This window comes from Mytilus californianus, unplaced genomic scaffold, assembly GCF_021869535.1.
Source record: "Mytilus californianus isolate M0D057914Y unplaced genomic scaffold, xbMytCali1.0.p SCAF_6, whole genome shotgun sequence".
In the NCBI taxonomy this organism is placed as follows: Eukaryota; Metazoa; Mollusca; class Bivalvia; order Mytilida; family Mytilidae; genus Mytilus; species Mytilus californianus.
The window spans coordinates 22,867,747-22,988,925 of NW_026262712.1; the positions used below are offsets into that span (position 1 = coordinate 22,867,747).

Genomic DNA, 121,179 nt, shown 5'->3' on the forward strand with positions numbered 1-121,179 from the left:
TACAGAACAAGGGGTTTGGGGTTAAACTAGTTTGAAGGTTCCAGTACCCTCCCTCCCCTTACCTGAGACAGTTGTGTAACAGTACAACATAACAAACTATTAAAATCAGTTGAAGATGGCTAATAACTCATCAGATTGATACAAAGCAGAAATACATCTAACAAATACACAAAACTGACCGGAAGGAGAAGGGTACTTATACATTCTCGCAACAACAAAAAAACACTACCGTGTACAGATCTGATAAAGAGTACAAGCTTTAAGTAGTTGCTGACAGTTAGTTCAAAGACAATAAAAACTAATAAAAAAATTATGCATTTAAGACTAAAATATCAATCAGTACACATCCACACCAATGGATTTAGTGTAAAGACATCATTAACAGTTGGAGAAAACCATGACCTTGTTGTGCATGTTCATTTCTTTGTATGATTTATTCATGATTAACCAAAATTCTAGAAATAAAAATTATTCAAATATTAAATCCTTATAATGGTGTATGATAGATACAAATATAAGTTTGTAAATTATTTAGAAATTAAACAGCATCTAAGACAAAAGTTTGATCTTTTTTTAATTTCTGTATTTTACTGATAAATAGACTCTCTCTATTCTTAAATTCTATATTACACTGACAGCAGCTATAGCAGGCAATACATTAGGTTCCACAAAACCCCTTAAGAAATTTTTAATCCTTGACATGAAATCAAACCGACTAATTCAAATGGTACTATACGATTGCATGTTTTTGTCTGTATTTATGTGTACATCATGTGATATGATCATCTGCAGACTTTTTTTATTATATTTATGTGTACATCATTTGATATGAACATCTGCAGACTTCAGAGGCCATATTCTCAAGATTTAATTTGATGGTGTCTAGTCTAAAATTTATACAAATGTTTTACTTTTTTGGGGAATCAAGGCATTGTTCATTGTTTCTTTTTGACTTTTTATATGCCCGTTTACGGGACATATTATGGTATACCATTGACTGTCTGTCCGTCCGTCTGTCTGTCTGTCCGTCCATCGTCGACATTAATTCAAAAACACTTTCACCAATTTGCATGAAACTTTGGTGAATTGTTTATATCTATTGATGTGAGCACTCAGTCAACAAAACTGTTATTTAAGGAAATATGAATATTTTTTAACCAAAAATGATCAGAAAACGTTTGAGAAATTCATTTTGAAATTATTTCAACAAAATCTCTCCAGACAGTGATATTTGAGGCTAAAGTATTGGAAAGTCAAGAACCCAATACAATCATTTAAGAACTTTAAACCAAAAATATAGTAAAACCTTGACCGAGATTCAGAACTATGCACTACGGTATAGTGTCTATGTGTAGGGACAGTGCCACTCTGCATGTTAAAGAACCCTTGCCACAAGTCTTTGAGGGGTCAGTAGGTGGCCTGTTGCAAGGCTTAATTTCTGCCCAACATATCCTCCTCTCAGTTGGCAGTCAAAATTTCCCCTATCTTCATCATCGGCCCACTTTATAGAACCTACAAATTGATTTGTTATGAAATGAAGAGATGCGAGACAACTATCCTACAGAGACCAAATGAAGTTGCATGTTACTGTATGGACTTCAACAATGAGAAAATCAACTAACATTAAAATTTTGCAATATTCTGAATTAGAATGACTTTGTTAATACCTCTAACCTTTAACATCTGATATTTTTATTATCTAGAGCTCTGTAAAAAAAAATATAAAAAAAAATATAAAAAATGAAAATACCAAAAAATAATATATGAAAACAAAATCGTTTGTAAACAGAGTTCTAGATAATAAACATTGAGGGTGGTGTAAAAGGTGGGATTATTGTAACATTTTTTATGACCCCCGCCTTAAAGTCTTCTAACCCCCAAGGGTGACTGGGGAATAGAAGTATGGTCACCATTGGTCTTCCTCCGACCGGCAGTAAATCCCTTGCTAAAGTGGGGCGTCCGTTGCAGTCTAAATTTCTCCGACCTTAATCCAGGAAGCCCCTATTACAGAACCTACCTATTGTATTTATTGTTAACTTGTTCTCGTCCTGAATATGTATGAAATATTTGCCACTGGATGTTAAGCAACCAACAATCAACAACAATCAATTAAAATCTTCTAAAGTTATCATGTTTAAAACAAACAAAAATTGGAATGGCAATTTAAAAAGTATAGTTTCTATGTGTAGGGACAGTGCCACTCTGCACATTAAAAAACCCTTGCCACAAGTCTTTGAGGGGTCAGTAGGTGGCCTGTTGCAAGGCTTAATTTCTGTCCAACATATCCTCCTCTCAGTTGGCAGTCAAAATTTCCCTTACCTTCATCATCGGCCCACTTTATAGAACCTACAAATTGATTTGTTATGAAATGAAGAGATGCGAGACATTACTATCCTACAGAGACCAAATGATGTTGATGTAAAATAGGTTACTGTATGGACTTCAACAATGAGTAAATCATCCAACATTAAAATTTTGCAATATTCTGAATTAGAATGACTTTGTTAATACCTCTAACCTTTATCATCCGATATTGTTATTATCTAGAGCTCTGTAAAAAAATATAAAAAAAAATTATAAAAAGTGAAAATACCAAAAAATATATACAAAAAAAATATAAAAAATGAAAATACCAAAAAATAATATGAAAACAAAATTGTTTGTAAACAGAGTTCTAGATAATAAACATTGAGGGTGGTGTAAAAGGTGGGATTATTGTAATATTTTTTATGACCCCCGCCTTAAAGTCTTCTAAAGTTATCATTTTTAAAACCAACAAAAATTGGAATGGCAATTTAAAAAGTATATAGTTCCTATGTGTAGGGACAGTGCCACTCTGCACGTTAAAGAACCCTTGCCACAAGTCTTTGAGGGGTCAGTAGGTGACCTGTTGCAAGGCTTAATTTCTGTCCAACATATCCTCCTCTCAGTTGGCAGTCAAAATTTCCCTTACCTTCATCATAGGTTCACTTTATAATAATAATAAGAACCTACAAATTGATTTGTTATGAAATGAAGAGATGTGAGACAACTATCCTACAGAGACCAAATGAAGTTGCATGTTACTGTATGGACTTCAACAATGAGAAAATCAACTAACATTAAAATTTTGCAATATTCTGAATTAGAATGACTTTGTTAATACCTCTAACCTTTAACATCTGATATTTTTATTATCTAGAGCTCTGTAAAAAAAAATATCAAAAAAAATAGAAAAAATGAAAATACCAAAAAATAATATATGAAAACAAAATCGTTTGTAAACAGAGTTCTAGATAATAAACATTAAGGGTGGTGTAAAAGGTGGGATTATTGTAACGTTTTTTATGACCCCCGCCTTAAAGTCTTCTAACCCCCAAGGGTGACTGGGGAATAGAAGTATGGTCACCATTGGTCTTCCTCCGACCGGCAGTAAAACCCTTGCTAAAGTGGGGCGTCCGTTGCAGTCTAAATTTCTCCGACCTTAATCCAGGAAGCCCCTATTACAGAACCTACCTATTGTATTTATTGTTAACTTGTTCTCGTCCTGAATATGTATGAAATATTTGCCACTGGATGTTAAGCAACCAACAATCAACAACAATCAATTAAAATCTTCTAAAGTTATCATGTTTAAAACAAACAAAAATTGGAATGGCAATTTAAAAAAGTATAGTTTCTATGTGTAGGGACAGTGCCACTCTGCACATTAAAAAACCCTTGCCACAAGTCTTTGAGGGGTCAGTAGGTGGCCTGTTGCAAGGCTTAATTTCTGTCCAACATATCCTCCTCTCAGTTGGCAGTCAAAATTTCCCTTACCTTCATCATCGGCCCACTTTATAGAACCTACAAATTGATTTGTTATGAAAAGAAGAGATGCGAGACATTACTATCCTACAGAGACCAAATGATGTTGATGTAAAATAGGTTACTGTATGGACTTCAACAATGAGTAAATCATCCAACATTAAAATTTTGCAATATTCTGAATTAGAATGACTTTGTTAATACCTCTAACCTTTATCATCCGATATTGTTATTATCTAGAGCTCTGTAAAAAAATATAAAAAAAAATTATAAAAAATGAAAATACCAAAAAATATATACAAAAAAAATATAAAAAATGAAAATACCAAAAAATAATATGAAAACAAAATTGTTTGTAAACAGAGTTCTAGATAATAAACATTGAGGGTGGTGTAAAAGGTGGGATTATTGTAATATTTTTTATGACCCCCGCCTTAAAGTCTTCTAAAGTTATCATTTTTAAAACCAACAAAAATTGGAATGGCAATTTAAAAAGTATATAGTTCCTATGTGTAGGGACAGTGCCACTCTGCACGTTAAAGAACCCTTGCCACAAGTCTTTGAGGGGTCAGTAGGTGACCTGTTGCAAGGCTTAATTTCTGTCCAACATATCCTCCTCTCAGTTGGCAGTCAAAATTTCCCTTACCTTCATCATGGGTTCACTTTATAATAATAATAAGAACCTACAAATTGATTTGTTATGAAATGAAGAGATGTGAGACAACTATCCTACAGAGACCAAATGATGTTGATGTAAAATAGGTTACTGTATGGACTTCAACAATGAGTAAATCATCCAACATTAAAATTTTGCAATATTCTGAATTAGAATGACTTTGTTAATACCTCTAACCTTTATCATCCGATATTGTTATTATCTAGAGCTCTGTAAAAAAATATAAAAAAAAATTATAAAAAATGAAAATACCAAAAAATATATACAAAAAAAATATAAAAAATGAAAATACCAAAAAATAATATGAAAACAAAATTGTTTGTAAACAGAGTTCTAGATAATAAACATTGAGGGTGGTGTAAAAGGTGGGATTATTGTAATATTTTTTATGACCCCCGCCTTAAAGTCTTCTAAAGTTATCATTTTTAAAACCAACAAAAATTGGAATGGCAATTTAAATAAAAAGTACATAGTTCCTATGTGTAGGGACAGTGCCACTCTGCACGTTAAAGAACCCTTGCCACAAGTCTTTGAGGGGTCAGTAGTTGACATGTTGCAAGGCTTAATTTCTGTCCACCATATCCTCCTCTCAGTTGGCAGTCAAAATTTCCCTTACCTTCATCATCGGCCCACTTTATAGAACCTACAAATTGATTTGTTATGAAATGAAGAGATGTGAGACAACTATCCTACAGAGACCAAATGAAGTTGCACTTTACTGTATGGACTTCAACAATGAGAAAATCAACTAACATTAAAATTTTGCAATATTCTGAATTAGAATGACTTTGTTAATACCTCTAACCTTTAAAATCTGATATTTTTATTATCTAGAGCTCTGTAAAAAAAAATATCAAAAAAAATATAAAAAATGAAAATACCAAAAAATAATATATGAAAACAAAATCGTTTGTAAACAGAGTTCTAGATAATAAACATTGAGGGTGGTGTAAAAGGTGGGATTATTGTAACATTTTTTATGACCCCCGCCTTAAAGTCTTCTAACCCCCAAGGGTGACTGGGGAATAGAAGTATGGTCACCATTGGTCTTCCTCCGACCGGCAGTAAAACCCTTGCTAAAGTGGGGCGTCCGTTGCAGTCTAAATTTCTACGACCTTAATCCAGGAAGCCCCTATTACAGAACCTACCTATTGTATTTATTGTTAACTTGTTCTCGTCCTGAATATGTATGAAATATTTGCCACTGGATGTTAAGCAACCAACAATCAACAACAATCAATTAAAATCTTCTAAAGTTATCATGTTTAAAACAAACAAAAATTGGAATGGCAATTTAAAAAGTATAGTTTCTATGTGTAGGGACAGTGCCACTCTGCACGTTAAAGAACCCTTGCCACAAGTCTTTGAGGCCTGGTCAGTAGGTGGCCTGTTGCAAGGCTTAATTTCTGTCCAACATATCCTCCTCTCAGTTGGCAGTCAAAATTTCCCTTACCTTCATCATCGGCCCACTTTATAGAACCTACAAATTGATTTGTTATGAAATGAAGAGATGCGAGACATTACTATCCTACAGAGACCAAATGATGTTGATGTAAAATAGGTTACTGTATGGACTTCAACAATGAGTAAATCATCCAACATTAAAATTTTGCAATATTCTGAATTAGAATGACTTTGTTAATACCTCTAACCTTTATCATCCGATATTGTTATTATCTAGAGCTCTGTAAAAAAATATAAAAAAAAATTATAAAAAATGAAAATACCAAAAAATATATACAAAAAAAATATAAAAAATGAAAATACCAAAAAATAATATGAAAACAAAATTGTTTGTAAACAGAGTTCTAGATAATAAACATTGAGGGTGGTGTAAAAGGTGGGATTATTGTAATATTTTTTATGACCCCCGCCTTAAAGTCTTCTAAAGTTATCATTTTTAAAACCAACAAAAATTGGAATGGCAATTTAAAAAGTATATAGTTCCTATGTGTAGGGACAGTGCCACTCTGCACGTTAAAGAACCCTTGCCACAAGTCTTTGAGGGGTCAGTAGGTGACCTGTTGCAAGGCTTAATTTCTGTCCAACATATCCTCCTCTCAGTTGGCAGTCAAAATTTCCCTTACCTTCATCATGGGTTCACTTTATAATAATAATAAGAACCTACAAATTGATTTGTTATGAAATGAAGAGATGTGAGACAACTATCCTACAGAGACCAAATGAAGTTGCATGTTACTGTATGGACTTCAACAATGAGAAAATCAACTAACATTAAAATTTTGCAATATTCTGAATTAGAATGACTTTGTTAATACCTCTAACCTTTAACATCTGATATTTTTATTATCTAGAGCTCTGTAAAAAAAAATATCAAAAAAAATATAAAAAATGAAAATACCAAAAAATAATATATGAAAACAAAATCGTTTGTAAACAGAGTTCTAGATAATAAACATTAAGGGTGGTGTAAAAGGTGGGATTATTGTAACGTTTTTTATGACCCCCGCCTTAAAGTCTTCTAACCCCCAAGGGTGACTGGGGAATAGAAGTATGGTCACCATTGGTCTTCCTCCGACCGGCAGTAAAACCCTTGCTAAAGTGGGGCGTCCGTTGCAGTCTAAATTTCTCCGACCTTAATCCAGGAAGCCCCTATTACAGAACCTACCTATTGTATTTATTGTTAACTTGTTCTCGTCCTGAATATGTATGAAATATTTGCCACTGCATGTTAAGCAACCAACAATCAACAACAATCAATTAAAATCTTCTAAAGTTATCATGTTTAAAACAAACAAAAATTGGAATGGCAATTTAAAAAGTATAGTTTCTATGTGTAGGGACAGTGCCACTCTGCACATTAAAAAACCCTTGCCACAAGTCTTTGAGGGGTCAGTAGGTGGCCTGTTGCAAGGCTTAATTTCTGTCCAACATATCCTCCTCTCAGTTGGCAGTCAAAATTTCCCTTACCTTCATCATCGGCCCACTTTATAGAACCTACAAATTGATTTGTTATGAAATGAAGAGATGCGAGACATTACTATCCTACAGAGACCAAATGATGTTGATGTAAAATAGGTTACTGTATGGACTTCAACAATGAGTAAATCATCCAACATTAAAATTTTGCAATATTCTGAATTAGAATGACTTTGTTAATACCTCTAACCTTTATCATCCGATATTGTTATTATCTAGAGCTCTGTAAAAAAATATAAAAAAAAAATATAAAAAATGAAAATACCAAAAAATATATACAAAAAAAATATAAAAAATGAAAATACCAAAAAATAATATGAAAACAAAATTGTTTGTAAACAGAGTTCTAGATAATAAACATTGAGGGTGGTGTAAAAGGTGGGATTATTGTAATATTTTTTATGACCCCCGCCTTAAAGTCTTCTAAAGTTATCATTTTTAAAACCAACAAAAATTGGAATGGCAATTTAAAAAGTATATAGTTCCTATGTGTAGGGACAGTGCCACTCTGCACGTTAAAGAACCCTTGCCACAAGTCTTTGAGGGGTCAGTAGGTGGCCTGTTGCAAGGCTTAATTTCTGTCCAACATATCCTCCTCTCAGTTGGCAGTCAAAATTTCCCTTACCTTCATCATCGGCCCACTTTATAGAACCTACAAATTGATTTGTTATGAAATGAAGAGATGCGAGACAACTATCCTACAGAGACCAAATGAAGTTGCACTTTACTGTATGAACTTCAACAATGAGAAAATCCACTAACATTAAAATTTTGCAATATTCTGAATTAGAATGACTTTGTTTATACCTCTAAACTTTAACATCTGATATTTTTATTATCTAGAGCTCTGTAAAAAAAAATATCAAAAAAAATATAAAAAATGAAAATACCAAAAAATAATATATGAAAACAAAATCGTTTGTAAACAGAGTTCTAGATAATAAACATTGAGGGTGGTGTAAAAGGTGGGATTATTGTAACGTTTTTTATGACCCCCGCCTTAAAGTCTTCTAACCCCCAAGGGTGACTGGGGAATAGAAGTATGGTCACCATTGGTCTTCCTCCGACCGGCAGTAAAACCCTTGCTAAAGTGGGGCGTCCGTTGCAGTCTAAATTTCTCCGACCTTAATCCAGGAAGCCCCTATTACAGAACCTACCTATTGTATTTATTGTTAACTTGTTCTCGTCCTGAATATGTATGAAATATTTGCCACTGCATGTTAAGCAACCAACAATCAACAACAATCAATTAAAATCTTCTAAAGTTATCATGTTTAAAACAAACAAAAATTGGAATGGCAATTTAAAAAGTATAGTTTCTATGTGTAGGGACAGTGCCACTCTGCACATTAAAAAACCCTTGCCACAAGTCTTTGAGGGGTCAGTAGGTGGCCTGTTGCAAGGCTTAATTTCTGTCCAACATATCCTCCTCTCAGTTGGCAGTCAAAATTTCCCTTACCTTCATCATCGGCCCACTTTATAGAACCTACAAATTGATTTGTTATGAAATGAAGAGATGCGAGACATTACTATCCTACAGAGACCAAATGATGTTGATGTAAAATAGGTTACTGTATGGACTTCAACAATGAGTAAATCATCCAACATTAAAATTTTGCAATATTCTGAATTAGAATGACTTTGTTAATACCTCTAACCTTTATCATCCGATATTGTTATTATCTAGAGCTCTGTAAAAAAATATAAAAAAAAAATATAAAAAATGAAAATACCAAAAAATATATACAAAAAAAATATAAAAAATGAAAATACCAAAAAATAATATGAAAACAAAATTGTTTGTAAACAGAGTTCTAGATAATAAACATTGAGGGTGGTGTAAAAGGTGGGATTATTGTAATATTTTTTATGACCCCCGCCTTAAAGTCTTCTAAAGTTATCATTTTTAAAACCAACAAAAATTGGAATGGCAATTTAAAAAGTATATAGTTCCTATGTGTAGGGACAGTGCCACTCTGCACGTTAAAGAACCCTTGCCACAAGTCTTTGAGGGGTCAGTAGGTGGCCTGTTGCAAGGCTTAATTTCTGTCCAACATATCCTCCTCTCAGTTGGCAGTCAAAATTTCCCTTACCTTCATCATCGGCCCACTTTATAGAACCTACAAATTGATTTGTTATGAAATGAAGAGATGCGAGACAACTATCCTACAGAGACCAAATGAAGTTGCACTTTACTGTATGAACTTCAACAATGAGAAAATCCACTAACATTAAAATTTTGCAATATTCTGAATTAGAATGACTTTGTTTATACCTCTAAACTTAAACATCTGATATTTTTATTATCTAGAGCTCTGTAAAAAAAAATATCAAAAAAAATATAAAAAATGAAAATACCAAAAAATAATATATGAAAACAAAATCGTTTGTAAACAGAGTTCTAGATAATAAACATTGAGGGTGGTGTAAAAGGTGGGATTATTGTAACATTTTTTATGACCCCCGCCTTAAAGTCTTCTAACCCCCAAGGGTGACTGGGGAATAGAAGTATGGTCACCATTGGTCTTCCTCCGACCGGCAGTAAAACCCTTGCTAAAGTGGGGCGTCCGTTGCAGTCTAAATTTCTCCGACCTTAATCCAGGAAGCCCCTATTACAGAACCTACCTATTGTATTTATTGTTAACTTGTTCTCGTCCTGAATATGTATGAAATATTTGCCACTGGACGTTAAGCAACCAACAATCAACAACAATCAATTAAAATCTTCTAAAGTTATCATGTTTAAAACAAACAAAAATTGGAATGGCAATTTAAAAAGTATAGTTTCTATGTGTAGGGACAGTGCCACTCTGCACATTAAAAAACCCTTGCCACAAGTCTTTGAGGGGTCAGTAGGTGGCCTGTTGCAAGGCTTAATTTCTGTCCAACATATCCTCCTCTCAGTTGGCAGTCAAAATTTCCCTTACCTTCATCATCGGCCCACTTTATAGAACCTACAAATTGATTTGTTATGAAATGAAGAGATGCGAGACATTACTATCCTACAGAGACCAAATGATGTTGATGTAAAATAGGTTACTGTATGGACTTCAACAATGAGTAAATCATCCAACATTAAAATTTTGCAATATTCTGAATTAGAATGACTTTGTTAATACCTCTAACCTTTATCATCCGATATTGTTATTATCTAGAGCTCTGTAAAAAAATATAAAAAAAAAAATATAAAAAATGAAAATACCAAAAAATATATACAAAAAAAATATAAAAAATGAAAATACCAAAAAATAATATGAAAACAAAATTGTTTGTAAACAGAGTTCTAGATAATAAACATTGAGGGTGGTGTAAAAGGTGGGATTATTGTAATATTTTTTATGACCCCCGCCTTAAAGTCTTCTAAAGTTATCATTTTTAAAACCAACAAAAATTGGAATGGCAATTTAAAAAGTATATAGTTCCTATGTGTAGGGACAGTGCCACTCTGCACGTTAAAGAACCCTTGCCACAAGTCTTTGAGGGGTCAGTAGGTGACCTGTTGCAAGGCTTAATTTCTGTCCAACATATCCTCCTCTCAGTTGGCAGTCAAAATTTCCCTTACCTTCATCATAGGTTCACTTTATAATAATAATAAGAACCTACAAATTGATTTGTTATGAAATGAAGAGATGTGAGACAACTATCCTACAGAGACCAAATGAAGTTGCACTTTACTGTATGGACTTCAACAATGAGAAAATCAACTAACATTAAAATTTTGCAATATTCTGAATTAGAATGACTTTGTTAATACCTCTAACCTTTAAAATCTGATATTTTTATTATCTAGAGCTCTGTAAAAAAAAATATCAAAAAAAATATAAAAAATGAAAATACCAAAAAATAATATATGAAAACAAAATCGTTTGTAAACAGAGTTCTAGATAATAAACATTGAGGGTGGTGTAAAAGGTGGGATTATTGTAACATTTTTTATGACCCCCGCCTTAAAGTCTTCTAACCCCCAAGGGTGACTGGGGAATAGAAGTATGGTCACCATTGGTCTTCCTCCGACCGGCAGTAAAACCCTTGCTAAAGTGGGGCGTCCGTTGCAGTCTAAATTTCTACGACCTTAATCCAGGAAGCCCCTATTACAGAACCTACCTATTGTATTTATTGTTAACTTGTTCTCGTCCTGAATATGTATGAAATATTTGCCACTGGATGTTAAGCAACCAACAATCAACAACAATCAATTAAAATCTTCTAAAGTTATCATGTTTAAAACAAACAAAAATTGGAATGGCAATTTAAAAAGTATAGTTTCTATGTGTAGGGACAGTGCCACTCTGCACGTTAAAGAACCCTTGCCACAAGTCTTTGAGGCCTGGTCAGTAGGTGGCCTGTTGCAAGGCTTAATTTCTGTCCAACATATCCTCCTCTCAGTTGGCAGTCAAAATTTCCCTTACCTTCATCATCGGCCCACTTTATAGAACCTACAAATTGATTTGTTATGAAATGAAGAGATGCGAGACATTACTATCCTACAGAGACCAAATGATGTTGATGTAAAATAGGTTACTGTATGGACTTCAACAATGAGTAAATCATCCAACATTAAAATTTTGCAATATTCTGAATTAGAATGACTTTGTTAATACCTCTAACCTTTATCATCCGATATTGTTATTATCTAGAGCTCTGTAAAAAAATATAAAAAAAAATTATAAAAAATGAAAATACCAAAAAATATATACAAAAAAAATATAAAAAATGAAAATACCAAAAAATAATATGAAAACAAAATTGTTTGTAAACAGAGTTCTAGATAATAAACATTGAGGGTGGTGTAAAAGGTGGGATTATTGTAATATTTTTTATGACCCCCGCCTTAAAGTCTTCTAAAGTTATCATTTTTAAAACCAACAAAAATTGGAATGGCAATTTAAAAAGTACATAGTTCCTATGTGTAGGGACAGTGCCACTCTGCACGTTAAAGAACCCTTGCCACAAGTCTTTGAGGGGTCAGTAGTTGACATGTTGCAAGGCTTAATTTCTGTCCAACATATCCTCCTCAGTTGGCAGTCAAAATTTCCCTTACCTTCATCATAGGTTCACTTTATAATAATAATAAGAACCTACAAATTGATTTGTTATGAAATGAAGAGATGTGAGACAACTATCCTACAGAGACCAAATGAAGTTGCATGTTACTGTATGGACTTCAACAATGAGAAAATCAACTAACATTAAAATTTTGCAATATTCTGAATTAGAATGACTTTGTTAATACCTCTAACCTTTAACATCTGATATTTTTATTATCTAGAGCTCTGTAAAAAAAAATATCAAAAAAAATAGAAAAAATGAAAATACCAAAAAATAATATATGAAAACAAAATCGTTTGTAAACAGAGTTCTAGATAACAAACATTAAGGGTGGTGTAAAAGGTGGGATTATTGTAACGTTTTTTATGACCCCCGCCTTAAAGTCTTCTAACCCCCAAGGGTGACTGGGGAATAGAAGTATGGTCACCATTGGTCTTCCTCCGACCGGCAGTAAAACCCTTGCTAAAGTGGGGCGTCCGTTGCAGTCTAAATTTCTCCGACCTTAATCCAGGAAGCCCCTATTACAGAACCTACCTATTGTATTTATTGTTAACTTGTTCTCGTCCTGCATATGTATGAAATATTTGCCACTGGATGTTAAGCAACCAACAATCAACAACAATCAATTAAAATCTTCTAAAGTTATCATGTTTAAAACAAACAAAAATTGGAATGGCAATTTAAAAAGTATAGTTTCTATGTGTAGGGACAGTGCCACTCTGCACATTAAAAAACCCTTGCCACAAGTCTTTGAGGGGTCAGTAGGTGGCCTGTTGCAAGGCTTAATTTCTGTCCAACATATCCTCCTCTCAGTTGGCAGTCAAAATTTCCCTTACCTTCATCATCGGCCCACTTTATAGAACCTACAAATTGATTTGTTATGAAATGAAGAGATGCGAGACATTACTATCCTACAGAGACCAAATGATGTTGATGTAAAATAGGTTACTATAAAATAGGACTTCAACAATGAGTAAATCATCCAACATTAAAATTTTGCAATATTCTGAATTAGAATGACTTTGTTAATACCTCTAACCTTTATCATCCGCTCTGTAAAAAAAAATATCAAAAAAAATATAAAAAATGAAAATACCAAAAAATAATATATGAAAACAAAATCGTTTGTAAACAGAGTTCTAGATAATAAACATTGAGGGTGGTGTAAAAGGTGGGATTATTGTAATATTTTTTATGACCCCCGCCTTAAAGTCTTCTAAAGTTATCATTGTCGAGCCTTCGACTTTAGTCGAAAAAGCGAGACATAGCGATCCTACATTCCGTCGGCGTCGTCGGCGGCGTCCACAAATATTCACTCTGTGGTTAAAGTTTTTGAAATTTTAATAACTTTCTTAAACTACCTTGGATTTCTACCAAACTTGGACAGAAGCTTGTTTATGATCATAAGATAGTATCCAGAAGTAAATTTTGTAAAAATAAAATTCCATTTTTTCCGTATTTTACTTATAAATGGACTTAGTTTTTCTGCCGGGAAATATTACATTCACTCTGTGGTTAAAGTTTTTAAAATTTTAATAACTTTCTTAAACTATCCTGGGTTTCTACCAAACTTGGACAGAAGCTTGTTTATGATCATAAGATAGTATCCAGAAGGAAATTTTGTAAAATAATAAATCCATTTTTTCCGTATTTTACTTTTAAATGGACTTAGATTTTCTGCCAGGAAACAACACATTCACTCTGTGGTTAAAGTTTTTAAAATTTTAATAACTTTCTTAAACTATCCTGGGTTTCTACCAAACTTGGACAGAAGCTTGTTTATGATCATAAGATAGTATCCAGAAGGAAATTTTGTAAAATAATAAATCCATTTTTTCCGTATTTTACTTTTAAATGGACTTAGATTTTCTGCCAGGAAACAACACATTCACTATAATAACTTTCTTATACTATTTTGGATTTGCACCAAACTTTAACAGAAGCTTGTTTATGATCAAATGCTAGTATCTAGAAGGAAATTTTGTTTTCTTCAAGTTAACATTACATTCAGTCTGCAGATAAAGTTTTTAAACATTTATTAGATTCATAAACTATCCTGGATTTTTACCAAACTTGGACAGAAACTTCTTACAATCAAAAGATAGTATCAAGAGGAATATTTTTATTGATTTACTTCCTCATTTTTGTTGAGCCTGCAATTAACAGAAAAAGTAGGCGAGACACTGGGTTCCGCGGAACCCTTACGAATTTTTTTTAAAACCAACAAAAATTGGAATGGCAATTTAAAAAGTATATAGTTCCTATGTGTAGGGACAGTGCCACTCTGCACGTTAAAGAACCCTTGCCACAAGTCTTTGAGGGGTCAGTAGGTGGCCTGTTGCAAGGCCTAATTTCTGTCCAACATATCCTCCTCTCAGTTGGCAGTCAAAATTTCCCTTACCTTCATCATCGGCCCACTTTATAGAACCTACAAATTGATTTGTTATGAAATGAAGAGATGCGAGACAACTATCCTACAGAGACCAAATGAAGTTGCACTTTACTGTATGAACTTCAACAATGAGAAAATCCACTAACATTAAAATTTTGCAATATTCTGAATTAGAATGACTTTGTTTATACCTCTAACCTTTAACATCTGATATTTTTATTATCTAGAGCTCTGTAAAAAAAAATATCAAAAAAAATATAAAAAATGAAAATACCAAAAAATAATATATGAAAACAAAATCGTTTGTAAACAGAGTTCTAGATAATAAACATTGAGGGTGGTGTAAAAGGTGGGATTATTGTAACATTTTTTATGACCCCCGCCTTAAAGTCTTCTAACCCCCAAGGGTGACTGGGGAATAGAAGTATGGTCACCATTGGTCTTCCTCCGACCGGCAGTAAAACCCTTGCTAAAGTGGGGCGTCCGTTGCAGTCTAAATTTCTCCGACCTTAATCCAGGAAGCCCCTATTACAGAACCTACCTATTAGTTATCATGTTTAAAACAAACAAAAATTGGAATGGCAATTTAAAAAGTATAGTTTCTATGTGTAGGGACAGTGCCACTCTGCACATTAAAAAACCCTTGCCACAAGTCTTTGAGGGGTCAGTAGGTGGCCTGTTGCAAGGCTTAATTTCTGTCCAACATATCCTCCTCTCAGTTGGCAGTCAAAATTTCCCTTACCTTCATCATCGGCCCACTTTATAGAACCTACAAATTGATTTGTTATGAAATGAAGAGATGCGAGACATTACTATCCTACAGAGACCAAATGATGTTGATGTAAAATAGGTTACTGTATGGACTTCAACAATGAGTAAATCATCCAACATTAAAATTTTGCAATATTCTGAATTAGAATGACTTTGTTAATACCTCTAACCTTTATCATCCGATATTGTTATTATCTAGAGCTCTGTAAAAAAATATAAAAAAAAAAATATAAAAAATGAAAATACCAAAAAATATATACAAAAAAAATATAAAAAATGAAAATACCAAAAAATAATATGAAAACAAAATTGTTTGTAAACAGAGTTCTAGATAATAAACATTGAGGGTGGTGTAAAAGGTGGGATTATTGTAATATTTTTTATGACCCCCGCCTTAAAGTCTTCTAAAGTTATCATTTTTAAAACCAACAAAAATTGGAATGGCAATTTAAAAAGTATAGTTCCTATGTGTAGGGACAGTGCCACTCTGCACGTTAAAGAACCCTTGCCACAAGTCTTTGAGGGGTCAGTAGGTGGCCTGTTGCAAGGCTTAATTTCTGTCCAACATATCCTCCTCTCAGTTGGCAGTCAAAATTTCCCTTACCTTCATCATAGGTTCACTTTATAATAATAATAAGAACCTACAAATTGATTTGTTATGAAATGAAGAGATGTGAGACAACTATCCTACAGAGACCAAATGAAGTTGCACTTTACTGTATGGACTTCAACAATGAGAAAATCAACTAACATTAAAATTTTGCAATATTCTGAATTAGAATGACTTTGTTAATACCTCTAACCTTTAAAATCTGATATTTTTATTATCTAGAGCTCTGTAAAAAAAAATATCAAAAAAAATATAAAAAATGAAAATACCAAAAAATAATATATGAAAACAAAATCGTTTGTAAACAGAGTTCTAGATAATAAACATTGAGGGTGGTGTAAAAGGTGGGATTATTGTAACATTTTTTATGACCCCCGCCTTAAAGTCTTCTAACCCCCAAGGGTGACTGGGGAATAGAAGTATGGTCACCATTGGTCTTCCTCCGACCGGCAGTAAAACCCTTGCTAAAGTGGGGCGTCCGTTGCAGTCTAAATTTCTCCGACCTTAATCCAGGAAGCCCCTATTACAGAACCTACCTATTGTATTTATTGTTAACTTGTTCTCGTCCTGAATATGTATGAAATATTTGCCACTGGACGTTAAGCAACCAACAATCAACAACAATCAATTAAAATCTTCTAAAGTTATCATGTTTAAAACAAACAAAAATTGGAATGGCAATTTAAAAAGTATAGTTTCTATGTGTAGGGACAGTGCCACGTTGCACATTAAAAAACCCTTGCCACAAGTCTTTGAGGGGTCAGTAGGTGGCCTGTTGCAAGGCTTAATTTCTGTCCAACATATCCTCCTCTCAGTTGGCAGTCAAAATTTCCCTTACCTTCATCATCGGCCCACTTTATAGAACCTACAAATTGATTTGTTATGAAATGAAGAGATGCGAGACATTACTATCCTACAGAGACCAAATGATGTTGATGTAAAATAGGTTACTGTATGGACTTCAACAATGAGTAAATCATCCAACATTAAAATTTTGCAATATTCTGAATTAGTATGACTTTGTTAATACCTCTAACCTTTATCATCCGATATTGTTATTATCTAGAGCTCTGTAAAAAAATATAAAAAAAAAAATATAAAAAATGAAAATACCAAAAAATATATACAAAAAAAATATAAAAAATGAAAATACCAAAAAATAATATGAAAACAAAATTGTTTGTAAACAGAGTTCTAGATAATAAACATTGAGGGTGGTGTAAAAGGTGGGATTATTGTAATATTTTTTATGACCCCCGCCTTAAAGTCTTCTAAAGTTATCATTTTTAAAACCAACAAAAATTGGAATGGCAATTTAAAAAGTATATAGTTCCTATGTGTAGGGACAGTGCCACTCTGCACGTTAAAGAACCCTTGCCACAAGTCTTTGAGGGGTCAGTAGGTGACCTGTTGCAAGGCTTAATTTCTGTCCAACATATCCTCCTCTCAGTTGGCAGTCAAAATTTCCCTTACCTTCATCATAGGTTCACTTTATAATAATAATAAGAACCTACAAATTGATTTGTTATGAAATGAAGAGATGTGAGACAACTATCCTACAGAGACCAAATGAAGTTGCACTTTACTGTATGGACTTCAACAATGAGAAAATCAACTAACATTAAAATTTTGCAATATTCTGAATTAGAATGACTTTGTTAATACCTCTAACCTTTAAAATCTGATATTTTTATTATCTAGAGCTCTGTAAAAAAAAATATCGAAAAAAATATAAAAAATGAAAATACCAAAAAATAATATATGAAAACAAAATCGTTTGTAAACAGAGTTCTAGATAATAAACATTGAGGGTGGTGTAAAAGGTGGGATTATTGTAACATTTTTTATGACCCCCGCCTTAAAGTCTTCTAACCCCCAAGGGTGACTGGGGAATAGAAGTATGGTCAGCATTGGTCTTCCTCCGACCGGCAGTAAAACCCTTGCTAAAGTGGGGCGTCCGTTGCAGTCTAAATTTCTACGACCTTAATCCAGGAAGCCCCTATTACAGAACCTACCTATTGTATTTATTGTTAACTTGTTCTCGTCCTGAATATGTATGAAATATTTGCCACTGGATGTTAAGCAACCAACAATCAACAACAATCAATTAAAATCTTCTAAAGTTATCATGTTTAAAACAAACAAAAATTGGAATGGCAATTTAAAAAGTATAGTTTCTATGTGTAGGGACAGTGCCACTCTGCACGTTAAAGAACCCTTGCCACAAGTCTTTGAGGCCTGGTCAGTAGGTGGCCTGTTGCAAGGCTTAATTTCTGTCCAACATATCCTCCTCTCAGTTGGCAGTCAAAATTTCCCTTACCTTCATCATCGGCCCACTTTATAGAACCTACAAATTGATTTGTTATGAAATGAAGAGATGCGAGACATTACTATCCTACAGAGACCAAATGATGTTGATGTAAAATAGGTTACTGTATGGACTTCAACAATGAGTAAATCATCCAACATTAAAATTTTGCAATATTCTGAATTAGAATGACTTTGTTAATACCTCTAACCTTTATCATCCGATATTGTTATTATCTAGAGCTCTGTAAAAAAATATAAAAAAAAATTATAAAAAATGAAAATACCAAAAAATATATACAAAAAAAATATAAAAAATGAAAATACCAAAAAATAATATGAAAACAAAATTGTTTGTAAACAGAGTTCTAGATAATAAACATTGAGGGTGGTGTAAAAGGTGGGATTATTGTAATATTTTTTATGACCCCCGCCTTAAAGTCTTCTAAAGTTATCATTTTAAAACCAACAAAAATTGGAATGGCAATTTAAAAAGTATATAGTTCCTATGTTTAGGGACAGTGCCACTCTGCACGTTAAAGAACCCTTGCCACAAGTCTTTGAGGGGTCAGTAGGTGACCTGTTGCAAGGCTTAATTTCTGTCCAACATATCCTCCTCTCAGTTGGCAGTCAAAATTTCCCTTACCTTCATCATCGGCCCACTTTATAGAACCTACAAATTGATTTGTTATGAAATGAAGAGATGCGAGACATTACTATCCTACAGAGACCAAATGATGTTGATGTAAAATAGGTTACTGTATGGACTTCAACAATGAGTAAATCATCCAACATTAAAATTTTGCAATATTCTGAATTAGAATGACTTTGTTAATACCTCTAACCTTTATCATCCGATATTGTTTTTATCTAGAGCTCTGAAAAAATATAAAAAATGAAAATACCAAAAAATATATACAAAAAAAATATAGAAAATGAAAATACCAAAAAATAATATGAAAACAAAATTGTTTGTAAACAGAGTTCTAGATAATAAACATTGAGGGTGGTGTAAAAGGTGGGATTATTGTAATATTTTTTATGACCCCCGCCTTAAAGTCTTCTAAAGTTATCATTTTTAAAACCAACAAAAATTGGAATGGCAATTTAAAAAGTACATAGTTCCTATGTGTAGGGACAGTGCCACTCTGCACGTTAAAGAACCCTTGCCACAAGTCTTTGAGGGGTCAGTAGGTGGCCTGTTGCAAGGCTTAATTTCTGTCCAACATATCCTCTTCTCAGTTGGCAGTTAAAATTTCCTTTACCTTCATCATAGGCCCACTTTATTGAACCTACAAATTGATTTGTTATGAAAAGAAGAGATGTGAGACATTACTTTCCTACAGAGACCAAATGATGTTGATGTAAAATAGGTTACTGTATGGACTTCAACAATGAAAAAATCAACCAACATTAAAATTTTGCAATATTCTGAATTAGAATGACTTTGTTAATACCTCTAACCTTTAACATCTGATATTTTTATTATCTAGAGCTTTGTTAAAAAAAAATATCAAAAAAAATATAAAAAATGAAAATACCAAAAAATAATATATGAAAACAAAATCGTTTGTAAACAGAGTTCTAGATAATAAACATTGAGGGTGGTGTAAAAGGTGGGATTATTGTAATATTTTTTATGACCCCCGCCTTAAAGTCTTCTAAAGTTATCATTTTTAAAACCAACAAAAATTGGAATGGCAATTTAAAAAGTACATAGTTCCTATGTGTAGGGACAGTGCCACTCTGCACGTTAAAGAACCCTTGCCACAAGTCTTTGAGGGGTCAGTAGTTGACATGTTGCAAGGCTTAATTTCTGTCCAACATATCCTCCTCAGTTGGCAGTCAAAATTTCCCTTACCTTCATCATAGGTTCACTTTATAATAATAATAAGAACCTACAAATTGATTTGTTATGAAATGAAGAGATGTGAGACAACTATCCTACAGAGACCAAATGAAGTTGATGTAAAATAGGTGACTGTATGGACTTCAACAATGAGAAAATCAACAAATTAAAATTTTGCAATATTCTGAATTAGAATGAATTGGTGAATACCTCTAACCTTTAACATCTGATATTTTTATTATCTAGAGCTCTGTAAAAAAAAATATAAAAAAAAATATAAAAAATGAAAATACCAAAAAATAATATATGAAAACAAAATCGTTTGTAAACAGAGTTCTAGATAATAAACATTGAGGGTGGTGTAAAAGGTGGGATTATTGTAACATTTTTTATGACCCCCGCCTTAAAGTCTTCTAACCCCCAAGGGTGACTGGGGAATAGAAGTATGGTCACCATTGGTCTTCCTCCGACCGGCAGTAAAACCCTTGCTTAAGTGGGGCGTCCGTTGCAGTCTAAATTTCTCTGACCTTAATCCAGGAAGCCCCTATTACAGAACCTACCTATTGTATTTATTGTTAACTTGTTCTCGTCCTGAATATGTATGAAATATTTGCCACTGGATGTTAAGCAACCAACAATCAACAACAATCAATTAAAATCTTCAAAAGTTATCATGTTTAAAACAAACAAAAATTGGAATGGCAATTTAAAAAGTATAGTTTCTATGTGTAGGGACAGTGCCACTCTGCACATTAAAAAACCCTTGCCACAAGTCTTATAGGGGTCAGTAGGTGGCCTGTTGCAAGGCTTAATTTCTGTCCAACATATCCTCCTCTCAGTTGGCAGTCAAAATTTCCCTTACCTTCATCATCGGCCCACTTTATAGAACCTACAAATTGATTTGTTATGAAATGAAGAGATGCGAGACATTACTATCCTACAGAGACCAAATGATGTTGATGTAAAATAGGTTACTGTATGGACTTCAACAATGAGTAAATCATCCAACATTAAAATTTTGCAATATTCTGAATTAGAATGACTTTGTTAATACCTCTAACCTTTAACATCTGATATTTTTATTATCTAGAGCTCTGTAAAAAAAAATATCAAAAAAAATATCAAAAAAGAAAATACCAAAAAATAATATATGAAAACAAAATCATTTGTAAACAGAGTTCTTTATAATAAACATTGAGGGTGGTGTAAAAGGTGGGATTCTTGTAATATTTTTTATGACCCCCGCCTTAAAATCATCTAAAGTTATCATTTTTAAAACAAACAAAAATTGGAATGGCAATTTAAAAAGTATATAGTTCCTGTGTGTAGGGACAGTGCCACTCTGCACGTTAAAGAACCCTTGCCACAAGTCTTTGAGGGGTCAGTAGTTGACCTGTTGCAAGGCTTAATTTCTGTCCAACATATCCTCCTCAGTTGGCAGTCAAAATTTCCCTTACCTTCATCATAGGTTCACTTTATAATAATAATAAGAACCTACAAATTGATTTGTTATGAAATGAAGAGATGTGAGACAACTATCCTACAGAGATCAAATGAAGTTGCATGTTACTGTATGGACTTCAACAATGAGAAAATCAACTAACATTAAAATTTTGCAATATTCTGAATTAGAATGACTTTGTTAATACCTCTAACCTTTAACATCTGATATTTTTATTATCTAGAGCTCTGTAAAAAAAAATATCAAAAAAAATATCAAAAATGAAAATACCAAAAAATAATATATGAAAACAAAATCGTTTGTAAACAGAGTTCTAGATAATAAACATTGAGGGTGGTGTAAAAGGTGGGATTATTGTAACATTTTTTATGACCCCCACCTTAAAGTCTTTTAACCCCCAAGGGTGACTGGGGAATAGAAGTATGGTCACCATTGGTCTTCCTCCGACCGGCAGTAAAACCCTTGCTAAAGTGGGGCGTCCGTTGCAGTCTAAATTTCTCCGACCTTAATCCAGGAAGCCCCTATTACAGAACCTACCTATTGTATTTATTGTTAACTTGTTCTCGTCCTGAATATGTATGAAATATTTGCCACTGGACGTTGAGCAACCAACAATCAACAACAATCAATTAAAATCTTCTAAAGTTATGTTTAAAACAAACAAAAATTGGAATGGCAATTTAAAAAGTATAGTTTCTATGTGTAGGGACAGTGCCACTCTGCACATTAAAAAACCCTTGCCACAAGTCTTTGAGGGGTCAGTAGGTGGCCTGTTGCTAGGCTTAATTTCTGTCCAACATATCCTCCTCTCAGTTGGCAGTCAAAATTTCCCTTACCTTCATCATCGGCTCACTTTATAGAACCTACAAATTAATTTGTTATGAAATGAAGAGATGCGACACATTACTATCCTACAGAGACCAAATGATGTTGATGTAAAATAGGTTACTGTATGGACTTCAACAATGAGAAAATCATCCAACATTAAAATTTTGCAATATTCTGAATTAGAATGACTTAGTTAATACCTCTAACCTTTATCACCCGATATTGTTATTATCTAGAGCTCTGTAAAAAAATATAAAAAAAAAATATAAAAAATGAAAATACCAAAAAATATATACAAAAAAAATATCAAAAATGAAAATACCAAAAAATAATATGAAAACAAAATTGTTTGTAAACAGAGTTCTAGATAATAAACATTGAGGGTGGTGTAAAAGGTGGGATTATTGTAATATTTTTTATGACCCCCGCCTTAAAGTCTTCTAAAGTTATCATTTTTAAAACAAACAAAAATTGGAATGGCAATTTAAAAAGTATATAGTTCCTATGTGTAGGGACAGTGCCACTCTGCACGTTAAAGAACCCTTGCCACAAGTCTTTGAGGCCTGGTCAGTAGGTGGCCTGTTGCAAGGCTTAATTTCTGTCCAACATATCCTCCTCTCAGTTGGCAGTCAAAATTTCCCTTACCTTCATCATAGGTTCACTTTATAATAATAATAAGAACCTACAAATTGATTTGTTATGAAATGAAGAGATGCGAGACAACTATCCTACAGAGACCAAATGAAGTTGCATGTTACTGTATGGACTTCAACAATGAGAAAATCAACTAACATTAAAATTTTGCAATATTCTGAATAAGTATGACTTTGTTAATACCTCTAACCTTTAACATCTGATATTTTTATTATCTAGAGCTCTGTAAAAAAAAATATCAAAAATATATAAAAATAAATACCAAAAAATGATATATGAAAACAAAATCGTTTGTAAACAGAGTTCTAGATAATAAACATTGAGGGTGGTGTAAAAGGTGGGATTATAGTAATATTTTTTATGACCCCTGCCTTAAAGTCTTCTAAAGTTATCATTTTTAAAACAAACAAGTATTGGAATGGCAATTAAAAAAGTATATAGTTTCTATGTGTAGGGACAGTGCCACTCTGCACATTAAAGAACCCTTGTCACAAGTCTTTGAGGCCTGGTCAGTAGGTGGCCTGTTGCAAGGCTTAATTTCTGTCCAACATATCCTCCTCTCAGTTGGCAGTCAAAATTTCCCTTACCTTCATCATAGGCCCACTTTATAGAACCTACAAATTGATTTGTTATGAAATGAAGAGATGCGAGATTACTATCCTACAGAGACCAAATGATGTTGATGTAAAATAGGTTACTGTATGGACTTCAACAATGAGAAAATCATCCAACATTAAAATTTTGCAATATTCTGAATTAGAATGACTTTGTTAATACCTCTTACCTTTAACATCCGATAGTTTTATTATCTAGAGCTCTGTAAAAAAATATACAAAAAAAAATATAAAAAATGAAAATACCAAAAAATAATATGATAACAAAATTGTTTGTAAACAGAGTTCTAGATAATAAACATTGAGGGTGGTGTAAAAGGTGGGATTATTGTAATATTTTTTATGACCCCCGCCTTAAAGTCTTCTAAAGTTATCATTTTTAAAACAAACAAAAATTGGAATGGCAATTTAAAAAGTATATAGTTCCTATGTAGGGACAGTGCCACTCTGCACGTTAAAGAACCCTTGCCACAAGTCTTTGAGGGGTCAGTAGGTGGCTTGTTGCAAGGCTTAATTTCTGTCCCAACATATCCTCCTCTCAGTTGGCAGTCAAAATTTCCCTTACCTTTGTCATCAGCCCACTTTATAGAACCTACAAATTGATTTGTTATGAAATGAAGAGATGCGATACAACTATCCTACAGAGACCAAATGAAGTTGCATGTTACTGTATGGACTTCAACAATGAGAAAATCCTCCAACATTAAAATTTTGCAATATTCTGAATTAGAATGACTTTGTTAATACCTCTAACCTTTAATATCCAATATTTTTATTATCTAGAGCTCTGTAAAAAAATATAAAAAAAAAATATATAAAATGAAAATACCCAAAAATTATATGAAAACAAAATTGTTTGTAAACAGAGTTCTAGATAATAAACATTTAGGGTGGTGTAAAAGGTGGGATTATTGTAATATTTTTTATGACCCCCGCTTTAAAGTCTTCTAAAGTTATCATTTTTAAAACCAACAAAAATTGGAATGGCAATTTAAAAAGTATAATTCCTATGTGTAGGGACAGTGCCACTCTGCACGTTAAAGAACCCTTGCCACAAGTCTTTGAGGGGTCAGTAGGTGGCCTGTTGCAAGGCTTAATTTCTGTCCAACATATCCTCCTCTCAGTTGGCAGTCAAAATTTCCCTTACCTTCATCATAGGTTCACTTTATAGAACCTACAAATTGATTTGTTATGAAATGAAGAGATGTGAGACAACTATCCTACAGAGACCAAATGAAGTTGCATGTTACTGTATGGACTTCAACAATGAGAAAATCAACAAATTAAAATTTTGCAATATTCTGAATTAGAATGAATTGGTGAATACCTCTAACCTTTAACATCTGATATTTTTATTATCTAGAGCTCTGTAAAAAAAAATATCAAAAAAAATATAAAAAATGAAAATACCAAAAAATAATATATGAAAACAAAATCGTTTGTAAACAGAGTTCTAGATAATAAACATTGAGGGTGGTGTAAAAGGTGGGATTATTGTAATATTTTTTATGACCCCTGCCTTAAAGTCTTCTAAAGTTATCATTTTTAAAACAAACAAAAATTGGAATGGCAATTTAAAAAGTATATAGTTCCTATGTGTAGGGACAGTGCCACTCTGCGCGTTAAAGAACCCTTGCCACAAGTCTTTGAGGCCTGGTCAGTAGGTGGCCTGTTGCAAGGCTTAATTTCTGTCCAACATATCCTCCTCTCAGTTGGCAGTCAAAATTTCCCTTACCTTCGTCATGGGCCCACTTTATAGAACCTACAAATTGATTTGTTATGAAAAGAAGAGATGCGAGACAACTATCCTACAGAGAGACCAAATGAAGTTGCATGTTACTGTATGGACTTCAACAATGAGAAAATCAACTAACATTAAAATTTTGCAATATTCTGAATTAGAATGACTTTGTTAATAACTCTAACCTTTAACATCTGATATTTTTATTATCTAGAGCTCTGTTAAAAAAATATATAAAAAATGATAATACCAAAAAATAATATGAAAACAAAATTGTTTGTAAACAGAGTTCTAGATAATAAACATTGAGGGTGGTGTAAAAGGTGGGATTATTGTAATATTTTTTATGACCCCTGCCTTAAAGTCTTCTAAAGTTATCATTTTTAAAACAAACAAAAATTGGAATGGCAATTTAAAAAGTATATAGTTCCTATGTGTAGGGACATGCAGTGCCACTCTGCACGTTAAAGAAAACCCTTGCCACAAGTCTTTGAGGGGTCAGTAGGTGGCCTGTTGCAAGGCTTAATTTCTGCCAAACATATCCTAGCTCCTCTCAGTTGGCAGTCAAAATTTCCCGTACCTTCATCATCAGCCCATTTTTATAAAACCTACAAATTGATTTGTTATGAAATGAAGAGATGCGAGACATTACTATCCTACAGAGACCAAATGATGTTGATGTAAAATAGGTTACTGTATGGACTTCAACAATGAGAAAATCATCCAACATTAAAATTTTGCAATATTCTGATTTAGAATGACTTTGCCTCTAACCTTTAAAATCTGATATTTTTATTATTTAGAGCTCTGTAAAAAATATGAAAAAAAAAATAAAAAAAGAAAATACCAAAAAATATGAAAACAAAATCGTTTGTAAACAGAGTTCTAGATAATAAACATTGAGGATGTTGTAAAAAGTAGGCATATTTAAAATTTTGTTTATTATTATGATTAGTGCACTGTATAATTTGTAAAAATGTGTATTGTGAAGTCTTGGAAAATTGTGAAACTTTAGAACTGTGTTTATTTGAGAAGTCTATATTCAGTCTTCAATGATTGTCATGGCAATTGAGGACAATAAAATATAGCTCTGTGTAGAAACTGACTTTTTTATATCAAGAAAGATCCAACAAAAGTTTTCAATGATATCTAAAGAGACAAAAGACAGAAATACTAAAAGGTTTTCTATGAGATTGGTGGATTATGTACAGTCCGACAACTGGCACACTCAAGCTAAAAGTTAAATAGCTATTAAAATAAAATTATGGACTTGTATAATAACATTAATGAAGACAGATGTTCTATAGTGAAAACATGTTCCTTCATAATGTTCTATAGTGAAGACATGTTCCTACATAATGTTCTATAGTGAAGACATGTTCCTACATAATGTTCTATAGTGAAGACATGTTCCTACATAATGTTCTATAGTGAAGACATGTTCCTACATAATGTTGTATAGTGAAGACAGGTTCATACATAATGTTGTATAGTGAAGACAGGTTCATACATAATGTTGTATAGTGAAGACATATTCCTACATATTGTTCTATAGTGAAGACATGTTCCTACATAATGTCTTATAGTGAAGACATGTTCCTACATAATGTCTTATAGTGAAGACGTATTCCTACATAATGTTCTATAGTGAAGACAGATGTTCTATAGCACAAACAGATGTTCCTAAGTTGCAATGAAGTGTTCAGAAGACAGACAGAGTTTCCTTTTGCAATGAAATTATCCAGAACACATAGTTGATTAGATTTCCAGTTCATTACATATTCTGACATTTTCTCAAGAAAAACACAAGGTATTGATATAGTTTCAAGTCTGTAAAAAGTGTATTATTTGCACAGAATTTAAATTTTGAATTTTAATGGCCAAACCTGTTAGTGTGTATTTATTTTATGATTTTCTTGTTCCTGATTTATGATGCTTCTTGAATATTTAAATTTATGGAAGGTAAATTTTTCATGGCTAATATATTTTTGATAATGTTTTGTAATTTTTTTCTGGTTTTCTTTTTTATTGTTGAACATGAAGAATTATGAAATTTGTATGACTTGATATAGATACTTAGTATCGAAAAGAAAAGTTATATCAAAACTGCCAATAAATACTTTTTGACAATAAATTTCCTTAGATGAAGACATTGATATTTCCTCAGTTGAAAACATTGAAAATGCCTATGAAAATAATAGCTTAATATTTCATTAGAATCTATTGTAAGGCAGCATGTTATTTTGATTTGTTGGTTATTTGTAAAATCAGCCAGAACTTTTTACAAAGTAAAAAAATAATAATTGAATGCTAACAAGGGGAAATAATTTATCAAATTGTGAAAGAAAAATACAAGTGAGCACTTGAAAAAAGCTTAAAAGTAACAACTGTACCAAGCATACAACTGAGAGAATTCTTTGCAAAATGAGAATCTTCTTACAATCATTTATTGAATAACACTGATGGAGGGTAATAACAGCCATAGATATATTGATAGAAAAGAAAAAAAATGTATTTAACAATAATGTCATATTAGCTATGACATTAAGATGATGTGGTAGGATTGACAATGGAGAAATCTATATAGCAGTGACCAAATGAAATCAATTAGTTTGATTATCTTCTTCTTATAAAATTTAAAAAAAAACCATACAAAAATCTTAATTAAATAGTTTTAATTTAAATGATTATTTCATGTGAAGTATGTGACTGCCAATTCATAAATATGAATTATTTTTATATTCCAGATTTCAATGTTCAACCTGAAAGGAGAAATTCTTAAAATTTATGCTGGACATCTCATATCAAGGATCCATCACAATATTGATATTAAGACTTATGAAGAATATTCTGATAAATTAATGGTAAGTGTTTACCTTAAGGAATCTGGTGGGTTGATTGTGATGCATACAATCACCTGAATTAATATGGAATTGGAACCATTGTACAGCACTCTTAATAGAAGCCAGCATATGCTTTTAATATTCAAAACAAAACAAAAATATTTTCAAAATACCTAGTAATTTCTTGAAATTGTGTCAATCTGTTTTACAAATTTGATCGGATTAATAATAATATTCAAAACAAAAAAAGTCCATTTTCAAAATACCTAGTAGTTTCTTGTAATTCTGTCATTCTGTTTTGCAAATTTGATCGGATTGATAAAAAAGTACTACTGGGGTAAATGTGAGATGTATTGGACCAAATAATAAGCTCAAGTTGTTTCTAATATTGTAAGGGTATTCTCAATGTTTTCAGAATACTGTAAAATTCTTAAAGGTATAATTTAAAGTATAAATAAATATTGTTCATGCAGATGATCCAAAATACTAAGACATATTTTCTGTGTTTCAGATGTACGACAAATCGTGCTACAAGTATCATACCAGCAGAATTATTTGATGGGAGTAAAACATAGGAGCAGGATCTCACCTCATACAAGGTTGGTACTCTTACTTCCTTAACGAATTAAATATCTGTCCATCTGATGTCACAATGTTCTAATAAAAAGAAGATGTGGTTTGATTGCCGATGAGACAACTCTCCACCAGAGACCAAATGATGTGGAAGTTTTACAAATATATCTTTCTCGGTTGGCAATGTGACAGAGCTGCTTAAAAACTGTTTCACTCGGTCAACTTATGAACATGATGTACTGGAAATAACCAGTTGATTAAAGTAACTACTTTTATTGTTGTTCTTCATCATTACAGTTGCTGTAGAGTATTCACCTATGAACTGAAATGTTTATACTTAATAACAATGTCAAGATGCCCCCTATGGTCAACTTGAACATTATATGTGCAATAATGGTAACATGACTCCAACTGGAGGTATCAACTGTATTTTTTAATAAAGAGACCAAATAGGAAAATTTTATGAAAAGATTATTAGACGTCAAAAGAATGAAATAATAGTCGATGTATTTTGGTTATTTTTAGTTTTTGTCCGTATACCTCACTTTTTTGTATTCATATCTGAAATTAGAACAAAACTACGCTGTTTTGAGAATTTTTAATCTAAGCCTGCTTGGGACCTAAATCGGGGAAAATATTTCTATGGTAGTGACATAGTTTTCAGAATAGTACTGAACTGCTCTCCATTATTGCTGTAAAACCTTTTTGTTCAAAATTCAAGTGCTAGTCCCATATTCTTTTGAAATTTTTGTTATCCAATTAAATTAACTAATTAAATTGTTGTTTGTAGTGAGGAGGAACAGTTGAACTGATGAACTTTGAACTGATGAACTTGGAAACATCTGAAAGGTAATAATACATAAGAAAAACAGACCACCTAGAATAAGAAAAGAGAAAGAGTTAACTCGTAGAGTAAAGGGTAAAAACAGACCACATAGAATAAGGAAAGAGAAAGATTAACTCATAGAGTAAAGGGTAAAAACAGACCACATAACAGCTGCTTCATCACCATCTCAGAGGTTAGGTCTCTAACTGACTCAACTGATGAACTTATAACAAGCTTAACAGATCATCAGCATAGTTAAACAATGAACACTTCAGAGACAAAATATTCTTGGCAATGAAAATATATGACTGAAATTTCATAATTGTATATGGTCAGTGGGAGAGAGAGAAAGTTGTAGAATGGTCAGAGTGGGAGAGGGAGAACACTTATGATGATGAGTGGGGAGAAATAAAGAACAATTATTGCAACTGATAAATTTGTCTTCAACCAAACTCATGGCTTGTGTTGATGTGTCTAACCTTAGACATCTGATATTTTTATTATCTAGAGCTCTGTTTAAAAAAAAAATGTAAAAAATAATATGAAAACAAATTTTAAACAGTTCTAGATAATAAACATTAAGGGTGGTGTAAAAAGTGGGCATATTTTAAATTTCCTTTTTTACACCAATGTATTTATGAAATTTAAAACTTTAAAGTCAGAATGTTTAATTGGACGTACAATTGTTTTGATTTTAGATATTTGGAGACAAAACCTATTCTCCATTTATTACACTCTAAAAGTGTCATTAATTTGCAATATTCTTATTTTGATTGTCTTTGCTTATACCTCTAACCTTAGACATCCAATATTTTTATTATCTAGAGCTCTGTAAAAAAAAATGACAAAATTGTAAATAGAGTTCTAGATAATAAACATTAAGGGTGGTGTAAAAAGTGGTTATATTTTTTATATTTTGAATTCTCTCCCTCCCCAATATATTTACGAAATTAAATACAAGAGATATTTATTGGTAAATGATTTGTGTTGGATAAGTTTTATCCTTTCATTAGTGTATTTAAAAAATGTTTTTTTCAAGCTGTACATTTTTCTTGGGTATTGAAAATGGCTTTGAAGTTAATATGTTTAATTGGAAGCAGAATTTTTTTATTATTAGATATTGGAGACAAAACCTATCTTCTCTGTATATTTCACCTTAACAGTGTCTTAGATTTGCAATGTCTTTGCTTATACCTCTAACCTTAGACATCCAATATTTTTATTATCTAGAGCTCTGTAAAAAAAAAAAAAAAAAAAAATAATATGAAAACAAAATTGCAGAGTTCTAGATAATAAACATTAAGGGTGGTGTAAAAAGTGGGTATATTTTGAATTGTTAAATGGCCTTAAAGTTTGAATGTTTAAATGGAAGTAGAATTCTTTCAATTTTAGATGTTTTGAGATAAAACCTATCATCTCGGTATATATTTATACTGTGTATAACAGTGTCTTAAATTCTGCAATATTGTGATTTTGAATGTCTTTGTTAACTCTAACTTTTAACATTTGAATTCCATTCAGTATTAAAATAATATGTGATGCAAATTTTTCTGGTTATTCTCTGTTATTAAGGATGTTTGTATAAAATGTTTTTGTCTCACCTGCCACGAAAACTTCAGAATGCAAGACATTGGGATCTGGCGGTGGCAGAAACTATTTGTATTAATTAAGCTTTATATTTCAGAAATTGATAGGCTTGGAGGATTTAATCATACCATTAATACAGACAGATGCCATATGTTTGGAAGTTTCCGTCTGTCACATGTCTTGTCCTTGATTTTATTTTCATGGTTCAGCAACTGCTTAAAAAAAGATTTTTTTTATTTGAATTTCTCAATGATGAGTAGTAGGATTTGATATGGGTCATGGCAATGTCTATATGTTCTTCAGACAGGGTTCACCTGACATCAACCTCATTGATCAAGGTGAAAGTCACATGTTTTGATCTGCTTCCCAGATACTGTAAGCAGAAGTTCAACTTTATTTGGTGTATGGAATGATTGTAAGGTGTACATGTCAGTCTGGCAGGTTTTATCTGACCTTGACTTCATTTTCTTTGTCTGAATGTTAAGTTTTCCTGGTTAATATGAAAATAAGGAGATATGGTATGATTGTCAATGAGACAACTATCAACTAAAGTTCAAATGAAGTGGGTGTAAGCATTATAGGCAATAGTACAGCCTTCAGCAGTGAGAAAAAACCCATACCGTGTAGTCTGCTTTAAAAGGCCCTGACATGAAAAATATGAAACAATTCAAACGACCTAATTTATAACAAAACTATTTGTGAAAAACAAATATGAGACATGAACCAACAACAGCAATAGAACTACAGGTTCCTGACCGTCACAGGCACTTAAAGAATGTGGCAGGATTTAACAAGGGCTCAACCCTCCCCTAACCTGGGAAAGTCTAAGGAAGAGAGCTTAAATTGTTTTTCGTTATCTCAGTCACAGTGAAGACTTCAACACAGAGCAAACACAAATTGCCTCACTTGCACTGCAAGTTTAAGATAACACCTAGCAGCGGTTTGAGTGGAATACATTGCAAGATGCATTCCAATCGGGCCCGATTAAAAAAATGAACATACTGGAAAGTGGAAAGTAGTACGTCATATTTAAAACAAAATAGTTCCTATGCATCGGTGTAAATTATGTATGGAATGATTGTAAGGTGTACATATCTGGCAGATTTCCTCATTTTCGTGGTTCTTTTATCTATGTCTAGTAACTTATGATTTAATTATATATATTAATTGGTCTGTTTCTTGTATACTATATAAGCAATAGGTCAACTATATTTGGTGTTTGCCCGGGTGGGGTTACTGTCTATCCTTTCTGGTATAACTGTACCGACAGCACTTGTCAAATCATACCCTGTTCTAACCAGAAAACATTGAAAAATATACCCTGTTCTAAACAGAAATATTGAAAAACATACCCTGTTCTAGACACGCTCAAGAAAATGTAGAATGGATGCTGTTCTAGACCCGGGTTCTAGACTGTATCTTAAACAGTTAAATAAGCGATCCTGGTCTAGTCAAATACTTTGTTTAAAAAAAAGGCCCTGTAAGACCCTGTTCTCACCAGGAGGGCATGAAAAAGTGACCCTGTTCTAACCAGCAGGACATGAAAAGGGACCCTGTTCTAACCAGCAGGACATGAAAAGCGACCCTGTTCTAACCAGCAGGACATGAAAAGGGACCCTGATCTAACCAGCAGGACATGAAAAGCGACCCTGTTCTAACCAGCAGGACATGAAAAGGGACCCTGTTCTAACCAACAGGGCATCGATGAAAAGCGACCCTGTTTTGCTCGATCCACACTCGTACCACTAAAAAATATAGGAAGTAACACTCCCCCCCCCCCCCCCCCCCCCCCCCGGGTGTTTGTAATGATTGTAAGGTGTCTTTCTGGCTTGGTTTATCTGAACATGACCCAAAACTATCAGCATAAAATAAATTATAAATAGTATTTTTAAAGCAGGCCAGACATTTCAGATGTTCGCTCCTCTTGTTTTTGAATTTTTGTCAGATATTCGGAATCCTCTGGTTTTATCCATGTAGTGCCATTAAAACATTTTGCCCACTAAGCCCTACTTTTCTTTTCATAATTTTATAACATATAGTTTAAAAAGCCATATTTGAAAATCTTGTAAAATCCTTGTTATTTTCTCAAAGTTTTTATGTAAAACAATTCAAACGAGAAAACTAACGGCCTAATTTATGTACAAAAAATGAACAAATAACAAATATGTAACATATAAACAAACGACAACCACTGAATTACAGGCTCCTGATTTGGGACAGGCACATACATACAGAATGTGGCGGGGTTAAACATGTAAGCAGGATCCCAGCCCTCGACCCCCTAACCTGGGACAGTGGTATAACTGTACAATATAAGAACGAACTATAAAAATCAGTTGAAAGAGGCTTAACTCATCAGATGGATAAAATACAAATACAATGGACGTGGCCGGGTAGTTGTACATCCAAACAACAAAAAGACACTAAGTACAGATCTGAGAGTACTCGCAGTTTACATGTATTAGTTAGTGATTAGGTCAGTTTATGGGGAACCACTAGTGGTAGGCCAATGATATTTGGTATGCAGTTGAATTAGCATTGGCACATCTCATTACAATGGAGATAATTTGGCCCCGCCCCCTCAGTCAAGGTCTATTGACTTTGAAACTTTGCTTAGTTTAAATGTATTAGTTTGTGATTAGGTCAGTTTATGGGGAACCACTAGTGGTAGGTCAATGATATTTGGCATATCTCATTTCTATAGAGAATTTTTGGCCCCACCCCCTCATTCATGGTCTATTGACTTTGAAACTTTTGCTTAGTTTTCATGTATTAGTTTGTGATTAGGTCAGTTTAAGGGGAACTGTTAGTGGTAGGTCAGTGATAATTGGTATGCAGTTGTATAAGCATTAGCACATCTCATTTCCAGGGAGAATATTTGGTCTTTACCCCTCAGTCATGGTTTATTGACTGTAAACTTTTGCTTAGTTTACAAGTTACTGTTTGTGTTTAGGTTTGTTTAAAGTGAACGACTTATGAAAAGTCAATGGTATTTGGTTTTCAGCTGTATTAGCATTGGCACATCTCATTTCCATGGAGATTGTTTAGCCCTGTACCTTCAGTCATGGTTCATTGACTGAATATTTGCATAACTTACATGTTAAAGTATTGCTATTTTAATTTCAACATTTGCATTATCAAAATAACAGATAGGCGAGACATATCTCTGTGTTAACAGTTTATTTGTTGAAACTACGGTAGATTGAAACAGCAAAAAATACAATCAGGATTATTTTTTTCCAATCAATTGACATGGCCAAAATTAGCATTCAACTTTATTAAGGACTTTATTGCCCAGAAACAATCATAATTATTCTTATCGCAAAATATTCAATTTTATGCAAAAATTCTATGGGAGCGATACAGAACCCTTTTAAGACACAAATAGGTCAGTATCTCAATTATAATGAATAATAGGTCAACTATGTATGTAAACCAACATGATGGCTAAAAATGAATGTTTAAGAGTGTATTGCCATAACTTAATTACTGGGTAAAATGACCTGTTTTTGAAATTTTTTTTCTTTTAAATTTAAATAAGGACCTTTGGTATATGACAGCCAATGAGACCACTATCCAACAAAGGAAATGTCAATGTTAAAAGGATGCATACAAATATAGAATATCATACAGCACAGGGATGTCTCAACCAGTGGCGGATCCAGAAAAAATTTCAAAAGGGGGGGCCACTGACTGCTAAAGAGGGGGCCCGCTCCAGTCATTCCCTACATAATCAACCAAATTTTCCCACAAAAAGAGGGGGGGGGGGGGGGGGGGGGGGGAAGGGGCTTCCTGGGCCCCCTCTTAATCCGCCTCTGTCAACATATAAACTTTGGTACAGCGTTTGGCTGGGGTTTAAAAACCATCCCCCATTATATTGATATACCTATACATATATTTCATAAGAAAAGTCAACCCATTTGTAATATTTCCCAGCTATCTAAATACAATCTGTGACATGTTATTTAGATGTTATCCACATGGAACCATTAATTCACATTTATAAACCATGTACATATAAATTTCTAACCATTGATATATTTAACCTATCTGAAATTACACCCCCATTGATATTTTTGACATTCAAAAAAATGAATTCAATCGGCATTGTCTACATATATGTAACCTTCATATAGGAAGACCCCCCCCCCCCCCCCCCCAATACCTCACAGCCTTAAAATATGAGAAAAAATTCATACCAAATATAGTAAGCTGTATTTTTACAGCCAGAGAAAAAAAACTTGAAAAAATACATCAGAGAAAACTAATGACTTGATTGAAGCTAATGATCGACATTAAAAAAATATTATGGCAACCAACAATTATAGACTACTAAGATCTACTATTAGGCTTTGGACAAACAACTAAAGAATGTGGCAGTAATAAACTCTTTGTCTCATGGGCAATTCTACCATTTCTCCTTATTTGTATATTGTGAGAACTTTATCCTAAACAGTGGTGTAACAGCACAACATAAAAAAACTAAAAGTCAGATGGTTGACTAAATTAACCGAGCTTGATTCATTATGCATATAATCTTGAAACCTATAAAGATGGTGGCTGGGTTACGAAGGTCTATCTAACAGTCCAATATTTATGTATAAGTTATGTAACCAGTCATTCATGTACAAAATGTGGGTCATAGTGTCAAATTTTAATATAGACCTTCAATATTATTCAAGAATTGTCCCCTGACATCACATTTGACCTTTACCAACAGCTCCTTAGATCAGGACAATATATAGACAAAACTGAACCTGTTATTCAAACATAATTGTTCAAGTAGATTCGATTTTAACATTAAACCTACTACTGAGTTACTCAGTTGGGGATCCAGGATTTCAAAAACAGGGGGGATCGAATCATCCATCTGCATTAACCATACATATAGCTCCATAAAAGGAGGGAGCAGGCCCCATGATCCCACTTAATCCATTTCTGTTACTACACTCAAATTGGTAAGTTTTAAAGGTTTGTGCACTTAAGTTAGTTCTCTTAATGCCTTGCATTTTTTTTAGGTATGAATTTTAACTATAAAACTATCCAAGTTGTGAACACTCAAATAATGTCATGAGTCCTCCGTGAGTTGCAGTTTCTTAGATCCGTAGTTCTTTTTCCAAAAGATCTTTCAAAATGAATTCATTGTTAGTTTATATACTGTTCGGAGGATGAAAGATACCAAAGAAAAAAATTGTATTGATAAATCTAAAACAAACTGTCAATGCCATGACAAAAACAAAAAAGATGAAAAGACAAACAACAGTTCACAAAACACAATATAGAAAACTAAAGACTGAGCAACACAAACTCCACTAAAACCCTCTATCAAGTATTGTGATAGGAAACGAAAGCTCTGGAATATTGTTTCAACTCTGGTAGATATATACTCCATATACTGAGGCTGCTGGAATGTTATGTAATTTTCATAACTTAAGGAGAAAAATGACTTATTCATGGCCCCTTTGTTTTCTATGTTAAATATGCAATTTCAAGCAAACACAGCTATAACAATTACCGGTAAGTTTTAATAAAGTAGCATTCATTTCATGTCAAATTCAAAACAATACCTGTTCATCAAACATATATCCAAAAAGGGCTCTCTGTTTGAAATTTTTCATTTGTAACCAAAATTAACAAATTATTTTACATATTTTGGAAGTTCCATTTTTGCATAGAAACTATTTTGTTTTAAATCTATGTATTATATATACATACAATATTTCCTGACAATTTATCCAACATTTATCACAATGAGACTTCTTGTCTAAATGCTTATGTTTATGCACACTTCAGTGTGATTGTCAGGTTTGATTATGGCAGCATATGTTTGATTTCTTTGCCATATTTATTTCATTGGTATAACACCATGGCTTTGTTCTACTATTCACAGTTGTGGCATGATCATCAGTTTGCAAAGAATTCCACTCAAACTTGTGCTAGGGACTGTCTCTTACTTGCAGTGTGGTGAGAGATTTTGCTCTGTGTTGAAGCCCTCACTGTAACTTTGAGATGGAGACCAGCAATAAGTGTTGTCCTGTGCTTTTTATATTTTTTGCTATACATGTACTGATACCCCTTTCTTTCTTTTCTATAACTTTCTTGTATGTTCTTCCTAACTAGGTCCATAACTTGAGGTTCTACGCCTTCACTTATCTTTTCTCATTAAAATTTTTATGTAGAGTTACAGAAATGTAACAATAAGTAAAAGGAGATAAGGAGTAAATATCAATGAGACAGCAACCAAACAACACAAACAACCAGACATCTTGAAGTTGGTATGTTGATATTACAGCTATGAACAAGAGTGATAACAAATTCAATTAGAAAAGCACATACTTTGAAACTCTTCAATAACAAGTAAATATCAGAATATCATACAAGTAAGAGGCTTAGCTAGCTATAAAACCAGGTTTAATCCACCATTTTCTACATAAGAAAATGCCTGTTCCAAGTCAGGAATATGACAGTTGTTATCCATTTGTTTGAAGTGTTTGAGCTTTTGATTTTGCCTCAGAGTTCAGTATTTTTGTTATTTTACCTTTTATAGAAGGCAAAAAAGTCAGTATCGTTCCTTTTTTTAATGGATAACAATGGGGAATCTGACAATGGTTTAAAGGAATTAAGAATAGTGTAAACATTGAAATGAGATCAAGGTCAAGAAACACCACATGATAAATTTTCAAACCAAATATATTTTGTGTATTACCAGTTCTTATAATTATAAATGACAAAAATAATATGTGATCAAAAGTGTGAAAGTTAGGTCAAAGTTGGATGACCTTGTCTGACTAACGTTTACTTCACAACAAAGTTTTTAGAGGTCAGATATTGAAGGTGAAGGTTAATAGTTTACAAATTGATTTTATCATAATGATTGGCCTCCATTAATAATGAACATGGGAAAGTAGGAAAGGGAAGTTTCATCTTAAGACATCAGTCATTGGTCATTTATAATTGTATATCTATTTGATGTATGTAAACCTGAATATTGATGGTGGGGGGATCCCAGAAGTTCATTCCTACCCTCACAATATAAAAATAAAAAGATGTGATATGATTGCTAATGAGACAACTCTCCACCAGAGACCAAATGACATAGAAGTAACAAATCCATTTAAAAGGACATTCCTATTTAAACTGTGGAATTCTAGACAAATAAACACTAAGTTGATAGAAAGAAGATAAAGCAGGTTATAATTACTTGTTTATTTTACATATGTCTGCAAATGAAAGACAGAATGCACCACAATTACCAGTAAATAAACAGTTAACATTGATCATACATAAACATAATACATTTGGCAATTATCATCTGAACAAGTCCCTTACACTTCTGTAATTAGTTAAGGTTGAAAATTGTCAATTCTTTATTTAGCTTGGATCAAATTCTTTGCTCAGCATGATTAGCTTAAAGTCAGTAGTTTCATTTTCCTAATATATTGTACAACAGCATATGAAGCATGCAAACACTAACTTTACATTTTGTCTCAAGAAATATGTTGTCCATCAACATATGGTTAAGAAATTAAAAAAGAAATAATTCCATTTTGCATAATATACCATGTAAATGTATATACACTTATCTCATAATACATAAAAACATATGCAAAAACCCTAACATGTAACAATGCCAAAAAACTCACAGAAAAATTTCTTAGGACAAATTTTCATTTTCAATTTTCTACTGTAGACATGCCACTTCATTCCATTATTTCAATTGTCACTTCTGAATAATCAGACAATGAATATTTGCAAAGGCATAAAGATTCCTCACTTAGCAGAACATGTACCTAACGCTATACTTTCCATAACTCATTTAGAAATATATTTAAAAGTTGAAGAAAATAAATAAACATTAGGAAACAGTTGAGAAATAAGATTCTTTCACATGCAAATCAGTTGAATATATTATGGAATGAACATTCATTACAGTAATGTTAGTACCTAACTTATTTGTCGGGAATTGTCCTGAATATGCATGAAATATTTGACACTGGACGTTTAGCAACCAACAATCAATCAATTGTCGGGAATGAAGGAACTCTAAATGACAAAAAAATAATGACACACATGTTATAAAAAAAGACTGAATTTTAACAACTAAATTAAAAATAAATTTATTGTTGTGATTTTATAACTGTGAAATCCTACATATCAATAATGCTTTAAAAATTTACAATGCCATTTTTTTGGCGAAAATAATTCCATCACAATTAATGCAATAAAAAGATATTGAAAGAGTTCAGAATTTACAATAACAAATAGATGAAATTAGTATTCCATTGTTGGTCTTCATCTTGATAAAGTCTTTACACTGAATGTACTCAACAAAGATATACACAGGACTTTTTATGTCACAGATATTGATCAATTTGACCAGAAGTTATATATTGCATGCAAATCAATGCGCAAGAAAACGGTTGAAAAATGCCAAAAACAAAAATATATTTACATTTACCATAAAATGTACATGTGAAAAAATTTACACCATTAAAGAACCTTAGTGAGCGCGCTCACATACCCCACGTCCCCACATTGTCATTGGAGAAATAAAATAAGTGTAAGAAAAAAAAATTGAATCATAATTTCCTGTCAATATGCACATCTACATAGTATGTCCTTATCATATACACAGTTTCATTAAATTCTGTTGTGTGGTTTGAGAGGAGTTGCGATGACAAAAGGTTGCAGTATTATATTGGGCAAATAAGTTCAAAGGGGCGTAACTCCTGGAAAAAAAATTGAATGGTAATTTCCTGTCGATATGCACATCTACATTGTATGTCCTTATTATCTGAAAAGGTTTCATGAAATTCTGTTGTGTGGTTTGAGAGGAGTTGCGATGACAAAAGGTTGCAGTAGTACATTAAAGTAAATAAGTTCAAAGGGGCGTAACTCCTAGAAAACAAATTGAATCGTAATTTCCTGTCAATATGCACAACTACATAGTATGTCCTTATTATCTAAAAAGGTTTCGTGAAATTCTGTTGTGTGGTTTGAGAGGAGTTGCGATGACAAGAAATAGGACTGACGGACGGACAGACAGACGGACGGACGAGTCAAAAACATTATACCCTCCGCAACTCGTTGCGTGGGGTATAAAAATTGATCTGACAAGTAAATATCATGCATTGATTGGTGGAGAAACAAACAACTGCACATTTATCAGAGATGTTATATCTATAGCATGGACTAGTTATACCAGTTATAATATGATCAAATAAAATGTCCATGTATTAAAATGTATACCAAAATTGATTTGATAAGTAAATATCATGCATCGATTGGTGGAGAAACAAACAACCAACTGCACATTTATAAGAGTTCTTATATCAACAGCATGGACTAGTTACACCAGTTATAATATGATCACAGATATTCTTATGTCTTTTAATGGTTTTATTTTTCTTTATTTAGAGCTTGAATGAATTCTTCTAACTTTTCTTGAATCTGTCCGACTGTTTCTGAAAGTAAAAATATAAATACAGATTAAACTGCAGGAATGTTGTGCCAAATTTTTACGTCACTTATATACAATACTGAATCTTTACCATAATAGACCATTTCAAAATTCAAATTCGTTCCCCGTGTATTTTGAAGAGTAATTTTTAGCATTCTCCCATTCTGAAAAGAGTTCTCCAATCATATTCCTTCTTTTCTATTCTAATGCAACTGGCTTATATTAGCATTGTTGCTTATTACCATTAAAACACTACATTTCTGACCATGCAAATCTAACAGATATCAACATCAGGTTGACAAGTGACATACATTCATAATTTCAAGTAGTTAAAAGAGCTTGTGTCAACTTTCATTGGTTGTTCCACTCAAGACTTGTAAAAAATGTTCTTCCTAAAGATGACCTTGACTGATTAATTCATTGTTGTTTCTTCAATGTTTAGGGGAAAATATTTCAGAAGAATACATTGAATAACAAACCAATCGGAGAGGTTCAGCAAATTGGGTCAATAGGATGAAAATTCGAACTGTCATATAGAAAAAAGTATCAGTTGTTGGATAGAGTCAGAGATTTGACCTTGCAAAAGGTCACATACCAAAGTTTATCTTGGTGTTTTGGCTTATTTTAACAAATAAAAAATAAATGGGGAATGTGTCCATGGGACAAAGATGATGCCCCCACTTGCATATCATATAAAGTTATAAAGGGACATAACCGAAAAACGGTAAAAGTGACGATACCCAAATTTGTTATGGATCTGAGGTTTGTAGTAATAAGTATTGTGTATAAGTTTCATAACATTTGGTTGAGGCAAACTTAAGTTTGAGAACGGAAACAAAAAATTCAGCAATTTTCCTTTTGTAAAGGGGCATAACTCTAGAACAGTAAAAGTGACACCACCAAAAATCAAACTTGATTTGTATTTTGTAGTAATAAGCATTGTGTATAATTGTCATAACATTCGGTTGAGGCAAACTTAAGTTAGAGAACGGAAACAAAATATTTAGCAATTTTTCCTTTTGTAAAGGGACATAACTCTAGAACGGTTAAAATGACACCACCAAAATTGTTATTGATCTGTACTTTGTGGTAAAAAGCATTGTGTATAAGTTTCATAACATTTGGTAGAGGCAAACTAAATTTAGAGAATGGAAACGAAAAATTCAGCAATTTTTCCATTTGTAAAGGGCATAACTCTAGAACGGTTAAAATGACACCATCAAAATTCAAACTTGATCTGTATTTTGTGGTAATAAGCATTGTGTATAAGTTTCATAACATTTGGTTAAGTCAAACTAAAGTTGGAGATCGGAAACGAAAAATTCAGCATTTTTTCCATTTGTAAAGGGGCATATCTCTACAACAGTTTAAGTGATGCCACCAAAATTCAAACTTGATCTGTGTTTTATGGTGATAAGCATTGAATATAAATTTCATAACATTTGGTTTAGGCAAATTAAAGTTAGAGAACGGAAACCAACTTTGGGACATATGGACGGACGTACGTACGGACGGACAAGGATAAAACTTAATGCCCCCTCAGCTAAAGGGGGTAGGGGGGCATAAAAACTGGCCTGGCTGTCTTTAACTTTCACAGTATATTAATTAATGGGGAATGTGTCCATGGGACACAAATGATGCCCCCGCTTCCATATAACGTTATAAAGGGACATACCTCAAGAACTGTAAAAGTGACGCTACCCAAATTTGTACTTAATCTGAGTTTTGTGGTAATAAGCATTGTTTATAAGTTTCATAACATTTGTTTGAGGCAAACTTAAGTTAGAGAATGGAAACAAAAAATTCAGCAATTTTTCCATTTGTAAAGGGGCATAACTCTAGAACGGTAAAAGTGACGCCACCAAAATTCAAACTTGATTTGTGTTTTGTTTTAATAAGCATTGACTAAAAGTTTCATATCATTTGCAAACTAAAGTTAGAGAACGGACACGAAAAATTCAGCAATTGTAAAGGGCATAACTCTAGAACGGTAAATGTGATGCCACCAAAATTGAAACTTGATTTGTGTTTTGTGGTAATAAGCATTGTCTATAAGTTTCATAACATTTGGTTGAGGTAAACTAAAGTTAGAGACAAAATGAAAAATTCAGCAATTTTTTCATTTGTAAAGGGGCATAACTCTAGAACGGTAAAAGTGATGCCACCAGAATTCAAACTTGCTCTGTGTTTTATGGTAATAAGCATTGTGTATAAATTTCATAACATTTGGTAGAGGCAAACTAAAGTTAGAGAACGGAAACCAATTTTGGGACATACGTACAGACCGATAAAGGTAAAACTTAATGCCCCCTCCGCCATGGCGAGGGCATAAAAAATATATTAAACTCCACCATACAAACATACACAACTTACTTAATTCTTCAGCAAGCGTAACTTTCCTTCCTGTTAACAATGTCGTTAAAGTGTTTTTATTTTCACTATATTCTTCTAAAACTTCTTTTATTATTCGTTCTAATCCTCTAGCTGTAATATATACAATGTTTGAATATAGAGGAGTTTTAAAATCACAAAAATCCTAAATAGATTGATGTAAATAAACACCAGGATTAAAATTTTGAATGGCAGATGTGACTTACGTCTACAAACTTATAGATTAATTAAACAAGAACATGTGTCCATAGGACACAAGCCTCCCTCACACTATATCATTTCAACTTCATCAGTAAAAAACAGAAAAATAATGACAGGTTTCTTATGTTTCAATGATAACATCATTCTAGTTCCAACTGAACTACAGAATTGTATTGATTTTGAATCAAAAGTACGTATTACAACATAAAGCAATCCAAATATCTGTACATACCTTCATTATTTACAACCTGTTGTCTCAGAGCATTGCTGGTTACTTGTAACATTCTATGTAATCTCCAAAATAAAACAACATCACTACAATCCAACTGTAAAGAAAAGATAAATAAACTGTTAACACAGAGATATGTCTCGCCTATTTGTTATTTTGATAATGCAAATGCTGAAATTAAAATAGCAATATACTTTAACATGTAAGTTATGCAAATATTCAAAATCAATGAACCATGACTGAAGGTACAGGGCTAAACAATCTCCATGGAAATGAGATGTGACAATGCTAATACAACTGCAAACCAAAGACCATTGACTTTTCTTAAGTCGTTCCCTTCAAACAAACCTAAACACAAACATTAACTTGTAAACTATGTAAAAGTTTCAAAGTCAATGAACCATAATTAAGGGGTGGGGTTATATAATCTCCATGGAAATGAAACTTGCAAATGCCAATACTTTTGCATACTGAATATCATTGACTTAACATTAGTGGTTCATCTTAAACTGACCTAATCACAAACTAATACATGTAAACTAAGCAAAAGTTTCAAAGTCAATAGACCATGAATGAGGGGTAAGGACCAAGTATTCTCCATGGAAATGAGATGTGATAATGCTTATACAACTACATACCAATTATCATTGACCTGACACTAACAGTTCCCCTTAAACTGACCTAATCAAAAACTAATACATGAAAACTAAGCAAAAGTTTCAAAGTCAATAGACCATGAATGAGGAGGCAGGGCCAAATAATCCCCATGGTAATGAGATGTGCCAATGCTAATACAACTGCATACCAAATATCATTGACCTACCTCTAGCGGTTCCCCATAAACTGACCTAATCACAAACTAATACATGTAAACTAAGCAAAGTTTCAAAGTCAATAGACCTTGACTGAGGGGGCGGGGCCAAATAATCTCCATGGTAATGAGATGTGCCAATGCTAATACAATTGCATACCAAATATCATTGACCTACCACTAGTGGTTCACCATGAACTAGACCTAATCACAAACTAATACATTGTTGACGATGCCGCCAACGACGACACCAGAAATAGCATACCTATGTCACACTTTTTGACTCCGTCAAGGCGAGACAAAATTGATAATACAGCCGTATGCTATCTTCCTTATAATAAACAACACAATAGAACCAAAATAGACATCCTTATTTCTTCTCTTCAGAAATTTGCACATTTTTGTACAATAAATCGTAATGTGTGTTGTTATGAATATATACTAATAATTGATGTTGATTGTAAACATGGTTGTGGTTAATACATTTCTACCTATTATGAAACAGTGCATTTCCCATGTTAAAGAGAAATTTGTATTTTTTCACAATTAACCTTTTTGCTTTGTTTTGCCTTCTTTGTTACGATTTCTGTAATGCAAGAAATATGATTATCCCAACAGTTTATATTGTTTTATTAATTGTGCATTACTCACCCCAGAATTGGAGAAGCCTTCTTTATAATAATAAAAGCCTTTTCTACATTCCTGAGCCTGTGACAAGGACTTCTTTACAAAATGTTGTCTGTATACATGGTGCCATGCATGTTTCTTTAATCTATCAATAAAAATATTACTACTGTAAATTCAGAAATTATTGTGAGGTTTTTATTATTGCGAATAATGCGACTAATTGAAAATCGCAATAATAAGAACTCGCATTTTGATATCTGATGCATATACTTGTATGCAGGTTTTTCTGAAATCGCAATAATAAATCTCACATTTTTGTTCTTTCTTCAAAAATCGCAATAATAAATGCACGCAATAATTTCAGAATTTACAGTATCCCCATAATGTATAGAAAGTATACGTAATGTATACATAATGTATAGAAAGTATACGCAGCAATATTAGTACCTATTCTTTTTATTCATTTTAATCCATAGTTAAAAGATCTTGAAACTTAAGGATTTAAAGTTCAGTCCTTTGTCTAAGATTTACCGAGCTATGTCAATTTAACATTAAGATTTTTTAAGGGCATATGATACAGTAACAGGGGAGGTAATGACGTTGCTAACGCAAAATATTATTTTTTCCCAATGTCAAACTGTGACATATCAGGAAAAGATGCATTTTTGACTGATTTAACTTGAAAACGAGTTCACTAACCCCTCTTTTTTAAAATGACATTAGGTTTGATTACGTATGAAGATTTTTTGTACAAGTTATTATGAAAAAGTCACCAATGAAATTTTTTTAAATTATATAAATATACAGCAAAAAATTATGTTTTTTTCTAAAATCCTACAACTTTGATAAAAATTATTTCCAAAGAATTGTTATACAAATTTAGAGCATACTTATGTAAAGAAGATTTTCCAAATGTTTTTACAAAAATATGTTTGTGTTTATCTTTTGAAACAAAAAAGTTAGGTATGTCTATACAAAGGATAGGAATGTCCAAAAAAGGGACATTTTAAGTTAATGTCTAAAATTTAGACCCTATTTATCTCTTAAAGTAGCACATGAAGGTATATTTTTTATTACATATTTGAATTGCTTAGGTGAAAAATAGCTTGTATGCAAATTTTCGTAAAAAATTCACCTTGCGATCGAAACCTTAAAGTCATATGAAATGAGTTTCTTGTGGTTATAATGTTCTGCAAAAGGAAAAATATTGGCGAGTATGGGAAGACAATAATTCAATAGCAGTACATTTCTGAATATTTTGATAAGATGAAAGGTCTTTATATGCGACTACATTATTTTGTTGAGTTCACCTTAGACCTTTAAAAAGAATCTACATACATTTACAACCGAGTGCTTGTTATACTCATGCCTATTTCCTCCCGGTTTCACATACATTTGTTTTATTATAAAACTTTGCAATTCCAGTATTTCAAATTAAAAATTTGAAGTATTATATGACTTTAATATTAACAATAAAATAGTTATTGAAACAGAATTACATTTATACTTAACTTTTTATATTTCTAAATATACTTTATTAGACTATGGAAAGCATAGATTATCATCTTAGTAGTAGGAAAAAATTATCAAAAGGAGAATAAACAATTATATGGGAGTGGATTTCCATTATAACAGACATTGTGGAAAAATTAAGTATTTGATATTGCATTTTCTCGATCAGCACATAAAAAAACATGAAAGAAGTTTGTTTTACTCAATTCCTTTTCTGTGACATCATGACATCAAAACTGTACTTGTTTTTTTATTGAAGTATTAATTCAAAGGACCTACTGAGAAATCTTGGAACTTAAAAAGTGAAAATTTCAATAAAATTTAAGAATAAATAAAGGCTCCTTCTTTGTCTTACATAAAGTAGAGTACTAAACCCCTAACAGGAGGGATTGTGCCTGATATTCATATGAGGAAGACATAATCTTTTAATCAGTTTAATTGAGATCTGGAGCTGGCATGTCAGTAACTGCTAGTAGTCTGTTGTTATTTATGTATTATTGTCATTTTGTTTATTTTCTTTTGTTTCATATTCTGACATCAGACTCGGACTTCTCTTATACTGAGTTTTACTGTACGTACTGTTGTGCGTTTGTTTTTCTACATTAGCTAGAGGTATAGGGGGAGGGTTGAGATCTCAAAAAACATGTTTAACCCCGCCGCATTTTTGCGCCTGTCCCAAGTCAGGAGCCTCTGGCCTTTGTTAGTCTTGTATCATTTTTAATTTTAGTTTCCTGTGTATAATTTGGAGTTTAGTATGACGTCCATTATCACTGAACTAGTATACATATTTGTTTAAGGGCCAGTTGAGGGACGCCTTCGGGTGCGGGAGTTTCTCGCTGCATTGAAGACCCATTGGTGGCCTTCGGCTGTTGTCTGCTCTATGGTCGGGCTGTTGTCTCTTTGACACATTCCCCATTTCCATTCTCAATTTTACTCAAGTCTGAATGGTGTTAATTGATATTAGATGATTAGGAATGTTCATAGGTAAATATATACAGTTTGACTCTTCACAAGGATATAATGAAAACTTACATGAAAACTATAAAGCTATGGTACTATTCAAAACTAAGTGTACTTACAAATTCCTGGTCAACTTCTACACCTTGTGAGTGTAAATTTCTTTTAACTGTTGTGAGTTCATCTGTTGCAAGTACTGACTTGTGACTGTAATAAAGGCATATATGAATATAAATAATAGAAAAACAAGAGGCTGTCAGAGAGACAGCAAACTAAATTTTCCTGCAGAGGTCGAACCCTGAACAGTTGAGCAAGTATGGACACAACATTTAAGCTTAAAACAGCTCTGAATTTGGATTGTGATTGAATATTTGACACTGCATACGTTTGTGACACAAAATGAGTGTGGTTAAAGAACTGAAAAATTTGAAATTGGACATTTACCTATTATGGTCCAATATCCAAAATCTAAGTACATTGCTAGAATCAGCATATCAAAGAACCCCAAGAATTCAATTTTTGATGAAATCAAACAAAAGTTTAATTCAGGACCCTTTGGATCTCAATGACGACCAATTTGATAAGGGAGCCCAAAATCCAAAATCTCTACATACATGGTTAGATTCAGAATTTCAAAGAACCCCATGAATTAATTTTTTGTTAAAATCAAACCAAGTTTAATTTTGGACACTGATTTGGACTAACTTGAAAACTGGGCCCAAAATAAAAAAAAAAAATGTTTATTATTAGACAATATAAGCTTAGTTTTTAAAGGAGTTCGATTCATCAAAAAAAATATATAGCATTCAGAAAATTAGTTTATACAGAATAACAAACAAACCTAACACAAAATTCTTCAAGCAATTTACCAAAGAAAAGATATCATTTACCATTAATACAATGTCTTTTAAAAATCTATAAAACTTATCCAGGGTTTCAGCTAGGATTTTGATGGCTTTAGTTACTTTTGCGCGAGATGAAAATCAACCTTGTTTTAGGTAACAGCAAGGAATCAAGGACGTATATTACTAGCTATGCATATTTGTCTCTCTCGTTTAATTTGATACTAAATGGTTTTGTATTTTACGTTTTAGTGTCTATAAATTTATATGAATGCTTTCACGCATGTGCAGTACATAGTAAAGGAAGCACCTGTTTGACTCGTGAAAATATTTCCTAACGTTTTGAATAAAGTTCAATTTTTTTAATCCAAATTGTCCAAAGGTTTTGATGAAAAGTTATATCAAATATGACGAAAATATGTTCATATGACAAAACTACAACAAACGAACTGCAAAATGTGATCGTTGGGAATTAAAACGTGAACTGTCGGAGGGAAAATAATTTTGTCAAATTTCACTTCAGTTATTTTCAGGGGACATTCCTGATCAACAAAAGTTGGGTGCCTCTTTTTTAAAACCACAGCATAATTGAACTTGTAACGACTATTTCACTGCATAATCATTATCCTTGTTCATACATTTAAATCGATATTTGGAATTCATTTCTTTAAAGTTGGAAACAAGGATTTGTAACAATCCTTATTGGGACGATTCTAATGACTAAATTGTAAATTAATCGAGAAAAGATCACTTGTACTTTCTATTTTTAAACGAAATGAAAATGGGAAGTGACAAGTGATTAATAAATTCAGAATGAGTCCGGATTCATCTACGGATTAGTTATGGTTTCTAAAGGGGCACTAGCTACGAGATATAAAAAATTACAAAATATGATTTTTTTTGTTCAATCATTAATGAAAGTGGAATAGTGAAATAATAATTCGCTTTTAGCAGCCAGTATTGTCCAATTTTGTCAAAATAAGCAAATAAATATTGATGATGAATTATTCACTTGCAAGTGAATAATTCGACCTCATTGAATCCGTATTCATGTGAACTTCAATTTAACTCCTTAGATAGAGTTGGATAACGCATGAATTGTGTGCATGTTTGATTATTTAAAGGAAAAGAATGTCAACATTGAAAGTAAACAAAGGTAATTCATTTAATTGACTGATTCGATCCTCAAAAAAATCATTCTTATACAGGTAAAAATGATGATTAACATATATTTTTAATCTATAAATGAAATTAAATAGACCTAGAAGAATCCAATTGCACAAGTTGCACTATCTATTTATATCTTTATTTGTGTTTATATCCCTTATATGGGCATCGGTGGTTTGCGTGAGGTCAACTTGACAGTTAATTAGATGGAGTCTAGACTAAAATACACACAAAACGAAGCTAAATTTACATATTATCGCCCCCATGCCCTGTAAATTGTTTATTTTAGATTTTTTATAATTTGGATAAATGTTTTACATTGTTATATAACAAATATGAAAACTGAGTCAAATCGGTGAACATGAATTTGACAGCTAGTGCCCCTTTAACAAAAGGCAGTAAATTATCATTTTTTTAAATTAAGTTGCTTAGTAAGAATATATTTGTCTCTCTCGTTTAATTTGATACTAAATGGTTTTGTATTTTATGTTTTAGTGTCTATAAATTAATATGAATACTTTCACGCATGTGCAGTACATAGTAAAGGAAGCACCTGTTTGACTCGTGAAAATATTTCCTAACGTTTTGAATAAAGTTCAATTTTTTTAATCCAAATTGTCGAAAGGTTTTGATGAAAAGTTATATCAAATATGACGAAAATATGTTCATATGACAAAACTACAACAAACGAACTGCAAAATGTGATCGTTGGGAATTAAAACACAAACTGTCGGAGGGAAAACAATTTTGTCAAATGACGAAACAACAATAAACGAACTGCAAATCGTGGTCGTTTGACAAATATTGAAATTGAAATCCGGTCTGACTGATTTTACTGGGATAAATAATTATGATGGTCAATTATGAGGTTTATCAATAATTATTGGATTAGTGACCCATCTGATGGCGATCAGCGGATTACCTGTAATCACAACTTTTAACACCAGTTGTAAACTTTAATTAGCTGAGGGTCATAAACTTGTCAGAAACATGAAGACAGGTAGATATATAGTATTTTCATGCAAAAATATCTTTATACTTTCCAAATTTAAGTGACGAAATTGATTTGAAATACTTTCATCATTTAGAAAACTGTTTCGTAAATGACGAAAATGACGAGCGCTAGCAAAATCACTGAACTCATCTGTAATTATCTTCAAAATGTATAATAATGAACAGTAAATTTCAAACTATATTTATACCGTCCTACAGAGCTTATCATCAACAGCCCTTAGGAAACAGAAAATTTTCAATAAAAACTTTCACTCCAATTAGACAAGAAGTCACTTGCACCTACTCTTCATCAAGAGGTTGTCCGAGACCTGCAGACCAAACCAGTTTCCATGGCCATAGATGAGAGCAACGACCGCAACTGTGACAAGTCTCTTGCCATTCTAGTTCGCTACTTCACTGACCAAGCAACAACCAAATTCCTTGCCATGCCAATATGTAATATAGGAAAAGCATCTAACATCTTTGACCATCTTCAAGAAGTATTTGTGTAAGTTTTTTCTAATTATTAACTTTCATTTTTGATTTTAGTAATACTTATAAAAGTAAGAAGATGTGGCATAATTGCCAATGAGACAACTCCGTACCAGAGACCAAATGACATAGAAGTCTGAAATTGTATTTTTTTTATTACAAGTTCATGTAAATTGTGATTTAAAAGTATATATTATCTCTTCTTTTTTTCAGTGACAACAATATACCCTGGGAGAACCTGGTGTCATTTGTGTCCGACAACTGTAGTGTAATGACTAGTAGACACAATTCAGTAGTAACCGGCATCAAAGAAAAGTGTCCAGCTGTGTTTGACTTTGGATGTGTGTGTCATCTTGCCAACCTTTGTACTGTTGCTGGTGTGAAGGCCCTTGCTCTGCCAGTAGAAGACCTCCTCGTGGAAGTTTCTTTCACAGGTATTGTAACATTAAGATAAAATTGTTTATAAAAAAAAAGATATATATCAATGAGACAGCAATCCAACAAAAATGATATTTATAGGATCAACATTTGTTAATTTATAATAAAATTATATTTGATACATCAATGAGACAGCAATCCAACAAAAAATGATATTTATAGGATCAACACTTGTTAATTTATAATAAAATTATATTTGATATATCAATGAGACAGCAATCCAACAAAAATGATACTTATGGAATCAACACCTGTTAATTTATAATGAAATTATATTTAATATATTTTAATATAAAATATGGAGATGTGGTACACATTTTTTTCTGAAATGTTTTGAATTTATAATATGATTATAATAAGAATTATTATTTCAGTTCCAACAGAAAAGAAAAGTATAAAGAGTTTCTAGAGTTTACAGACACAGAACCTAGCAAGATCATCAAGCACAGCAGCACCAGATGGCTTAGTTTGGAAAAGTGTGTTGGTCGTCTACTTCACCACTGGTCAGCCCTTACATCATACTTCAACTCCCATGACGAGGTGGAGAAGCTAGGTCGTATCAAGCGGTGTGCCAACTACCTCAGTGACCATGAGATGTGCCTCTACTACCACTTCCTCAGCTTTATACTGGAACCACTGAACCACTTCAACACCATGATTCAAGTAAGAACTTTTTTAAATAACATTCTTTAATAGAATATTAATTGGTACATGTACATGAAACATTTATTCAAAAATAAGGAGATGGAGATGTGATATGATTGCCAATTAGACATATTTTTATCAGAGTTGGAGATGTGATATGATTGCCAATTAGACATATTTTATCAGAGTATAGAAAAGACTTTATGTTTATGATAGATTTATTCTCTTTTTTACAGTCAAATATATGCATTTTCATCCTGATTACTTTCAGCATTTATAATCTTGTTAACTTTTTTAGGCTGATGAGTCACGTATTGGTTTCTTGAGCCAGGAGATGACAGTCCTATTGCGTACCTTCCTTGGCAAGTTTGTGAAAGCCAGAGTCATCCAGTCACACCAAGACCTGACAACAGTTCCCTATAGTGATGCAGCCAACCAGCTTCAAGACAACATCCTAGCAGTTGGCCTTTATACTCGTACTTACATGGCAGACCACACAGATGACATCAGCCCATCAGTCCTTGCAAGATTCTTCAAGTAAGTTAATGATATTTTAAATAAACTAGAGGTTTGAATAAACATTAATAGAATAAATATAGAGTATATTTTAGAGAGACAGCCAACATAAAAAACAATTTACCTTAAAAAAATTATTATAAATATAAAAATATGTGGTATGATTGCCAATGAGACAACTCTCAACAAGAGACCATATAACACAGAAATTGTTCTCTTCATTAATTTTGTTTACTGAATTTCAAATAAAATTGTTTCAAAAAACTAATTATTTTCTTTTTTTATAGGTCTGTCAGAAACTTCTACACTGTAGTTGTGGCCAAGATGTTGGCAAAGTTCCCTTTCAAGGACCCAGTTGTTTGTGGCTTAGCCTTTCTGAACCCATCAACCAGAGGTGACCTCCCTTCATCAGCTGTAACAGCTGTTGCTAGACGTTTCCCATCAGTTGTACCAGAACACCTACTTCAACAACTGGAAGAAGAGTTCACAACCTACCAGGTCACACCAGCATCAGAACTGCCTACATACACTCTAGGATCAACCAGAGTAGACCAGTACTGGGGACAGGTGTCAAAGATGACCAACAGAATCACAGGAACACCCAGGTTTCCTCTTCTCACCAAGATTGTCTCAGCAGTGCGTACCATTCCAAATTCAAATGCTGACTGTGAGCGTACCTTTTCAATGCTGAAGAAGATTCAGACTGACACCAGGTCATCCTTAGACAATTCAACATTATGTGCCCTCCTGACAGTCAAGCTAAACACCAGCAGCAAATGCTACACTTTCTAGCCAACAAAGGAACAACTCAAGACAGCTAAGCAGGCTTGCTCTTCATACAACAAGGACTGTGCATAAAACATACAAGTGACATTTAAGTAACCAATGTGCAACCTTTGTGAAATATTGAACTGTAGTGCTACATAATTAGATAGTTGCTTTTAAAATTGAACATTTTAAACTTTATGAACTTTAAAAACTTTGAAACACTTTTAACTGAAGTGCTGTATGTGTGCATGTACTTTTAATAATCATTACTGAGTACCTTTTGTGTTTGACATTACATCTTGTGATATTGATCTATATAATATATTGTTGTATTTTTGTTATTAAATTATTAAAATGATTACTTTTTTTATTTCTTTACAATGTATCAGACAAACATAAAGTAATCTTGCTGGTGTTTATCACAATAAAAAGAGTACAACATTCAAAAAGTTCAAAAAAGAAGGTTTATAACCTCATCTTGCACCATCAACCCAAAAAAAAGAAGCATGCCAGTCACTATCTCTTGAGCCAAATCAACACACGAAAAAATGCCGCAAATTAATTTGACCCTTAAAAATGGTGTCGTGCACAAAAACCTCCATGGCCATTTTCAAAAGTTGGCAGGTATGCAATTATAATTGTGTGATTGATATTTACCACATGCTTTGTTATCTGATAACAGGTGAAAATTATTTAAAAACACTTAGTGTAATCAAACATTATATATATAACTAATAGTTCCCAATATTTTTTCTTTCATTTGTCACAAACTTATATAGATCTGCAAATTATCTATCAATATCAACAACTTTATCTACACTATGTAATGTAATGAAATATATCCTTTAATGAAAATAGATTATTATCTAATGAAAATAATATCAAGTAAAAATTAAACATTAACACACACAACAAAAATAAAAATACCACATAACAACTGTGACATCTACCTTCAAAACACACATGTCTTAAAGAAAAATAGTTATAAAGAAATTTTTGACAACTCCTGACTAAAATCAATTGATCAGATACAATCATTGATAGACTATCTATACATATACTTATTAATTACACCATTTCTGTTCAAGGGGATATAACTCAATCACATAATAAGTATCAATTTTTGCTACTGAAAGGTCTACAACTCAACAATGAGAAAAGCTGAAATTGTGAAAATTAAACTTGACCTACATTAAAATACAGGAAACAACATATCTAAATTTGAAAAAATTTCATCCAAGCGCTTGCATGATAATGAACGAACACTGTTTGGCAGCCGCACGCCCGCCGTACATCCCCAAATCAATAACCAATTTTTCCTTAGAAAATCCAGTTAAAAATAGAAAAGCTTATACATCACTAAACCATATGAAACATGAATATTTGTTAAAGTAGGCATCTAACCTAGAAAAAGCTTCATTAGATTTGTTTTACAACTTTCACAATGATTAATTGTTTTATGTGCTTATTTTCCATTGTGATATACATGTGCTCCCATAGATGTTTTAAAATAATGCAACATACATTGTATCTGATTTTAAGCAAGTTCCAGTGAATACATCAAAACAGTCTAAGGTGAACATGGGTGTACACCTCTCTCCTGAAGACAAAACAGTCTAAACAGTCTAAGGTGAACATGGGTGTCATCTCTCTCCTGAAGACAAAACAGTCTAAGGTGAACATGGGTGTACACCTCTCTCCTGAAGACAAAACAGTCTAAGGTGAACATGGGTGTACACCTCTCTCCTGAAGACAAAACAGTCTAAGGTGAACATGGGTGTACATCTCTCTCCTGAAGACAAAACAGTCTAAGGTGAACATGGGTGTACACCTCTCTCCTGAAGACAAAACAGTCTAAGGTGAACATGGGTGTACACCTCTCTCCTGAAGACAAAACAGTCTAAGGTGAACATGGATGTACACCTCTCTCCTGAAGACAAAACAGTCTAAGGTGAACATGGGTGTACATCTCTCTCCTGAAGACAAAACAGTCTAAGGTGAACATGGGTGTACACCTCTTTCCTGAAGACAAAACAGTCTAAGGTGAACATGGGTGTACATCTCTCTCCTGAAGACAAAACAGTCTAAGGTGAACATGGGTGTACACCTCTCTCCTGAAGACAAAACAGTCTAAGGTGAACATGGGTGTACATCTCTCTCCTGAAGACAAAACAGTCTAAGGTGAACATGGATGTACACCTCTCTCCTGAAGACAAAACAGTCTAAGGTGAACATGGGTGTACATCTCTCTCCTGAAGACTGGTGAGATCTATATCTTTTAAGTGTTTTGCATTGTATCAAATTTTGTGTACTGCTTGTTGTTAATATTGTATGTTCTCTGCTAAATATCTCTTATAGTTAAGGTATTCTATAGATCATATTTTAAATTTGCAAATATCTTTGTAGTGGGAGAATATGTTTTTCTAATTCAACACTTTACCAGGGGAGGATCCAAGCTTTGAGCAAAGAGACATAATTGTCATCTATGGCTAAAAAAACAAAGGGCTGCACCCATCTGAATCAACCTCAGAATACTACCTACTTTAATTACTTTAGATAGATGTATGTCTGGTGAACAATTGTGTGTATTTGTTTTCTTGGTTAAATCACGTTCTGCACTAAGAATCATCTCTTGTTAAATATTTGTGTATATATCCAGTGTATTTGTTTTCTCTCCACCTCTCATTAATATACAAGTTGCACTCTTTAGGTCAGAGTATAGAGTTTAACATAGGCCCTATTTTATTTATGGGTTAACCGTTTTTTTTTTAAATTCTAATTGGACTTTTCAGGTCTTGTTCTAAGAATTTTTCTAGCTTTGATTTTGTTGTTGAATGAAGTCTGCCTATTTGAGGGTGAAACTTAAAGGTTCACTACTCAGAATCTTATCCAGTTCAACCTTAGCATGGTCTCTCTGTTTATGTTGTTCTGTTTTGTACATGTGTACCTGTGTAGTGTGAAATTAAATGTGTTTGTTTTCTCCTTAAGGGTAACTTACAGGTTCTCTACTAAGAATCTTATCCAGTTCAGCCTTAGCTTGATCTCTCTGTTTATGTTGTTCTGTTTTGTACTGCCAACTTAACTATTGTTCACTTGTGCTTGGTCCTGTCAGCTCTTTTAGTTTACTTTCAGCTGAAAAATATCAAAAAACAAGCATTTTGTGAGTATTGCATTGCAATACATAGTCCCTTACTGGTTACAAATTCATTGTAATGGAACGAAATTTTCACTTGATCTATAACTTGTCATGGTGTAAAGTACATAAAAATATCAAGTCAAAATCTTCAAGCATGACGAAAAAAACTGTTGAAAACTGATTATTTAAGTGAATATTCTATGTCCAAAGACCATAACTCTGCAAAATTATCAGACTTGAACAAAATTCCAACTTGATCTGTAAGTTGTCATGATAAAACTATAAACTAATTATCAAATCAATATCTTCAAGTATGACAAACAAACCTACCACTAAGTTCTTCAAACAATTTACCAAACCAGCAAAGAAAAGGAAAAAAATTCCAAAATGTCATTTTGTCTTTTAAAAATCTAATCTTTTAAAAAATAAGTTATTTCCCTTTGAACAGAAATCTACTAATTAATAAGTATTTCATCATATATTTAATTCTAGGGAAAGGGCTTTAACTGAACAAAGAGAAAAGCTAAAATCCTGAAAATTGAACTTGACCTGTAACTTGTCATGATATATCAATAAACCAAATATCAAATCAATATCTTCAAGCACGAAGAAAAAAAATCTGGAAAACTGATTTGCCAGACTGACAAATGGACAGACAAACAGACAGACAGAGTGCAAACCTAAAGTCCCCTTCGACTTCGTCGGTAGGGGACTAATAAAATAAAATATTTGTTTTGAATAATTTATCAAAAGACTTATACAGACAGAGACATATTATCATTTGTTTTAAGAGATATGTTTTATATTATACAGTTTTGAAGGTACAAACTAAAAGGGACTGACCTAAATGAAAGTGTTGGTAGAGTTAATTAGATCTTCAGAAATTTACCTTTACATATAAAAATTCATTTGTGTATATCATTAGTAAACCTACTTTTCATCTTGTGATTCTATATTGCTATTTGAAATGTATGCTTAGTGGTGAAGATTGTAGATTTTTTGTACCAGTAGCATCAAGTTTTCTGTTGCTGCTTAGCCAAATATTATCCATGTCATATTTTAAAATAATTTTGTTACTGAAAAAACCGTGGCATGACAGGGGAGGTAAACAGACTAAAATTGTTTGATCCTTACTTTGTTGTAACTATTCTCTGTGAGTTTCTTCCATAAATTTGACAGCCATATCCCTATGTTGTTTGTCTGGTATTGTTTTGTCGTCTAGTGTATTTTTCTGCATTACTCTCTGAAATAAAGTTTCAAAGAATAGTTTTTTTTTTCAAATTACTAATCACTTTATATCTTTTTTTCCCAGTTAGGATGCATGTTCAGAAAAATGGTTGTTTTTGCCACAGAAACAGCTTTGAGAATACAAATTTTTAATTAAATATTCAATTTTTTGTCAATAATAACATAATGTACTGTGAGCAATAGCTCACTTATGAATATCCCAGCTATACGTATTAGGAAAACAGAAAATTGATATGTGGTGAAAGTGAAAACAAACATGAAACTTGATACCAAATTTGAAGAAACTCTGATTCATACTTCACATCTTCTTATATTTAATTAGAGAGAAAAATGTGAAGAAAATCTTATACATGGTCATTATGTGTAAAGAATATTTTAGTATTTAGTTAATAGGAAGTTGATGAGCATTGGATGTGAAAACGCATCACACAGTACAAAAACCTCACTTGAAGCTTGATTCCTGAGAAAAATGTGACGATAATTTCATACACACAAAAATAAGGAGATGTGGTATAAAAACAAACATGAAAGAACAACAACTAATAACAATAACTGAATTACAGGCTCCTGACATGGGAAAGCAAATTTGATACCAAATTTTGGAAATCTCTGATATCTAGTTCCTGAGTAAAATGTGACAAATATTTCATGGGACAGACAGAGGTTAAACAGTATATCCCGACTCCTTTAGAGAGGGTATATAATCAGCTAAACAGTATAAACTAGACTACAATCCATCCTCACACATAAAGAGGATGCTTACTTGATTAAAACTGTCTTAACAGATTGATTTCTATTTAACAACTCAACATGATATATATATATATATATATATATATATATATATATGGTTGAGAATTGGTGGCCAAATTGTCTAAGTTGTTCATATTCAGTGATCACTTGTCTGTCTACCCAACTCATGGAGATTTGCATTTTAATATGTTCTTAAATTGACAAGAATTGTCAGTTTTCCTAAGTAAGGTTGGCAGTTCTTGGTGTGTACTCCAGCTTCCATCACCATCAAAATCTGACTGTCATTATACAGTCATAGGCACTGTTAGTGGTGTTAAACACCAATAACAAATAACAAACCATGACATATTCAGTTTAACACTATAGTTTATACCTTTCACTACAAAGTTAGATTCAAAAGTGTTTTCCCTTCGATGTTTAGAAATACTGCTATCTATGCCACAAATTTACCAAACTGTCCACTGCTTTGCCCTCCCAATGATTTTCTTTACTGATATATATATTGCCACAGACTTATCAAACTGTCTTCTGCTTTGCCCTCCCATGATGTTTTCTTTACTGATATCTATTGCCACAGACTTATCAAACTGTCCTCTGCTTTGCCCTCCCAATGATGTTTTCTTTACTGATATCTATTGCCACAGACTTATCAAACTGTCCTCTGCTTTGCCCTCCCAATGATGTTTTCTTTACAGATATCTATTGCCACAGACTTACCAAACTGTCCTCTGCTTTGCCCTCCCAATGATGTTTTCTTTACTGATATCTATTGCCACAGACTTATCAAACTGTCCTCTGCTTTGCCCTCCCAATGAAGTTTTCTTTACAGATATCTATTGCCACAGACTTACCAAACTGTCCACTGCTTCGCCCTCCCAATGATGTTTTCTTTACTGATATCTATTGCCATAGACTTATCAAACTGTCCTCTGCTTTGCCCTCCCAATGATGTTTTCTTTACTGATATCTATTGCCATAGAATTACCAAACTATCCTCTGCTTTGCCCTTCCAATGATGTTTTGCTTTAGTGATATCTATTGCCACAGACTTACCAAACTGTCCTCTGCTTTGCCCTCCCAATGATGTTTTCTTTACTGATATCTATTGCCATAGAATTACCAAACTATCCTCTGCTTTGCCCTTCCAATGATGTTTTGCTTTAGTGATATCTATTGCCACAGACTTACCAAACTGTCCTCTGCTTTGCCCTCCCAATGATGTTTTCTTAACAAATATCTATTGCCACAGACTTACCAAACTATCCTCTGCTTTGCCCTTCCAATGGTGTTTTGCTTTAATGATATCTTTTGCCACAGACTTACCAAACTGTCCTCTGCTTTGCCCTCCCAATGATGTTTTCTTTACAGATATCTATTGTCACAGACTTACCAAACTATCCTCTGCTTTGCCCTTCCAATGTTGTTTTGCTATAATGATATCTATTGCCACAGACTTACCAAACTGTCCTCTGCTTTGCCCTCCCAATGATGATTTTCTTTACTGATATCTATTGCCACAGACTTATCAAAATGTCCTCTGCTTTGCCCTCCCAATGATGTTTTCTTTACAGATATCTATTGCCACAGACTTACCAAACTGTCCTCTGCTTTGCCCTCCCAATGATGTTTTCTTTACTGATATCTATTGCCACAGACTTATCAAACTGTCCTCTGCTTTGCCCTCCCAATGATGTTTTCTTTACAGATATTTATTGCCACAGACTTACCAAACTGTCCACTGCTTTGCCCTCCCAATGATGATTTTCTTTACTGATATATATATTGTCACAGACTTATCAAACTGTCCTCTGCTTTGCCCTCCCAATGATGTTTTCTTTACAGATATTTATTGCCACAGACTTACCAAACTGTCCACTGCTTTGCCCTCCCAATGATGATTTTCTTTACTGATATATCTATTGCCACAGACTTACCAAACTATCCTCTGCTTTGCCCTTCCAATGGTGTTTTGCTTTAATGATATCTATTGCCACAGACTTACCAAACTGTCCTCTGCTTTGCCCTCCCATGATGTTTTCTTTACTGATATCTATTGCCACAGACTTATCAAACTGTCCTCTGCTTTGCCCTCCCAATGATGTTTTCTTTACTGATATCTATTGCCACAGACTTATCAAACTGTCCTCTGCTTTGCCCTCCCAATGATGTTTTCTTTACAGATATCTATTGCCACAGACTTACCAAACTGTCCTCTGCTTTGCCCTCCCAATGATGTTTTCTTTACTGATATCTATTGCCACAGACTTATCAAACTGTCCTCTGCTTTGCCCTCCCAATGAAGTTTTCTTTACAGATATCTATTGCCACAGACTTACCAAACTGTCCACTGCTTCGCCCTCCCAATGATGTTTTCTTTACTGATATCTATTGCCATAGACTTATCAAACTGTCCTCTGCTTTGCCCTCCCAATGATGTTTTCTTTACTGATATCTATTGCCACAGAATTACCAAACTATCCTCTGCTTTGCCCTTCCAATGATGTTTTGCTTTAGTGATATCTATTGCCACAGACTTACCAAACTGTCCTCTGCTTTGCCCTCCCAATGATGTTTTCTTAACAAATATCTATTGCCACAGACTTACCAAACTATCCTCTGCTTTGCCCTTCCAATGGTGTTTTGCTTTAATGATATCTTTTGCCACAGACTTACCAAACTGTCCTCTGCTTTGCCCTCCCAATGATGTTTTCTTTACAGATATCTATTGTCACAGACTTACCAAACTATCCTCTGCTTTGCCCTTCCAATGGTGTTTTGCTTTAATGATATCTATTGCCACAGACTTACCAAACTGTCCTCTGCTTTGCCCTCCCAATGATGATTTTCTTTACTGATATCTATTGCCACAGACTTATCAAAATGTCCTCTGCTTTGCCCTCCCAATGATGTTTTCTTTACAGATATCTATTGCCACAGACTTACCAAACTGTCCTCTGCTTTGCCCTCCCAATGATGTTTTCTTTACTGATATCTATTGCCACAGACTTATCAAACTGTCCTCTGCTTTGCCCTCCCAATGATGTTTTCTTTACAGATATCTATTGCCACAGACTTACCAAACTGTCCACTGCTTTGCCCTCCCAATGATGATTTTCTTTACTGATATATATATTGTCACAGACTTATCAAACTGTCCTCTGCTTTGCCCTCCCAATGATGTTTTCTTTATAGATATCTATTGCCACAGACTTACCAAACTATCCTCTGCTTTGCCCTTCCAATGGTGTTTTGCTTTAATGATATCTATTGCCACAGACTTACCAAACTGTCCTCTGCTTTGCCCTCCCAATGATGATTTTCTTTATTGATATCTATTGCCACAGACTTACCAAACTGTCCTCTGCTTTGCCCTCCCATTGATGATTTTCTTTACTGATATCTATTGCCACAGACTTACCAAACTATCCTCAGCTTTGCCCTCCCAATGATGATTTTCTTTACTGATATCTATTGCCACAGACTTACCAAACTATCCTCTGCTTTGCCCTCCCAATGGTGTTTTGCTTTACTGGTAGCTACCACTGCCAACTTTAACTGGTCAAATATTTCATCATGATCTTTACACTTCTTATCTTCTTCCACAATTCTCTGGAACTCGTCATGAAGTGTATCCCATCCAACCTTTAAACAACAAACATATACCAGTAAAATCAACAGTATTATTTAGCTTGATTTACATATCATGGTTTAATAGAGACAAAAAATCAATGGTTATAATTTATTCACCTATTGATTTATTTTTTGTATTTATGTTATATCCTTAAAGGTTGTACATGTAAGCAAAAACTGCAAAATCTGTCAAAATGTAAATTGATATCTTCTAAAATGTATTTTGAAATGGTTTGCAGGCTTACTCTGAAAAATGGTAATGTTAACTTAATAACATTAACTATTACATATGTGAAACAAAGTATTTACCTCAACACATTTCTTGGGTAGTACATTAGATGCCCATTTTGCTAATTTTACATCAATATTGGTATTTAATTCTCTGAAATAGGAAAAATCTTTATACTGTGTTGTTAACATATAATAGATTATATCAATAAATAAACTTAAACAAGCATTCTGAGAGTATAGCATGGCAATACATAGTCCCCTATCGGTTAAAAATTCATTGTACTGGAACAAACTGCTAAATTGATCTATAACTTGTCATGGTGTTAAGTATATAACAAATATCATGTCAATATCTTCAAGCATGACGAAAAAAAGTTAAGAAAAATGATTATTTAACTGAATTTTCGAAGTCCAAGGACCATAACTCTGCACAAAATCATTAAACCGGAACAAAAAATTCGAACATGATCTGTAACTTGTCATGGTAAAACAATAAACCAAATATCAAATCAATATCTTCAAGCACAAAGCAAAAAAGTGTGGAAAACTGATTTGCCGGACTAATGGATGGACAGGCAGACAGACAGACAGAGTGCAAACCTAAAGTCCCCTTAGGTAGGTAGGGGACTAAAAATAAAAGTGCAAACGCTGAAATGTATAGCCTGCTTTACTTATCATGATTGAATTTATGTTGAAAGTGTGTTATATGAAGGTTTTACTACAAGTATCACATAAACTTCAAATAATCAATGATCAATTTAAACAAGGTCAAGGTCAGATGTACACTGCTAGACAACATGAACACTATGCAATCATTCTATAAACCAAATATACATGTAGTTGACGTCTTCCTTATAGTATCTGATTAATGGAGTAAACAAATGAAACTCAACATTGACTAATGAATCATGAAAATGAGGTCAAGGTCAGATGAACCTTGCCAGGCAGACATGTGCATCTTACAATCCTTCCATACAATAAATATAGTTGACCTATTGCTTATATTATCTGATATACAAACAAAACCATAAAAACTTAACATTGACTAATGAACCATGAAAATTAGGTCAAATTTACAATCATTCCATACACCAAATATGGTTGACCTATTTCTTACAGTATCTGAGATATGGTTTGACCAAAAAAAGTTAACCTGGACCAATAATCCATGAAATGAGGTTGAGGTCAGGTGAACCCTGTCTGATGGACATGTAGACCTGGCAAAAACCAATACACCAGATAGTTATCATATTATTCATAATAATTTTCATAAATTGAGGAGAAATTGTATTTACGAGGATATTTAATTTAATGGTTTTAGGAAGTATGTGTACAAGCCTAAAGATGGTATGTGTGCTTCTCTGAAGATTTGATTTTGATTTTTGGTGTTTTAACCCCACTTTTAAGCACCGCTTTTTGGACTATTTCGTGGCGGCCAGTTTTTATTGGTGGAGGAAGCCGGAGTGCCCGGAAAAAACCACCAACCTTCGATAGGAAAACCGACAATCCTAGTCAAATAAGTAACTCATTTTTATGGAACAACTCAAGATTTGTCTATAAAAACTGTATTACATGTTCTTGTAAAACAACTATTCCAGCATTTATTACAATCAAGTTCATAAGCTAGTATGCGTGCTTTTCTTTTCTCTTTTATTTCTTTGTGAAGAATTTATACCTTTCAAATGCTATCACCATCTGTTATATAGCTGCAAAGGATTTAATATGTTTTTTTTTATATAGCCTTAAAAAGTAAAAGCCAGTATTACCCTAAGTTTTGTGTCTGTGCAGCAGGTAGATAAATATTCTCAAACATGTAAGGTGCATTCTTATCCCAAATTTTCTTAGAAAATGCATCCTCCCTGCAAAAACAAAACAACATTAATATATACCAGAAATAATTTGTTAACTTTTGTTAAATAATTCAATAAACTATGTCACAGGTACTTAGGTAGATATTATACAAGTGTTATGAACAAATATTTTGGAATATTTATATGTTTATCTTTCTACAACATATAAAAGGAGTAAAGAATTCAATCAATGTATTATTATAGCACCTTCTTATAATACAATTATGCAGAGGCTAAGAATGGTAGCCCAATTTGAATACTTAGAATATTTCTTCTAATAATGATGATTAAGTCATTGTTGATGATTGATTGATTGGTGAATAACAACACTTTCAGCACTATTGGCTATTTCATGGCGGTCAGTTTTTATTGGTGGAGGAATCCATAGTGCCTGGAGAGAACCACCTACCTTCCGCAGGAAAACTGACAATCATTGTCAATTGTCAATTAAGAGTGGAGTCAAGTGCACCTGCCACAACCGCAGTGTTGACCGGCTAGTGATACAGTAGTTGAACTACTCAGCCAACAAGGCCCCAAGTCTTTTTTGATAAAAGTGGACAACAACAATACAAATGCAGTTGTTTCATGAGCCTTTTGTCTAAAATACAACTCATTTTCAGTGGATGTTTATTGCATAACAAGTGGTTATTTTTTTGTATTGCAACAAACATAAGGCTACATTTATTTTGCATGAAATAAATAGTTATATTTTGCTTCACAGCTCAGTTATCTCATAAGACCTTTAGAATGAATAAATTACATGTGTAAAAGTGATTTACCATTCTTTTGCTGTAACTTGACTTAAGTTGATTATTTCATCTAAAATCTCCCCTTTAGCTTTTTCAAATAGCTCCGTCTGTAATGAAAAATAGTGATAATGAAGAAAGATGTAACAGTACAATAAAATATAAATACATATAGTGAAACTTCTGAAATAGGACTACAAATCATTGACATCTGATGTGTGCTTAATTGATTGATTGATTGGTGTTTAACGCCACTTTCAGCAATATTGTGCTATTTCGTGGCGGTCAGTTTTATTGGTGGAAGCTGTAGTGCCTGTAGAGAACCACGACCTTCAGTAGGATAACTGACAATCCTAGTCAATTAAGATTGGAGTCAGTATTGACAGGCTAGTTAGAAAGTAGTTAGACTACTTAGATCACTCGGCCACAGAGGCCAATGATGTATGCTTAAAGACATACATATAATTCAAAGCATTTGATTTGTCCAATACTGTAAACATGAAAATTTTCATCAAGTAGGTCTTAAACAATGAATTTAAGATTCCACATCAAGTACATTTTCACTAAAAGAACATTCAGAGAATCATTTTTCATAGCATCTCAAGCGATGACCATTACATCTGTACTCATTCAAAAGTTGTTTTTTAGTTTGTGTGGTTGTGTCATTTTTGTCTTGATTTACTTTTTTTCCCTAAGTAATAACATGAGATGTCTTTATCAGTAATTTAAGTCAATTTCATTCAGAAATAATACTAACCCTATCTAATTCTCGTAACCTTGGGAATGTATTCTTCCATTCTGTTTCTAAATTAAATCTTTGAGCTGCAATTCAAAGTATACTCATGAAATATTTATAAATGGCATTTGAAAGCAATCATTATTTTACCATTGATGTATGAGTTCCTTTTCAGACAATGGTTTCACACTTTATTTTTTTTCTTTTAAGTTTTTAAAAGTTTGAAAATTGACTACAAATAAAACTTCATATCAATATTTTTCACTACCTGGTAGTAATTTTAACTAACAAACAAAAGGTTCTTTGTGACTTTTGTCTTTATATCACTTCGTCTTGTAGTTAGTTGTTTTTGTGCTAAGTACCAATCTGGTAGGACAAGCCCTAACTGTTTTTTACAGTTCTATGTTATGTTGTGTTGTTTTACCACTGTCCCAGATCAGGAGGGTTGAGCCTCAGCCAGAAGCCTGTAATCCAGTTGCTGACTGTTGTACTTAAATTTCTTTTATTGTATTAGTATAAATTATTTGATTAGGGACTTTCTGTTTTGGATTTTCCACTGAGTTCAGTATTTTTGTGATTTAACTTTTTTATAGATTTTCTCTTTTGAATAGTTTGTTACCTTGAAAGTTAAAAACAACTAACACTTATACAGGTCATAAAACATATCCCAGCGGGCACATGACATTGTTTCAACGTTGAAAAATCGTTGAATTTTGGTTGACTTCAACGTTCAACGTTGATTCAACGTAATTATTTTCAACGTCGAATATTTAACCACAATTCAAGGTTGATTCAACGTCTTAATTTCAACAGAAAGTTGATGTTGATTTAACGTTGAAATTTCAACAGAAAGTTGATATTGATTCAACGTCTTATTTTTCAACGTTGAAATTTTAACAGAAAGTTGATGTTGATTCAACGTCACTTTTTCAACGTTGAACCAATATATATATGAAATATATGATATGCATTAATCAACTATTCAAATCTGTTTTACTAATGAATTAAGTTTGGAAATTGAAGCAGGCAGTGGGATCAAGTGGGAGGGGGGATTGGGGGTTGGAACCCCCCTCCCCCCTTTTTTTTGGACGATAAATGTATTTGTCAGTGGCGGATCCAGAAATTTTCATAAGTGGGGCCATCTGACTGTCTAAGAGGGGCCCGCTCCGGTTAAGCTTCAGAGATTCCCTATATAATCAACCAATTTTTTCCCAGAAAAGGCCAAACCACCAGAACCGTACCCTCCCCCTCCCCTTTCTCCTTTTTGATCCGCCAATGAACCTTGCATGTTTTCTGATAATCATTTCTACAAAATAAAATATATTTCTTCCATATAAAGGGTTATAACAATATCCAAACCATTGTAATGATTTAAAATAAAACAAATTTACGGAGATATATATATATTTATTTGAAATAATAATTTTAAACTTTTCCCGCTCTTAAAACTTTGCTACTCGGAATATCACGGAAATGCTTCCGAAAGTTCGTGCATGTCGATTAGCGCCTTATTCAAAGAAACAACATTTGTTTACCACTCGAGAGAAACTGAAACAAGAAAAAACTATTCTACAACGTTAACAGCGATGGCAGAGGGTAGCATGAGACAAGAACACAGAAGTGAACAATCTGTACGTTATTTTATTGTTACAAATTTTTAAGTACATACGCACTTGTGTTTCTATCAACAGATCGTACATGAATATAAATCCATGCAGTGCCTACATCATGGTACATGAACACGTGGTTTACCCATAAAAAAGTATTTACTAATTGATTCTGAGCACATACCTATAGGCTATTTATAATTAACAGGTGCATATAAAACAGTTGAAGGCCTGACATTCACTTCCAGTGTCGTATCCAGTATTTTTTATAAAAAAAAGGGGGGGGAGGCTGCTCCATATGTATATAAACCAAATGATCCCATGAAAGGGTGGCCCTGACATTCTGGTTGTACCTATTTTTATAAATAGTCGTGTCCATGAACCAATCCCAGCAAAACTTACTAATACCATTGTCTATAGGAGATTTTATTTCTTGTCTGTATCGAGTTTCTATAATGATTTTCCATGTATCGCTGTTTATACTTTATATGCAATTTTATATGCATTTAAATGTTTGTCTTCAATTACAGGTTTATTCTGTTATTGCTCTGTTTGTGCATGATTTAGTGATTCATATATATAGCATGTTTTGCTTATGTATATTTACTTTAAATTATATATATTATCTTTAACTGTTAAAACCTGATTTGACCTTTTCTCGGTAGATTGTTCTGTGGTTAATTATAAACTTTTACACATCTATTTATTTTTTAAAGGATTTTCCCCAACGTAAATGATCTGTGGTAATCAACTGGTCGTCTATGAATTTCTTTAATTTGATGATATTACACCTGGTGTTTCGGATATCATTTAGGTCAAGTTCGACCAAGGCCGTTCATCCTTGTCAGGTGCCCTGGCCTAATTTATTTTTATTTACTATAACATTTGATCATAATTACTTTTTATTTGTTATCAATATGTTTCTATCGTGTAATGTATCAAATGCAGTTACATTTTGGGGGCACTACACCTGATGAATCTGTAATACACTTATAGTTTAATGTCCATTCTTTATTTAATTACATTATAATTTTGCCGAGATCAAGTACTCCTTCACATTCTTGTGTTTACGATAAGCAATGATAGGCGGTCTTGGAAATAGATGTTTAGCGGTCTCGTCATCTTCAATCAAATGCCAGTGTTTTCTTATTCGTCTTCCCAACTGCTTAAATAAAGGATTAAATTTTGTTGCTATGACTAGTGGTGGACTTTTCTGTTTGTTTTTTGTTTTATAACATAATTTGTTTTGCCTACTTTTTCGTAGTCCTGTATTAACTAGTGGATTAATTTCATTTTCCTTTTGTCCCCTGATTATAAGCTTGTGTTTAAATAGTTTGATTTGTGTGTCGAGGTCATCTTTGTTATTACATGATCGAATGAACAGTGTAACTTTGCCAATTTTAAATCCCTTAAATACAGAGGCGGGATGAGCTGATGATTTATCTAAATATTGGAAGTTATTCGTAGGTTTGCGATATAATTTGATATCTAATATTTGTTCCGTTTAATTTGTCATTTGTTTTCCACATATGTCTTTCCTGTAAATTTCTCCTTTCTATTGTACTTTACCAAAATTAAAAGGGATATGTAAATAGTATCATATTAAAAGTAATGTATCGTATTTAATCACAACTATGGATTTGGAAACACAACATTTTCAACAATTGTACTTGTATCATCCTGATTATACCCTTTTTATATTTTCTTAAAAAAAATAAGTTAAGGAAACTATGATTTTGAAACAGGTAACAAAAAATTATGAGGGAAAGACTACAAGCCTAGAAAAGAGTTAACACTACAAATGCAAGAAAAGAACATGTAGAAATTGAAATTAACGAGCAAATTTTAACAGCAAAAACATCCAAGATGTCTAGTAAAAATTATTTGATAAACTCGATGCATTTTCATATTGTAAACTGTAAAATAAAAAACATCTTACATCTGATTGTGATTTTTTTTTATTTAGATGCATATATTTTTTTCAGGGTCCTCCATAATTCTTTGATGGCCAAACTGAATATCAGCTGGAAAAATGGCAAAATTTCATTTGGTGCCTCAAAGTTGTTCACAATAATTCTTGGTAAGTTGCATTATTTTAAATTCTATATTAGCAAGTAACTCGCAAAATTCACTGGAAAATAAATTAGAAACTATGTTCATCCTTACCAACTCCAAGACTACATTAATTTTTAATTATCCTCAGTAGCTGTATGAACTTTTATGTGAAATGAATAATTTTTGGCTTTCTGTGTTTTAATTGTTACTATGTTTTTTTATAAACAGATTGTGTCTCAGAGTCCTTTCCTGAGTCGGTTGAAGCAACAGAAACTAGGATGAAGAGTGAAATGTCCAGGTTCCTGAAATATGCCCCTGAAAGGCACGGAGGTGGAGGGAGGAAAGAAAAAAGAAAGAGACAGGATGAGGACATTTCAAATTTCATTCCAGATACTCAAAATAAATAAATGCTCTATTCATCTTGTTTTTAATGACTTATATTGACTAAATAATTGTATGGCAGGTTAGGTCAAACCAAAGATTTTAAAATTGGTATTTGCCGCTTTTCCGCCAAACATATAGCATTTAGGAGTGGTTAGACCAGAATTTAGGAGTGGTTAGACCAGAATAATGTGTCTGGGTAAGGTGACATGTGTGAACTGTTAGTGAGCTAGTACATTAAAAATCCTGCTTGGCATGTCTGCTCTCATGTTCGTCCTGAATATGCATTTGACTTTCATCCTAATCAAATATTTTAGTAAATGTCCTTCAATCTTCTTTTTCTCTAAAAAGTGTGTGGTCGCCTTTTTTCATGTCGTGACACTAGGAAAATTCAGAAGAAACCAAGAAATTTTGAGGTAATAATTAAATTTCAACCAATCATTTGCAGAGAACAGATATTTCACTAAATATTTTTTCTCACACTGATCAAAAAATGTGAAAATAGCACAAACATTAGAGAAACTAATTATCAACATTCTCAACGTTGTATCAACTATGAATTTTCAACGTTGATGCAACGTTGTATTTTCAACGTTAAAATGACCTTTCATTTTCAACCTATAATTCAACATTGATTCAACGTTTCAGTATGACGTTGTTTCAACGTTGAAGCAACGTTGATGTGCCCGCTGGGATACTCTTACACCAAATTCAAGATCTATCAAGACATAATTTTTTTATTTGTATTCTGGTTGGGTTGTCTCAGTAAAATATACCCTACATCTATCTTGATTAATTCAAAATAGATATGAAATCTTCAAACAAATTGTAATGCATGAATGATGCAATTTAATTCTGTAAAGCAGAATTTTCAGGATAGTTTTTTAACTAATTTCATGATCAAGATAATATTGCAAAAATATCCCCTTCCTGTAAATTTCATGTATAAGGAAAATGAGAGACAGTAACAAGAAAAACATGAAAATAAAACATTGTAGTCAGATTATGCATTAAAAATCATGAAATTTAAACTCCTCCAATTGAAACCCTTTATAGTAATTACTGACCTTTAAAAGCATCAGCTTGTTGTTCCACAGTTTCTTTAACCATTTTCCAGAATAACTCTGACACAGACATACTAAGGTTTTGTGTATTTGTTGTACTTGGTTTTAGCACACCATCTCTGTAAAATAAACAAGTGTGCTGATTATTATTGTAATTTTATGTCAAACTGGCTTTAAAAGTCACCTCTTTAAAGCAAAATCTGTCTTGTCTACCTCTTCTTGTCCAATAAGAGTTAAATTTATGCATCAAAGGTCACCTCTCTTATATTGCCAGTTTTCCTGGTCCTGAAGATGACCTTTATATACAGGGTTGACTTTAGTTTAGTTCCTTCATGAGTTAAATCAATTGGATTTTGAAAAGATTTATGTTATTTAAAGCCATTTTTCTGTATGTCCAACTTGCAAATGATGTATATTTTATTTGGAGATGTTTTGAAAAATATGCAGTCTGACATTTTTAAATGAAAATAGATTCTATTGAAAGTATACAGAATTTTTGTCATGGAAGTAAAAGTAGTCAGGGCAATAAGGCCCTTATATGGCCCAAATATAAGTGCATATTTTAAGTTGCCATACATATTCCTTAATTTTTCCTAACTATACTTAGGTACAAGAATGTTTAGAAATTAAAGTTTATTTTCGCCTTAAAATTTGTATCTTTGTCAAATATCCTTGTTTTGAACATCATAACATCAAAATGCATGTGTAATCCATTTATTTTTCTTGATCTTATGCATTTACAAACATTATGTGCAAAATTTAAAATAATTCTCCAAAACTTAATTTTCTTGGTCCAAAAAAGGCCTTAATGCCCCTACTCCTTTCTTCAGGTCAATTTTATAAAATTTAATGTGTGATGGTTATTTGAAGTATAAAAAATTACCCATAGAAAGTATGTTGCTTGTGTGAGATTATGGCAGCTACTTCCTACCATCAAATAAAATTAGTAAGTGTAAGTAAAGCATGAATTTTTTTCTTCAAACTACTTGAAGTGAAATATACTTCATGATATGATGAATAATTTCAAAATAGATAGCAATTTCATTCGAAAGTCACATATCAATGTAAATAAGATGATTATGTCATATCAATTTTTTGATTTATCAATCTGAAAGTGCATGCTAAATTGTTTTTGCACATAGATATGGATGTTTTGGGTCCTTCTTAATAACCCTTCACCTTACTAAGGCAAACTATAGAGATATCTTCTACATACAAATGATGTGAAAATCCCATTTGTACTTACTTGAATAATTTAGATTTTTTGGAAGAACTGTTTCTCGTATTCCTTTATAGTCTGTATACTGTCATTACTGTTACCTATAAAAAAGAACCAACCATTTACATAAATAAACTGTTTACACAGAGATATGTCGTGCCTGTCAGCACATAATTCAGAAGAAGACAATCTGATGGACAGAAACATTGCTATTTAATTCAAAGTTGCAGGACCATAACATAGAGGGCGGCACCTCAACATGATTGTCAAACTGAGATGTACTGAATGTATTGCAACTTTATAGAAAATATTATTGATCTATCACAAATAGTTCCTACCAAACTTTTGCAGAAAACAATTGTTGACGCCAACGAGACAAAAATTAAATATTTGGCAGATCTTATTAAATGGCTTTTAGAAATTTCAATCAATTTGAAGTTATCAAACTTTTATAAATCATGCTAATATCCTTGATACTATTTATTCTGAACAGCATGCATATGAAATTCATCCTCTTCAATTCACAGATCTATCTCAACAAATTTCATCAAACCAAAATTATTTGTCTACAGTAGGGCAAGTGAAAGATTCAATTTTTGTGTGTTTTCTTATAGTCTTTGAGTCATCAGCCATATTTCTTATTGTTGCACACTTGTAAAATTTGGAATGAAAAGGCCATATCTAAAAGAAAACTTGTGGTTGTCTTTTGTTACTGTATGTTATATCTGTTTTTTTGTTTCTTGTTTTGTACATAAATCAGGATGTTGGTCTTCTTTTTAGCTTGCAATGAGGTATGGGTTTTGCTCATTGTTGAAGGCAATACTGTGACCTGTAGTTGCTAACATCTACATCAGTTGGTCTCTGGTGGATGATTGCTTATTGGCAATAATACATCTTTTATTTTTATATTGCTCTTTTGGACACATCATAGCTTTAAAATAAATTCAATATAATTTTAAAATAAACTTACCCTTTCCAGTAACTACTGCAAAATAAGCCAACGCATTCATAGGGAACAATTGTCCTGCCAGTATTTGTTTAATCTGCAAAAAGTCAAACACGGTACTAATTATCAACATGAATACTACTGTGGATTCATTATCCCTCGTTGGATACTAATTTTCATGGATTTTACTGGTAAATGCAATCCACAAATATAAATGTTTAACAAATGCAAAAATTGGGAAACCAACCTAATCAAGTATTAAAAAAATGCATTTTTTTCTCAATCCAAAAAAATTGGTAACCACGAAAGTTATTGACTCACAGTATATATTTTTGCTTCCCAAAATAATCATACTCAATGGTTCAAAATAATCATACTCAATGGTCCAAAATAATCATACTCAATGGTTCAAAATAATCATACTCAATGGTCCAAAATAATCATACTCAATGGTTCAAAATAATTTTGAAGCAAAACAACTAAACATGGTAAATACAAAGAATAAAAATATTATGTTTGACATCTGAACAAAGGCTGTCATTATGAAAATCATGTGTCTTACCCTTTCTGGCTTAACTAAGTTATTTTCCACCATATCAGCCTTGGTAAGAACAAATATTGTACGTTTTCCTTGTGGATCTATCTCTCTCACAATGTCAGTAACATTACTTCTAGCAGCATCTAAAGACCCAGCTGTAAATGTAAGAAAAATCCTACAATATCTGTAACTTTTGATTAATTACCCAAAGCAATAGAATTTATGTGCAGCAGTGGCAGGGCAAATACCTTAAGTTTGAAAATCAAATAATAATGTCTGTCTCAATTACTATAAAAGATATAATTTGGTAGGGTTTTTGTTGCTCAGTCTTTAGTTTATTATGTTGTGTTTGTATACTGTTGTTTGTGTTTTGGTCTATTTTCGTTTTTTGCCATGGCGATGTCAGTTTATTGTCAACTTTTGAGTTTGAATGTCCCGAGTGTCCCTTTGGTATCTTTCGCCTCTCTGTTAAAGGAGATTTAAAAACTTTAAACATTGAAATGAATTAAAATTGAGGGAAATACAATTGGCAAATTTGATGTATTAATATAATGGAAAAACACGATGTCATTAGCTAGGACAAGGAAAAACATTCTAAAAGTGCAGATGTGTTAGTAAACACATAATTAACAATTGAAACATGTTGTAACTATTCTAGAAAAAAATAGATTTCTCATAAATGTATATCGTTTAATAATAAGAAATTTTACAAAAAACGTAGCAATATTTTGAGTGACTTTGAAGAACTCGTAACAATTGCAGAGATTTTACAAAATCACAAAAACTGCCTGTGATTTTACAAAATCTCAAAATATTATTGGATTTTGTAAAAAAACTCACTGTAACATACACACAGTACTAATGTTTTCCATATATATAATGACCATACCTTGTATACACAGAATAATGGCATTAGGATTTTCCATATAGGTCCTCACCATGTCTTTGGTATCTTCTCTTGTGTCTTTTGCCATAACAGAAGTCTCAGTCTGAAGGAAAACAAGCATATAAAATAAAGAATAATTGAATATGAATAATATACACACACAAGAGGTTGAACAGAGGCTTCAACAATATAACATTTATATCATTATCATGGCTGCCAGTTTTTATTGGTGGAGGAATCTTTAACCTTCTGCAGGACAGCAGAAAATCCTTGTTGAGAATATTCTATGTTTTCAATCATGTTGCTTCACTCTCTGACTCTTCAAATCTTTCAATCTATCTTATACATGTATTGTCTTAATTTTACATGAACATTAGACTTAACGTATTGAATGAGCATAACAAGTTTAACTACAGTTGTCTCGCACTCGGTTGACTAAAAATTTTGGATGAGTCGAAGTTTTCTCATGGTCCTGACCTTTGTTCCATATAAATATATGTACTTCGACTCCTAATGTGTGGAAATTGGATGAGTCAAAATTTCGATTGACTAGAACTAAATTTACAGTCCCAATGTTAACAAAAGCATTCAAAATTCATTATTTATCTCGAAATAATACACAAATGTCAAAACATGACCTTGGGGATTTAAATTGATTGAAGAGTTAATCTGACAATACATGTGTAATTAAATTTCTGGTCACTGACCACAGACCATAACGTACAAATACATCGATCTGAGACCAGAATATCGATCATCTACAAATATTCATCCGGATTTATTTTAGCCTTACCAAGCTAAGCAAGAGTTGTGTCCCTTGGTTTGTCAAACTTCCGGTTTTTGTTTGAGTCCAACTACGGGCATCTTGAAATATTTCTTTGCTCCGACTGACTTTCAGATAACGAGAGTCGACTGTAATAACATTTACTTTATCTTTTCAACAACCAAGCATACAAATAGCCTTCCAAAATACAATGAATCTTTCATTTCAAATTAACATAATGGCTACTTACAGAGATAATCCCAGGTAAGTCAACTAGTACCATTCTCTGTATACCTGGACCTTTCACTGTCATTGATATACACTGAAAAATATTGATAAGGCCATTTATAAGTTTCAGGGGATCGCATCCAACTGTTTAGATTTTGGGTGTGGGCAAATATTGTATCTTTATGTTTTGCTAAATATTAGCTAAGTTTTTAAAGGGGTAGCTTCATAGAAAAAAAATATATATATATAGCATTCAGAAAATTAATTTATACAGAATAACAAACAAACCTATCACGAAGTTCTTCAAAAAATTTACCAAAAAAATGAAAAAAAGAACAATTTCCAAAATATCACTCCTCATTAATATAAAGTCTGTAAAAAATCTATAAAACTTACCTTGAATAATATTCAAAATATCTAATAATAAGCAGTAAATTTCAAACTATATCTATATATAATATCTTCTCTAAATTAGATTGGGTACTATATCTATTTTTTCCATTACTCTTCTTACAATTTCTTTTAATTGTGCAATACAGCTCTGCATTTGGATTGTGATTATATATTTGACATAGCATAGTTTCTGACACAGAATGCATGTGGTCTAAGAACTTAAAAATTTGAAATTGGACATTTATCTAATATGGTCCAATATCCAAAATCAGCATATCAAAGAATACCAATAATTCAACTTTTGATGAAATCTTAGAAAAGTATTGTTTCTGGCCCCATTTTCCAAAACAGTTAGGGCCATAACACCCAAATCAATCAAAACCTTCCTTTTTTGCTATGGAAGCCTGTGGTACAATTTCATAGAGATCCATAGACTTATATTCAAGTTATTGTCCGGAAACCAGAAAATCCTTTTTTTTTGCCCCTAATTCCTAAACAGTTTGTGCCATAACCCCCAAAATCAATCCCAATCTTCCTTTTGTGATATGGAACCTTGTGGTAAAATTTATGATAGAGATTCATACACTTATTCACAAGCTACTGTCTGGAAACCAAATGTCTTCGCATGACAATGACGCTGACAACGTCATAACATTATACGACCACAAAATTGGGGTCATATAAAAAGGCTCACAAAATGTTTGACTAAAAAAAGACCATATGAAGTGATTATCACTGTGTATCACCTAAGTATAAGTAAATATCAGGATTGTATTATCTTGATGAAGGATTAAATTCTTAAGCTTATTGTTAAAAGAATTTCCAATATCAGTCACAACAAGAAACACCAATACAAAGTCTGTTTATCTGGTATACCGGTTGGTAATTCAAATTGTCAAAATGTTTTATTGTTATCTAGTCCCTCACATGAACATATATTGACTATAAATTTTTGTATAAAAATGCAAACCTAACCAAATAAACAACTACTAAAAAATGTACAGTATCCTGTCCAAAAAGGAAAGATCGCTGACTGAATGTCCAAACATAAGTAGAATACATATATTTAACCTACCTCCTTACTGACAGTTTGTCCTTCCTGAACACTTTTTTTCATTTTCTTTTCTACTTCACTGCGTAATTCTGCCAACTGTCAAAGAAAAATAAATTTAAGTATTATGCAATGACCAATTGGAACAAAAGAAGTTGCATGTGTTGTCATGCTAGGCATACCCAATTTATAATTCAAGTTTTAGTAAGTAAATAGGTTTCTGTCACATCTGAAAAGCGTTCACTCATTACAACTCATCACTTTTAAGTTATTCTGTGTAGTAATTTCTGATAAAACTTAAAAGTGTGACAAAAATATCTGTTTTTATTCAAAATATTGAAAGATTCAAAGTATCTTCAAACAGGAAGTAGGTTTCTAACACAAATGTAGAGTGTAAACCATTACAACTCATTACTGTCAAGCTGCTGATCAAGTATGAAGTAATCCTGAAAAGTTGTAAAAAAATTATTTCAAATTATCTTAATTATTTTATACAATTCAGTTAATTTTTTATATTATGTTTAAATTAAAAATTAAATTCTCTGTCTACTTACTTCTGATATTCTTTAGCGAGATCATATTCTGTGTTACCGTCTTTAAATCCTGCTATATGGTATGGTCCTTCACTCAAAGTAACTTTACCTGGAGCTCGTGTCATCATTTCTCCTGATCCTCTGTGGAAAATAAAGACAATTGAAAGGGTAATTTTACTACACAATACTACAAAATGGGAAATTTTTAGAACGAGATTATTTCATACTTACATTTTGCAATTTAGATAAAATCATGAAAATATTCCCTTGAATATATTTTTTCTGGAAGCTAATTTCAAAATTTTAGACAAGGAAAACACAAAATTAGAACCACTAAAAAAGATTTTTGCTCCTGTCCTAAGTCAGGTGCCTGTTGTTCAGTGGTTGTCGTTTGTTGGTGTGGTTCATTGGTGTTTATTGTTTCTCGTTTTTTATATAGATTAGACCGTTGGTTTTCCTGTTTGAATTGTTTTACACTAGTCATTTTGGGGCCCTTTATAGCTTGCTGTTCGGTCTGAGCCAAGGCTCCGTGTTGAAGGCCGTACTTTGACCTATAATTGTAAACTTTTTATACATTGTGACTTGGATGGAGAGTTGTCTCATTGGCACTCATACCACATCTTCTTATTTATATTGTTATTATTGCGAACCAAGGCTTCCAAAACGGTCATATATTCCGGACATTTGTATTATGTCCGGTAAAAGTCCGGCTGGGCAAAGCATGAAACGGACATCTACTTTTTAGTTTTCAAGGCTTTCTTAAGCTGTTAAGAGACGGTCATTTTAACATTATTCGCGATCTTTTTGACCCAACCTTTTGCCTTTAGCAGCCACACATTTCCGGTCATAAAAGTGACATGATCATTAAGTACTATCAAAACAACCCCTACTTTAATACCTTCTCATTTTAATCAAGGCTAATAAGTTGTCGAACAGCTGAAATTTACCTGTTCAGGTGACATGTAAACTATTTTGAACCAGACATTGATCGGTCTATTCAAAGTTATTTTCTTACATTTCAGCGGTTTGCATCTAATTAATTTAGTCAAAAAGATTTAAATTATCAGAAATACGTTTACAAATATGATTTGATGAAAAAATTAAAAAGGTGAAAATGAAAAATCGTCATAACCACGTTGTTTGAACCAGAGACATGTTTGAACTAGTACACTAGTGCGCATGTGCGCAGGTGTGAAATTTAATTATGCAGCATAATTTCTTCAAAAAATGCTTAAATTGTCATTGATACCTTTTTCTCACGTTTATTTTGAATATTTTCTTGAAGAAATAACGTAGAAAGAGCTACTTACACTCATTCATGCTTTGCAAACGTACACGGAATTTACGTATCCGTCTCTGGTCCATGTTTTACCATTGTCAAGATAACATCCTGTTTAAAAACGAAAGTAAAGTTTTTGACAACGTTATTTTTCACAAATAAAGAGTCTAAGGCAGATATAAGTACGCTGATGTTGCACACTTCGAATGATGCACTGCCAATTTAACAGTTTACGTCAGAACTTCTAATTTGAATCAAAGAAAGTTTAATATCGTTTTTTTTTAATGTCAATCATTGGGATGTCCAACTCGGCAACTGATTACCATAATTGCCTTTTGTTTATTTAGTCTTAAGGGATTAAACTCGGGATAATATATAAAATGTCCGGCTGGCTAAAAATAATTTTGGAAGCCCTGTTGCGAACCAAATGAAACTTTTCCATAAATTCATATCCTATTGGTCGGTCAATCTATTTAAACTTTTGTCAGTTCTATTGTCCCATTGAATAAATACAATAGCTTTTGTTCTCTGTGTAGTTTATTCACTGGGACCATTAAATTTCTTCAAAGAGAAATCCATCACTCTTTGATTAATTTACCTGAGTAAAAAAATTATCTTCTAAATAGATGAAAATACATTTTGTAAGAATTATATCTATTCTTTTTTTTTATTTTAAATATTTGGTAGAAGATACATTTATATAAACAGTAATAGTGTATACATTGTCACTTGGCTGTCACTATTTAATTTACAGGTAAGCTTTTTGTAAAAGCTATATTTTCTATAAAATTATTGACATTTATGGCGCTAAATATATTTGCCGTCTTTGCCGCCTGTCTTTATGACGTTAAGTTTTACTATGATGATGTTATTTTAATTTGATTACAGCAGTTTATTATTAGATTGTATTTGGACACACAAGATTTTATAAGAGAGCATAATTGGTAAGCATATTAGCATTCATTTCTTTAGAAAGAATTGTTACTATGTTCCGTAAATGAAATATATTCATTTTTGATTTAATCTTTTGTGCAAACTTTGTGCTTTATTAGAAAACATGTTTCTTTATCTTTTATTATGATTGAGAAGTAATTAATGCACTGTATATTCTTTTTATGATTAAAGGAATTTAGTTTTACTGTTATTTATGATTTATAATTTATGTATTTAAAGAGAATCATATTGTATACATCGTATTCAACATAATTAAAGAACTGATTTGATACACATACTTGACTTAGTTTTTGATTTACTGTGTGGATCAAACATGTTTCAAATAAAATAAACTGCTTCCCTGAGCGCAGCTGGATACGCCCACAGAGGTCCAACCCTGAACAGTTGGGGCAAAAATGGACACAATATTCAAGCTTGATACAGGTCTGAATTTGGATTGTAATTAAATATTTGACATATTATAGGTTTCTGAATAAATGTAGTCAAAGAACTTGAAATTGGTTATATGAATTGAATTTATATTCAATTAAAGATTTCTTGCTGTTGTACAATACACTATGTTGTTGTGCAATACACTGTGCTGTTGCGCAATACTTAGTAAATCTGTTGTCAGACTATAAACAAATAAAATTTATAAAATTCTAAAGGGAGCTTACATCAATAGATATAATCAATTCACCAAAGTTTCATAAGAATTGCTGAAAGCATTTTTGAGTTATCCCATAACTCGGAAATGTAAAATCTAAAATTTATAAAATTCTAAAGGGAGCTTACGTCAATAGATATCAACAATTCATCTAAGTTTCATGAGAACTGCTGAAAGCATTTTTGAGTTATTGTCCAAAAACTGAAAAATCCACCTTTTTTTTATGAATAAAACCCAGTAACTTGGAAACGTAAAATCTAAAATTTATAAAGATCAAAAGGGAGCTCATGTCAATAGATATAAACAATTAACCAAAATTTCTTGCAAGTTGGTGAAAGCAATTTTGAGTTATTGTCCGAAAACTGGAAAATCCCCCTTTTTTTAATGAATAAAACCCCATAACTCAGAAACGTAAAATCTAAAATTTATAAAAAATGAAAGGGAGCTCACGTCAATAGATATAAACAATTCACCAAAGTTTTATGCAAATTGGTTAAAGAGTTTTTGAGTTAATGTCCGACATGTTGACGACGGACAGACGGACGGACAGAGGTATACCATAATACGTCCAGTAAACGGGCGTATAAAAACTGCATGTGATTTTGAATTTATTCAATATCAATAATATATTTTCCCTCTGTTCATTATAAACACTGATTTAATCATAAAAAGTTGAATTTCTGACAAAAATTTTAGCATTGTTCATATTGAAATTTACATTTTTTTGTTTTTGTTTAGTTATAGAAGGCCTTAATTTAAACATCATCGTTTTCCAGTTTTTATTTGTCAAACACAAGAAAAAACAAATTTAAATAGGAACAATGGTTAAAAATTTTGTCAGAAATCAGCTTTCATTAATATTTGAATCACTCTTTACATTCAACAGATTACAAATATGTTATTGATATGGAATAAAAACAACAGCACAAGCAGTTTTGTGAGCGTAAAACATTAATTTCATCTTTTAGAAAATATTTTTTTTTACTCAGGTAAATTGATCAATGAGTGATGAATTTCTCTTAGAAGAAATTAAAGGTCCCAGTGAATAAACTACACAGAGAACAATAGCTATTGTATTTATTCAATGGGACAATAGAACTGACAAAAGTTTAAATAGATTGACCAATAGGAGACAAATCTGTGGCAAAGTTTCATTTGGTTCTCAATAAAATCATGAAATTTTAACTCCAAAAAAAACCTGTGAAATTAATCCTCTCTGATTTAGTTTTTTGGTGGAATAACACATCAACAGAACAATAAAGAGCTCTGATTGGATTATAAGATACAGAAATTTTCTATATACCTTGGAAATATTCTTGCACCAGCTATCATTTCTAAAGTACTTGTTTTCCCAGAACTCTGGTCTCCTACAACTACAACCTGTAAACAGAATTTTACACTACAAACAACCTTTCAATCATATAAAGAGGGGCCTAGTTGGCCAAAAGGTCTAAATAGTTCATCTACTGTTTCACTAGCCTGTCAACACTGAAGTTGTGAGTTCAAAACTTGCACGTGGCAGGTGTGTTCAACTCCAATCTTTAATGAAGGATTGTCAATTTTCCTGTCGAAATTTAATGGTTCTCTCCAGCCACTCTGGCTTCCTTTACTAATAAAAACTGACCGCCACAATATAGCCAATAGTGCTGAAAGTGGTGTTAAACATCAATAATCAATCAATCAATCAATCAGTTTGTAAATGTGTTTCTTTTATCCGATTTTGATAACAATAATTTATTTGATTTCAACTCATCTTTAATCATTCAGAACAGACTAACATGGTTAGAAAGTGCATCATAAGCCTTATAAGGCTGGCTGACTATTTTGAATTTGTAAATTTGTATTAATAAGTTAGTTCATGTTGCACTATATCCTTTTTCTTCTAAAAAATCATTTAAATTCAATTGATACCTAAACTGGAGCATAATGAACTCTCTGTCTGTATTATACAGTTAATTCTGTATTTCAAAAACAAATTTATTAATAAAAACAATACACTTACTCCTCACTTTTAAAGTTTTATACTTGTGTGGACTGTTGACCATACATGATTGTCACTAAGTACAGTTGATAGGTTGATTCAATTAACATTAATAGGTTTCTTTTCTTTGCTACACAAGAAAGAAGTTAACTGAATCCATGTGAACAAATACAGTCACCAGAAACAAATTGTGTTACTTATGTCCCCCTTACAATCAGCAAATTAAAAGGACATTATTGTGCACATTAATCATACCTACCCTAGGTAAGTAATCTTGTGTATTGTATGTGGAATCATATCTACATGTACCTACCCTAGGTAAGTAATCTTGTGTTTTGTATGTTGAATCATATCTACATGTACCTACCTTAGGTAAGTAATCTTGTGTATTGTATGTGGAATCATATCTACATGTACCTACCCTAGGTAAGTAATCCTGAGTATTGTATGTGAAATCATATCTACATGTACCTACCTTAGGTAAGTAATCTTGTGTATTGTATGTGGAATCATATCTTCATGTACCTACCCTAAGTAAGTAATCTTGTGTATTGCAAGTTGAATCATAACTACATGTAAATGTACCTACCCTAGGTAAGTAATCCTGAGTATTGTATGTTGAATAATATCTACATGTACCTACCCTGGTAAGTAATTCTGAGTATTGTATGTGGAATCATATCTACCTACCCTAGGTAAGTAATTCTGAGTATTGTATGTGGAATCATATCTACATGTACCTACCCTAGGTAAGTAATCCTGAGTATTGTATGTGGAATCATATCTACATGTACCTACCCTAGATAAGTAATTCTGAGTATTGTATGTGGAATCATATCTACCTACCCTAGGTAAGTAATCCTGAGTACTGTATGTGGAATCATATCTACCTACCCTAGGTAAGTAATCTTGTGTTTTGTATGTGGAATCATATCTACCTACCCTAGGTAAGTAATCCTGAATATTGTACGTGGAATCATATTTACCTACCCTAGGTAAGTAATCTTGTGTTTTGTATGTGGAATAATATCTACATGTACCTACCCTAGGTAAGTAATCTTGTGTATTGTATGTGGAATCATATCTACATGTACCTACCCTAGGTAAGTAATCTTGTGTATTGTATGTGGAATCATATCTACCTACCCTAGGTAAGTAATCTTGTGTTTTGTATGTGGAATAATATCTACATGTACCTACCCTAGGTAAGTAATCTTGTGTATTGTATGTTGAATCATATCCTGATAGTTAATCTAATACATTGGAGTACATATCTATTAAGGACTTCTGCAAAAATAAAAAAAATCACAAAATAAATTTAATTTTACTAAAAAGGTATTTCTGAAAAACAAAGATATGAACACCAAATATTCTGAAATTTCCATATTACAAAGTATGATTAGTATTTTTTTCTCAACTTATCTTTTCTGACTTATATCAATGAATTTATAAAGATAACATCATGGACTTACATAGTTTAATCACTAAAAACTTTTTTTTTAAATTAAGTCCTGAGAACAAAAGCACAAACCATTTCAGGTCTAGGATATGAGACACTAAAAGTTTTGTTTTGTTTTTGCAGTTTCAGTTAAAAAATGTCTTTCAAGACAAGGGAGATAACAAAACTTTATATCCAGCATGTTCATATCAAAAGCTATGTACACTGTTGAAGTCAAAAAATAAATAAATCCCAAAAATATCAATTAGTTTTTATCTAATTTCCAGACACAAAGTAGTGATTAAAGGAATGATAAGTAGTTATAATTTTACCCTCGATCTAAATTAAGTTGTAAAATTCAATTCAAATGAAAAGCATTTTTTTTTCTTGACTTATTACTTCTCAAACATTAAACAAATAGAATTAAAAAAAATATATGAATGTCTGTAAATGTCTAATGTAGAGTTTATATATCAAAATTGTCTTTCTACACCAAAATATATTATATTCACTGTAAAGAATGTAGCTCAGATCTGTTGCAAGAGTAGTTTTTACTTGTGGTTATGCAGTTTTAAGTCTTGTTTGGCTTGTTTCAAGGTTCTTAACATCGTGAATTTTAAATCTAAAAGTTAATGTCAAAACAAAATCTCGAATTTAATTAATAAAATCAATGGTTTAGATAATCTTCAAAACTCATATCATTTCATAACTCTAAGACTTTCATAGTATATTTCAATATAATCTGTGTGAGATATTTAAAAGACAAAGAGCAGTTTAATGCATAACTGTTTCCCTTTTTTACAAAATCAGGAAGGAAATGAGTGCAAACTAGCCAACTTATGCATAGGTAGCAGGTCTGTGTTCACATTCAGAAAATATATACTTTATTTTAAATATGAGGTCTGTTGTGTCATTCACTAGAATAGGAAATTTGAAAAAATTTCTTAACTTACAAATTTAAATGGAACCTGGAAGAAAATGTGATTTAGTCAAATTAATCAACAATCTGTTCAGTTTATAGTGTTTAGGTATTAAAACACATGGAAATGTTGGTGTCAGGAATCGTCTGGAAAATTATAATTGAACAATGTTCTGATTTGATAAATGACAAGCAGAACCATACCTTTACTTATATTTCATTGAACATTCATGCATGTCTGAGTTCTTTTACTAAGTATTTTTCAATTTTATGTTGTTTTTAAAACGTTCAATTTCCTTTTGATAGCATAGAATTTCTGCTTAACTTATTTGCCTCTCGTTTGGTTGAAATATTATGCCCTTGCTTTGTCCTTCAAACTCAACATCTGCAAACTTTACAATCAATGTTATTTTAAACGTCTTTTCTCCTTTCAGTGTGTGGAAACTTTTTGTAAATGGTCTTTCTTGTTTATCAATTCAGTATTAGCATCTGACATTTTTTTCTTGAAACTCACCCTCCAATTGACTTTCTTTCCTGTTTTTTCTTCCTTAATTAACAATTGTTTCCTTAAGTCTTTATTCTCAGCTTCTAGTCTCTCTACGTCTTTTTGGTATCTCATCTATATAACAATTAAAACATGATATGTTAAAAGCCATATTATTTGTACAGTAATAAGTTAACTAACAATATTTTCATAATTATGAGATTATAGAACATCGTTTTGTTAAGTTTTTTGGCATATATATAAAATTCTAAAATATTTTGTACCGGTAAATCTTTAAACCATAAATATTTGTTTACAATAAGAATAAAATGATAAAACCATAAACTACAAAATAAACTTCAGTCGCTGAAAAATGAAGTAGTAGATTAAAGTAGTCTTTAATGTTCCAGAAAAGAATGACCAACATTTTTAGCAAATGAAGATGGTTGTACTAGAATATTCAACAATAAAAACATATTTAAATAATTTTGACTACCTATATATTGAGACTTAAGTGCATTACTGGTAAAGGTCATTACAGCAATAGTAATTATCCATTTTTCTGGTATTATATCCTAGGTACATTTAACACGTTCTCATCTAAAATTAGAAATTCTCATATGCCACTTAACTGATTTTTGTGTGAAAAAGCTACATCTTTTGGGGTGATTGATATATTTCGCGTTAAAAAGTCAATGTATAGCATTATTAATATTTGTCTGTCATTTTTTTGCAAGATTTGTGGTCTTTTTTTGTAAATGCGAATCCAAAACTTCATCATTTTATGATAAACCTTTTTCATAGGATGCTAGAATGAACTATTTCAACACCCAGGAAATAGTTGAAGCAAATAAACCTTAAAAAATTACTCATTCTGCATTTTTGTTATACTTTATGCCATTTTTGAAATATATACATAACATAGCATTTGCCCATCTTTATTTCAGATGTTTCAATGAAAAGTATGCTAAATTCAGTCTTTTTTCTCTTACTTGTATTTGTCAGGTCTGTACGCCTGCATACCGACCTGGTGTATGCTAAACCCTCACTCTATGTGTATACTAAATTTGTCAGGTCAGTATGCCAGCATACCGACCTGGTGTATGCTAAACTCTCACTCTATTCATATACTAGTATTTGTCAGGTCTGTATGCCTGCATACCGACCTGGTGTATGCTAAACCCTCACTCTATGTGTATACTAGAATTTGTCAGGTCGGTATGCCAGCATACCGACCTGGTGTATGCTAAACTCTCACTCTATTCATATACTAGTATTTGTCAGGTCTTTATGCCTGCATACCGACCTGGTGTATGCTTAACTCTTACTCTATGTGTACAAATGTATACTAGAATTTGTCAGGTCTGTATGCCAGCATACTGACTTGGTGTGTGCTAAACTCTCACTGTATGCGTATACTAGTATTTGTCAAGTCTGTATGCCTGCATACCGACCTGGCGTATGCTAAACTCTCACTTTCTGCGTATATTAGTATTTGTCAGGTATGTATGCCTGCATATAGACTCAAATTATTATTTATTTTGGCATTTTTCTGCCAGGTACTTGTATGCCTGCATGGATTCTAAAATTTTATTCTGGATTCATGTTTGTATTGGCAAGTCTGTCTGCCTGAATGCTAAGCATTTACTGTGTATTCACATTTCTTATTTACTTATGTTTGCATAACCAACCCCCCATAGAAAATAAGGAGATGTGTATGATTTTGAAAGAGACATACAAATGTATCTCCATCAAACATGTCAAAGGCCAAATTAAATCGATGTAAGGAATTACTTATGTATAGCCTTCAACTTCGTTTGAATTTGAAAGAAAGCTCTCAATTCTTAACTGCAACACTCAGGGGTTTATTCCTGTATATCAACCCGCTTTTCAATAAATTCTTGTAAAAAAATGGAATTCATAGGTTTGATTGTCAGCATACCGACCTATAGTCCTATACACATTGGAACATAAAAGTTTGCATATTTGTTTGACATTTTCAGTTCACGGTATTCTTGCATACAACACTGGTGTACGATGAACACTTATTTTTTTTTTACTTGGATATATACAAGATTTGATTGCCTGTATACCCACCTATGTTCTATTAAATTATAGTTTTACATACATTTTAGTATTGTCAAACCAAGCTGGTGTTCATTGAGCTAGTGTATTTGTGTAGGGTTTGCCTCCAGTCTAAAATTTCTGCATATTTTGTGGCACTTATTGGATATTCAGCAAGCTGAATGGTTTGCATTCTAACCAGCTGTATGTTGTACATGTATTCATATTTTAAATTGTAAAACTATTATTTTTCATCATGCTCTAAGTTAGTAACTTCAAGCATTGTGTCAAGAGGGGCGAAAGATACCAGAGGAACAGTCAAACTCATAAATCGAAAATAAACTGACAACACCATGGCAAGAAAAAGACAAACAGACAAATATTAATAGTACACAAGAAACAACATAGAAAACTAAAGTCTGAGCAACACGAACCCCACCAAAAACTGGGGGTGATCTCAGGTGCTCCGGAAGGGTAAGCAGATCCTGCTCCACATGTGGCACCCGTCGTGTTGCTCATGTTATTACAAACCCGGTAAATAGTCTAATTCGGTAAGTCACATTCATGAAAAGGGAAGGGGATTGTAGTTACGACGTAAGAAACATATCCGATATCATCTGTGAAACGGTTATTCCATAACGGTCAACCAACTCGTGATGGCGTCCGTATAATTTATGAAGGGATGATTTCAACTTCACCATTTGGAACTCTTGGTTAGAAATTGATGGAGAGAAAATGAAACTGTCTTAAAATCTGATATAGTTGGCAATATGCATACTAAATAGACAGTGATACAGCAAAGTGTTTAAGTCATTGTGTTTGCATCTCTGCCTGTCAACATGGTGTATGCCAAAGTTGTTGTGTTTTTTTTAATGCTTTTAGGGGGATGTCTGTATACAATTTGCTTTACAAAGATGTATGCCAAACATGCATACATGTATTTTAATTATCGGTAATGTAAACAATTTGCAATGATCTGTCTTCACTGCATATCATAAGTTGATATCTAACTGGATTAGCTAATAGATATGAAAATTAGTGAATTTATAGCATTATACTATGGTAAAAATTGTTTATAATGGCATATTATACACTGGAGTTGTAAAAATAAATCCTTCAATCAGGAAAGCCAAAGAATTGATGCTTTTTCTACATGTTCTAGGTGTCGTCCTTTTCTAGTGAAGCCATTTTTACTTTATTAGCAGGAACAGCAAAAGGTCAGGTGTTGTTCACTGATGTCGTAGTTTTCTAGGAAGGCATTGGTTTAACCTATCCAGTCACTAAGAAGTGTTACAATTCAATTCATATGATAAGCAACACATAAATAGTTACATGAAAGGTATAGCCACTGTTTGAAAAATGCTGAAACGAGAAATGGAAACTACATATTATATACATATATATATGTGTGTGAATATTATACACTTCACAACTTTAACATTATCACAATTACTGATTTTAGAATTTATATGAACTAAGGGTTCTTAGTGGTTGAATTGAAGTCGTTCTCTTGAAAGTATTTTTGTCGCCATGCATCTGATTGAAGATCAATGAAATATGTCATTTCCTTATTAACATTCATTTTTCCAATTTGAACACTCTTGAAATGTGCTGTTCTGATCCTTTCGCAATAAATGTATGTTTAATTTGTTTGAATTACTTCTTTTTTTGTTTTTTATTGCTCACTAAATTTTAAAATTTTCTGTCTGTCTTTCGATTTTGTTGATAGCTTTTCATATTACCCTGTTACAGTAACAGCTTCTTACATACACACATCACAGAATGCTGCAGTGATCATGTGACAAATGTACTGTACAGTTTTCCAAAACAAGGACACATCATACAACCTCCTTGTAAAAATAAGGAGATGTGGGATGATTGCAAATGAGACAACTATCCACCAAAGTCCAAATGAAGTGGATGTAAGCAAGTATAGGCAACTGTACGGACTTCAACAATGAGAAAAACCAATAATGTATAGTCAGATGATAAAAGGACCCAACATGAAAAATAAGAAACAATAATTTATAGCAAAACAATTTACGAAAAAGAAATACGACATACATGAACCAATGACAACTTCAACTACAGGCTCCTGACTTGGGACAGGCACATAAAGACTAGTGTGGCCGGTTTTAACATGTGAGCGCTCACCCCCCCCCCCCCTTTTTTACCTTGGACTTTTGTTTCCCTAAAAGTTGTTAGAATAAGACCTGAATGGGTTAACTGAAGGGCATTGGCCATGCATTTTGAAAATCTGGATAGGGGCTGAATTTCAATTTTTTTTTAAATCCGGGAGACTTTAACTCAGTGGCAGATCCAGAAGTTTCATAAGGGGGATGGGCTGGGGAGGGCACTGACTTCCTTAGAAATGGACCGCTCCAGTATTGTTTCCCTCAATAAATCAACTAAATTTTCCCCACAAAGCACCCCTTAAAATCCTTAAAATTGTAACTAATGCAAGGAGACATCACTATGGATGTACACATAATCGTATTTCCCATTCGTTTTTTCTCTAAATACTTTCAAGGGTGGGTGGGTGGTAGTCCAAATACTTATGACGTCTTGCAAGGCTATTTTTTTTTGGGGGGGGGGGGGGGGGGGGGGGGGTGGGGGGGGGGGTGGGGGGGTGGGGGGGTAGCTTGATAGTAAAACAGCAGTAAATTTCGCCACATGATGTCTAGCATGAAATTGATTGAAGTGAACAAACCTCTTGAGAAAACAAACTTAGGGTAATCAATAATCTTGTATTATAGTTTTCAAGCCGTATTAAATCAGTCAGTCACTTCTAAAAAAAGAGGGTGTTCTATGAAATTCGTGGAAAATGTACAAAAACAGCTAGGTTTACTTACCGTAAATGTATCTGACATTCTGTTTTGCTTCTGGTATATTAAAATTTAGATAATAGAGCGTGTTTTTCAATGAATTGTCCATTTTCTTCTCCGTGACGGGAACTCCTTCATTGATCATTCACATTGTTTACATTTGTAAATGACGTCATTTAGGAGTGCATGACATAAGGTGTTATTAGGTCATTCAACGCAGATAAATAGTCCATTTGTTCTTTGACTTTTTATCATTTACCAATACAAAGTATAAAAAAAACATTTTGTTTTGTAATCAATTGCTATTATTTTAATTAAGTGTACTGGTAAAAAGTAACTCTCGTAAGTCAAGTGCTATCCATCTATAATTCCCTCCGCCTTACGACAGAAGGTCCCTGACGTCATTTAAAATTTTGTCAACAACTTGGAACCTTGTACAAATTATGATCGCCTCATTTTTCCGTAATTTTAATTTGCAAAAAACAGATAACTGTCATGTCAATAAGTGATCATAGTTGTGGAACTTGAGAATCGGTTTTCATTTTTAGATTTACAACAGTAAACGCTTTACCGGTTTGTCTTGCAAATTAACACTTTTCTGTTTACCTATCGGGAGAAAATATAGAGGTCAGTGGTAGGCTTTTAGTTTAAAAAAAAAAAAAAAATTGAAATCAGCGTTAAAACACAACTACTGAAGTAAAGGATTTTTTGGAAACACCCAGGTTCGTATGCTAGCATACAGACCTGCGAAATACAACATTTGATTCAATATTTGCCGTTCTGCATACACCAGGTTCGTATGCAGGCATACAGACCTGAGAAATACAATGTATACATAAATTAAATGTATACTTTAGCATACACCAGGTTCGTATGCAGGCATACAGACCTGAGAAATACAATGTATAAATCAAATGTAGACTTTAGCATACACCAGGTTCGTATGCTGGCATACAGGCCTGAGAAATGCAAGTTAATTTATTACAATTCAGTTCAGCATACACCAGGTGTTCAATATGTCAGATTCACGATTTTCAAGTGCTTGATAAAAAGAAAAACGTGTTTTTCTTTTATTTTTCTCGTTTTTGCACAAGTTTGTCTTATGAGCGATAATTCGACCTATTTGAGTACGAACTATGGCAAATGACCGTTAATGAGAATTTCTAATTTTAGATGAGAACGTGTTACTTGTAGAAATGTAGAATAGTTATTGTCTTACTCTAAAGTGAACATTCAAAATATCAATAAAAGTTTTTACCTTCTTCAAATAATTCAAATGGTATGATTCTGAAACAGTGGTTCAGTGAAAATTGAAATGGCCTTCATTTTATAGAAGGTAGTAAAATTATAAGGTCCTACCCAATAGGGAACTTAACTAATTGTCTGAAAATCATTTTGACCATTTTGAGAAAGTTTGTGTGGCATAACTCTAGAACATTACATGGTAGAAGTAATATCCAAAAGTTTAAGGTGTGAGTCAACAATTTCCCGTCTAATTTTTTGGCATAATAAATGATACAATGTTGCTGTGTTGTATAAAAACATCATCAACAACGTTTACTGTGGAGTCGATATTATTTGTCGGGTATAAAATTTCATAGATTTTAAAGATATAGGTGAACCATGAATTAAAATATTCAACGAAATGTAAATTTTCTAAAGGCTTGTCAGCTGAATATGACAAAACAACAAAATTCAATATTGACGAAAACACAATTTTTCCTTAATACCATAATAATTGGTACCCACAAAAAATAATCGAATCCACAGTAGAATAAATTACAAAGTCATAGAAAGCAGATTGTACCTGAATGTTCATCATCTCTTCTTGTATTTCTTCAATTTTTTCTTTTTCTGGATTCTGTAAGACATATAAATGTATGTAAATATATATATGGCCCTCTGAAACACTGATTTACAAACAACTTCTATTAAAAGTGGATGTTTAACACAAATCCCTTTACCCAGAAGATGGGACATCATACCTTGCTCACATTTTCACATTTCCGTGAAATAAAAGGCACCATACTTTTGTAGGCATAAAAATTAATTGATGACTATGGTTCCAAACTCATTGAAAGCAAGATGTATGCCAGAAACCAGATCTACCTTTCAAGTGTCTATATGAGATGTTTTTTTGTCAACTAAGAGTTTGGTAGTGCCATATTTGGTCTTTGTTGAATCAATTCATACCTTGTCTACACTTGTGCTGATTAAGAGTTTGCCAAATGGTGTGGCCACTTGCACATAGCTGAAGGCATAAAGTCACATTATGCTTGAGTTATCTGTATGGCAATACCTTCATTGTATTATTTTTCTAATATTTTAGTAAATTTTAATCAATAGAAATTAGTATTGCTTCAGTACATTAGCAATATTAGAGGCAATGCCAGATGCTAAGTCTGATATCTGACTGTGACTCAAGTCTCTATCTGTATCATGCCTGTAAGAGAAGGCAGTACCTTGACCTATAATGAATTACTTTTATAAATTGTAACTTGGATGGAGAGTTGTCTCATTGGCACTCATACCACATCTTCCTATATCTATTGTAATCTGATGTTGATCTGATGTTGATCTAGTGTCATCATTTCTGTATTGGTGATTGTTATTAGGTCTTTCCACTTTTCTGTGGAAAGACCTATTGGTTTTCTTCTGATTATTTTTTTTATTTTTTTCTTCCGCCTAATTTTGTTCTTGCGATAAATATTTGTTTCGCAATATGTCGCTTAGATATTTGGTATATGATATCGAACAGTTTATGCGCCTTTGAAATTTACCCTGCGTAACCAAATAATTTTCTTTGTAGGAGTTATCTCCCCGAACACTGTTTTCCTTGTGCACGCATCTCCTCCGTAACCGTAAAAGAAAGCGACAAATTTATTTTACAAAATTGCTCGTTATATCCTCAGGATGTTTTGTCCAATTTTGACCGAAGCGATACGTAAACTCCATATGAGAGTTATTTCCCCTTCTGTATTTGATATAAGGGATATATAAATGTATAGCATGAATGGTAAGTGATAGAGACCTAAGGTATATTGATTTGAGTTCCTTGGTTCATTTAAATGAAATTGAGGCCAAGGTCATATTCTAAATTTTGACTTTTCTTTGTTATTTGATCTCCTCTGTCACTTTTAAAATTACAAATTAAAGAACTAGAGCAAAATGTTTGCTTAATTGTGATTAAGATATGATACATTTGGTCTGAAATAATCCAATGATATCTTATAGGAGTTATTGTCCCTGAAATGATTCAATTTAAGGTTAATTGATTATTACTCCAACTTGGTACATGATAAAGCCATAGGGTCTTTTGCAAACTGTTGGTTGACATATGACCTTGAAAAAAGTAAACCGGAAGTGACCTTGAGTGACCCGGAAGTAGTATTTTTTGCACTTATTTCATGGAAAAGTACCTAGAAATCATATATTTTTTGAATGATCATAGGTTTACCTATCATTTGAGACCGGAAGTGACGTTTTATATACCGGAAGTAGCATATTATCTTCCTTATTACAGGCATAAGTATATACAAACTATATATTTTTGGAATCAGTGTGAATAAAGCTATCATATTAGACCAAAAGTGACATTTTCTAAACCGGAAGTAGCCAATTATCTCTCTTTTTACAAGCAAAAGTATATATAAACCATATATTTTTGGAATCAGTGTAAATAAAACTATCATATGAGACCGGAAGTGACATTTTCTAAACCGGAAGTAGCCAATTATCTCCCTTTTTACAGGCAAAAGTATATACAAACCATATATTTTTGGAATCAGTGTAAATAAAGCTATCATATGAGACCGGAAGTGACATTTTCTAAACCGGAAGTTGACAATTATATCCCTTATTTCAGGCAAAAGTCTATAGAAACCATATGTTTATTGAATCAGTATGAAGAAACCTATGATTGGACGCCAATAGTAGCTTTGAGTAAACCAGAATTAGCTTCTCATCAATTATTTACAAAATTGATGTGGAAAGACCTTCAATTGTTCTTTGAACAATTGGTTTTTAATTGTAATTTGATGTTCTTCTGTTGCCACCATTCTCATATTGATATAAGGGTGTTGTTTGTTGTTTGGTAAATATTGTATGGTTTGGTCTTTTATGTGTATGGTAAGTCTTAAAGGGCCCAAATGTCAATAAATGCATTCATATATTTCTTAAAACTTCATTTTAAAGAAGGTGTTTAAAACATGACATTGCTGTTGACATCAAAATAATCAAAGTAGAACTCAGTAAAATGAAAGAAAGGTTAACCGAATCAAACCCAGGTAGAATTAGAATTAAATTAAACCTTGTCTGCCAATCGGCGTCAAGATGGTCAATCTAAGAAAATTTGATTTATCAGTATCTAAAAAGCGACAAAATGTCTGTTGTAAATAGATCTTATTAAGAAAATCGAAGTATGCCACTTTAACTTTTGTCATAAATAATAAACAATTCAAAAATGACAAAAAACTTTGTAATTCAACTGTATATAATTCAATAGTTTTTGTGTTATTAAATTTCCATGATTTTTTTTTCCTACAATAAATTAATCCTTTTAGGAAATGTTTTCTGCACTTCGTTAGGGTCTGCAAAACATAGCAAAAATCACATTTACTGTTAAATAAGATTTTAAATTGGTGAGTAAGTCTCATTACACAATATTTACTGAAATACTAAAATAACAAAGAGAATTTCAAGACTCATACTCTTTTTTAAAGCATTGAAATATTTATTTACCTTTTAAGCATTTTCATCATCAGAAGACCTTCCAAATCCTATGATTGGTACAGATCGCCTAAGATCTAAATCTGAAAACATAGATAATGTTTTGTAACATATGCCCACTTAAATTACTCCTTATACAGTGTCATTATAGATGCCAATTTACCAACTGGTAAAGTGGACCTGCCTACTGGACTGCTTCTCCTCTAAAAATTGACTCATGCATAATCTACTGAATGAATCTTACTTTTCTTTGATAAGAAAAATGTGCCTTGATTAGACAGGCTTTTTAAATCCTAAATTGATTAAAATGATTGTCAAGGGAAAACAGAAGAAATATGTAGTTGTTTATCTTCAAAAAATGTTATATATAATACATTAAAATAGTATGAAAAGTATTCAATATCCCAAAAATAATATTTCACATCAAGATCAAATATTAGATTCCTTATTTGTAAGTCAATAATAATCAAAGTATTTCAGAGGTAGGCAACTATGTGTGACAATGTTTTTTGTAATAATGATTTCTAAAATATAGATTTTAGGTTTACATGTTTATCAAGTCTTTACCTGGTTTGAGATTAAAAATTTTCTCTTTCAGTCTAAGACACAATGATATATGATTCCAATATGACAACCAGTGTATATTGGCTCTAAAGTAATGTACAAGAAGTTTATATATCCATAGAATTCCAATATCAGCACACAGATGATTAAAGAACAATTATTGATAAAAATACCCCTAATCACATTTCATTAATATAAAGAGATTTAAAAATATATAAAAGCAGTAATTATATTTTTGAACTGATACAGCATATATGTGTTAGTTAAGCAACCAGTCAAGCACAGTTGGTGATATGTCATGAATATTAAGGGGTCATATATTAGAAGGAGGTATTATTTAGTTTTCTAATGACTTAATTTGAAAAAAAGAGTTATTTTCTAATGACGCCATATTGGAGGTCAAAATGCACAAATCATTTAAATCAACCAAATATAACTTGTTAAAAGTTGCCAGACTTTGAAAAAGTTTTTTTTATTCAACAATCTTCATTTGTTTAAGCCTTGTATTGACCATCACTTTGATCTATTAAAGGGAAACTTCGCAAAAACATTAAAAATTGATATTATGTCCATTCTGTATAAAAAAGCACAAATTCATAAATATTAAAGTTTTATTCTGCTAGATAAGAGATCACCATCGATTTTAAATTTAGAGTATCAATTCTCTGCGTGTGGCCATTTTGACATCTTCTCGGTTTAGAAACCACGATATATCTATAAACCACAAAGGACCAAAACCAGCAGTAACCTAACGTAGTCGCATTTATCCGACTAACTAACTTGATACGGAAAATGTAATTATTTTTTTAAATAACTATGGTCTGTCGTTTTTAAACTGTTTTTTCTTTACGAAGTTTTTGAAACAAGAAATTTATATGGGAATTAGTTAAAAAGTCAAAGTTCAAAGTCATAAACAAGTATTCCGTGTAAAATCGTTTTCGAAAATCTAATTTGTTCATAATTCTTTTATGTAATAAACTTATTTAAATAAATTCGGACCTTCTCCGTCCAGGTATTCAAGCGATTTCATGTCGGGCTTAAAAACTCTTATTACACAATTACATAAAGCATGTTCATGCATCGCTTCACTTCTGAGGGTATTGATCAGTGTACACAGCCGATAACTTGTAACTTTCCATTTTGAAACTATCAGGTGTATAATATACATCTCTGTCTTGCGTGTCCGATAGTGATATACTAGTCATTACTAAACCCATACGCTTGTTTATAAATAACATTTCTGGTGTAAAGAATGATATTTATGAAAATCTAAATAATTCCAAAAAAAGATTTGATAAAATAAAAATCTATTTACATATTTTTTCCAAGGGTAAATTGGGGAAAATGTAAGTATATACTCGTTGTTAATAATGATGGACATTTTGAAACATGAAAGACTTGATTTAACAAAATTGTACGCACTTGTCGATCATTGGTTTATACGCATAGATAAGAAAGTTACGGAACGATAGATAGTCTCAATTTAAAATTGTATATTGAATATAAGAAAGAACATCCAGAACCAATTTGATTTAAATACAGGTCGATATCTAACTTGCTTTGGTTCATCGAAGTTATGGACATAGTAAAATGACAGATTTATATTTCAATTAGATTGTTCTCGAACAGTTGAAGAAATTCGTCATCATCACAATTGTTGGGTATAATGTATATTAATCGGTGAACATGGTTCTAATAGAACCTTATGCCAATTTTCCTGTTCCGACATGCATGTAATATATATGCCACTGGACGTACACTAATGATCCCCAAAAAGTTTATTCGAAGAAATAAAGAAACTTCATTCCGGATAGACTGATAGTAGTTGTATTAACATCTGATCAGCTTGAGGGTTGATTAATTTATTACGTTAGCTTGTGGGGGAATAAACCATTCCCAATATTGCACTTATGCATAAAATATTAAATAAGAGTAATATAAGAGAAAATATAAATACGAAAAGTCCTATATTTGTTAAAAAAAAGTCTCACCAACTATAGGATTTCACGTACAATTGTCATTATAAACGAAATAACGGACAGTCATTAAAATACATGCATGTTCGCTTTGATAAAAAGGGGTGCCGCAGTTGCATATCATTCATCATAAATCTATTTCAAGTTTATACTTTCCTGTTATTCTTATCAGCAGAGACATATTGTATTATATGTCTCTGTTATCAGTTAACGCAGAGACATGTAACTATACATCTCTAGTTAGCGACAATCAACTATATAAATATCTGAATCTGATGTGACTTACCGTTCATCTCTGAGTGGTTCATCTCTTTCTTTTTTTTTTTTTTCTTTTTTTTTTTTTTTTGATTTGGGCAGGAACATAAACATTGTTAGATACAATGTTCCCATGTTTGAGAGGGGAGGGGGGTGGAGGTCAAGTCTATAGAAAGTTACAAAATAAGAACGTTGTATTTATGAATTTACAAGAAGAATTCTGTTCTTGGACGTAGTTTTCTTCTTCTTTTTTTTTTTAAGTTCAGTGATTTAAATTGAGAAAAAATCTAGTCAGAATTTAAATCGTTCCGGCAATCCCCCACCTAAGACTCCTCTAAAATCGTGTATGGTCATTCTTCACAATCATCAGAATTTACTTTGCATTGGTACATTCTGTATCGGTAGTGATTAACCTTGACATTTCCGGGTATAACAGAGCTACTTGTATATTACCTGTATGTGGTTAGGTACATCGTCCCATGAGGTCTTACGTATACAGGTTCACATTTATAATGGTTTCTGATATAACAAGGTTTTATGACATTCACACTTCTGCATGTTCTGTATACCAAATTCTTATCTTATTTTCAGACCGAATGAGGATGTGAATATTTTCCAGGAAAAATATTGAGTATCAAAGTATCAAATTAATTTCGGGATTTTTTTCTTTCTTGGTATTAAATCACAGAAATTTAAAGAATATACTGCTTATAGATATAAGAAGATGTGGTATGAGTGCAAATGAGACAACTCTCCATCCAAGTCACAATTTATAAAAGTAAATCATTATAGGTCAAAGTACGGTCTTCAACACGGAGCCTTGGCTCACACCGAACAGCAAGCTATAAAGGGCCCCAACAAATTACTAGTGTAAAACCAGGAGTATTCTTGTCAGTTAAGACAGACATATAGTTATATGTATATATATGTCTGCGGTATAGACATGGTTTATGAATGAATGATAAGTCTTGCAAAGGTACAAGATATAAAGCACATTGAAAATTGATTCCGCCGGTCTGTCTCCATTCAATAAAGGAAAGTTGACGTTAGATTGATTCTGTAAAAAATTTTTAAACATCGTTGGTCAAATAGCTAAAGTATTTGTTGTAAGATGTAGAATATTTTAATAAGGACATTCCCGATTAGGTAAATGTAGATCGCTTCAGACCAAACTATATTAATGTAACTGATAATTTTCTCTGCACATTTAAATATTCAAGGTTACCGATGATAATTCAAAATAGCACAGTTTTTGGTTTATACGCTCGTTTTCAAGGTCCATTTTTATTTATAAAATTATTTCATTGAAAGTTAATCAGAATTCCGATGTGACAACAAAATACTCTCCCATCTATTTAAAAACTGAGCTAACGCAAAATATAAAAAAATATATATAACGGCGATTCAGGTATTTTGCCACCATATTCCTCCCCAAATAATTATTTTTTTCTGTCTCAAACCCACATTTCTCTTTTATCATTTTTTTTTAAATTTTTCAAACCGGAAAATAATTTTTGTTCGTAATTATTCGATCTCATTCCAATAAGACAAAGTTGACCTTAAATTTCCTGTCAATTTTTTAAACATCTTTCTTCAAATGGCTGAAGTATTTATACGTTGTGAGATTTAAAATATTTTGATAAGGACATTAATTCCTGAATATGTAAATAAAGATCGCTTTGGACGGACCAAATTATATAATTGCAATTGGTAATTATCTATTTCAAATATTCAAGGTTACCGATTCTAATTCAAAATAGTACAATTTTAGTTCATACACTCGTGTTTAGAATGCCATTATTATTTATTCAATTAAATTGATTCAGTATTTCATTGTTACAAAAATATTAGGCAGTCATAATTCATTTTAAACTGAGCTTACGGAAAATATAAAAATATACCACGGCTATCCAGTTATTGTGCCACCATATTACTCCCCAAAAATAATTATATTTCTTTTTTTATTTTCTGTCTCAAACTATCACTCCCGTTTATCATTCATACGAAATGATGTTCACACCTGGAACGGTGAACCGTGACGGCTAAAATTCACTGAGTGAAGATCAAAAGATTAGAAATACAGAATGCAAACCTTTAAATACCTTGAATTTAACCACACATTCAACAGGTAGTCACTAAGTGTCACAGTACAATACACATTGTATTTTACACAGTACTAGCGGGAAATGTTTGCTAGACTGAAGTAAAAGGTGAGAATACAAACATGCATTTTTAATACACTATCAGTTATATATGTTTGTTGAAAATATCCGTCGGAAAAAAAATTCATAAAAATATTCTATTGTATGATTTACTTTTATTACTATAATGACTATAATCATATCAGAAATCCTTAAAACAAAAATCGCACATTTTATTTTTAAAAGTTGCACGGCTGATCAATTTACTTTCTTAATTATTAGTTGGTTAATAGCTACGCCAAAAGTCGTCGGTGCGCTTTAAATCGCGTTATTAGATGATTAACGAACAAGACTTAAATAAGATTAATTCCACTCCCGGCATGCAAAAAGACTTAAACTACGTCACAGAAGTCAGGAAGTTCGAATAAATAGAATTAATAATTCCCAATTCTCTTCTTTATTAGTTTTTATATCCAGATAAAACTTGGTGAATATGTTTTTTATGGTATTATGAACATAAAAAGATGATAAGTAAAAAATTGCGAATTTTCCCTTTAAGGATCTCTATGTAACATTGCTGCCAAGGATGATCATTCCAACTCAAATTAGGTCATATTTAACTATCTATTCTATTGACTGTCATGGGTATTACGGAATGCATATGATCCATGAAATAAAATGCACAGATCCAATACTTCTGCTATACTTTTTGTAAGCCAGTGTGCAATTACATATTTTTTTTTACCGAAGAATGTCATACATTTATAATTTCCTCTATTTTTCTTTCTTAATTCATATTTTTTTTACCTGTGAAAAAACTGATAATCTATAATTTGTCCTAAAAAAAATCTTAAATGACAATGATCCAAATACTGTAAATTCAGGATTTCTGCTATTTTTGTATTATTGCAAAAAAAATTGCAACGGGATAGGTTTGAAAAAAAAAATCTCTTATTTAAAATTTTTATAGCATTGTTTTGTATGCATCATTTTCTGTAATTGTAAGAATCAATCAAGATTTTTGTCCATTGTCCTACAATCTCAATAATAAATGAATGCAAAATTTTCTGAATTTACAGTATATCTTGATGCATTCTTCATGCTTGTTTTGGCTTATTCTATTTGCTTAAGAATACCATGTCTATGAACATGCAGTAAACATGCAGAGTCAAGATATTACTTGTGTGCAGAATTAATTTCAGGGAAACTTTTGGTTTTCTTTATTGTCCAAACTTGATTTTTTTCAAAATTTGCATATAAATGAAAAAAAAAAGAATTTTGAGGCAGTAGTAAACATATTCAAAATTTTAAAAAATAGGTTTGATAAAAATAAAATAAACTTGATTAAAAAGTTTAATACTGTGGATTCATTTATTTTCGTGGGTATCAATTTTTGTGGATTGAGGAAAACTTACACTTTCGTGGATGTTTAATTTCATGGTTTTGCTAAAGTCTGCATACAAGCCTATGGAAAATTTGTAATTCGTTGAAAATTTAAATTTTCCCTGAACCCAGGAAATCCACAAAAATTGGTATTCAACGAATAATAATGAATCCACAGTATGCTGAATTTCAAATGAAATGTCACCTATCAGGAAAAATCTAAAGGAACATTTCATTTCACATCAAATGTTTATGGCATTTGATTTATCAGGATAAATTCATAGTAAATAGTTGAATTACTTATCAAGAATAAAGTAATTACTAGGTCCATTATTTGTATTTGAGTTATTCATCTTTTTTAAATAACAGTATTTAAAAGTTAATGAGACAAATCAGTCAGTAATGTAACTTAGGGAAGACTATCAATTGTCCTTAGTACTGAAGGAAACCAAAGAAGTGCAAAAGTTTGCACCTGTCCTAAGTCAGGAATATGATTACAGTAGTTGTCGTCTGTTTATGTAGTTCATACGTGTTTCTCGTTTCTTGTTTTTATATAGATTAGACCGTTGGTTTTTCCGTTTGAATGGTTTTACACTAGTAATTTTTTGGGGCCCTTTATAGCTTGCTGTTCGGTGTGAGCCAATGCTCCATGTTGAAGGCCGTACCTTGACCTATAATGGTTTACTTTTATAAATTGTAACTTGGATGGAGAGTTGTCTCATTGGCACTCATACCACATCTTCCTATACCTATATATGATAAACTATGGAATAAAGTCCAAATAACAATCTTAATAAAAGAATGATAGTATGCATGACCTTCTCCATGGTGCTTTGGTGAACAATGTTTCCAATATGAATATGGTCTGTCAGTTGCTTTGTTTTTAGTGAAAAAAAATATACCAGTATATGAAATCTTATTTAAAATTAAAGTTATGTATTCTAGTAAGTACCGGTACAAGCAAACAAATACACATATATGTGTTATATTATATTTGTAAGTGTATAATGCACATTATGCATATTGTATTACAATAATTTTATCACAATAATGACATAAAAAAGATCAATTTAATAACCTTTTTAAAACAAACTAAAAAAATAAGTACAACAATTATATTACCAAATTCTTCAAAGGGTTCTGTTCGTTCAGGAAACAGATCTTCAGATTAGCAAATAATAAATTTGACAATAAACAGATCTTCATATTCAATAAAAATTTATAATTTTGTGAACTTGGTTTGTCTGAAATCTTAACAGAACTCTGATAGTTTGCAAAATGTGCGATTCATTTCACCTTCTACTTAGTACTTTGGTTGAGTATATCAAGTATGAAATAATATAAACTATAAGTAAAATTTAGGCTTTAGTTTGTGTTTTTGATTTTTTGTTTCAGCTGTACAAGTCATCAACATCCATAATAACTGATATCAAGTTATAAATAAAACTATTCACAGAGAAGTGAATTACCTGCCATAAAAAACAAATTTCAGAACTCAACATGATTTTTTTTCACAATTTCTCTGTATTTTCTATTAGTTTGCAGGGTCCAATAAATGACATATTCCAAATGAGTTCTTTTAAGTCATGTAATTATGAACTTATCTCCAATTCTAACTTTAAATAAACATGTTTTTAAAATAAATAAATGGGGATGTACACACGGACGGACAAGGATAAAACTTAATGCCCCCTCCACTACGGCATAAAAAATCTTCAAAAGCCAAACAAGGATCATTCCCTATATATGTTGAGGTAAACCCCTGTCATTCTAATTGGCAGTTATTTGTGTACTTGTCCTCTAAATATGAAGACCATAGAGCTACCCCTGGATCATTTATCTATTTGTCCCCAAGAAGTAAACATGTAATGGTGAGAAAACCTTCATGTCAACTAATGGATGGTTAATTATTTTAACACTATACTTTCTATGCCTAATAATACTTTCGCATTACTTCTTAGTTTTATACTATTGATTTTATTTTTCTATATGTAACTGATCTAATCAAATAAAAAGTTCTGCTAAGTTACAATATTTTCACATCTTAATTCAGTGATTTAAGAATTGGGTATGGAAGCACCACTTTCCACATCACCAGCAATTTAAAATAAGATAGTGTTTGTCAATTTAAGCCTGCCCCCATCTTGGCAGAAAAAGGCCAAACTTTCCCTAACAGTGACCTTAATTTTTCAATAAGCATGTGCTGTCTGAGAAAACAAATATTGACAAGCTTATAGCTACAACTTAAGATGAACTTACTTGTGACTGCTAGGGAACTTTTACTGAGTAAATCTTTGTAACCTTTTAGATCTGGTAGGTGACTTGTAAACCACCCCTGAAAATACATGTTTATAGCAAAATACAGTAAAAATTCAATAAAAATTATTCTTTTATTGACTATTAAAATCATTTGTTTAATATTTTTCTTTCAAATAAAAAAAAAATTTATAAAAGGATTATAAAAGAATATGTTGAATATTCTGAAATTTTGATAGATTTATATTATAATACATTTGTAAAGTAGAGAAACATAAAGTTAACCAATAACAATCCATGTATATCACATTTACAATGACATATGTCTTTCGCATGTGAACATCAAGCCAGTGATTTTCAGAGTTGCTTTGCTGATTTTAGAACAGAACTAGATCAATGTAGTTGTAAATAAGAATGCCCTTTACCTGCAGATGTTACTTTAATATGTGTCAAGGGGCAGTAACCCAATGAACTTAAGAATGCCCTTTACCTGCAGATGTTACTTTAATATGTGTCAAGGGGCTGTAACCCAATGAGAAACAAAACACCCTCAATAGTCAATATTGTACACTTTAAGATAAAAATCTGCTCAATATCTACAAGTGGAGAAAAAGGGCCTGTCACACTGATGGGTATCAGAGGGATAGAATGATGGACTGAGTAACATAAGTTACATAATTACATCCTGGCTAATGAGTGATGTGAGCTTAAAAAGTATGAAACTAAGAATTCTTTAGCTGAAAATGTTCAAATCTCATTATTTTGTCTTAAATGTTTGTACATGTATTAAGTTTGTGGTATCATATAGGTTTATTTGTGTAATTTTATGTATAGCAGCATGCACACACTTATTGTTTGGAGAAATGTGCAAGGCCCACTAGCATGACTAGTATGGTCGATTTGTAAACAATGTAAACCATTTTGTCAACTGTGAATTTCATCATTGAATAATTAAAATTTTATTTTGTCTGGGTAAAATGTATAATAAGTAACCTTTTCTGGAAGATGAATACTCCTTAATGTTCTCAGGACATTATTTTTGACATGATCCAATGTTTCTGACTCTGGCAGATAATCCTTAATCCATTCTATATCTGGAATATACTGCTTCAATTCTTCATATTTCTAATAAAATAAAATTACGAATCTTCATTCGAAAGATGCAATGATAAGAGACAAAATGAAAACAAAATCATGAATTTCAAAACAAAATTACAAAACATGTTGAAAATTAACAAAGATTTATTTACAAATATCTTTTAGACTGTGTTTCCACATAGTTTTTCTTTCTAAGTCACTTTATAGTTCATACAAACAGCATTTCAAAGAGAAACACTATTAAAAGGCCATGGAATAGACATGATAGGGAAGAAAAGAGTTAAATTTGAGACATTGCTATTTTTATAAATAATTATAATATCTTTTCTTGAATAATTTAATATTTACAGTAAATGCTGTTGACATGTGTTACAGTTCTAGCTTTCATATATACCTGGTTCAATACCATTCCACCACCAGCCACTGTACCAAGTACAAAATATCTGATCTTCAGTACTCTACCAACAACCCTAGCTAATTTTCCGATTTGTCTATGATTTAACACAATAACGGGTGCTCCTGTTATATTTAATGTTTTAATGGTCTGGGTATCACATTATGAACTAAAAGAATTTGTGGTAAGAATGTTTTAGAAACTCTACTATATATATACCACTTCCATATGTGAATTGTTGTAGATTGTCATTCTTATATGCTTTACTTCTAATGTATGTTGGATTGTAAGGAAATGTGGAGTTTAAACGACTGAAAACAGCAACAGACTTTGACTGTTTTAGTGCAATTCTTCTTGTAGCTATCTTTACACACTCTTCACACAAAGGACTGAAAAACAAAAACAAAACACTTTTTCAACATAATATTTACATACTTTAAAGTAATTTCAATCTTTTATTTACAATTCAAAGCACTGTCAAGTTTTATATAGTATTTATAGAAAGTAATGCAATTAGATAAGACTAAATATTCAATTTGGAGAAACTATCTATAGCTAGATTGATGATTAGGTGGAACATCTTCTAAAATATACATGAGCACATGGGTAATTATCTTTGACACACAACTAGGAAGGAAATAGAAAGTTGATATCTTTATATTTTTATCAGAAGGGGAATAGAAATGCTAAGATCTGGGGTCAAAATAGAGTCAGTTGGGAAACTGGAACCAAACATATGTCTTTGTTTGGACTTATGTTTCATGAAACAGCCTTTTCTTTGGTTATATCGTTTAACACTGTAAACAATTATTTCCATTTTATGTTCATGACCCTTGTATTGCGGCATGATGTATCAAATTTTAGAAGCATTACTTTATTGCCTTTTTCATTTCAGTTGCAGTTGAAAATGATGTTAGGAAGAGCATCACCAGAGGTCAATTTTGATAACCTAAAGACGGACGAGGATAAATCTTTTGGAAAAAGAAATTCATAAAAGCAACAAAAACAAGACTTACAACGAGCATAATCAACTTATTGAATTAGTGCTAAAAGAGACAACCCAAAAACATGAGAAAAATAGCTGTGATATAAGTATTGGTAGTGTTAATAAACTGTTATCACAGAGATATGTCTCGCTTTTTTGTAATTTCGATAATGCAAATGTTGAAATTAAAATAGCAACACTTTGTTTAACAAGTACGTTTTGCAAATACTCAAAGTCATTGAACCATGACTGAAGGTACATGGCTAAACAATCTCCATGGAAATGAGATGTACCAATGCTAATACAACTGCATACTAAATACCATTGACTTATCATAAGTAGTTCCCTTTAAACATACCTAAACACAAGCTCATACATTTAAATAAAGCAAAATTTCAAACACAAGTTAATACATTTAAATAAAGCAAAATTTCAAAGTCAATAGATTATGACTGAGGGGGCGGGGCCAAATAATTTCCATGGAAATGAGATATGCCAATGCTTATACAACTGCATACCGATTATCATTTACTTATCACTAGTGGTTCCCCATAAACTGACCTAATCACAAACTAATACATGAAAACTAAGCAAAAATTTCAAAGTTATTAGACCATGACTGAGGGGGCGGGGCCAAATAATCTCCATGGAAATGAGATATGCCAATGCTTATACAACTGCATACCAATAATCATTAACTTACCACTAGTGGTTCCCCATAAAATGACCTAATCACAAACTAATACATGAAAACTAAGCAAAGTTTCAAAGTCAATACACCATGACTGAGAGGGTGAGGCCAAATAATCTCCATGGTAATGAGATGTGCCAATACTAATACAACTGCATACCAAATATCTTTGACTTACCACCAGTGGTTCACCATAAACTAGACATAATCACAAACTAATACATTGTTGACGCCGCCGTCGCCGCCGACGCCGGAAACAGCATACCTATGTCTCGCTTTTTGACTACGTCAAGCGAGACAAAAATCAATTTGAAAGTGATTTTTTTCCTCAAGAAACCGTTTTGATGAGTGACAAAATTATTGTATTGGAAGGTGACTTTAATAAAATGTTTTTTTATTGTCATTTGATCTTTGGTTTTATTTTTGTTTACATGATGAAAACAATTGGGGCAATTAATAGTTTTTTTTTTATTTCAGTGATTGAACTATCATTTACCTGTAAGAATCAGTAATGCTACCCTTTAGCTGTCCAATATTTTTAAGAAAGAGGAGGTCTATTCTTAAAAATATTGGACAGCTAAAGGTAACATAATGGTTTCTTACAGGTTAATGATAGTCCAATCACTGAAATAAAGAACGGGTAAAACAATAGAATGACATCACAACAATGTTTTAATTATCCATAACATTTTAGAATATGGTACAGGAGAATGAAATGCCAGACATGTGACCTCTAGTCTGACTTTCTGATTGGCTTAAGTCATCTCTATAAAAAAACATCCTTTTCAAACGATAATTTCAAGATAACAGATAAACAATGTTTCAATAGTAATTTCCTAAGATAAAAAAAATATAGAAAAATGCACCTAGCTTATTAAAGAGGCATTTATTAGCAGCATGTTTATGATAAAATCGCCAATAGATTGCATCCTTTTTTGTTGATAGTTTACTATAAAGTAACAATCGGTAAACTTCAGCTTCATAACACGGCAATTAATGAGCTACCATATTTGTTAGATCATAACAGACAGAGAGAAAAAAAATTGACAATTTAAAAACGACATCTTTGCCTAAAAAATGATAAAATCGTGCACAGAAGACTAAGTTTATGATATAAACATGCATTAGTTCAAGAATTGGATAAACATTATTTTTCATTAGTCACTCGTTTCATATGACTTTAAACTTGAGAATGTAATAATTTCAATGTTTAGTGATCCGTGGAATAGGCCTAATACCATAGTAATTTCACATCATGTGGCCTTATTTTCATGTTGATAAGACCACAATGTCAATGTAAACAACCTAAAAATCTATTTGGACTGACAGACGAACAGACCATACAACATAATATCCATTAAAATCATAAGTCGGGTTTAAAAATAACATGTAATTGGAATTAGCTGAAATGATTTTTTTTTCAATTTATTGTTGGCTTTGCTGGGGGTCTCATTGGGGGGTTCTGATCCCGGATCCCGCTTATTGTTTTATCAGATTCCCGTATCCCGCTTACACTATGTACGTAAGCAATTCTCATTATTTTGTAATTTCCCTTGTCCCGCTAGACATCATTTCCCGTTTTCACGGCACAATAATTTGACTTTCACGTGTCACGCTTACAAAAAAATCGGCAATCCCCCGTCACGCTTAGACCCCAATGAGACCCACTTTGCTTGTGAAAAGTTAAATAACTTAATTTTGGTATACATTCTTAGTAGACAATGTGTTCAAAGGGAAATAACTCACCATAACCATAAAACATCTATTTTCTATACATGTCCCAGTACAACAAATGATTCCTGACAAGATAATAAAGGCTCCTGTTCCTAGTAGCATTAGTATGTTGCCAAAGGGAAAGTACTGTTCCCTAGCAGATTGAAATAGGAATGCTTCTGGAACTTGATATATAACCCTAATGCTAGGAAAGCTAACCGGGCTGTCAGCTGGAAAAGAAATATAGAATTTATCATGCATAAAAACACTATTGAATTTTAAAGAACGTTTAATTAATTGACAGAACATGATAAAGAAAAGTTAGGAAACGGAATATTTTTGTAATTTGAAGTTAGCAATGTTAGCTGAAAAATTAGAAATAATTTTATATTAGGATCTTTTATCCTGTTAGCATGGTTATAAAATCTTACTAGCAACAGAATACAGTTAACAATGAACGAAGAATTTCATTTAATTTGAACAAAAAACAAAGGGAGATTATTCAATTAACATGTATCTTTATCTTCTCTTATGTCTTATATTATACATTTACAAATTCTATACTTTATATAGTTAGTTCTGAATATGTATATATAATATTTGCCAATGGATGATTCTAAGCAACCAATAATCAATAAATCATTTAAATTGTAATATCTTTTTAAGTTGCCTTTTCTATAACTATAAACATATATATAAATTATATATTTAAAATACACTTACCCAAAAGAAAAAGTTGAACACATAAAGGACGACTTTTAGGAAGTTTTCACCACACAGGTCCCTTTTTCTCCTATTATTTCCTCTAGCATTATCATTTATTTTGGCATTGATTGTAAAATCCCAAAACTAATAGAATGTTAACTTCTGTTTAACCACTGTCTGCACACTGCACACTGCACACTAACAATCTTTTATTACTGATATCATTTGCAGCTTTTTTCAAATTCAATGAGGCTATTCGTATAGATTCACTTCCCATCCATCTATTGTGAAAGAGAAAGAAAATATTACTATCAGAACAAAAAATGTCCACAGATATACTGCACTTAAAGTTAACTTTAGTTACTTTCCTGAAAAAACCAATTAGATAATTTCATATAATCTTTACTTTATGACTTTATAAAGTTTTTCTATCACATGAAAAAGCAATTATAATTTAATGCATATAATAAACATAATAAACTGCAGTCAGGGGCGTAGCTGCCGTTAGGCACTTTAGGCATGAGCCTACACATAATTTTTTCACACCTAACCCTAACCCTAACCCTAACCTAACCCTAACCCTAACCCTAACCCACAAATAATTTTTTTATTTAAAAAAGTAATAAACAATGTTATCTGTAGATGCATGCGAATTCGTCAAAACTCTTTAATTATCGAATGTCATGCGTACACTAGTCTATCATCCTTATAGAATCAGTGGCGTATTGGAACTGTATGTCATTATATTCCACCTAATATAGAAACTATAAACTAGAACTTTGGTTCAGATCATTCACTTCAATCAACAAATACTTGAATGAACCTCAACTTAGATAATGATTTTTTTTAATTAGTTGTTGTTGGCCCAAGTTCAATCTGATGCCTAGTGAAGAGAGAATGCCACGCTCTCTGCACGTTAAGACACTTGAAACAACTCTTTGAGGGGTTAGTAGTCGTCTACTGAAAGGCAAATTTCTGTTCCTATTTAATAAACCCTCATTTTCCAATGCATGGCATTTCCAAATTTCCAGACCTTCATCCTGGACGACCTCTATCTGTTTTAGTCCTGAACATGCATGAATATTTGCCACTGGACGTCTATCAGTCAATCAATCAATCAATCAATCAATCAATCAATCAATCAATCAATCAATCAACTAGCTTTCAGTAACTTCGAGTACTCTCAGATCTACATGTAATGATGATAATTATTCATATTCCTAAGCAGGTAGGGATTTTACAGTACATGATATAAGAAAATATGAATTTCTTGAATTTTGTTAGACACCGGTAGTATGAACAGAACAGAACTTCTGCATGACGTATTGACTGTGTGTGTGTATGTGTTTGTGTGGCCGGGGGAGGGTGAAGGTTTAAGAATCAAAATATGAATGGTAGATGCACCGTATTCCAAAAGTTAGTATTATTATGTAGTAGTCTCAGTGTTTACGTGCCTATTTTTTTTTTTTTAATGAAGGATCGTCAATATGTACTATCAATTGACGTATATATATATCAATTATACTCAATCAGAAACAAGTTGTGCTGCTTAATAAAGGGCTACGCTGATCCACCTGGGCAATGCATATTGGAAATATTGTTTTTTTTAATATTTCTGATTGTACTGCCGGTTAATTCATCAGTCAGATGTAATTGTAGAATTACGTTTATTTTTTCGACATTGTTTTCATGTATATTATCATGATAAAATGACGTTTTTTTAAGTTTTTTTGTACACAAAATTTTGCAACTTAAATGCTGAAAACCGTTTTCCGTCGGAGGGCTACGCCCCCAGAACCCCTTACCAGGGGCCTTATGTGGCCCCAGACCCCCTGCCACAATTTGTGCCTACAGTTTATTGGATACCTAGCTACGCCCCTGGCAGTTGTCTGGCTATGCTTCATCTCACAATATATTGTGTATACATATACACCTGGTGATACCCACCCAGATACATTATTCACATATACGACCATGAAAGACCCTCATGGATAACCAGGGTCAGTAAAAAAAAACATGTCATTCACAATATAAAAACCATACAATAATTTCTGTATTAACAGTATTTGAAATGTTATACAACAGTTTAACCAGGTATTTAAAATCTTAACCCTGTGGTTTTTAGATACAATCCAAATGGACTTTGATGCTTTGGTGTTGATATTTAAATGTCTTCTTACTTTTTGTGTCATTAAGTTGCTGTCTCATTGATATATTATACCCTTTATCTCCATTATTCAACTTTTTATCATGGTAAGCACAGGTATTTAGGCCATGTTAAATTACTGAAAGAACTTATATGTATGGGCTTTGCTCATTGTTAAAGGTTGTAAGGTGACCCGTAGCTGTTAATTTCTGTGTCATTTGGTCTCTTGTGGCTCGTTGTCTCATTGGCAATCGTACCACATCTTCTTTTTCATATTATGCAAGATAATGCCTGGTTTCCCCTTTGATTTGTTCAAATCTTCAAATATTAATGTAAACATAAAGTAACCAGATGCTCCTCAGGGTGCAGCTTTATACGACTGCAGAGGTCGAATCCTGAACAGTTGGGACAAGTATGGACACAACATTCAATCTTGATACAGCTCTGAATTTGGATTGTGATTAAATAGTTGACACAGCATAGGTTTCTGGTAGTCTAATGAACTTAAAAAAATTATTTGCTTTTGAGTAATACACTATGCTGTTGAATATTAATCCCCTCAAAAAAAAATATTTAAAGAAATCTGAAATGAGAAAAATTGTACCCCCTACCCACCCACCCCTCCCCCCCCCCCTTTTTTTTCGTCTTCTCTTTTCCCTTATTCCAATAATAATCTCAATTCAAATTTCTTATGGAGTTTTTAACAATAACTACTCATTTAATAAATACATCATAAAATATAAAAATATAAAATGACATAGTCATGGTTAAAATTAATATAAATGAATAGTATACGTATTACTTCTAAAAAAAAAAAATTATAGCTTATCATCTCAAGACAATCATCATTTCTTAATACATAATTTTCAAACAGTGTAAGGGCGGTAATCAAACATATATATAACAGTATTCTTTAAATTTGAATTGGATTACCTCCCTAACACAGCTTTTAAATTTTCTAAATTGTCCTTTAACCAGAAAAACACTTGTTTTCCCCCTTTTTTTGGCCCCTAATTGCTAAATGATTTAAGCCATAACCCCCAATAACTATCCCTTTGTAGTATGGAATCTTGTGGTATAATTTCAGAGAGATTTATACACTTAAACACAAGTTATTGACTGTAAACTACAACAAGTTATTGTCTTGAAACTAGAAAAATGCTTATTTTTGGCCCTTTTATGGCCCCTAATTCTTGCATGAATGGGACAATAACGCCCAAACTCAATCTAAGTCTTCCTTTTGTGATAAGGAACTTTGTGGTACAATATAAGAGAGATATATACACTTACACACAAGTTATTGTCCAGAAACTACAAAAATGCTTGTTTTTGGCCCCTTTTGGGCCCTTAATTCTTAACTGTTGACACCATAGACCGCAAAATGAATCCAAACCTTTTACTTGTGGTATTAAACATTATGGTACAATTTCAGAGCAATTGAAATACTTATGCACAAGTTATTATCCTGAAAGTAGAAAAATGCTTGTTTTGGGGCCTTTTTGGGCCTCTTATTTCTTAACCGGAGGGACCATCAACCCCAAAATCAATCCCAACCTTTCTTTTGTGGTATTGAACCTTCTTATTAAATTTCAAAGAGATCCATTCATGTAAACTAAAGTTATTGTCCGGAAACCAAATGTGTTATCGGACAACGCAGACGACGACATCATACCATTATACAGTCCAAAAAAAATGTTTGCAGTTAAATATATTTATCATGTGTGCCTAAAGACTACATCAGGTGCCATTTAACTAGGTGCCAATTTGACTAGGTGCTGATTTTACTATACCGGGTGCCGATTTGACCGGATACTGATTTGACTAGAACTCTGACCAATGAGCTGTTGAATACCATAAATGGGCTGTCGACATTTGATCGCGCTTCCGTTGTAAATATTGGTCACAGTGTAATTAACCAAATTGTTTTGGGACCAGATTGATTTTGGGCAAGAACAACCTGATACCCTAGTACTTTACCAGTATATAATAGAACATTAGTAAGTTAATCTGTTTATATCTAGTTTTAACCATTTACCCCCCAAAAGATATATCCTGTCATTCCTGTTGTCTAGTGTTTATTGTACTTCTTCTTCTATATTTTGTGGTTAATCTGCAGTTGAAATTTCCATAACACAGATATACTGTGCGGGTGTGTCAACCAGTACTCGCCAAGTTAAAAATAAACAAAAACTTGTGTATTTACAGGAACAAAATCAAATAAAATTATGTGAGTTTGCAACAACTGTACAGGGTTAAAATCTGGTATCAATATAGTTACGCCAGGAACTGCCACACACAGACCCGGAAGGCGTCTGTTGTGGGGGTTTGGATGGCACTTTCAGGTAATTGGTTCCAGTCAAAAATTTGTTCTGGGGATGAAACTGTATTTATAGGCATCCGTTTAAGTGCTGACTCTGGAAAACTGGTCTCTGTGCCTGTGGTATTGACTATATAAGATAAGATAAGAAAACTTTATTTTGATTCGGCATAAGTTAAAAGACACAACACAAGCTCTAAGGAGCTTTTGACCGAATATAAAAACATATACATAACATAAAAACAGTCTAATTTGACATATAAAACAACCTGTTATACGAAGTTAAATCTCACTTACATAGCATGCAATAAAAATTTAGCAACAAATTTAAAATGAAATAAAACATGCTAGACCAGAGCAAACAAAAGCAACATAAATAATAAACATCTCAAGAATTATCTGCAAGCAGAACATCGACATTCCAAACCATTCCAGGACTGAACAAGACTTTTAAAATGTGAGAAACTATTTTCAGTCCTGAAATGGTTTGGAAGGCTGTTCCATAAAGTAGCAGCAGCAAATTTGAAAGATTTTTTACCGTAACGGGTTGACTTTACCTGTGGAACATCTAGAATATTTACATACCGGAAAGAATACTTAGATTTTTTGACACTCACCAAATTTTGTAAGCACACAGGAGCTATATTATTTATAATCTTAAAAGTTTCTAGAGCCATTGTTCTAATCCGTCTAATCTGCAAGGAGGGCACCTTAGCTTTAAGTAAGAGGTCCTCGTAGGGGCTGGTAAAATCCTCATATACAAAACGGAGTGCTCTTTCCTGCACCTTTTCTAATTTTTTGGAATTTTTCTCAGTGCAAAAATGCCATGCCAAAGGACAAAAATTAAAATTACTAAGAATAAAGGTATGAAAAATAGTAAGTTTACTAAGTCTATCCAAAACTGAGCCCAAACGTTTTAAAACATTTAATTGCTGTGATGCCCTCCTACAGATTGAGCTGATATGAACATCAAAATTTAACTGATAGTCAATTTCAATGCCTAATAATTTAACTGTTTTTTCACATGTAAGGTTCGAGTTTTGAATACGTATAGATGGGTTTTGTTCAAAGGTCTTTTTGCCAACAGCCAAAACTTGAAACTTATCGGGATTTGCTTGCATTTTATTCACCCGGAACCACTCAATAAGTATTTTTGACTCAGATTCCAAAGTTGAAATTAATAAATCAAAATCTGGAGTACAGAAAGACAAAGTATTGTCATCTGCATAGTTATATAAACTACCATTTTTAACAAAAAGAAAAATATCATTTATAAATATGTTAAACAACAATGGCCCTAGTATAGAGCCCTGTGGTACGCCTTTATGGATGTCAGCCAAATCACTCAGAACATTGTTGACTTTAATTTGTTGTTTACGATTAGATAAATAGGACTTTAAAAGAGCAACTGCATGGGGGGATACACCATATGCTGATAATTTATCTAGCAAGATATTGTGAGGCAGGCAGTCAAAAGCCTTAGAAAGATCCATTAATACCGCTGCAATGTACTGGTTTTTATCGAGAGCTTCACGCCAATCTTCTAACACTCTGAGAAGTGTGGTCTGACATCCATGTCCACGTCTAAAAGCACACAAAAAAGGATTAAATATTTTATCAAAGTATTCAGTTAGTTGAATTTCATATATTTTTTCAAAGATTTTAGAAAATATGGGTAAGACACTAACTGGTCTATAGTTTGTTTTTAATAATGGGTCACTCTTTTTATGAAGGGGGGTCACTTGGGCTTCTTTAAGTTTGTCAGGGAAACAGTTATTTTCAATTGATAAATTTACAAGAGTTGTCAGCTGTGGTGCAATGTAAGATTTACAATTTTTTACTATTTTTGCTGGAATACCATCAGCTCCTGTAGCCTTCTTTATGTTTATTTTATTCAAGATTTTATTGACATTTTCGTTAGATACTTTCTTAAATTCAAAGTCAGAAACATGCTTTCTGTTACTCAAAATTTCTTTTATACTTGGGTGATTTGAGGGGTCATATACCACATCTGCTCCAATTTTGTCTGCTACTGTGGAGAAAAAATTATTAAAAACATTTGAAACTTCATTTGGACTATTTACAATTTTGTCATTTTCACACAATAAGATTTTTTGTTCTCCACAGTTCCCCTTTTTTGAGAAAAATGGTTTGACTGTTTTCCAAAACTCGCATGATTTTGACCCACCAGAGCAACGTTCTAAAAAGTATACTTTTATTGATTTTCTCTTTATCTTAGTTACCAAATTTCTTTGTTTTCTAAATTTCTCCCAGTTTTTGTCACTCCGGTTTTTAGTATATTGTGAATAAAGCATTTGTTTTCTATATATGGCCCCTCTCAGTTCTTTATTCATACATGGCAGTGGTTTTCTTCTTTGACACCTAGATTTGACAGGTGCATGTTTATTTAATATATTTTTAAAATCTTTTTCATAATCATCATAAATACTATTTAAATCTTTCTCAGTACAGTTTTCTGAAATCTTTATTTTCTGTAAATCATTTGTAAATTTGTCAATATCAAAAGTTTTGTAACTTCTATATGTTACGTCCCTGCATTTTTGTGCAGGTAAATTCCCTTTCACAACTGTAGAAATAATATTGTGACAGTCACTAACACCATTTGGACTATTTGTTGTTTTAAAACACAAATTCTTTTTACTTGTAATAATAACATCCACAAGGGATGGGTTACAACCCTTTTTAAAACATGTTGGACCTTTAACCAGTTGTGATAAGTTGAAAATATCACATATATCATGTAAAGTCTGAGATTTTTCAGCAGACAACATATCAAAATTAAGGTCACCAAAAATAATAATATTTTCATATGACACAAAACATTTATCTAGTGATTTTGTAAAATTATCAATAAAGTCATTATTTTTCATGGATGGAGGTTTGTATGCTCCCATAATAAGCCATTTGGCATCATTTATATAAATTTCATAGCAAATATTTTCAAGTTTATCAGATTCAAAACATTGTTTTCTACTGGACTATTGTCTGCATGTTGTTACAGTTGGTCTCCTGATGTAATCTGGGATAATGACTGATGCTTCTCCATGCAGGATCTTATATAGGAGTATGAGCCTGGCTCCTTGTCTGCGTGTTGCTAGTGTTGGCCAGCCAAGTGTCTGTAGGATGTTGGTTTATACAGAACCTGGTTCCCGATAAAAGGTTGTTGTAGATCAAGTCGGTTGAATTATGTAATGACAAAGCATACAATATTTGAATACTTAAATTATAAATAAAATTTAACTTCTGTTTATCTATCTTGATAGTAATTTGTGTTGTCATCTATCTAAAGCACGTGAATAAAGTAAAATCACACAACAATATTGCACTTTGGTAGAAAAGTCACGACAACAACCTAACTTCCGGTTGGTTTTGTTTAATAAACAGAAGTACTCCAGTTGCTCCGTTCGATAGCCAATGATCAGAGATATTTTGAATGAGGAAGGTTTTATCTTGGGAAATTATTATAATAACAGTTTTATTTAACATTCAAATACCAAACCTGTTTTCGTAAATTAGAACATTCTTAAAACTTATATCTGTTATGATTATTTAAAAGAAAAATCTATATGTAATATGAATTGTAACTGAACCTTGTGAAAACACTGTTTATTCTAAACTAAAGATAATGTTATTTATAGCGGGGAAATCGTGTCATTCTATAATGGGCATAAAATATGACTTGTACTCAGAGGCGTATTAAGTGGGGGACAGGGGTCCCGGTCCCCTTTGTAGGAAATTTCGTTTGACTATAAGTTATTTAGGGATCATTGAAGCATGACTGGAGTGGGCCCCCTCTTGGTCACTACCACCCCCTTTATCAAAATTTCTGGATCTGCACTGGTACTGCATACATACTTTTATCATCGTTACTTTATATTTTTCTCCTTTGCTTTGTTTTTACTTTTATATTCCGGCTCTGCGCTCAATTTAACTGTGCTTTTTCAGTGTTGCTTACAATCATGAGCACTGTGACATCTTGTTTCACTTAATAATGCTTTCACATTGATATGCATTTTATTTTATTTGCATGTCTTAAATTGTTTACATGAATTGTATACGCCTTTTATTTGTTCGTTGGTAAAAAGCTGTACAGAGCTTTTATTATTATAGGTTTATAATGTACCAATTAAATTTAATTTTCTCAACCTTGTTATGTTTTATAGTCTCACTTATGGTTACTTATTGGTCATCCCTAATGACCGACTTGTTTTGTATTTCTGTGAAGCAGAATTCCTACAAAACATTTCAAAAATAATAAATTGCTTCGCCGAGCGCAGCTAGATATACGACTGCGGAGGTCCTACCATGAACAGTTGGGGCAAAAATGGAAACAATATTCGCGCTTGGGTCTGAATATGGATTGTAATTAAATATTTGACACATAATAGGATTCTGACAGAGAATAACTGTAGTCAAGGAACTTAGAATTGGTTATATGTTTCAATTTATATTAATTTTTTGGGCTTATATGCAATACACTATGCTGTTGCGAATTGACCCCCCTACCCAAAAAAATACACCCCTTAAGCTTTGCTTTTGTGCAATACACTATGCTGTTGCGTATTGACCCCTCATTTTTTTTTTGCTCTTGTGCAATACACTATTATGCTGTTGTTTATTGACACCTCCCCTTTTTTTTTTGGCAAAAATAAATTATATTTAAAGAAAATGTCTTTTTAATTTCTGAAATTTCTGTAATCTAAAATTTAAAATTTAAAATTTAAAATTCCAAATAGAATTTGCAACCATAATTACCCATTTAAATACATCCTAAAATTCTTTTTTAAAACAGTTAGTTCTCTCTTGATGCCGATGGCTGTTTTTTTGACATTTTCACTTGTTATGTCTGTTTGATTTGTTCACACATCGTTGTCAATATAATGGAATTTGATGTGACTGTCATACAAGTGAGAGGTTTAGCTAGTTATAAAAGCAGGCTCAATCCACCATTTTCTACATAAGAAAGTGCCTGTACCAAGTCAGAATATGATAGTTGTTATCCATTCATTTGATGTGTTTGAGCTTTTGATTTTGCCATTTGATTAGGGACTTTCCGTTTTGAATTTTTCTCAGAGTTTAGTATTTTTGTGATTTTACTTTTTTCTAAAAACAAATTGGCAGCAAATCACCTCAAGACAATACATTTCGTTATACATGATTTAAAAGTAGTGTAAGGGATGTAATTCAAACGTAACATTCATGTACTTAAATAAGTAATAGTCCATCAAACAGGAAATCATTGTTTTCCCCCTAATTCCTAATTGGTTTAAGCTATAACCCTCAAAAGCCAATCCTAACCGCATCCTTTTGAGGAATGGAAAATCGTGGTCTAATTTCATACAATGTTCCACAAGTTATTGTCTGGAAACTAGAAAAATGTTTTTTTGGGCCCCTTTTTGCCTCCTTAAATCCCTAAACTGTTGGGACCACAACCCCTTAAATCAACCCCAACCTTTCTTGTGTGGTTATAAACCTTGTGTTCAAATTTCATACATTTCTATTTACTTATACTAAAGTTATTTAATTATTTAATGTAAATTTGAAAATAATTGATAATCATTATGAATGTCAAAAGTGTATATTTAATTTTGAAATGTTTTGGTTGTGTTGATAAAAAAACATGTTGCAAAAAAAGACTAGATTTGTCCAAACGACACGAATGGCCCCGTCTCAAAAAGTTGAAAAATCTGCAATTTCAACAACACATGGGATGTGAACACAAACATGATGGTAGTCTCACATATCAAAATTCTGCTCAAAATCTTCAGGCTTTAAAAAACTCCATTTAACTGTGATTTTCGACCATTTATCAAAGTTCAAAGCCTGTAATTTTGGGGAAAATTAGCAAAGCGGAACTAAACATAAACTTGATCTGTAACTCATCATGGTTAACTCACATACCAGAAATCAGCCCAATATCTGAAGGCGTTTAGAAAAAACCTGTATAACTGTGATTTTCAACAATTTATCGAAGTCCAAAGCCCGTAATTTCTGCAAAAATAGTAGAGCAGGACAAAACTCAAACTTGATCTGTAACTCATCATGGTTAACTCACATACCAAAAATCAGCCCAATATCTGAAGGCCTTTAGAAAAAAAAGTCTGTATAACTGTGATTTTCAACAATTTATCAAAGTCCAAAGCCTGTAATTTTGGCAAAAATTAGCGGAGCAGAACGAAACTAATACTTCATCTAAAACTCATTATGGTGAACTCACATACCAAAAATCAGCCTAATATCTGAAGGCATTTAGAAAAAAAAACCTGTATAATGGTTTGTTGCAGAATGACGGAATGACAGAATGATGGAAAGATGGATTGACGGAATGATGGAATGACAGACAAGGGTAAAACTATATGGCCCCGACAGCTTTGTTGCGAGGCCATATTTGTTGCGGGGCCATAAAAAGCTTCATCATGTGTAATTGCTAGTTCATGAAGATCAAAAATGTTCTCAACTTGGAAGAAAAACACAGCACTTGGTATCATTCCAACATGAACTGTACAGAAGCTGCTGCTTAATTTGATGAAAAGCCACAACTCTATCTAGCTACTGAGAAGTGCTACAATGTTTATATATAAGCAGCACATAAACAGTGACAAGAAAGGCTGTTAACCTGTGAACTTTTAGACGACAGCAATTTCTCAATATTTAAACTTATCAGATTGATGTAGAAAACAGAAACTACATGAGACAAAACAGAAACTATACTTCCAGACCAGTACACCCTGCCCTTACTATGAAATCACATTCTCTCACAGATTAACTCCCTCTCTATATTCCGCTCACAATCATATACCCTCATCCTCTCCATCATTCTATTTTTCTCCCTCCCTTTCTCACCCTTTCACCCTATCATAACACCCTTAACCACCTACCACCTAATACCCCTTCTGCTTCGTGTTAAGTCCCTATGAGAAAATTGGGTTAGTAGATGAATACGATATTATAAGATGTACCAGATATGGAAGATCTTAAATTTTAGAAATGTGAAGGAAATTTAGAACTGATTGATATCAAACATAAATATATGAACCTGAGCCACTTTTAGAAATGCAGTCTTATTTTCTACACATAATGGTCATCATAGCATTCGTACAAAAGATTAACAGCCAACGTTACAGAAAGCCAAATTGTGTAATGTAAATTTGAAAATAGAATGCTGTTTTGATTGATAAACATTATGGAGGCCAAAAAGTATATATCTCACTCTTAATTTTGAAGTGTTTTTGGTGTGTTGATTACAAAATATGTTGAAAAAAATGAAAAAAACATAAATGAAAATTGCCAAATGGTATAAATCCAAATAGTTCAAAAACACATAAAACAAAAAGCCAAACGAAAAATGCCAAAGTTTAAAAATGCCAAATGGTATTAAAAATACCTGTCTGCTTGTACTAGCCAGCCGGCCTGTGGGTTAGCTGGACTTTAAGGTGCTAGTTCACCAAGACAAATGCCCACAGTAGGTCACCTATCTTTTCCTTTTGGAGTACCAGTTTTTAAGTCTTTGATTTGACTTGGGGGCTCAACATTAAACTAAAAAAAGATAAAAAAAATAAGGTCTCCTGTATAAATTTAAAATTTGGTCTTAAAAGTAAAATATTCCCTTTGTCAACCACACCCAAATGGATAAAATAATGTAAAAAGTCTCTCATTTCCCAAATA

At 32.4% G+C, this 121,179-nt stretch overlaps 4 long non-coding RNA genes and 1 pseudogene across 46 annotated transcripts; 2 read left to right on the plus strand and 3 right to left on the minus strand.

Annotated features, from left to right (window-relative positions):
- Positions 1-891: 891 nt before the first annotated feature.
- LOC127706290 (uncharacterized) lies at positions 892-25,812 on the minus strand. 11 transcript variants are annotated; one of them, XR_007984392.1, is made up of 8 exons: positions 25,113-25,594; positions 21,875-23,352; positions 19,112-19,204; positions 15,035-16,152; positions 11,002-11,156; positions 6,587-8,054; positions 5,079-5,105; positions 4,296-4,432 (listed from the first exon to the last, which is right to left on the minus strand). It is a non-coding gene; the product is annotated as an uncharacterized LOC127706290 (long non-coding RNA). The 11 variants fall into 11 exon arrangements; XR_007984394.1 differs by lacking the exon at positions 11,002-11,156 and adding an exon at positions 12,481-12,635; XR_007984395.1 differs by lacking the exon at positions 11,002-11,156 and adding an exon at positions 12,444-12,635 and having other exon boundaries at positions 6,587-8,027.
- On the plus strand, positions 1,350-31,466 carry LOC127706288 (uncharacterized). 33 transcript variants are annotated; one of them, XR_007984359.1, is made up of 11 exons: positions 2,734-2,882; positions 3,728-4,361; positions 5,845-6,478; positions 8,791-9,248; positions 9,836-10,893; positions 11,741-12,198; positions 15,193-16,147; positions 18,474-20,147; positions 22,188-23,244; positions 23,841-24,431; positions 25,603-25,739. It is a non-coding gene; the product is annotated as an uncharacterized LOC127706288 (long non-coding RNA). The 33 variants fall into 33 exon arrangements; XR_007984357.1 differs by lacking the exons at positions 2,734-2,882; positions 3,728-4,361; positions 22,188-23,244; positions 23,841-24,431; positions 25,603-25,739 and adding exons at positions 26,369-27,150; positions 27,182-27,489; positions 28,427-28,543; positions 29,034-29,121; positions 29,886-31,466 and having other exon boundaries at positions 6,330-6,478; positions 18,474-19,904; XR_007984358.1 differs by lacking the exons at positions 2,734-2,882; positions 3,728-4,361; positions 22,188-23,244; positions 23,841-24,431; positions 25,603-25,739 and adding exons at positions 26,369-27,150; positions 27,337-27,489; positions 28,427-28,543; positions 29,034-29,121; positions 29,886-31,466 and having other exon boundaries at positions 6,330-6,478; positions 18,474-19,904.
- Positions 31,467-38,699: 7,233 nt separating this feature from the next.
- LOC127705608 (dynamin-like 120 kDa protein, mitochondrial) lies at positions 38,700-113,622 on the minus strand (annotated as a pseudogene).
- Positions 67,315-69,933, plus strand: LOC127705611 (uncharacterized). Its single transcript, XR_007983923.1, has 3 exons — positions 67,315-67,518; positions 69,480-69,574; positions 69,778-69,933. It is a non-coding gene; the product is annotated as an uncharacterized LOC127705611 (long non-coding RNA).
- Positions 88,217-90,342, minus strand: LOC127705612 (uncharacterized). The gene is made up of 2 exons (XR_007983924.1): positions 90,169-90,342; positions 88,217-88,678 (listed from the first exon to the last, which is right to left on the minus strand). It is a non-coding gene; the product is annotated as an uncharacterized LOC127705612 (long non-coding RNA).
- Positions 113,623-121,179: the final 7,557 nt, after the last annotated feature.